This window comes from Onychostoma macrolepis, chromosome 23 (genome assembly GCF_012432095.1).
Source record: "Onychostoma macrolepis isolate SWU-2019 chromosome 23, ASM1243209v1, whole genome shotgun sequence".
Classification (NCBI taxonomy): domain Eukaryota; kingdom Metazoa; phylum Chordata; class Actinopteri; order Cypriniformes; family Cyprinidae; genus Onychostoma; species Onychostoma macrolepis.
The window spans coordinates 9,033,891-9,178,069 of record NC_081177.1 but is presented as its reverse complement, the minus strand read 5'-3'; the positions used below and the strand labels follow the sequence as shown (position 1 = coordinate 9,178,069).

At 36.8% G+C, this 144,179-nt stretch overlaps 3 protein-coding genes and 2 long non-coding RNA genes across 10 annotated transcripts; 3 read left to right on the top strand and 2 right to left on the bottom strand.

Annotated features, from left to right (window-relative positions):
- The first annotated feature begins 47,446 nt into the window (after positions 1 to 47,446).
- Positions 47,447 to 50,593, top strand: LOC131532545 (uncharacterized). The gene is made up of 3 exons (XR_009268919.1): positions 47,447 to 47,590; positions 49,699 to 49,872; positions 50,209 to 50,593. It is a non-coding gene; the product is annotated as an uncharacterized LOC131532545 (long non-coding RNA).
- Positions 50,594 to 54,758: 4,165 nt separating this feature from the next.
- si:ch211-236h17.3 (carbohydrate sulfotransferase 11) lies at positions 54,759 to 70,707 on the top strand. Its single transcript, XM_058762434.1, has 3 exons — positions 54,759 to 55,342; positions 66,461 to 66,543; positions 67,489 to 70,707. Exons 1-3 carry the CDS (start codon positions 55,249 to 55,251, stop codon positions 68,332 to 68,334), a joined length of 1,023 nt encoding a protein of 340 aa, XP_058618417.1. The 5' UTR covers positions 54,759 to 55,248; the 3' UTR covers positions 68,335 to 70,707.
- Positions 70,094 to 128,642, bottom strand: LOC131531582 (solute carrier family 41 member 1). 5 transcript variants are annotated; one of them, XM_058762428.1, is made up of 13 exons: positions 128,513 to 128,642; positions 122,116 to 122,325; positions 87,072 to 87,158; positions 81,961 to 82,278; positions 76,945 to 77,052; positions 76,685 to 76,756; positions 76,213 to 76,357; positions 75,189 to 75,335; positions 74,373 to 74,517; positions 73,916 to 73,995; positions 72,757 to 72,891; positions 72,239 to 72,387; positions 70,094 to 71,282 (listed from the first exon to the last, which is right to left on the bottom strand). In XM_058762428.1, the coding sequence occupies exons 4-13, from the start codon at positions 82,252 to 82,254 to the stop codon at positions 71,109 to 71,111; spliced, it is 1,449 nt and encodes a 482-aa protein (XP_058618411.1). In that variant the 5' UTR covers positions 82,255 to 82,278; positions 87,072 to 87,158; positions 122,116 to 122,325; positions 128,513 to 128,642; the 3' UTR covers positions 70,094 to 71,108. The 5 variants fall into 5 exon arrangements, with proteins under 5 accessions (XP_058618411.1, XP_058618410.1, XP_058618409.1 ...); XM_058762427.1 differs by lacking the exons at positions 87,072 to 87,158; positions 122,116 to 122,325; positions 128,513 to 128,642 and adding an exon at positions 85,455 to 85,609; XM_058762426.1 differs by lacking the exons at positions 87,072 to 87,158; positions 122,116 to 122,325; positions 128,513 to 128,642 and adding an exon at positions 83,863 to 84,021.
- Positions 84,900 to 103,018, top strand: LOC131531585 (uncharacterized). The gene is made up of 4 exons (XR_009268726.1): positions 84,900 to 85,069; positions 85,270 to 85,403; positions 86,028 to 86,140; positions 101,963 to 103,018. It is a non-coding gene; the product is annotated as an uncharacterized LOC131531585 (long non-coding RNA).
- Positions 128,643 to 134,037: 5,395 nt separating the features above from the next.
- klf15 (Kruppel like factor 15) lies at positions 134,038 to 144,010 on the bottom strand. 2 transcript variants are annotated; one of them, XM_058762431.1, is made up of 3 exons: positions 143,717 to 144,010; positions 140,166 to 141,417; positions 134,038 to 136,388 (listed from the first exon to the last, which is right to left on the bottom strand). In XM_058762431.1, exons 2-3 carry the CDS (start codon positions 141,341 to 141,343, stop codon positions 136,220 to 136,222), a joined length of 1,347 nt encoding a protein of 448 aa, XP_058618414.1. In that variant the 5' UTR covers positions 141,344 to 141,417; positions 143,717 to 144,010; the 3' UTR covers positions 134,038 to 136,219. The 2 variants fall into 2 exon arrangements, with proteins under 2 accessions (XP_058618414.1, XP_058618415.1); XM_058762432.1 differs by lacking the exon at positions 143,717 to 144,010 and adding an exon at positions 142,334 to 142,605.
- Between the last annotated feature and the right edge of the window lie 169 nt (positions 144,011 to 144,179).

Below are 144,179 nucleotides of genomic sequence, written 5' to 3'. Positions count from 1 at the left end.
TATATGTGACCCTGGACCACAAAACCAGTCTTAAGTGTCAATTTTTCAAAATTGAGATTTATACATCATCTGAAAGCTGAATAAATAAGCTTTCCATTGATGTAATGTTTGTTAGGATAGGACAATATTTGTCTGAGATACAGCTATTTGAATATCTGGAATCTGAGGGTGCAAAAAAATCAAAATATTGAGAAAATCGCCTTTAAAGTTGTCCAAATGAATTCTTAGCAATGCATATTACTAATCAAAAATTAAGTTTTGATACATTTACAGTAAGAAATTTACAAAATATCTTCATGGAACATGATCTTTACTTAATATCCTAATGATTTTTGGCATAAAAGAAAAATCGATAATTTTGAGACATACAATATATTTTTGGCTATTGCTTCAAATATACCCCAGCGACTTAAGACTGGTTTTGTGGTCCAGGGTCACACATATATATATATATATATATATATATATATATGTATATGTATATGTGTATGTGTGTGTGTGTGTATATATATATGAAGAGTCTATTTGCAAAAACGGATAACTCATGTTTTTATTGTGTTTGTTAGCTGGGTTTTTTTGTTATTTTTTAACCTAGTCAAAATAACCTAACTGCAGTTTGATTGAGATTAATTAGAATGCACAATTAAAAAACATGATTTCTGAGAATTGTTAGAAACGGAGTTATCTGTTTTTGCAAATAAACTCTTCATATATATATATATATGGTATAACCATGGTCTAACATAGCAACACTCTGGCAACCATTCACAACACCTTCACATCATGGTGGCAAGTTTTAAATGGTCAAGAATACATTTTTCTTCAGAAAATGTAACATCTAATTATAGTATATATATGCTATGGCCATGAAAAACAAACTATGACCTGCCTTTTTTTTTTCCTTCACATTTTTAAACTGTTTATCATTTTTTGGAATAGGAACTGACAAAATTGAATAAATCGAGTTTATTTATCTCTGAGAAAAGCAACATCAATTTTCTAGCTCAGAGAAGCAGGGCTCTTGTCATGCACACACACATAATCAAAGTAAAGAAACGAAGCAGCCGCAGTGAAAGAAAGATAATTACTTAAAACAAAGAGCGATCACGCAGCGTGTGTGGAGGCATGGCATCCTGCGTGCGTTCTGCCGGCGTGGGCGTTGACAAAAGACACATCATGCATGTGAGTACCTCTGCCTGTATGTTGGGCTGAACGAGGGACCGCAAACATAGACGAATGCACGTATCACCATAGCAGTCTGTGTATGTGTATGTGTGTGTGTGTGTGTGTGTGTATATGAAGAGTCTATTTGCAAAACGGATAACTCATGTTTTTATTGTGTTTGTTAGCTGGGTTTTTGTTATTTTTAACCTAGTCAAAATAACCTAACTGCAGTTTGATTGAGATTAATTAGAATGCACAATTAAAAAACATGATTTCTGAGAATTGTTAGAAACGGAGTTATCTGTTTTGCAAATAAACTCTTCATATATATATATATGGTATAACCATGGTCTAACATAGCAACACTCTGGCAACCATTCACAACACCTTCACATCATGGTGGCAAGTTTTAAATGGTCAAGAATACATTTTTCTTCAGAAAATGTAACATCTAATTATAGTATATATATGCTATGGCCATGAAAAACAAACTATGACCTGCCTTTTTTTCCTTCACATTTTTAAACTGTTTATCATTTTTGGAATAGGAACTGACAAAATTGAATAAATCGAGTTTATTTATCTCTGAGAAAAGCAACATCAATTTTCTAGCTCAGAGAAGCAGGGCTCTTGTCATGCACACACACATAATCAAAGTAAAGAAACGAAGCAGCCGCAGTGAAAGAAAGATAATTACTTAAAACAAAGAGCGATCACGCAGCGTGTGTGGAGGCATGGCATCCTGCGTGCGTTCTGCCGGCGTGGGCGTTGACAAAAGACACATCATGCATGTGAGTACCTCTGCCTGTATGTTGGGCTGAACGAGGGACCGCAAACATAGACGAATGCACGTATCACCATAGCAGTCTGTGTATGTGTATGTGTGCGTGTGCGTGTGTGTGTGTGTGTGCATTCATCATCCATGCCTTTCTTGCCATCTGTAACTCCTTCTTGCCGTGCCAAATCCACTCAAAGGGACCAGGAGATGACAAGAAAGACAAGCCCACACACATTGCACTTGCACATGGTCACTGCGGCGGCCATCTTGAGTCTTTGTGGGCTCCAGGCGCTCTATCAGAGACGTGCTATTTTCAGGGTTTTATCTGCCCGTTTGGCATTTAGGTCGCTTCTGTTCCTCCAATATTGAAGTCTGTCTCGGCATAGACGTAACCTTGGAAAACTACCCTGGACGAGTCACGGCAGAGTTTTGTAATGCTACTTATAATTCTGATCTGGTTTTGCGTGTGCTGTAGTCCCTCTCTTTCTCTCTCTATCAGGAGGAAGCTGGTCTTATTTGGGTGATGCTGCAGGGATGTCCAGAATATTAACACAAACCTTAGAAGCTGTCAGCCATTAATATGCCAAGCACAGACCTCCCAATTAGTGGAAAACATGGCTTTTTTGCGCTAAGGAGTAGACAGGTTGGCTCAACACCAATGCAGCTCTGAGTGGAGTTAGACAGGGGTGAGCTTCTCGTGTGGAAAAATGATGTTTAGGGAGCTTCAAAGCAGCAGCGTATGAAGCTATCAAACGCGCACAAAAAATACACCACAACTTTATTGGTGCGGCTGGTGTTGAAGATGAAAGGCAGGATAAATAGATTTCTTTATCATGGGAGATGAAGCGTCCAGGCAGATCTCTTCAGTGCTGAGATGCCCCGCTTGACTTAATGTGCAAAAATGACTTGATTAAAAGGCACAATTAATAGACGCATCCACCTTGAGGTCTGTATGTCGATTTTTACCCTCGGTCACAGCCATATAAAATGAATAATTCATCCAAATTGACAGAATTGTAAAATTTGTTTATCTGTCTGTCCACTGCTGTATCTATCCATATACACTATATTGCCAAAAGTATTGGGTCACCCCCTTCTAATGAACAGGTTTGACTACTTTAGTAATTTCCATGAGTACAAATCTTAATGTTTAAGCATATAATGATATTCAAGGGAATTGTGTGCTTCTAATTTTAAAGCAACAGTTTGGACAGGACCCTTTCTATTCTAACATGACAATGCCTCTGTGTATAAGGCAAGGTTCAAAAAGAAATGATTGATTTAGTCAGTGTGGAAGAACTTGACTGGTCTGCAGAAAGCCAAGTCCTAATCCAAGCTAAACACCTTTGGTGTGACTTTAAATGCAGATCTTGAGCCAAAAACTCTTTACCAAACGCCAATGACTTGTACATACACTATATGGACAAACGTATTGGGACACCCCCTTCTTTAGAACAGAAAAAGACACTTCCAAAACTGTGGCAACAAATATGGAAACATAATTTGTGTATTTAAAAATTTTACTTCTAACTCTGTTGCAACAGTTTTGGAAGTGTCTAAAATGACTGTACCCATATGTACAAGTCATTGGCGTTTGGTAAAGAGTTTTTGGCTCAAGATCTGCATTTAAAGTCTCACCAGAGGTTTTCAGCTTGGATTAGGACTTGGCTTTCTGCAGAAAAGTCAAGTTCTTCCACACTGACTAAATCAATCATTTCTTTTTGAATCTTGCCTTATACACAGAGGCATTGTCATGTTAGAATAGAAAAGGGTTCTGTCCAAACTGTTGCTTTAAAATTAGAAGCACACAATTCCCTTGAATATCATTATATGCTTAAACATTAAGATTTGTACTCATGGAAATTACTAAAGTAGTCAAACCTGTTCATTAGAATGGGGTGACCCAATACTTTTGGCAATATAGTGTATCTATCTATCATTCTGTCATTCTATTGTCTGTCTTTGTCTGTTATTCTATGTCTGTCTGTCTATCGTTCTATCCATCTGTCTAATTTATCTATCATTCTGTCAGTCATTCTGTACATCTGTCTGTTGCTCTATTCATACAGTATGTCGTTTTATCCGTCTTTCTATCATCTATCTCTCTGTCTGCCGTTATATCTATTTATCTGTCTGTCTGTCTATTCATCTGTCTTTATTGGTCTGTCCATCTATCATTCTGTCATTCTATCCATCTGTCTGTCAATTCTGTCTGTCTATTCATCTGTCTTTATTGTTCTATCGGTCTGTCATTCTACGTCTATCCATCCATCCATCCATCCGTCATTTCATCCATCCATCCATCCGTCTGTCTGTCAGTTGTTCTATCCATATATCCATTTCTGTCCGTCCTTCCATATGTCAGTCTCTCTTTTCAAAATTTCAAATGCTTTGTCAACATTCCATATTTGTCTTGACAAACTTTGCATTTCTAATTAAATGAATTTCAATTAATTTTAATGTGTCTTTCTTGCATTTTTCTGCTGCCTTGTTTCAAATTCAGGAATTAAATTGCAATTTAAACAGCATTCTCAGTGCAATTCTTTATGGCACACAAACCTGATAAAATGTTAAACCATTTGCGCACTGTTAAGTCTTTTAAAATCATACTCTAGATAATGTGAGGCAAAATGTAATTACAGTAAATTAAGTTCACATTAATTATTCACTGATAATCTCACTCAGAACTTGTTTATAATTGTATTAAGATTGCAAAAAAAAAAAAAAAAAGGGAAAAAAAGTGCCTCAATGCATCGCACCAGGTTTGACTGCACTGGTTCTCACACATGCACCTTTCAAATACTGTATAATTTGAGAGATGGAATGACATGAGGTTAGTTAATTACAAACAGTTTCTTTTTAGAAAAACTGTCCTTCAAGGTGCAAAAACAATGATTAAAAGGCACAATTATTAGATACATCCACCTCGAGGTCCGTGTGTCAAGTGAACCTTTCACCGCTGGTCAAGGCCGTTGTAAATTGAATCCAGAACTTGCAGAGAGCAAGGCAGAAAGGTTGTCTGGCAGTCAGTGCACCTCAGATCTAATGTTATTCAGCTGCTTCCCTTTTTATTTTGCCAACAGAGAGGATTTTAGAGCATTACTGCAGTGGCAACCACTCACAGTTTCTTAGAGAGAAGCAAAGAGTCTCCTGTGGAAATATTTTTCCTCACCTGCTTCCGAGAGTCATTATGTGCCCCCCACTGATGTACTGTAGACCGCGTCTCAGTCCTCGCAGAAACTCAAGTGCTTGTTTGAAATTGATCAATTTGGCTGAAGTGCTGCCTCAGATTAATTTCTGGCCTCTTTAGGTGCACAATATCACAGTGTTATGATACTCTGTGGTATATCGACTTAAAAAGAGAGGGGGTCATTATGTGGCTGGAAAGTTTGCGCCTTTGTCACTTTGATGATGCCTTTTTTTCAATGCACGCAAATACCTGCACAGGGAAAAGACCCATTTTTGTGAAAGAGTCATAGTGCTTAGCTTATATAATGCTTTATAATTATTAAAGGAATAGTTCACCCAACAATATTTTTTTATACCTACATGATTTTGTTTTCTGAGTGGAACAAAAAAATGGTACATTTTGAATATACTGGTTGTTTTCATGATGCAGTTTCTAAGAATGGAAACTTTAGTTTTTCTAAAGTCAAAATCACTCAAAAGCAGTTTGCATGGCTTGTGTACTATATTTCAAATCTTCTGAAGTAATACGATGAAATAATGAACTCATTATTTACTGCTAATGTTCGCTTCCATTGATCTGTTAACTGCTGTGACCGAATTTAACATTGAATCAGTTCAACAGTCAGTTAGTATAGAGTCAGTGAATCAACTAAGGAATCAGATCAGTGAGATGTGTGAACAAATCATTCAGATTGAGGTTTTGTGAATCAAAGCAACCTAATTTATTGAAAAGTTCTTATGAAACTTAGAACTTTTCAAAGATGTACATTTTGTCACACAAAGCTATTTTAAAGCTTCAAAAGACATATATAAAGTATGTCAAATGGACTGTGTTTATAATATTTTTATTTTATTATTTTTAAGCTTTGAAAGCTCCATTATGTGTAGTTGCAAAGAAAAATCCTTTTGTGTTCGACACAAGAAAGAGAATGGTATGGGTTTGGAACAACTTGACCTGATATTTTTGAGTGAAATATTCCTTTAAAGAATCAGTATAACAGCTGAGCTTAGGTGCTGACTAAATTGGTATTTGCAAAAAAAAAAAAAAAAAAACTATGTACTTGCCAATTTTTTGACATTAAAATGCTTGTTTTTAACACAGAAGGAAGGTGTATGGTGGCTCTTCACTTGGTGGCTAATGGCAACAGCAACATTTGTTTAATAGAGACACTTGATAAATCTGGACCTCAGGTCTTATTTTCATCATACCTCTGAAAACCTTACTTGCGTTTCTATGGTAACCAAGGCTAAACCACTCATTGTTGTCGCATTCTTGCATGTTGGTGTTGTTTCAAGTATGCAAGTTTTTGTTTTGTTTTTCATCAAAAGCTGTTCATAGTAGTAACCCACAAACTCTGGAATTCTGCAAGAAGTCAGTAAGATAGATTCAGAAAATAACATAATTCATGCAGACATTACTTTTGTTGTTGAAGAGTCTACCAAAATTAGACAGAGGTGTCTTACAAAAAATACTAACGCAGTATCGGTGTAAATGACAGCGTCAGGGGGTATAACTGTGTCTGAAAATATATGTAAAAGACATATTAGTCTCCTCTGGTCCTAATATGTGATTAAGCAAAATTACAGCCAGTGATGATCACAAATTTTTATATAGGCCTATATATATATATATATATATTAGGGGTGGCACGGTACATGTATTCGTACCGAACCGTCACGGTACGGACATCTTGGTTCGGTGCATGAGGCCTTGCGACGAATACAGGCAAATCACCCCCAATCCAGAAGGGGGCGCCCGCAGTATTGCAACGCTGTTTGATAACCACCAGCGCCAGCAGAAGAATAGCGAATGCCATAAGTTGCGCACTTGAAAACGAAGCCCACTAGACAGTGACCATTTGCTGATTCTGAACGCGTCTCTCACATAGACTGACAAGGGAGTATACTTTAAAGGCTTGCACACTCAACTGTTTGCGAAATGGAGCTTTGTGCTCCTGTATCCTATCTCTCCCATTCAGCACAAATCCAAATATTCCATAATATTTCCATATTTGCGATGTAACGTATCTGAATGCTAAACTATTATTTATTATGTAAATTATAGCCTTTGTACTTCAGTCGCGTTCCAACGGTGACACAGAGGCGCGCGCACTGGTGTTTGGCTCACTGTATTTTATTTTGATAAAGTACCAACTGCGCTGTCAAGTTAGCAGTGCTGGAACTGATGTGTTGTGTGTGTGTGTGTGTGTGTGTGTGTGTGCGCGCTCTCAGGCACGATCACTTCAACTGTTTCCTTATACCAGCAGAATCAACTTTAAACACTTATTGTCTTATTAATAATCACTGTATAAAGGTCTGCTTTGATTTGTGTACACTCACAATGAAAATAAAACAGATTTTATATAACATGTAATAATATTTAGTATTTTCACATCTAGATGGAATTTTTTAAAATTTGCACTACTGTCTGTTCAAAATAAATGAAAAGAAACGGAGCATAGTAATTTCATTTTTTCCCCTGTTGTACCGAAATCGTATCGAACCGTGACCCCCGAACCGAGGTATGTACCGAACCATGACATCTGTGTACCGTGCCATCCCTTATATATATATATATATATATATCTATATCCTCATCCATCACCAGTGTGCAGCATCCACCTGGATGATGCGACGGCAGCCATAGTGCGCCAGAACGCCCAGCACACACCAGTGTGGAGGACAAAAATGAAATACTTTTGTCCTCCAGGAATGAATGAATGGAAAAACAAACAGAAATGAGTTTAAATGATGTGTGAAAGATCACATTAAGTCAATTTAAATATTAAACTTTATTAATTATATATTTGAATATAAATTTATATTTAATTTAAATTATAAGGGGGGATAAATGCGTGATTTTATTTCAGAGTTAAATCATTTTTTTACCTACAATTATTATACAACTTAATTCATTTTTTTTTATTAAATTAATAATGTAATAACTCTAATATAATATATACAGGTGCTGGTCATATAATTAGAATATCATCAAAAAGTTGATTTATTTCACTAATTCCATTCAAAAAGTGAAACTTGTATATTATATTCATTCATTACACACAGACTGATATATTTCAAATGTTTATTTCTTTTAATTTTGATGATTAGAGCTTACAGCTCATGAAAGCCAAAAATCAGTATCTCAAAATATTAGAATATTACTTAAGACCAATACAAAGAAAGGATTTTTAGAAATCTTGGCCAACTGAAAAGTATGAAAATTAAAAGTATGAGCATGTACAGCACTCAATACTTAGTTGGGGCTCCTTTTTGCCTGAATTACTGCAGCAATGCGGCGTGGCATGGAGTCGATCAGTCTGTGGCACTGCTCAGGTGTTATGAGAGCCCAGGTTGCTCTGATAGTGGCCTTCAGCTCATCTGCATTGTTGGGTCTGGTGTCTCTTATCTTCCTCTTGACAATTCCCCATAGATTCTCTATGGGGTTCAGGTCAGGCGAGTTTGCTGGCCAATCAAGCACAGTAACACTATGGTCATTGAACCAGCTTTTGGTACCTTTGGCAGTGTGGGCAGGTGCCAAGTCCTACTGGAAAATGAAATCAGCATCTTCATAAAGCTTGTCAACAGAAGTAATTCTAATTATATGACCAGCACCTGTATACTGTATGTGTGTATATGTATGTATGTATGTATGTATGTATATATAGGGTTGCGCGATAATGCCCATTGTCATATCGTCCTATCGGCAGCCTGTAAGATCGCCGATACACGATAGTATCGGGGGGGAGGGGCAATTTTTTGCTTATTTATGTATTTGTTTGCTTATTTATAAGATCATTTATTTACTTATTAGTCTACATTTTTTTTTATTTTATTTACACTTTTATTTAAATATTAACGTAATTATTAATTATCACGCGGAATGACACATGGGAAATGAGGACCGTCTATCATTCTGACAAGGAGGATGGAGTTGGTGGGAAAGAAAAATGCCACATCGCCTATTTGGCAATATTTCGGGTTTACACCAGATGAAAAAGGTGACCCCACTGTGTGTTACCGCGACTAGCACCCCTTCAGAGCGTGTGTTTAGCGCAGCCGGCAACATAATTACTCCCCTTCGCAGCCTACTCAAACCAGAAAAAGTTAACCAGCTTGTTTTTTTGGCAAAAAATCTGTAGACAGAAGCATTACTCTTGCATCGTAAACAGTCATATTGTTTTAAATCTGTAAGCAATGTAACTAAGATTGCATTGTTTTAGTTATTTAATTTGTTTTTGTTTTTTTTGCTTTTTGTTTATTGAAACGTGTTTGGCTATTAGCGACAAGATAAACACTCTTTTATGTTAAATATGTTAAACAAGTTGGAGTTTGAAATAAACCTGCTTTTCATTTTCATAGCCGACTGATTATTGTGCATTTATTCTGAATACGCATCATACATTTGCGGCTTGCAAAGAATGCTTATGACGATTTTTAAAAGAGAATCACTCCTTTTTGAAAACGTATTACAAGCGACTTTAAAACTAAATTTCCTTCATTCACAAATTATGTCAAGCCTGCTTGTTATAAAGAGACATCATTTTTGTACAGCTGTTATTTTAGCCATGTTAAAAAAAACGGCAAAACCGCATGATTTTCGTTTTGTTTTAGTTGCATAAAGTGTAAACAACAACAAATAACATAACTACACAATAACAAAAATGTTATATTATTACATAATTTTGTATATTAACACTGATAAATTTATGTATGATTTTTTTTATATATTCCTCTGCACGTCGGTCTGGTGGGTGAAGGTTACGCGACGATGTCAGTGTGAAACTATGCAAGGGCCAATGAATTGTACTTTGATAATAATAATTGCCTAATAATAATAAAAAAACAAGAACTAGAAAATAAGCCGTATTATCGTCATTTTTATTAGCTATCGTCCATATGGCTGACTATCGTCTATAGACGATAGTATCGTCTATCGGCACAACCCTAATATATATATATATATATATATACATACACATACATACAGTGGGGCAAAAAAGTATTTAGTCAGCCACCAATTGTGCAAGTTCTCCCACTTAAAAAGATGAGAGAGGCCTGTAATTTTAATCATGGGTATACCTCAACTATGAGAGACAAAATGAGAAAAAAAATCCAGAAAATCACATTGTAGGATTTTTAAAGAATTTATTTGCAAATTATGGTGGAAAATGAGTATTTGATCAATAACAAAATTTCATCTCAATACTTTGTTATATACCCTTTGTTGGCAATGACAGAGGTCAAACGTTTTCTGTAAGTCTTCACAAGGTTTTCACACACTGTTGCTGGTATTTTGGCCCATTCCTCCATGCAGATCTCCTCTAGAGCAGTAATGTTTTGGGGCTGTCGCTGGGCAACATGGACTTTCAACTCCCTCCAAAGATTTTCGATGGGGTTGAGATCTGGAGACTGGCTAGGCCACTCCAGGACCTTGAAATGCTTCTTGCGAAGCCACTCTTTCGTTGCACGGGCGGTGTGTTTGGGATCATTGTCATGCTGAAAGACCCAGCCACGTTTCATCTTCAATGCCCTTGCTGATGGAAGGAGGTTTTCACTCAAAATCTCACGATACATGGCCCCATTCATTCTTTCGTTTACACGGATCAGGCGTCCTGGTCCCTTTGCAGAAAAACAGCCCCAAAGCATGATGTTTCCACCACCATGCTTCACAGTAGGTATGGTGTTCTTCGGATGCAACTCAGCATTCTTTCTCCTCCAAACACGACAAGTTGAGTTTTTACCAAAAAGTTATATTTTGGTTTCATCTGACCGTATGACATTCTCCCAATCCTCTTCTGGATCATCCAAATGCTCTCTAGCAAACTTCAGACAGGCCTGGACATGTACTGGCTTAAGCAGGGGGACACGTCTGGCACTGCAGGATTTGAGGCCTTTGTTACTTTGGTCCCAGCTCTCTGCAGGTCATTCACTAGGTCCCCCCGTGTGGTTCTGGGATTTTTGCTCACAGTGCTTGTGATCATTTTGACCCCACGGGGTGAGATCTTGCGTGGATCCCAGATCGAGGGAGATTATCAGTGGTCTTGTATGTCTTCCATTTTCTAATAATTGCTCCCACAGTTGATTTCTTCACACCAAGCTGCTTACCTATTGCAGATTCAGTCTTCCCAGCCTGATGGAGGTCTACAATTTTGTTTCTGGTGTCCTTTGACAGCTCTTTGGTCTTGGCCATGGTGGAGTTTGGAGTTGGACTGTTTGAGGTTGTGGACAGGTGTCTTTTATACTGATAACGAGTTCAAACAGATGCCATTAATACAGGTAACGAGTGGAGGACAGAGGAGCCTCTTAATGAAGTTACAGGTCTGTGAGAGCCAGAAATCTTGCTTGTTTGTAGGTGAACAAATACTTATTTTACCGAGGAATTTACCAATTAATTCTTTAAAAATCCTACAATGTGATTTTCTGGATTTTTTTTTTCTCATTTTGTCTCTCATAGTTGAGGTATACCTATGATGAAAATTACAGGCCTCTCTCATCTTTTTAAGTGGGAGAACTTGCACAATTGGTGGCTGACTAAATACTTTTTTGCTAATTAATTAATTTTTTAACTAATTAATCGCACATTTTTCTGAAATTAATCGAGATTAATTGAAAGACAGTATATTTTTTAATATTTGTTTAATGGCATAATTTTTTATGACTGAAGGCCAGTATCACTGATACCAATACTACTGATTTCTCTGTAAAACTCAACTATTCAACTATTGACTATAGCCATTCAACATTATAGTATAATGTTTCTAACATTTATTAGACTTTTAAAAAATAACTTCTAATTTAAGTGAACTTAAAACAATCTTCACATAAACCTATTATAATAAATGTCATATTTACCTGTGCCCTTCAGCAGAAATATACAGAAATTGAAACTGAAGTTATCAACCACTAAATTCTGAATTAAATATAGATGAAACCCTAAAGCTGTAAAAGCTCCTTTTTCCTTTTTCCTCCTTTTTTTTTTTTTTTTTTTCTTTGTCATTTGATTAATAGACATCGCAGCAGCTGGTTAATAGGTTATTTTGGATGTTATTTACTTAAGAGCTGCCGTTGCTGAACATGACGCGGATCTGACATGCATCATGTTTTCTCTCAACTTTTTACCTTTTTCTGACCCACTTCAGGTCTTAAAAGTCTCTATTAATGAGCTGGCGAGTTGAATCGAGTGTGTTAGATGAGGGAGACAAGCACTTGAGTGTTTGCTGCTAAAAAGCTCATTTTTTAGTTTCATCTATTTTAAACCGTTTTGTTTTTATGGATAATTTCATATATTTATTATAAAACATAACAAGGATACTGGATAATTTTTAGCAATAAAAATGTATGTGTAGACTATGGCCCAAATGGAATTACAGTCAGGATCTCATATTTCCTTAATGTCTTGTACCTTTGACGGTGTTAAACACGGTGTCACGTGGAATATGCATGGAAATTATATGCACATGAGGTTATGCATAGTAAAACTAGGTGTTGTAAGCTCCATATATGGTGATTTCTGGGAGGAGTCGGGGTATGTACGCACAATCTTCCCCTTACTGGGATTTATAAAGGGATTTTTGCGCAGGTTCTGGCATACACATGGTTTTATAAATCTGAAAAAATTCACGTGTATACAAAATCTAGCTTTTGTGCGTACGTACACTTTTAGGATGAAATCTATGGAGAGTTTTATAAATGAGAGCCCAGGTCTGGAGACATACTTGGCCACTCCATCACCTTCACCTTCAGCTTCATCAGCAAGGCAGTTGTCATCTTGGCAGTGTGTTTGGGGTCGTTATGTTGGAAAACTGCCGTTCAACCCAGTTTCTGAAGGGAGGGCATCATATTCTGCCTCAGAATGTCACAGTACATGTTGGAATCCATGTTTCCCTCAATGAACCTCAGCTCCCCAATACCAGCAGCACTCATGCAGCCCCAGACCATGAAGCAACACCACCATGCTTGACTGTAGGCAAGACACAATTTTTTTTGGTACTCCTCACCAGGGCATCGTCACACATGCTGGACACCATCTGAGCCTCATCAAATCTGCCTCATCTATCTTAGGCCCCGTTTACACTAATGCATTTTCGTTTTAAAACGGCGTTTTAGAATGAAAACGATCAACGTTTACACTGGCGTTTCCGCTGCGTTTCAGAAACGATCTCCGTTTACACTACACAACCTAAAACGCATGTCACATGACCATTCATGCAGGTACAATCATAGATATGTATAGGTAGATTCCCTATTATTTAGATGGCGGACGCGTCTGCTTGCTTGGAGCGGTCGAATGGGGAATCTACCCATACATATCTATGGGTACAATAACGAGCATGATGTTATTGTTCACACGGTCGTCAAGGATACGCAGAGCGAATGTGGGCAGCCACGCCATTGTTTTTCAAAAGTGTTAGTTTTGGTCCGTTTACACTGAAACACAACCCCGGAGTTTTCAAACTAAAACGGGGTCTGCAGCGTTTTTAAAAGTCTCTGTTTTCGATCTCGAAAATGCCAGAGTAGTGTAAATAATAGGCGTAACTGTAGCAAAAGTTATGCGTTTTAAAACGAAAATGCACTAGTGTAAACGGGGCCTTAGTCTCATCAGACCACAGGACATGGTTCCAGTAATTAATGCTCTTGGCCAGGTTGTCTTCAGCAAACTGTTTGCAGGTTTTTTGTAAGCCAGCTTCAGAAGAGGCTTCCTTCTGGCATGACGGCCATGCAAGTCGACTTGTTGCAGTGTGCGGCATATGGTCTGAGCACTGACAAGTTGACCTTCCGCTTCTGCAACCTCTAAAGCAATGCTGGCAGCACTCATACATCTGTTTTTTCGAAGCCAGCTTCTGCACCTGAAGCACAGCACAAGGATCTAACATCTTTGATCAACCCTTGCGAGGCCTGTTCCGAGTGGAGCCAGTCTTGGAAAACCTCTGTATGACCCTGGCCACTGTACTGTAACTCAGTTTTAGGTTGTTACTGATCTTCTTATAGCCTAGGCCATCTTTGTGGAGAGCAACAGTTCTAATTCTCAAATCCTCAGAGAGTTCTTTGTCATGAGGTGCCATGTTGAACATCCAGTGGTCATTATGAGAGAATTGTACCCAAATCACCAAATTTTAACTGCTGTAATATAAGATACACAAATTTGTATAGTCCTGTCAAGCAGACAAAAACATGAACATGATGAAAAAGACATGTGGCTTTTCATAGTTAAACGACGGATTGCTGTTATCACTTAGGGTGTACTCACTTTTATTGCTAGCTTTTTTGACAATAATGGCTGTATGTAGAGTTGTTTTCAGAGGACAGTAAATCTTTACTGCTATACAAGTTGCACATTGACTACTCTAAAATATATGTAAGTTTCATTTCTATAGAATCGTCCCTTGAGAAGATATACTAAAATGGTTGCCAAAATGTGAGGGGTGTACTCACTTTTGTGAGATACTGTGTGTGTGTGTGTGTGTAATATATATATATATATATAGATAGATAGATAGATAGATATAGATATATATTATAGATATATATTATAGATATATATTATAGATATATATTATAGATAGATTTTTTTAAGTTTAAAAAACCACCTGGCTGTAAAATCTGGGCATGCCGCCTCAAGGCATAAGACTTTACATATTTAGATAAAAGCAATCAAAAAGTATCTATGTTGTTTCTTGTATCCCAAGGAGAACGAGAGTGAACGAGTGTATTAACTATGAAGTATTTATTGCTGCTTGTGTAGATGCTGCTCCAGCCTTCATCAGCAGTGTAACTCTCAGTAAAGTTGACTTTTTGGGGTTAGTGCTGCAGGAATCCCTCTGTGACTCCCTGTAAAGGCAAGCCGATGAAGAGAAACATCACATAGCTCCACAGCAGATTAAAGATCCAGCCAGCTCTGTCTGCTCCAGTGCACAGTCCAGCACTCATGTTTTCAAGATGTTGTCTGGCTTGTGTTCTTATTTTCAAAGTCAAAACAAAATAAAAGGCAAAAGTTTCAGGCGCATTAACTGCGGTCTTGTATCAACTTAGTTTTAGGGAATTTAAAGTTCAATAAATTGACCTTGTTTGTAGGGATAATGCACAGTGTAGTTCAAGAAATATTGATTTTTTTTTTTTTTTTTTTTTTTTAAATCTGAATTGTATACATATTATCTAATATTTTTTTAAGTTGAAAAATTGTAAGTTATATTTTTATATATTATGCTTAATATATTATTTTTAAACTATAGCATTTATATAAAATGCAATTAATGCAAATTTTATTTGAACTATTTTTCTTTTTTCAATTACATATTTATACACTATGGGTCAAAAATTGGAACAAATAAGATTTTTTAAAATGTTTTTGAAAGAAGTCCCTTTATGCTCATCGGGATTAATTTATTTATTTAAAAATACAGTAAAAGAGTAATATTGTGAAATATAAATTAATATTATTTCTAATTATCAAAATATATATAAATGTATATTAAAATAGAATATTTAAATCTATAATCATATTTTAGAATATTACTATTTTTATTACTAAGAAAGTCATGGTGAGCATAAGAGAATTCTTTCAAAAACATTAACAAAAATCGTAATTATTCCAAACTTTTAAAATATAATATAATATCATTGCTCAAGAAACGTTTCTTATAAAGAATATAGCAAAATATATTCAAATAGAAAATTTTTAACTATAATCATATTTTATAATATTACTGTTTTGACTATATTTTCAGTCTGAGAAATTCAGTCTTGGTTAGCATAAGACTTCTTTCAAAACATATATATATATATATATATATAATATAATAGCCATTTTGCATTTTTAAAAAAAAATTTTTGCTAAATTTAATTAATTAGGCCAATCAACATGGTAACTGTAACATCTGTGAAATAACTGTAACATGCCGATTGGACTACGAGTTTAACTAGACGATGACAAAAAGAGATATTTTACAGTGGTGTACAGTTTTCCAGACCCCCTACAGTTCATCACTTTGACACAAGACGACAAGCGTGGCAGTCGCGTTGAAAAAAACGTGCCTCTCTCTGAATATGTCTAGAGGATGTATAAACACACTTTGCTGAAAATATATTAAGGAGACGCTCGCCCTATCTTCTCCCTACCCTCGAGGAGGGCTGTAGGTAACAAATCAAACAGGAATCCGAGCCCCAAAACATTCCCTCCTGGAAGCATCGTCTTTCCTCACAATGGTTCCTGCTTATCTCTGCCCAAACACCTGCCATGTTGGTTCCTACTTATCTAGTGATTACAGCTGTAGCCATTTTGCAATGATTCACCGCAAAATTATTTAGAAAATAAATAAACATCCCAAACGTTCAGAGACTAGAGCCCCGTTGACTGAACTGCTCTTTGAAGGTTTAGCGAGGGGTGCAGGGAGAACGTGCTTCATATTAATAGCTCTTTCTCCTTTACACGCATGTTCTCAAAGTAATTACCCTGGCATCGGTAAGAGCTCTTCAAGGTGACACAGGTCCTACAGAGGGATAGACACACATCTCTCAGATCTCTTTAATGGGGGTGCCTGGCTGATTTGGGGCAGAGATGCTTTTTTGCCCTGTGAAATTTTAACTATTGACGTTTCTTATATTCGTGAACTGCTGGAGTTATTGATCCGGTGGAAAGTTCTTCTCTAGAGGACTCGATGCAGAGCTGCTTTATTGAAACATACAGTAATTACAGCAACTATAGGAGCTCATTCAACATATCAAACGATAAAGAATTCAGACTTTGGCTCCCACTCGTTCGCATTCAGTTTCAAAACTCATCATATTTCTCTTTGAAATGCACCAGAGTGCATCTTAACAAAATAATAGTCTTAGTAATCAGTGCAGTACAAATACATTCAGAGATGTAATGTAACTGCGTTAAGCTACAATTTCACGAATCCAACTGTATTAAATAGCAAATTGAAACTGCACAATTAATATTGAATGTGCAGTCCAATTAATATTACTTCATGTTATATCATGTTACAAGTCGCTACACTGCTTGTATGCAATAGGTTAAGTAATTACTTGGCAAACAATATAATAATAATAATAATAATAATAAAAATAAAAATAATTATTATTATTATTGTAAATACATTATCATTAATGTTGTTGTTGTTGCTGTTGTACATAATATCATTGTTTTTATTATATTAAAGACAATCAGTCATTTTGTCAAACAATATAATAATAATAATAATAATAATTATTATTATTATTATTATTGCACACAAATATTAATAAAAACATTCAAATAAAATAATACTAAAATCATTATTATCAATGGTTTTATTGTTGTTGTTGTTGTTGTTGTTATTATTATTACTAATAATAATAATAACAATAATGTATTGTTGTTAATATAAGCCCCAAAAATCATTTTGTGTATATTATTATAATTATTATTATCATCATCTCTTTTGTACATAAATATTATTATTGTTGTTATTATTATTATATTAAAGACAACCAATCATTTATATTTTAATTACAATAATAATAATGTGTTGTTATTATTATTATTATTATTATTTAATAGTAGTAGTAGTAGTATACACATTATATTATTATATATTAAGCTCGGTCATTTATTTTTCTTATAATAATTCTTACTCGCATATATTCAAATACTTATTCAAATATATTAACACTATTTTATTACTGACAATAAATGTGTATGTATTACTTATTGAACTCTATTTTACTGTTGCTGCCTTAATGCAGTAAGCTGCTTGCCATGTGTTTCAGTGATTTATACACCCCTTACCAGAGGTAAAATCACTCTACATGTGACGTGAAATGAGAAACGTTAATATTTATAGGCTTTTAGGACCAATTATGGCAAGTTTTGACTTTATACAGGTGATATTATAAAACCATGAACATCCTGAATAAGGATATGTTTAGCTGAAGGACCAGAACAGAGACATCATTCAAGGATCTTGTCCATAATAAGTAACCTATTAAATTTCAATGGCTGTGTCAGCTATTACCGTTCCTCATGTAATATTTATCTAAGTGTCGACTGAGCTGACTGGAGAAGTACTGGTATTGTGCTGAATGAAAATATGAAGCGCTACCTCCGATTTAGTAAGAGAGACAGGTGAAACAGGAAGTAGTCGTGATTGCGTTCACATGGGATGACTCCAGGGCTGTTTTTATAACACATACACCGCAGTGCAATGAAGATCTCCGTGTTCTTGGCATATTTCCACATTGGTGGAGAAGATCCACCTCAGTTCTGTCCGTTTCCACTGGATTCCCAGCTCAGATTTTTCTGAAGTTAACACTGCCCCCTGGTGTTCATACAGCATTACACCTCTACCCCCTCTCCCTAATGAATGAAAACCTCTACAAAAAAATCTGATGCTCTGGAAAAGAAAAAAAAAAAACACCCAGAGAGCACAGACACATTTTAGCTGGAGATAAGATTGCATTTCGGTGTAGCATGCAATGAATCAGCGTTTCTGCTTAGGATTTCGCTGGATCAGCTGCGCTCAGATTTGTGCCGCGGGAGCCTTTGGTTATCAATTACTTAACAGTGGCGGGAAAGTTTTCCCAAAACATTCCCTCTTGATCGCCACATCATAATCAAACCTGCCGCTTTCACAAAGGGACCAATTAAAATCATCTTCCTTGGTGCATTAAACCGGCCAGCGATTAGCGAATCAACGTGTAATCTCGGAAATTTCCACTTGAGCGATTCGCATCGGTCAGCGAAGTGCCTTCGACTGAGGAAATCTTTTGAAACTCTAATCTTGTCAGGCCCGAGAGCGGGAAAGGTGTTTAGTGTTTACAGTTAGAGAGACCAATCCGTTTTTCTATGGAGCGAGATAAGCACGATGAGGAATGCAACATGTCGTTTAAAAGTACATAGAGGGCTTAAACCGACATATTGATGTATTACAGGAGGATAAGACAGCAGCTGCTAGCTCTTTGCAAGCTACCGCTACAATTCATTTAATGCTAAACACTTTAATTGATGAGTAGGAGTTTCTATTTCAAAGCCTGCCAGAAAATCTTCACTCGTTAGGAGAATTAAAACACATTCAGAGTTGGCTCAACAGGTGTCTGAGGGGAAATATTCAAGGTTTACTTCCACGTACGTTTGAAACGCTGCAGTAGTTTCGTGTTTTACCGCGGTGTTTTGCTTGAGTTTGTGCGGATGGCTCTAATGAGTGTAAAACCATAGCCGCCATCTGTTTCAAATGTGCAAGACTTCTCATCCGCTGGAAATCTCCATGGCTTCCTAGTTAAAACATCACAGGGTAACTGTTAAGGATGTCACATTTGTTCTGGAGAAATGTTTGTGATTTTCATCCACAGCCAAAGCTTTTAGAGACCACCACTGTGAGATGCTTCGCATATCTCTTCATTTGACACATCTAATTTGGGCTCAATTATCTCGCACAAGCAAATGAAACCTAGACCTCTCTTTTTTTACGTTCTTAGGCATCATGGGTAACGAGCGGGACCAAGGGTGCAGGCGAGGACCACATCCAAATATGAGACTCATAAACCAACAACAGCAATTACTGTTTGCATCTTTTATAATGGCCTCATCAGTTCGTATCTCTCCTGTGTGTGTGCGTAATTACTAATTCCTATATTTTTCTCATGCGTTTGTCATAGTTGATTGTGTGTCATTGCCAGAGCTCAAATTAGATTCGTACATCTGCCTTCAAAATCAATTAATGTTGTCCTGAAACTTTGGAAATTGAGGAAGAACAGACATCAAAGTCAACTGTCAGATGAATTTTCTCAAATAAAAGCAGAAGTTAAATTGATGCCCAGCGTGAAAGCTTGAACAATTAACACTTTGATTTAATTATATCTTCATCTTTTGTATTAATGTTTCATTTCAGAGAAGATTATTTCTCTAATGAATCCTTAGAGAAGGTTGCGAAACTTTGTATTAAACAAAGTATTAAACTTTGGTGTAATAACTTGTCTTGCATTGTTTGTGCTCTAGACATGAATGATTGTCAATCATAGAAGAACATTGAAAAAGAGACCAGAGTGTCATAGAGACTTGAGGGGGCTGTTTTGACTTGGACTAGTAGCCACACCCTAGCAACCTCCTAGAAAATGTCAGCAACCACCTAAGAATGCCCTAGCAATCACTCTAGACCTTGGCAAAGGCATGACCATGTCCCAGCAACTGCACACAAAACCTAATGCAGGGCTTAAAGTTCTCCCAGCGTGCAGCGTTTGGCTGTGGAAAAAAATAATCCTATATTTAAAAAAAATGTTTTGTTGATGTCACTTTCGAGTCCATGAGTTCACCTATGGTATGAGAAGGAGCACAGCTTTCACTCTCAACCAAATTAACATTACTAGCCAATCAGAATTTTTTTCTCTTATAAACACAAGACGAGCATATTATAATAATATCAAATTGCAGAGTTGCAGCCCTGATGAATGGAGAAGCGAGACAAAAAGCTGCGAGGCGCAATTGTCAAAGACGTCCATCTAGTGCATATTTACATAGAAAAACTAATTAAAAAGCAGCAGAGCCTTGTAAACAGTTCAGAGTAATCATGTCATCTCCATAAGAACGATATGATTGCCAGAACAAATTTACCGGGATTTTTGAAAAGGTCCTGTTCACACATGATCTCTTAATGATAATTTACCAGTAATTTACCAGTAAAGACTGTATGTGTGAAAGGGGCTAAACTCTTCCTCTGTATATGCTGTGAGAATTGCTTAATGTTCGTCTGGGAAAACAGTGTTCATTACCTAGATTTATAATGTACAAATCAACTAGATTTGTAATGTAAATCATTTATAAACATTTGCCAACACAGGAGAATACATCAACCTATTTCTAATGCTATTTATTGTGCATTGCGATTTCAAAATAAAAGTTTCTGAGTTTGCATGTGGCCAAATATAAAAATATAATGGATTTTAAAGTTGGTTATGTTCATATTACCTATAGGCATATTACAGTGTGTATTTTAACAGCACTGTTAGACATTTCTGTCATTTCTGCAGTTATTTACTGTATATAACCCAGTATAGTACTTCAAATTCCCTTTACAGTAAATAACTGTAATACCCTTTGCATCATGGGAATTTTCTGTGACGTCAGACCCGACATACAGAGACTTACTTTATTTTTTAAAATTGCTGTATGCTACTGTATTTGCTGTAACGGTCTCTTTGGTGCCATTATACTGAGGTCGTTTTATTTTCCTCATTTCTTACATTTGGATTGACACGATTTGCCCTGCACCGTGTCTATAACGCTGCAACAGCTTGGGACTGACTACAGTGGACGTATTACATCGCTTCTAATGATTGGAAAATCCGTTTGTACTTGTGTCAGAAACAGCGCGAGCGCTTGGAGTACATCTGTACATCAGAAATATACCGGGGCATCAGTTTACTGTCCACATCCACTGCAGATAATATATATAATGGGTTCTAAATTGTTTTTTATTCAATTCAATTCAAGTTTATTTGTATAGCGCTTTTTACGATACAATCGTTACAAAGCAGCTTTACAGGAAATTAAGTTTCTACTATATATATGCATACACATACGCACACATGCACATATATATATATATATATATATATATATATATATATATATATATATATATATATATATATATATATATATATATACATACATACATACATACATACATACATACATACATACATACATACACACACACACATGCATACATACACACAGAAGAAACCCAATATATTTAAGTTATGACAGACTTAACTTGGTAATTATGTGTTGTCTGAGGGTTGGCATCCTCCGTGGTCCTCTGAGGTGTTGCCATCATCTCTTCTCAGGTGTTTGGTCATCTCGGATCTTTTTAAGGGTTGGATCCAGACTGACGCTTCAGTAATTCCTAGTTACCACGGGATGTTAATCCCGTGGCAGAATCAGAGAAACAGATAGAGACATAATTAGCGTAGCTGCTGTTCTATTCAAGCAAAAATGATTTGTTCAACCCAATCTAAAGAATTATAATGTACATTTGATCAGATATAAATGCAGTACAAGATTATAAGATGCATTATGTGAATGCTTGGCTAAAGAGATACACATGTGTCTTTAATCTAGATTTAAACAGAGAGAGTGTGTCTGAACCCCAAACGTTATCAGGAAGGCTATTCCAGAGTTTGGGTGCCAAATGTGAAAAAGCTCTACCTCCTTTAGTGGACTTTGCTATCATAGGTACTACCAAAAGTACAGAATTTTGCGACCTTAGGGAGCGGGTTGGATTGTAGCGTGGTAGAAGACTAGTTAGGTACGCAGGAGATAAACCATTTAGTGCCTTATAGGCTAGTAATAATATTTTGTAATTGATCCGGAACTTAATAGGTAGCCAGTCCAGAGACTGTAAAATTGGGGTAATATGATCATATTTTCTTGACCTGGTAAGGACTCTAGCCGCTGCATTTTGGACTATCTGTAGCTTGTTTATTGAAGATGCAGGACAACCAGCTAGCAGTGCATTACAATAGTCCAGTCTAGAGGTCATGAATGCATGAACTAGCTTTTCTGCATCTGAAACAGGTAGCATGTTTCGAAGCTTGGCAATGTTTCTAAGATGGAAGAATGCTGTTTTTGTAACATGGGAAATATGATTTTCAAAGGACAAATTGCTGTCTAATATAACACCCAGATTTTTGACTTTAGAGGATGTAGACATCCGTCTAGTTGCAAATTGTAATCCAAGAGATTCTGAGTACTGTTTTTTGGACCAATAAGTAATATCTTGGTCTTATCCGAATTTAATAAGAGGAAATTATTGGTCATCCAATCTTTTACATTTTTAACACAATCTATTAGCTTAGATAGTTCAGAAGTTTCATCTGGTCTTGTTGAGATATATAGTTGAGTATCATCAGCATAACAATGATAACTAATCCCATATTTTCTAATATCACCAAGGGGCAACATGTATATTGAAAATAGCAGAGGACCTAGGACAGATCCTTGTGGTACTCCATATTTTACTGGTGATAGTTGAGATGACTCCCCGTTTAAAAAAACAAAGTGGTAGCGATCGGATAGGTAGGATCTAAACCATCTTAAAGCCTGCCCTTGAATACCCGTATAGTTTTGTAATCGATCTATGAGTATGTCATGGTCTATAGTGTCGAACGCAGCACTAAGATCAAGTAAAACTAGCAATGAGGTGCAGCCTTGGTCTGACGCAAGAAGCAAGTCATTTGTAATTTTAACAAGTGCAGTTTCTGTGCTATGGTGAGGCCTGAAACCTGACTGAAATTCTTCATAGAGATCTTTTTTTGCAAGAAGCAGCACAATTGAGCAGACACAACTTTTTCTAAAATTTTAGACACAAACGGCAGATTTGAAATGGGTCTGTAATTTGCCAGTTCACTAGAATCTAGTTGTGGTTTCTTAATAAGAGGCTTAATAACCGCCAGCTTGAATGGTTTTGGGACGTGACCTAAAGATAACGATGAGTTAATAATATTGAGAAGCGGTTCTTCTGCTACAGGTAACAACTCTTTCAGTAGTTTAGTGGGTACAGGATCTAATAAACATGTTGTTGGTTTAGATGCAGTGATAAGTTTATTTAGTTCTTCCTGTCCTATAGTTGTAAAGCACTGCAGTTTTTCTTTGAGAGCGGTGAATGAAACTGAAGTACTAGACGGTGTAGAACCTACATTTGTTATTGTATTTCTAATGTTATCTATTTTATCAGTGAAGAAATTCATAAAGTCATTACTATTAAACTGTGATGGCTGCGTTGACTGTGGACATCAGAAAACACAGTAGACCAACACCAGCAGATGACATGGCAGCCCAAATCATCACAGACTGTGGAAACTTCACACTGGACTTCAAGCAACATGGATTCTGTGCCTCTCCACTCTTCCTTCAGACTCTGGGACCTTGATTTCCAAATGAAATGTAAAATTTACTTTCATCTGAAAAGAGGACTTTGGACCACTGAGCAACAGTCCAGTTCTTTTTCTCCACAGCCCAGTTAAGATGCTTCTGACGTTGTCTCTGGTTTAGAAGTGGCTTGGTAGCCCTTTTCCTGAAGACGTCTGAGCGTGGTGACTCTTGATGCACTGACTTCAGCTTCAGTTCTCTCCTTGTGAAGCTCTCCCAAGTGTTTGAATCAGCTTTGCTTGACTGTATTCTCAAGCTTGCGGTCATCCCTGTTGCTTGTGCACCTTTTCCTACCCAAATTCTTCCTTCCAGTCAACTTTGCATTTAATATGCTTTGATACAGCATTCTGTAAACAGCCACACCTTTCAGTAATGACCTTCTGTGACTTACCCTCTTTGTGGAGGGTGTCAATGTTCGTCTTCTGGATCATTGCCAAGTCAGCAGTCTTCCCCATTATTGTGGTTTCAAATAACAAGAGATACCCAGAATTTATACTCTAGGGATGGTCATTTATTCAAACTCAAATGTAAATATTCTAATATTTTGAGATACTGATTTTTGACTTTCATGAGCTATAAGCTCTAATCATCAAAATTAAAAGAAATAAACATTTGAAATATATCAGTCTGTGTGTAATGAATGAATATAATATACAAGTTTCACTTTTTGAATGGAATTAGTGAAATAAATCAACTTTTTGATGATATTCTAATTATATGACCAGCACCTGTATTAGAGAAGATAGTGCCCATGTTGCTAGTCATTTAGTCTAGTTCATGTGTATTTATGGGTACACAGAGCAGTTGAGATAAATCAGGCAGGTTATTTGTGAATCTGTCTTTGGTGGCTGGAACAATAGTTCTGCCCAGACGATAACGCGGAGCCATATAGTTAATATCGGTAATATGCAGCATGCACGATACAAGGAAATGATCCGTAACATCATCACTTTGAGGTACGTTATCTATATCAGTAAGATCAATTCCATGCGATATAATTAAATCTAGCGTATGATTGAAACGATGAGTGGGTCTGGTGACGTTTTGCTTGACTCCAAAAGAGTTTATTAGGTCAGTAAACGCAAGTCCTAACGCATCATTTGTATTATCAACGTGAATGTTAAAATCTCCGACAATTAGCGCTTTATCAACATTAACCAATAGATCTGAGAGGAAATCTGCAAATTCTATTAGGAATTCTGTATATGGCCCTGGCGGTCTATACACAGTAGCCAGAGCAAGAGATAGGAGAGATTTCTTTTGCATATCTGACAGTGTAACATTAAGTAGAAGTATTTCGAATGAGTTAAACCTGTATCCTGTTTTCTGAGTAACATTGAGAAAATCACTATATATTGTAGCGACACCACCGCCACGACCAGTCTTACGGGGTTCATGTTTATAACAGTAGCTTGGTGGAGTAGACTCATTTAGACCAATATAATCATTTGGTTTAAGCCAGGTTTCAGTCAAACAAAGTACATCAAAACTATTATCTGTGATCATTTCATTTACAATAACTGCTTTGGGTGCGAGTGATCTAATGTTTAGAAGCCCAAGCTTTAGAAATTGTTTTTGTTCATTTATTTAGCATTTTTCAGGTTTAATCACGATCAGATTTTTTCTAGATCCTACATTAAATTTATATGTTGACCTCACTATTCGGGGAACAGATACGGTCTGTATAGATTGGACAACGCAAGTACTTCTGTCATTTAGGAGGGTAGAGCAAAAGCCATCATAGCAGTTATTTGAGAATTGGCTTACTAGTCATATGGAGTGTAGCGTCCTGGAGATGTTGTCCGACTGGAGTTCCGCTCCGACTCTGCTGGGGTGCAGGCCATCAGCACGGAAAAGCCTAGAACGCTCCCAGAAAAGATTCCAATTATTAACAAAGAGCAGTTTCTGTTCTTTACACCATGACAATAACCATTCGTTTAAAGCAAAAAGTCTACTGAACCTTTCGTGTCCTCGTCGATACGTGGGAAGCGGTCCTGACACGATGATTGTCGTCGCGGGCGATGTACTGCGTACCGTCTCGATCAGGCTCCTGAAGTCCCTCTTCAGTGTCTCCATCTGCCGCAGCTTGGTGTCGTTAACCCACGCGTGCAGCACGGACGTGCCGGACGATGGAGTCTCCGACGATCACAGCGTCGCGTTCCGTCTCGCGGAGGGGAGGGAAGCGGTTCCGGGTGGAGATCTCGGAAGACCGGAGGCGGCGGAGGGGGAGAGGTCATCACCCGGAGCCTGGCTCGCGTCTTCCGCTGCTGGTGCACCCAGGGTCCGTGGTGTCCCGGCGCCGGAGTGAAGGACACGTGGGAAGATCGCATCCTGGGTGCACAGGGCCTGTGCAGAGAAACACACGGATTAGAGGTGGTCGGAGTGTTAGCAGCGCGCTGTATACTTACCCCGGACTTGTGAGCGTCAGCCCAGGATGTTTCCAGCGCGGCTCTCCGCTCTCTCAGCTGGGCCTGCTTCTCCACCAGGTCGCGGATCTGCTTCTCCACAGCCTCCAGCTGCACCGAATGTAGCTCGAACGTGTCCTCACCTGCACTCAGAGGTAGACACAAATCCGCCATTTAAGCAAGTAACAGTGAAACAATGGTAATGTGTGCAATAGAGTATTAGCAATGTAAGCGAGATTAGCAGCAACCATGCTGGCGATGCTAACTGGCTATAAGCTAATAGCAGACTCGGGAAATCAAAATAAAACTAGTGATAACAAGGCGCTCTGATTGCTTTTGTTGTAGAATGCTATAGGGGATATAATCACACGTTATAGAAACGAAAATGATAGTGTATAAAACTGATCTTAAGATAGAAAATAGACTATAAGGAATTAACTTGACGGAGCTCAAGCTCAAAACACGCAGTAGCAACAGTGTGAATTGTAGTACGTTTTATGGAGTTGCGCCACGCCACGAGGAAGACACGGAAACAGTGGGGCAGCGCCGCGGTTTTGCCCAGGATGAACCCGCGAGAGTGGGAGAGCTCAGGAGAACATCTGCGCTGTGTCGATGCATCTTACAAGAGAATAAAACCAGAATATATGTACGTTTACCTGTGTGCTTGTCAGATTTTTGCACACCAGTTTAACCCATAGTAACATTTACCCGTCAACATGGCGGTAACAAACTTTACTATGGTCAACTGTACTGTCGTTTCGAACAACTTTTGTCAACTTATTGAATTAAGTTACCGAATTCCAATTATTTATAACGAGCAACGCTTATCTTATATTAACATTTGGTTAACTAATGTGAAATTTAGTTCAGGTGTTAGTAGTTAATGTTGGCCAGTAGCCTGAGAAAATAAAATCCTATGTTAGCTAAGTTAAACAAGTTTTATGGCTAGCTACCTTTTCTAGTTTTAGAATTAGTTTGTTATAGTTTTTAATGGAATTTAAGATTTACTGCATTTTTTTTGTATTTGTGTTTTAAAGGCAACTGAGCAGGCCAGCCACCCTGAGACTGATAATTCATGGTAAGAGAACAACTATGGTTTTGAGAGGTTTGAGTATTCTGTATGGGGTTTCTGTCACTAACAAAGTGGAGGGTGAGCAAAGGTGGTGGCCACGTTTTGGAGCAGCACCTGGGTTTTGCAGATGGCTGTGTATTCTTTGGCTACTTGTCTTTTTTCCCCATTACGTTTCTGTTGCCTAAAGATTCTTTGTGAGGATAAATCCAGAAGATACAACATAATGCACTGCAAAATGTCCTAAGACAGGAGAAATGGTGAATGGTTCCAGCATTGGAAGACTGTAGTTTTAAATGTTATACATGCAATGTTTTAAATAAAGCATTTTATATTTTGTAATTATTGTGTCTGTTTTAATTGAATGCCAGTAGTACCAATGTAGAGTAAAAAATAAAATGAATTCTATATAAAAATTTATCAAATCTAATGAAATCTATATTAAAATGAATGAATTACAGTAGTATACTGATGAATTTGATTTTTTTTCAGTCATTTACTGTAAAACAGTACAATTTGCAACTGTAAATCAAATACAGTTTGCTACTGTAAATCTTAATTACAATAACTGTTGCCAGTAAGTTACTGTAAAACCCTTTGAAATGTCTAACAGTGAGTGTTGTTCGATAAAACCATGTAATTACTTGGTTTTGATATTTTATTTGAGGCAATTATTATTGCCTCATCGTTAGTTTATATATACATAGTTCTACTAAAGCCTGGTTTTCACTTAGGTCTATTTGTGTTAATAAAAATATCAGATTACTCAATTGTCAAAATAATCAGTAGATTACTTGATTACCAAAATAATCATTAGTTAAAATATTTCAAAATGCAACTGTGTTGTTTTACTTTTTGTAATTAAAAGACAAATATTTTGTGATTGAATATTTCTTAAAAATAGTCTCATTCTAGAGAACCAAGTGTCCTGTATTTTGTCTCATCTTGTGAGCTAAGTGTATTGTCACACCCCTAGTGTCGATAAGCGGTGATATAGCTCATAATTTTCCAAGTGTATGATATAGCTTTCATTCTTCAGGTCAAAAAATCAGTTTGAAGAAGGAGAGCAATAGCTTTTCCGTAGCATCCTTTCAAATGTTAAAGTTGCCACAGTCATTGCATGCTTTGCATGTGCTAAAACAGCAGTTTTTCACAGCGTCCACAACACCCTAACATTGATTGATGATTTTATTTTATTTTATATTATTTTATTTAACACTGCAGAAAAATATTACTTATTCACAAGTGTAATAAATGGGGATAGGTCATTTCTGGATTTTCCACAGGTTTACTTGATAACTGCCCACAACATCCTACCATTGTGATGGTAGGTTTTGCACCAATAAAAATTTGATATTTTTATTTTATTTTATTTTATTAAAACACTTCAGAACAACATTACTTCTAACGTTACTTCTGAGACATCTAAGAAAGAAGGATAATTAATTTGATTTGATCTTGTCTTGGTGTTTTCCATGACTCTGCTTGATAACCCGGATGCCTGAACAGTAACCACAAACCAGCATAACGCATCCGCAGCGAATTCACGAGATGGAGGCAGCACTCTTCTGATTCATTTGTGAAATTATGTATTCATGGGTTTCTCTTCTAAAATGGCATTTTCCAAACAGAAAGCAGCACCCTGTCAGCCTTGAGTGCTTTGTGGAATTGTTTAATTGGTTTGCGCTTTCGTTCAATTGATTGCAGGATTTCAGGGAGTGTTGTGATGCAGGCTAAAAGCTCTAGGACAGTGTGGAGAGATGAATTGTGGGACATAAAAGAAAAGGTCAGCGGCTCTGGTGTAAAGGGCACCGCTCACAGTGTATTAGAATGGAATAATTGACAGATATGCTTGTTAACTTGTTTTATGAGAACACACCCTGATAATTGAAAACAGCATTGAAAAGCATGTGTTTAGTGTACTGCATTCTTTTTCTTCTTTTATTTAGTGTTCGGACCATTTAAATGTGAGAGTAAGCAACATAAACTAGACTTTCTCATGTTTTGAAAAAACTGAGAGTGGCGCCTGCATTTGTAAATCCCAAGTAGAAGTAGAATTCAAATTAATTGAAATCAAAAGAACTGCATTTAACTTTTTTAGAGCAAAGTTTATTGACACAAAACTTTAAATGATGGATGGACGGACGGACGGACGGATAGATAGATAGACAGATAGACGTACAGATGGCTGCTAAGTGGTTAAGGTTTTCTGAGTGTTTTGTTGTTGATATGCAGTTGCTAAAGTGTTCTCTCTCTCTCTCTCTCTCTCTCTGTGTGTGTGTGTGTGTGCACTTTTTTATGCTACATTGTGGGGACCAAATGTCCCCAACAAAGACAATAAAAACCTGACATTTTTTACATTGTGGGCCTGCGGTCCCTAGAGGGAAAAAAATTATTAACAATGCAAACAGGTTTTCTGTAAGGGGTAGGTTTAGGGTTAGGGGATAAAAAATATCGCTTGGTCAGTATAAGTAATAGAAGTCTATGGAAAGTCCACACAATTCACAGAAACAACCGTGTGTGTGTGTATGTGTGTACAGGTTTATATGTCCTGGTGGGGACCAAACCTGAATACACACAGACTCATGGGGGCTCGTGTCATGGTGGGGACCTAAATTGAGGTCCCCATGGGTATAAAAGCTTATAAATCATACAGAATGAGTTTTTTTTTTTTTTTTTTTTTTTGGAGAAAGTAAAAATGCACAAAGTTTCCTGTAAGGGGTAGGTGTAGGTGTAGGGTTGGTGTAGGGCAATAGCACATACAGTTTGTACAGTAGAAAAAGCATTACGCCTATGGAGAGTCCCTACAAGGATAGCTGACCAGATGTGTGTGTGTGTGTGTACTGGTATATCTGGTTTATGAGGACATAAATGTGTATAATAACATGGATACACACTTCCTGTGTCCCCATAAAACAAAGGGCTTAAAAAACATACAAACGGTGTTTTATGAAATTCAAAAATTGCCAGTAGTTTCCTGTAAGGGGTAGGGTTAGGTGTAGGGTTGGTGTAGGGCAATAGCACATACAGTTTGTACAGTATAAAATCCATTACGCCTATGGAGAGTCCCTGTAAACCACACATGCCAGACTGCGTGTGTGTGTGTGTGTGTGTGTGTGTGTGTAAGATAATTAGGGTGTTCTGGGTGGCTGCTAACTGGCCCAAGTTAACCCAAGTAAAAAGTCCCAAGGCTCTATAAAAAAAAAAGCAATAGTAAATTGAAAAAAGGCAAAAGTTTATTTGCCACGTGGAAGTACTTCAGCATTTCCTAGAAGAATCTCTTCTCATTAGTGTGGGTGATATGTGTGGAGAGGCTGCCATTATGAGCGAATGTCCAAACTCCAGCAAAAATCCATTAATTGTTTGCTCAAAGAAAACATGTTAGAATTTACATGAAAACACCAGCCGAATCCTTAAGAAAGAGCAGATAGTGAGCTTTCATCTCCGTCCTCTTGATTCTAATTTAGCACCTTGGCTGTGACTGGATCCTCGTAGATAATTTGCTTTTGGTTTTCTCTTTAACGGCTTCACGCAGGATGTTTGGATAGGTACAGAGAAACAGCACACAACTAAGAGCTACCAGCCGCGGCCTTCATCAAACTCTTTTGTATGCACAGGAAATTCAAATTTTAAAAAATGTTTCCTCATTATTTAAACATTCGCATCTGTTTTCACAATGGGTGGCACTTAAAGATAATGAAGTCTAATAAGCCTTTAATGCTGGTTTTAATGCATTCACAAAGAGTACACAAAAGAACAGATGGTGGGTTCTAAATCCACATCTCGCCCCAAAACCTTTGGTGTTGTGTATGTGGCTGTTCGCATGTGCGTGTGGGTAATATCTGTATTTAAAATACCCAGCATGCAGCTGCATCATCCTTTATCCCTGCTGATGGAATGTTCTGGCTTGCCATGAAACATGCCGTTGAAACATTCAAAAGGAGAAAATGTGTTTTACAACTCAAAATATGTCTCAGTTCAAAGAAAATGAGATGTGAGAGCAGCAACAGAAGGGAAGATTTTTATTGAGTATTGACTTGAATTTCGGGCTATTTTGGTATGGACCAGCATTTTCAAACTGGGCTCTAGGGCCACAAAAGGGGTTATAGGGGGCCCATGTAAACTTTAGAGGGGAACAAAAAAGAGAAAACAAGGATTTATAGTGAAAAGCATGATACAAATAAATTTGAATTATTGGAAATTATTTTTTTATATTTTTTATTTTAATTTTACATGAACAATAAATGTATTTATATTATTATGTATATTATTACATTATTATTATTATTGTATATTACATGATTACATTATTATTATATTACTATGTCTTGATATGATTAATACATAGATATGGAATATAAATAATACATAATGTACTGTAATTTTAAATCATATATACAATGTATTATTTTAAATTAAATTGTAAAGAATGCATGTAGATAGTTTCTTTTTATCACTTTTATTATTTAATTTTGTATAATGTGCAATATAAGTGGAAGTTATTTAATTATTAACCAATTATTGTTTTTATATCACATCATTTTTCTCTCATAATATAAATTAATCTTATATCTGCCTTTCCAAATCAAGAAGGGGTTCCAAGGGGATCATATCTGAGGGTCCTTGGGTAAAATTTGAAAACCTGTGATAAGAATTACTTTTATTGTGTTTTAGTCCTTTTGGAGCTTGACATGTGGTTATTGTGAACCATGAACTGGAAAATAAATGCATACACTTTCTTCTCCAGTAAATAAAAACCTCATGTGGGTTTGGACCAATACGAGGGTATATTTTAGTTCTACCATTTCTGTAAGAACTAGGCTTCTCAGATCCATCTATAGAGTCTAAATCAATATAGATGCAGAAAAATGAAGGCGCAGACAAGAGAGAGGCCGTATGGAAATGCATTCATTCGCTCCCAGAGACATGGTTTCCTATCTAGTGAGTGATTTTGGGGGTGTTTGGAGCGCCCACTGTCTGTTGATGGCTGTCTCAGTCCAGTGAGCTCTGCAAACACACAGCAGTCTCCTGCAGTCAGTAATATTTAAGAGCCGCAGCCCCGGTAAGATGTGGTTATTAAGCCGTTCTCCCTCTGCCTCATGAAACAATCCAGTTCCAGAACAGCAATAAGTGCCCTTATCAGGCAGTCTGTTTTTTTTCTTGAGTCTAGAATAGAGGTGTTTACATGTTATTCGCTGTGAATCTTAACAAGGACTCTTCATTAAAGTGCCCAATTCTACGTTTAGCCCATCTAGTAAAATAAAAGCTTTCATTTGAGAGAGATTGCCTTAGGCTTTAGGCTTTGTGCTGGCATTACGAACTTGAATTTATTTTCTTTACTTGGCCTCATGTATATAACTGCCAGATGGGTAAAAGCAACTTCTAAACCAGATAGTTCAGGTCTTGTATTGATCCACTGCATGTTGTGTCAAATTAAGCCTTCAAAACTTAAAGAAATTGTTCTTCTTTTCATTATCATTTTACCATGCTTTTGTTAAAATAATATATTTTCACCCTTATCCCAGAGACAGACTTTCAATCTTAAAATATGTAAATTCACTATATATCTATATAATTATAATGAGCTATAAAGTGAAATAATCATAGGCCATTTCAAAATTTATGTAAAAATAAAAAAAAATAAAAAAAAAATTTTCCCCCAATAAACATTTCTCCCTCCATTTATTAGTGTACTAAGGCGACAAGAACTTCAGATGAAATATAAATATATAGAGGTGCATCTTAAAAAATCACGAAAAAGTTCTTTTTTTAGTAACTTATTTCAAAAGGTTAAACTTTCATATATTATAGATTCATTACATGTAAATTAAAACATTTCAAAAGTTTTTTTGTTTTTGTTTTAATTTTGATGATTAGAACTTTTAGCTCATGAAAGTCAAAAATCCAGTATCTCAAAATATTATAATATTTACATTTGAGTTTCATTAAATGACCATCCCTACAGTTTAAATTCCTGGTATCTTTTGTTCTTTGAAACCACAATAATGGAGAAGACTGCTGACTTGGCAATCGTCCAGAAGACAATCATTGACACCCTCCACAAAGAGGTTAAGTCACAGAAGGTCATTACTGAAAGGTGTGGCTGTTTACAGAGTGCTGTATCAAAGCATATTAAATGCAAAGTTGACTGGAAGGAAGAATTTGGGTAGGAAAAAGTGCACAAGCAACAGGGATGACCGCAAGCTTGAGAATACTGTCAAGCAAAGCTGATTCAAACACTTGGGAGAGCTTCACAAGGAGAGAACTGAAGCTGGAGTCAGTGCATCAAGAGTCACCACGCTCAGACGTCTTCAGGAAAAGGGCTACCAAGCCACTTCTGAACCAGAGACAACGTCAGAAGCATCTTAACTGGGCTGTGGAGAAAAAGAACTGGACTGTTGCTCAGTGGTCCAAAGTCCTCTTTTCAGATGAAAGTAAATTTTGCATTTCATTTAGAAATCAAGGTCTGGAGTCTGGAGGAAGACTGGAGAGGCACAGAATCCAAGCTACTTGAAGTCCAGTGTGAAGTTTCCGAAGTCAGTGATGATTTGGGGTGTCATGACGTCTGCTGGTGTTGGTCCATTGTGTTTTATCAAGTCTAAAGTCAATGCAGCCGTCTACCAGGAGATTTTGTAGCACTTTATGCTTCCATCTGCTGACAAGCTTTACGGAGATGCTGATTTCCTTTTCCAGCAGGACTTTAGCACCTGCCCACAGTGCCAAAACCACTTCCAAGTGGTTTGCTGACCGTGATATTACTGTGCTTGATTGGCCAGCCAACTCGCCTGACCTGAACCCAATAGAGAATCTATGGGATATTTTCAAGAGGAAGATAAGTAACATCCGACCAAACAATACAGACAAGCTGAAGGCCGTTATCAAAGCAACCTGGGCTTCAATAACGCTTCAGCAGTGCCACAGGCTGATTGCCTCCATGCCATGCGGCATTGAAGCAGTCATTCGTGCAAAAGGAGCCCCAACCAAGGATTGAGTGCATAATTAAACCTACTTTGGAGATATTGAACATTTCTGTTTTGTAAATCTTTTTTTGATTGATCTTTGAGAAAATATTCAAATTTTTTGAGATACTGAATTTTTTATTTTCCTAAGCTGTAAGTCATAACCATCAGAATTAAAACTAAAAAAACTCTTGAAGTATTTCAGTTTGTGTGCAATGAATCTAGAATATCACACATATATATATATATATATATATATATATATATATATACACACAGTATATAGTATTGATATGGTGAAATAATCATAAACATTTCAAAATTTGTTTGAAAATAATTTTTAGCTATTTTTTCAACAAATACTATAGTCTCCCAATATTTCCAACACAAACTTTTTATAACATTTAAACTTTAGAATTTTGCCTCAGTAATAGTTTTTCTACCAAGTATTACTACCATCTTCTATATATATATATATATATATATATATATATATAAAATGTATGCATGTTTGTAACTTTTTATGTAATTTGCATGTCAAATTATGAAAAGGGTTTTTTAGTGTGTATTATAAGGTACATAAAATGCTATTAAATTAGCCTTAGCAAGACAAAGTACTCAGCTATTTTCAAATTATTTAAAAACTATTGAGAGTGTAAAAATGTTTTTAAGAGGATTTATTATTAAAAATCGAAGGGGCCAAAAGTTGAATAAGCACCTACTATATTTACAGTATTGCCCATCATATATTGTGTTGCTTAGATGTTGTCTGCTTCAACTGAAAGGTTTATTTCTCCAGCTTGTTAGAGGATCTTTTCAGAATATAATTTATTTTGCTTTAGAACATGTGGTTCAGTTTAATGGAAAGTATGTGTAATCTATGGTTACGATGAAAGCTTTGTGTGCACGTGGGTGTAAGATAAACCAGCGCTGAATGGAGTTTTGTTAGCATGTATGAAGATAAGTTTCATCAAGCCCAGCATCATCGGTCCTCTCAGATGTATCGCTTTGAGAAATAATAATGAATATTAGGGGCTTCTCACAAGGTTGTGTGGTAAACTGCTGTGTTGTAAAAGGCTGCTGTATCCTGGTGCGGGCCACTTGTCATTGAAAACGTCCTCTCGGCTGACAAGCTGTCATTTACAATGCTTCGGAGACGACAAAACACGATAGCAATTTCACTCGGCCCCCCTTCCCGTATCCGAACACGCACGCATATTCAAAGCGAAGGAAAAGACACATTCTAATTAACATTCCCACTGACCCGAGAATAAACATTTATTTTCCCATCTTCTGCACACTTCGAAGATTTTCTGACACTGTCCTTTGATAGCTTCCGTGACTAACATTTTCCTCTCCCAAATTGTACTTCCTGCCTGTAATTTATGCATCAGATTCATGCATAATTAATTTTATATTTACCACTGTCTGATTATGAAAGTAGCCAAACAAATTCCACCGTTATTGAGGTGTGTCGGCCGCCCTCATTAAAAATTTATAGGGTTTTTTTTTTTGTTGAACTATTAAAAAAAAAAAATGGAACAACATTTTTGGTCTATGCAACAATCACGATTGTTTTTGTATTTTCGGCTTCTGAATAAACTTTTTAGTCAGTGTGTTTCATCAAATACTCAGTTTTCACTTTTTGATCAATTCCTGATGGATAAAATCAGGTCTGAAATCCTGAATGAAAGGAGTTTCAATCTGAGAAGCATTGCATGGTTGGTTGTTCTAATTGCAACCTGATCAAAATGCTGAAAATGACTCCCCCTCAGGCCATCCAAGATGTAGATGAGTTTGTTTTCTTCATCACAACCGACTTGGAGAAATGTAGCATTGCCTCACTTGTTCCTCATCGGATCCTGTGCATTGAATGGGTGCCGTCAGAATGAGAGTCCAAACAGCTGATAAAACATCACACATGTAATCCACACCACTCCAGTCCATCAGTTAATATCTTGTGAAGTGAAAACCTGCACGCTTTGTAAGAACCAAATCCATCAATAAGGTGTTTTAACTCTAAATCATTGCTTCTGGTCAAAATGCCAGTCCATAAACTAAAATGAATAGTTTTTTGTTTAACAATACAAAATGTAACAACATATTGACCTATGCATAGGACCTAACCACATGATTTGTTTTCTATTTTGGACACCTGAATAACATCTTAGTTGGTGTGTTTTATCGATTGCTCAATTTTCATATTTTGATCGATTCCTGATGTGTAAAATCAGGCCTGATATCCTGTTTCACTCAGAAATGCATTATGAAAGTAAAATGAATATGAATGGGGATTCAATCTGAGAAGCATTGCATGGTCGGTTGTTCTAATTGCAACCTGATCAAGTATTCCTGTGTGTGTCTGCATACTCGTTAAAGAATAAAGTGATTAATCTGGGGAAAACGGGGGTCGGGATCCTTACATGACCATAAAACAATCATTCTGACTACTGAAGCTGGGATGAATGAATGCAAATCCATCATAGGCAGGCTGTTTGTGTATGGAAATCCAGGAGGAAGCGTAATTACAGGCTTTATAGCCAAGGAAAGCACTAAAGCATTAAGAGGTGGGATTACAGCCTGAAACGTTCCAACAGCGGCCAATGTGGGTGCCAGCAAGCTAAATAAGACTTTAAGGGTCAAGAAGAGAAAGCCTGTCAGGGAAATAATAGGTCATTCTCTTTTTGCTGACTGTTGCACTGTGAAATAAAAGTTTTAGAAACGAGAAGCACAATCAGGAGGATTTGCACTGAGCCACAACTTTGCGGTTTGGTGGAGCGTGTTCAAGACGAAAGCTAGTTTGTTTTGGTCATGAGTGAGGGGTAAATGTGAATATTGACTGTACAAATTAATCAAGTACTGACCACACATTTTTACACTGAGCCTAACCTTGAGTTATGGTCATTCTAAATCTGCTTTTAATCCTGGGTAGAGGTACTTTAGAAGCGGATTTAGCACAGCTTTTTCCCGGGGTTATGACACCCCAACAAACAAACAACAAACATCCAATCACGTGCTTCATATTTACATGCTTTGGGAAACACCGCGAGTTGTATAAGCAGTCTTTGCAGCGTTTGAGGCGAAATGTGTTAAATGTTGACGGAAAACACATCAATTGGAGCCAAGAAGAGACTGTTTTATTCACACCTTTTATAGTTCGAAAAGACCATTCAGGAAAAATCTGTATAGGCGGCAATAATACGAGGATGCGCGATGCTAAAGCTATTATGTAAACAGGTCGCCTGCTCCAATCAGTGACACTGACACCGCAAATATTCAAATAAGAAAGTTAACCCGGGGTTTAGGAAAGTACAGTGTGAAATTAATGCCCAGGGTTAATTTTTAACCCCAGGTAAGCTAGAAGCAGCGTGAAACGTGAATCAAGATCAGGATTCCATTTGCCCCTAGTTTAGAATGACCCAGGGTTAACTATTTCAAGTGTGAAAAGCCATTTAGTGTGCTATTGATGTAGAATAGCAATGAAGTTTACAGAAAATTCTCCTTATGTAGTTGTTGCATGAGCCTAGTGCTGCTTTGTGGCACCATGGGAATAAAATACTTTGACTACTAAACATCAACAACACACCTCTATTTTCAAGAGTGTAAATTAAGTATCCTTTTTTTCTCAGGAAGTGAAGCAACTATATGAGATCACATCCATTTAATTTTGCCTAAATTCAGTTGAATGCACATCATGTTATAATTATGATTTCCGAATTTATAAGTAGGAACCTCCCAGGAGGATTTTGAAGACCATCATTATCAAATGCAAAAGTCTTCCTGCTGTATAAGCAGTTTCTGAAACATCTGTTTTATCTCATCCTCTCACTCACAGGATTGGACTGTAGATGTTCAGCACCATGGAGAGCTCCTGCTCTATATCACCTGATCAGATGGCGTGGGTAAGATGGGGACAAAATCTACCAAAAAGTTTACTCACCTTTATGGAATTCAAACCTATCTTTCTTTTATCGGTGGAATAAAAAAGATTTTTCCCCCATACAATGTATGTCAGTAGGATCAAATGCTGCTTTAGATTGTATTGACTTTCATTGTATGGTCAAAACAGAACATTCTTCAGAATATTTCATTTTATGTTCTACAGAAGAAAGTAAGTTACACAGATTTGGAACAACATGAATGTTGAATGACAAACTATCCTTTATTTTATTGCATTACTTGTCAGCTCAAGTAAGTGTGAAGTGTCAAAATGAGCAGATACGTTTTATTTAACAGTATTTATCCTGATAATTAGCTTAGCTTTGGTTGCTATAAATAAATGTTTTCTCTGTGCTTTGCGCTTTTTGAACCATGAGAAACCAGCAGTGGCATGTAGTTTTCAGCTTTCTATTATTTTTTCTAAGAAAAAAAGTAAATGAAACAAATGCATACAGTAAGTGCTTCAAACTGAAGTATAGTTGTTGTTTTTTTTGTTTTTTTTTATATATAAAATACTGTTTTTTTTATTATTATTTTGTAATTTTACTTTAAAAATCACTTTTATTGAACATCTGACAGTTATATGAACTAATCTAACAGGTTATAAAACACTACTAACATTATAAAGAAAAATTAAGTGGATTTAAGCTGCATTTTGTCATGTTACAATTTTTGGTGACATGATTTTAAACCTCAGAGAAAATTGAAAAAAAAAATAAATAAAATAAAATGCACATATAATACTTCATTTGACCTCCAGAGGTTAACAATTTTCTTTCACAGACCATTTTCAGGCCCTGTTTTGTACCTTATTCATGAAAAGTCCCCAATACCTACAGTACCAGGCCTCTGACCTGTCCTGGCTTTTATCATGGTTGCCTGGTCACCCCAAATGAGGGTTAGCACACAATGCACAGATGAAAGGTGACGGATGAGGGCTTAAGTGTGTAGACGCGGTAGCATTATTCAAAAAACTGATCAAATTAAAGCAGTCATGTGTCATAACCTTGCAATTAATAAAACTATTCTAGGCATGTTTCTAATGGAGCATGCGATTTATTGGGCATTACAAACATAACTCTGACCCAACAGGCCACTGCAATTTGTCAATCACTAATTCCCTTTATTGTTAAAGCCGAAAAGCTGCAGTGTGTCCATATTTTTTAATATTCCTCAAAAATCCATTGTTTGATTTAATGCGTCATGGATCTTTGCCCAAATTAACATCACACAGCTGGTTGGTCTGCTTTGCTGCATAAGTACGAGTCTTGCATTCTTTCCTTTCAACTTCTGTTCTTTGGCTTTTTATTTAACTGCACTCTTGTATTTCTCTAGATAGTAAATAATGACTCCCATATGCTGTTCCTTTACAAAACAGGTTCTTTTAGCCACTGTAAGGTAAGAGAGCAATCATACTTCATCTAGGACTGTTTTCTAACTGACAGTGCTTAAAGTGATTTAAGCAATAAGGTACATAAGGCTGCGCTATACTGCAAATAGAGTCTGTTTTGTAATTGTTTTTGTTTTTTAAAATAGCCAGAATCACTCAGTTTCCCTTGACAATGTGATTCAAACTGTCATTTTTCCATATACCCAGGCAATTCCACCCTAAAGCATTAAAAAACAAGTCATTTTCACTCTTTAAATATATATCTATCGCCCCTCTTTGCTCTTCAGGTGCGAATGGCTTCTGTCTTCAAACTCACTGCGTTTTAAAATCGATTCAGATATTTCAACAGGCTCCAGACGCGCCCGTCCCATCTTCATTTCCGCATCTGCGTGATGCATTTAGTCTGAGAGCACGCAAATCATTTTCATTCCCCACAAAAAGCAGCGGGTGTCTTGCAGTTATTTAGCGAGATTACATGGTGTATGGATCTCGTTCAAAAACGTTTTATTTACTTGTTCGCTGTGGATGGATGAGCTCGACTGAAGGGAGATGAGCAAGAAAAATGGGGAGAATGTTACAACAGAACAAGCAAAGTTTTTTGAGATTTGCATATTTTGGGGGGCTGGAATCAAAAGTGTGAAGGCTCCAGTGCTTCCATCGCTTCCTTTTTCATGCTATGATATGCGGCATGAACTGATTTCAGGTGATTTCAAGCCTTAATAAATGGGGTGAATTGCTGTAATATTGCTGATATATATATATATATATATATATATATATATATATACACACACACACACACACACACATTTTAGGCTTAATATTAAGAACTATGCTTTGTGCACAGGTATTACTTATTCTTATACTTATACTATACTTGCAATAGTTCCACTTTTGCACAATCAAATGTACTTCAGTATATCTTTAGTTGGCCCTCAGCACTACTTCCTCACAATTAAAGTGCATTAAGCACAAAATTAGTTGTTCCAATTTAAGTATAACAGTTTAGTATACTAAAAGCACAATTGCTGGGAATTCTTAAGTGCATAAATATGTACATTTATTTGTAGTGTACTTAGCATGAAATAAATGAATTTCAAATACATTTTAGTATATTTATTTTTCACTAGGGATATTATCGTAGTCTAAGATGGCCTCATTATATTTAGTGACACATGGTCACACAGACATTAACAATAATCACACTGTATGCTGAATATTTGGAGGTTATCAGGCCAGTATCATGCCAGTCCATAGACTTATATCAGTATCACATGCTAAAGCATTCGCTCCCTATATGCATAGTAATCTGTAATGTTTAAAAGTGTGTTCAAGAGGCGAGGGAGGAACAGGGCTGGGATCATAATTGGTGAGAAACTGAAAATGTCAGTTCCGCTAGCTTAGAAATCTCAGTCTACCGTTTACAAGCTGAGCTTTTTAATTCCCTCTGGCCAGAATGCCAATTTTCTGCTATAGTAGTGCTATGTCCCAGGAATTGCTTATGTTAATAAAGCCGGTGAAATAACCGCACAATTAAGCAATTTTAGTGCTTAAATTTTAATTTGGAAATGCTGCCATTTCTCTGCTTAGTCATCCATGGCATGTACAAAAAATACAGGCATGCACATTTTTTTGTGTCTCATCTTTTTCCCTCATACATACAGGTGAAGGGTAGGTTTGTGTTTGATTGCCACAGATTACTACGATCAGGCTGCTCTTGCTTGATTTTAGTGTGAACGGTGGCCTTCAGTGCTAGAGAATTATTTGGGCAAAACAAATACTTTACATAATTTTAATAAGAAACATTCCAAAATCACTTCTTTCTATGCCTTAAAGGAACAGTTCCCACTAAAAAAAAAGACAATTCTGTCATTATTTATGTTGTTTCCAAACTCTCTTGATATTATTTTTCACAAAAGGAGAATTTTGGCATGAATCAGTTGTGATTTGATGTCAATGACAGCGTATGGACTATTTACATGGTGCTTTTTGGAGCTTCACAAGTAAAAGGAATTTTATTATTTCATCTAAGTGAATCTGTTGATTTGTTTACATCAGTAGGTGGTGAAACGGAGTGTCTTGTTGTGTGTTAACTTATGAGCAAGTCATTTGAATCATTCACTCAACTGATTTGTTCAAAATGACTCATTCTCTCTTTGTTGTGAACGAAATATAATGGCGATACACAAGATTTGTTCGCTTAATTGATTCATCCAAAAACAAAGATTCATCAACAAAACATCTATTTGTGTTCCAAGGGGAGAAAAGGTAGACCACAGGTTTGAACAAGAGTAAATAATGACAGATTAATGAGGACAAAATACTGTTGGTTGGGACACAATGAAATAAAGATATAAATAACAGATTCAACAGAAAATAAGTCTGTTTTATGTCCTCTCCAATAAAAGTACCAATCACAGGCCTGAATGAATGACACAAATAATCAAGGCTATCCATAGATGCACTCTGGTTATTTGGGTGGATTTTCAAGCTTCTTTAGCTTGTTAAAGTCGGTGCGTGCTCAGTGCGGGCGCAGCAACAAAACAGTAATTATCATTTGAAAAAGAGTCAGCCCAGAGCAAATCCCTGTCAAAAGCTTTGTGCAGTACCTGGGACTGGAGCCGCAGATCAAAGGCGTTTGATAGACTTCTGCTCTGTCATCATGGAACTTTCGTAATCTTCTTATGATAATTCACAGAAGGGGAAAAAAAGAGGAATTTCAAATGGCCTTAGCACATTCAGTCAGGGTTTGTTTTATTATAGAATAAGGATGTAAATAAATAATGTAATGCAACGTCGCTCAAACCGCAAAGCTCTGGAGAACTACACAAGGTCCCTTCACTTTCTGTATCAGCCGCTGACTGTAATCCTCCGTAACCACCTTGGCGTAGGAGCGATTTAGAAAATCTTTGACCTGCTCTGATGTGCCATGCATGTGTTCAATTATACACCGCCCTGCAATTTTTCATGTTGAAGTCCTCTTTTGGTTTTGACATCCACCATTTTGCAGTTCTCAGTATACGTCTGACCGATTCAGATACAGCTGCTAAAGAACCGTGTTTGACTGAAAAGTGTGGTAATTTGCCAATGAAAAGCCGGTAAGTAAGGGCACTCTGGGCATCTCTCCATAAAAGATGAGAGGTGATTTGGAAATTAAAAACCTCAATGATTTCCAAAGCCTACGAGTGTGTGTTTATCCTCCATCAAATGATGATCTGACAAACCAATCACGGTAAGAGGAGCGACGCTCAAGTTTGAATGACACGAAATACTCAACATTTTCGCTCAGCGTGGGGCAATTTGGTCCTTTCTGAGCTTCTCAGACTTGCTCACAACATCAGAATATTGATCAGCTCCTCCTGGTTACTATGCTGAATGCACAATTATTAGACTCTGGTATTTTTAAACTAACGTTTGAAGTTTTGTACTTTAGTCCTGTGTGCCTACATTTTAGGCCACTGCTGCAATGTCAAAATCAAGTGTTTGGTGTCACCATTAAATGTCATCTTTGCATCCATATGGTTATAATACGGTTTGAAGGAAATATTCAACGAGAAAGAAGCTCTGAGCGATGATAAGGCGCTTCAGTTTTGATGCATGAAGCACTACTGCCCTCTAATGGACCAATTAGGTACAACGTATGTGTATTGCACGTATTAGCTGAACGTCTTCAGAAATATGCGGTTGTTCACAGCACAAAATGCAATGTTTGTTACTAAAATTACAGCTGGACAGGTAAATGTGCCAGGGAACCTTTCTACATTCACCACAAACCATCTGTACAGTTGTAAAACGTTTTAGGCCTATGTACTCGATCTGTTCAGTGGGACCACGTGAATAGATGACGCAATCAAAGGGAAGCAATACAGTCAGAAAAGTTGCCTAAGTAAATATGTCACTCTCTAAATGCAATATTGTGATTAAACTCTAAACTTGGACTAGGCTGGAATTGAGTTTTGCTAAAGTGTGTTGGTATTAATTTGGAGCCGGTCTGTTTCATGACCTCAAATCTGTTTCATGATCCTGATTTCCAGATTAACTCCTCATGCCATGATTTTCCCTAATTGAATTCATACTACACCCTTAAAAATAAAGGTTTTCAAAAAAGAGAGTTTTCACAGCAATGCCATATAAGAATCATGAACTTTTAAGTGAACAGTTCTAAAAAGAACCATTTTTCTTAATGTGAAGAAGAACATAATCTGTTTAAGAACCTTTTGTGAAATGTAAAGATTCCATGGATGTTAACAGTTCTTCTTGAAACCGTTGATGCTGATGATGAATAAGCTTAAGCACTAAATCATGGCTAAAATATACATGGTCTTTTTGATGGACAGTTAAAGTTGTCAGTTTTACATCACAAACAGCCTGTCACCAACTTGATCCTTCACCTCTCTCAGTCTTTATCTCTGGCTCTCTGGGTGGAACTATCTGTGTCTGGAACCTGAATTCCCTCGCAAGGCTCTTCATGTGCGACTAGCGGCCACCAGCGTGTGACCGTCAGAAGAGCTGTGCTCTGCCCTGCTGATTAGTGTGACTACAGTAATCTCTCTGTGAAAACTCCCATAGACTTACATTGAAGAAGTTATGTCAACTGCATCTAGAGACTAGAATATCATAGAGACTTGGGGTTGGGCTCTTTTGACTTTTTTGGATCAGTAAGTAACCACATTGCAACATGCTAAAAAAATAAATAAAAAAAACATTCAGAAATTCTTTGCAATCACACGGCAACACCCTCAATATTATGGTGATGGGGAGTTTTGTATGGGCAAGCACCACTCACTTATATATTGTTACCAAATATCTTATAAACAAAACAGGACTAAAATGGCAGCATAAAACAGAATAATAAATATAGTCTATATGTTTCCACATTGCCATGTGAGAATGTAAAAATTTATATATAATATTCTTTCCATTTTTCAGAACATTTTAACTGCACATAAGAAAAAATCATATGGGTTTTGGATGAGAATGAGTAAATTATGACAGGATTTCTTTAATAAAATGTATAACTAAAGTTGACTTTGAGCTGTATTATTCCTTGGCAAAGTGCTTTTCTTTTTGTCTCATGGTCTAAATACTTTAACACTTCCACTGAATTGCAGAATTGATACAAAAATCTATGCAGGTTTTATTCTGTCGTGCTCAGAAGAGAAGCTGTGCTGTATGTGAGAGACGCCCAGCAGAGAACAGAAGAACAGCCGGAGCACCTCTTAAAAAGTCAGACTTTTATGTTCTATTTGAGAGACTTTAAAGGACATTCCTGACAAACATTTGCTATTTTAATGTTGCTGTAGGGTTAGGTGTTGTGGGCAAGTTTTCAGATAAGGGGGAAAAAAATGTATTACGTTACAAGTCTTAATCACATTTTACACTGTTATGAGTGTTTTTTTGTTTTGTTTTGTTTTTTTTTTAACTTGTGTCAGCATTATTTGATTGTTTTTTATTCCTATTTTTGCTTTACAGTTTAGAATATGTGAACTTCTTTGTAAGATGTTCTAGCTTCCACTGAAGCACAGTAAAAAGCATAAGACATTGCAAATACTAAATCACTTTTTACTGCTTTGTATGCTGATCATATCATTTGTATCACAAACTAATGTTTTAGTTAGAAAAATGCAAGTTTGAAGCATTCTCACTAGTAGTCTCGGATTTGACCCTAACTTATGTGACAGCTTTGACCTGGCTGTGTTAAAAAAGCTATTGGTGCATAACCTGGTTTGAGGATCTTTCATGCCTTGTGTCTTTCGGATGACCTGCTGTTTTTGGTCCTATCAGAGTTCTTACATCTCTTTGGCTTCTCTCTTGCAGCAGAGGACAGAGGAGAAGATCAAGACGCCTTTGATGTGTTGCCCACTGCAGGCGATACAGGGATATGGAATATGATTTCTGAAAAATGTAACATCTAGATTAAAAAGTAACATCTGGTTGAAATTCACAGCAGGGAGTGGTATGTTTTATGAGCTGAATTGTTTTGAAGTGAAGTAAATAAATTGTTCATGAAATTATTATTTTCTTAAAACTAAGCTTTCTTTGACACTTTGATACATCTGCGTGGTTGTGTGCAGGCCTATCAGGGAGGACAATCAAAAAGAATTTGACAGTTTAGGTTTCCATTCCTCTTAAAGGTTCCAATAATGATTCATTTTAGGGCTTTTAATAGTGATTTTTTTTTTTTTTAAAGTCGAACTTATTGCTGTATGTTTAGTCTGAGCATAAAGAACCAGCTCAAAAGTGTGATTTGTTTGAAAGTCGAATGTTTTTTTGATTCACTAAAAAAAACTGTTACAGAAGTAATTCGTTCGGGAGTCGAACTACTGATGCGTTGTTTGATCCGGAGTCAAGCTGCAATGTGTTTTTGGTCCACTAAAAAAAATGTCTCAAAATAGGGATTCGTTCAGGAGTCAAACTACTGGGTTGCGCCATGTGTTTTTGATTCACTAAAAATGAATGGTTCAAAAGAGTGATTTGTTTGAGTCACACTACACTGGTCGCGCTGTGTTTTGATAAACTAAAAAGAGCTGCCTCAAAAGAGGATCTGTTTGTGCTGTGTGTTTTTGATTCACTACAAAGAAAGCTCAAACCAGTGATTTGTTCAAAAATCAGGCTACACAAGGGCGTAGGTTTGCTTTTGACATTGGAGGGGACATAAACCCAACAACCCAATCATTTTTGCATTTTTGATAGACCTTTGTCAACAGTTTCATGTCACCTAAGGTCTTTATTTATATCTTATGGTAGCCAACATATTCATAATTCATACAGCTACAGAGTTCATTATTATTATTATTAATATGTGTAACAGACAATTACACGATTTTGATTTTGTGAACCAACAACATCAGCATCAGAGCGCTGGGTGTCTTTATAACGCATCACTTTATTTTAATATTAATGGAATTGGACCCAGGTTGATTCTGAAAGAAAACTCTGCTGTTGCTGTAGTAACGGAACTTTCATGCACATTTGATTGACAGATAATCCGCACGCTCTTTCAGTGTTGTTGTTTTTTATTATTATTATGTGGATATTTCAGCTACCAGTTTGATTTGTTCATTCAGTTGAACAACATTAATTTAACGCTTTCTCTTTCCATTTGCTCTGTTTTGTCAAAAACCGTACTTCAAACTCATCGATACACCTTTGTTAATTTCTGAAGTGAACTTTTATATTTACTGTTTTAGACTGCTGTCTTGAAATGGGTGCAATACCAGTGAGTTGTTCTAAATGCAGCGCTGCGCTTCTCGTCCGGTGTGCTGTTGGGTGTGCGACTATTCCGCCCATGTAGCCTATTAAATGTGCTTTCTTGAAAGCGCGCAGTTTTGTAACGTATTTACTTTAACTTATTATAATATCAATGGTATGACCTTTCAAATGCCTCTGAAATTACAAAAACATATACATATATTTAATTGTTTGATCAAAATTATTGCTAGGGACAGTTTGGTAGTCGCTGGATATTGGTAGGGACACGTACGTCCCTTGCTTTTCGATACCCAAAGCACCAGCTCCGAACCAGAAAAAGCGGTTTGTAAGAAGGAAGAACCGCTTGAGTCAGGGGCTGGGGGCGGGGTTACCGTGACCAACAAGACGACAGAAACTTTGGACCGCCATATTTGAAATAGCAGCTAAACGCGAACACGTTGGATTCGCCGTGTTTGTAGGTTCGCAAAGCCATGAACATCGACAGCAACGCAACGTCCGTCGTTGCTGATAGTTCGTTTAGGCTTGTTCGCGGTGCTGTAGTGTGTTGTGTGCCCATCGATCGATCTGTCTGCGTGGTACGTTACCGATGCACCAGTCTATTGTATGAATGAATGAATGAACAAACAATCTAAAAAAAAAAACCTCGACGGAGGAAATGTGGGAATTAGGTTAAACTGAAACAGGGAATGTGGTGTATAATAGGGTTGTGATGATACCATAAAAATGTCTTACGATACTATACCAGCTTAATTTATAATTCAGTTCTACAAAATGAATCAAAATTTAATAAATAAATAGATGTAAGTGAAAACAGACAATATTATTCTCTGAATACTTAATGTGAATGAATGACTAGCTATTGTTATCCATGAAATGATCTAAACCAAACTCATCTTAGCACTGCACAGAAGCTGCATGAAGTGACATTTAGATGTGGCATTTATTCATTTAGACTGTATTTATAATTGCATAAATAATGTTATGAGATTGATGTTTTAAATACTAAATTCTGAATATAGAAATATGTTGGAAAATAATGTAATATGCCTACTTTTAGACGGGAAACTTAAAAACGGCCAGCAGGTGGCAGAAGTTCGTGATTGAATCACTGAGTCATTCAAATGATTCTTTCAAAACGGCTGAATCCTTCAGGAGCGAATCAAATGACTGTTTTATGAATGGCTCAGTGAATCAGTGATTCGCCCAAATCAACACGGATTTGGATTCGAACACAGACACGAAACAAAAACAGCACTCTTGCTCGTGTCGTATTGCCAAAGTGTCAGGAGCATTTTAGCATGTATAAATGAATAAAAAAATATATATAATGATTGATAAGAACCAAGTACAAAGCCGCGATGGGACTGAGCTCCAATAGCTTCAGCGTCAGCTGATTTTGTGTTTTATAGTACAAAATCGCTGTCAATCAAAAGGAGATCAGACCCTCCAATCATCACGCAGAAGCCCGGAGTCCAGGCCAGCCCACTCCTCCATTCACCCCAGAGACGCTGAGCGTCCGGGGCGGGACATAATCGCAGCATTTATCCAATGACCGTCTAGTTTGGAAGCACTGAAAAAAAGCTGTTCAAAGCAGCGCCATTGAAGTCAATGGACGCTAGGCTTCAACAGAGAAATACACTGACGCTACGGGAATGTATGAGAAGGAAATCGAGTCAGCGACCTGCTATATGTAGCTGATTCTGAACGAACTCGTCTTCGAGATGAACGTATTCTAACGCATTTTTAGTCAATAAAATGTTAACACAATAGTACATATTTGACCATTAATTTTTTGACATTATAGGGGAAGCCGAGCTTCCCTTGCAGTCTTAAAGAAATCCCCACTGCTGCAAACGGATCCTCACTTAATTTTGTTAACTCTTTGCTGATATACTGCACTCAATTGCCAGACACTAGGCTATATAAAGATGTGAGAATCAGTGAAGACATCTGCGATTTCGGAGTCGACCCGACAAGCTATTCAGAGTCGAGGAATCGACTCTTTTGGAGTCGACTCCCCATCCCTACCGGCAATAGCACTGGCTCTGAGCTAGCACCTGGTTCCTGCTGGTGGAAAGGGGGTATGTGAGTTTCTGATCCACTGAAAAGACTCCAGAAAGTACGCTAATTTGTTCGGGAGTCAGTCTACACTGGTCGCTCTATATGATTCACTAGAAGTAAATGTCAGAAGAGTCGGGCTATGTTGTGCTGGGTCTTTTTGATTAAAAAAAATGGAAGAAATAAGATACATTCATTTTGTTATCGGACTACACTGATCGCGCGATGTTGCGGCACAATAAGCCAGTTCGGCTCACATCTACAGAAGAATGCACACATGCGAGAACCGTTAACAGAACCAAACTTCATTAATTTCCAACGTATTTCAATGCTTCCATTTATATTGCTGTGAATAAGAGCTTTTGCCAAAAACATAGGCTAAATGTAAATAAATGGCACGCATGCATTTGTTGAAGTGGTGTTTTACAGTTTGTTCACATTAATCTCAGAACTCAATGTTCCGGGGAAATGCACAACTGAGGAATACTGTAAATGGAATTTATATTTCTGAAGAACTTAATGAGGTGTGCTTAATTTGCACACTTCAGTTTTCCAATCTAAATATAACAATGATCTCAATGTAAAAATAAATAAATAAAAGTTTAACTTCTTTCCATATCCTCAGAATAATCTCATCCTCTCATACCCCTGGTTACACAGTAGCGCGTGTCTGTAGTGCCACCTGCTGGCTCAGCCTCAACTCTGGGCCTGTTTACCTGACAAATTTGGCCTGAACTTGCTACTTTTCCTTTTTCTCATCTTCTGGTCGAGCCTTCATAATCACTGCTCACTCTCACAGGTAAGACCTTATGAACTCAAAATGCTTATCTGTGCTTAACTGTAGAACTGCCAATCTGAAGAATGATCACACAAATGATTGATCCTATTGTGACATTTATTCTAGATTATAGATACTGTCATACCTTGCTTAGTTTAATTTACTGTAACATATGACCTTATAAAAGTTTCACTGTTCTGGACATTTCAGCCTGTGTGTACAAAACACAGGAAAAATCAAACACTAAGAGAATGTAATGCCTTTTGAAATCCTTATATCTTTATTGATTGCATTTAAGAACTGCAGTTAAGTTATGATGATCAAAAAATCTCTCATATACCATCTCTCACCTATCAGTCTCTGCTCAGCCCGCAGTCTTCGCTTCCTCTGAACCATCTGGCACCTCTCATTTCTTCACGCTTGACCAGTCTGTCACCTTCTCATAGGAAAAGAAGGTTTCCTAATGCATCTGAATAATGGGATGCATATATGAGGAATTTTAACATGTGGATGAAATGTTTAAGCTTCTGAATCAAGAGAAATGTTTAAAGCAAGACCAGGGGGAGGCTGAGAGGCAGAACGCCAACACTGAGGCATACCTTGAGTTTGTTTTCACAGTCCAGTGCCACTGTGATTAACAGAACTTAATTAAAGTTCACATCTGCGTTGGAATTGTGTCAGAGCTCTTGGGGTCCTCTCATTTACTTTTTTTTTTTTTTTTCTGAAGTGGACCAGGGCTTGAAAAAATGTGCATGTAAAATAATGTATTTATTATTTATTAAAATGTATTTATTATTTTTAATACTTAATAATTTATTTCACTGTTATTTATTTAATTATTATTAAATATTAAATTATTTTAATTATAGTTACTTGTAGTAATTAAGTTTTAATTTTTAAATGAAGACTTTTATTCCGCAAGGATGCATTAAATGAATAAAACTTTTATAATGTTACAAAATATTTATATTTTAAAAAATACATTTATTTTCATCAAAGAATTAAAGGAGTAATGGCTGCTGAAAAATTCAGCTTTTCCATTATAGGAATAAATTACATTTTTAAATATAATATAATAAAATATTTCATGTCTTTACTATATTTTTGGTCAAATAAATGAGCCATGGTAAGCATAAGAGACTTCTTTAAAAGCATTAAAAAATTGTACTAATGCCAAACGAGTAGTGGATTATTACTACAGAGTAGTGTATGGTTTCATCTATTTCCGCACAACCTTGCTTGCCTAATTTTAAATGTTACAAATTTAATAAACCCATGTTTACTTAATAGTTGGCATTTTCTTATGCACTTGAATCAGGCATTGTGTAGTTGGGCCTGAGGTAGTAATAGGACTCTTTATGCAGAAGAGATCAGTGCAAATGCTGGAATAAATGAATTTATCATTTTTAAATAAAACAAGTAAAATTGCAACTCTGTGAATCTATTAACAGGAATGAGGTCTCATTGGACTCTTTTTTATTTATTTAATTTTTTTACGTAGAGATTTCACTGACTAATTAAGTGATGAATTATGGATCAATGGTGTCAGTCCCTTTCTATAAATGCCTCACAAAGCAAATGTGCTTAAAATTTCAGATGGAAAATCACTAATGGAAAAGATGGATAAAGGGCAGAAAACTGAGTAATATTTTCACTTTGTAGTTCACGTTTATTTTTTATTTTACTTCATATGAACCAGTTAATTGTGTATTATTCCTTTTTTGTCCTTTACAAGAGGAGAAAATACTCAGCAGGTGGAGGAGCTGTTGTTTGCACCCATATTTTGTTAATTGCATTTCCATTTTTATTTAATTTGTTAAAAAATATATAGTATAGAAATGCATGATTTGTACCGTAACACCTCTCAGATCGTAATACATCCACAAAAAGCTCACCATCTGACCTGTCCATCTCCTTATCCAGCAATTCAGAGCAAATTTATATATTTTGTTACATTATTGACCTTGATTTTGGTTTGTAAGATAAATGACTTTATCATAAGAGAATATCATGTTAAAATTGCTCTGATATCTGTTGATCTGATCAGATAACAGTGAAGTCAGTGACCCATCCTGCTGCTTTTAATAGAGAGATTGAAAAGAGAGAGAGCTAAATGACGGACTTTCATAAGCCCCCGGGCAGAGGTCAGGTGGTCATGAAATGTGTCTTGTTTCAACAGCCTAGTGCGATGCACGTCCTGAATAAAAAGGGTTCAGATAAAGGTCTTTTTGAGAGCAGCTCTGGCTGATCTCAGTGGAAGCACGTTCATGCTGACTCACAGAGACAGTGAGCCGTCTGCCAAAACAAGTACGACAAATGCCAGAGAAAACATTACATTAAAGAGCTATAGTTCTAATGCAGAGGGAGGCTGGACTGCTTATTTGCTCAGTGATATCTTCAAAGATATGACTTTAACTTTTTTTTTAAAGTTTCATCTAAAATATGTAAACATGAATTAATTATTTTGGTTTATTGATGTTTTAAAGTTGCTTGAAGTCTTTTTATGTTGTGAGTAGTTTTTGATTAATTCAATTAATAATTCAAGCAAACGTGTCTAATAATTGAGGGTTGCAGAGATACGCTTGTAAAAAAGAAATTTATGTAATGTGTACTTCAAAAAGTAAATAAAAAAAACTGTATTTGCAGACAATATAATATCAATGAAATAAAAATGCACTTTCTGATAATGTCAAATCAAATGTTTTACAAGTACATTTTAAATCACTATGTTTTAATAATCTTTTGTTGTGCATTAAAAAAAATACATACTAAAGCATTAAATACAGTAAATACATTTTAAATGTACTACATTGCAACTTTTAATGTCAATAGAAAGTTTTACATTTCAATAGAAATTACATTAAAGCATATTTTAGTTTACCATGAATGCTTGTCGGTACATTTGGCAGTACTCTTTACTCATATTTCAAAGACAGCATAGATAACTATGAAATAAGCATATATAAAAATAAAGAATACTTAACTTTAACTAATTGCATTTACTATAAGTTTAAACTATAATACATTTTCATTTAACCACAAGTAACATGCAATTAAGTATTGTGTAAATGTGTCTATAGGCCTATCTACAAAGTATCATGAAAAACTCAGAGCAACAGATGCTACAGCAGTGGATCACTCAATCCCACAGCACTGACCATCCTGACAGGAAAGATACGGCCAGGCTACATATCAAACATATTTCACTTCAAACACCCCTATGAAGTGTCTTAATGTCACATAATAAAAGCAGTAACTGAATCCTGTGAACTTTAACACACACATACAAACACCTGGTTCTTTCTCGCTTTCAAACACTGATTGATCTCCAAGGATCTGCTCAGGGAGATAAAATGTGGAAAAAATATGATTTACCATACCGTTAAACCCATAAGAAGGAAGCACAACCTCTCTTATGAGTTCTGGTTCTTCTGCATCTAACCAGTACTAATGTAAATCAGCTTGACCTTGTGGATCTCAGGAAATGTTGCAAGTGTCTCGGTCTGAATCCGAATATCCGTAACGTGTTTCGGTGCACCTCTGTGGCCAAGCAAAAAACATTAGATGCAAATGTTCCATGTAGCATACTTATTGATGCATTAGTCGATGGCCATCTGTTCATATAGTAGCTGACCTGTTTAATTCCTACATCAATGTGACCTTTCAATACATATGTATGTCTGTAACTCTATCATTGAAATAATATGGCATCTCCATGTATCTCCATATCTAGAACTTCAGAATATAGGTAATTTTAGAGTTGTAAATCTGTTTTCACTATTCATTATTATATATTAGCTATTATATATTATTGTCCTTGAATTTGGCTTAATGTAAGTCTTTTGTAAATATATTATATTATGCATGTATATTAATAGTGAAACCGCATTTCCTCTGGGTCTGGGTCATTTTGACTCTGAATCAACATGAACCAGGCCAGTTGTTATTGGACTTTGACTCTGACCTGAATCAACATGACCTGTTCCTGTAGGGCAAATCACTATGACTTCCATTGTTTAAAACCTGCCTCCCATTTACATTGAAGTCTTGATCTAATACAAGAAACTTGTAGCAGTTCTGCATCCACTGTTTATTTACTTAACAGTAAATTATATTATATGCATGCATGCTTTTGTTTGTGAGCTGAACAGAAGGTGTGGCTGGATGACAGTGATAACTTATCATAGAAACAATTCTCTGCTGACTGTACAGTTTTCAGTATTGGGAGCTGTGCTTAGGCTGTGCAAGGCCAATTCACCACAACCGCAAGATAATTCAATCTCACCACTGTAGACCTCAGATGAACCTAAAAACATTATATCCTTCAGTTTAGAGCAAGCATGCACAAGTGTTAAAATACAATACTGCATTAGCTACATTTTTATTGTCTCTCCCAAAGTTATTAGTTAAAAATTAATCCACAACTTTGAATTAGCCTACCATACATTAATAATGTAAACAAAAATTATATTGTGTAAATGCATTAATAGGCTTAAAATGCAACACTCAAATGTATGCAGTATAGGCTACAGCATCTGTCTCTTTATTTATGAAAGAGTTCTTGAAGTTTGCAGATTCCTGGTTTAGAGAGGAGTCAAGCAGTCAGTCAAAATGTTCCTGTATTTTCCACCAGATGTCACTAAACATACGATATTTGTACAAAAATCAATTCTGACACTTATATAGTATAGGATTAGACACGTTTATAAAAGTGCTTATGGTTATCACACGGAAACGTTTGAAATTTTAAAAAGAATCAAAAAGAAAAAATAGCCCAGCTGAGATATTCCTTATTTAAAGACACGAAAGCGAATTATTAATGTAGCCTACTTTAAATCTGTTTAAGTCTCTTTACTTTTATTCAGAAAGCGCTCGAGTTTTACGCTCGCTCTCTAGGGGGGTTCCAGTTGTTGCGTCACATCCAGGGGCCCCTGGGCACTCAGCTAGATGCTGGTGGGCGTGACGTCATGCATGAAAGTTGGATACAATGCCCTCCATGTTTAGGGGAAGTTGAGTATTCAACTGACAACAGTAACATGTGACGTACCGAAGACATGTAGGTGATCAATGGAATTTTTGCGTAATTGACGCGACCGTTTGGAAAGCGAAGGCTCGCTGAAACAGAGTTGGACCTGTGAAGTTTTTTGGGTGAATGGTTCGTGTAACACCCAACTATAAAGCGGTCTGTTCTCGGGTGGACAAACGGGCTGCTTTGGATAAAGCGTGTATCGGAATTAGTTTACACCGAGTTGTTTTTTGGACTCTTTTTGTGCTTCATTGTAAAATGCGGAACCCGTTGGACAAACGTGTTTAGGATTGTTCTTCGGCGACAACAGCCCTTCTCGGACCTCCGTCGCCGGGCGAGAGCCAGGCATCGTCCGTTAGAGGAGTATCAGAATGATAAAGCCCAAAGTGGGTCGCATGTTTCTGGCGACATGCGTCGGGTCGTTTTTCATTCTTATATTATACTTCCAGAACATCTCAAGATCAGGTGAGTCTTACTAATAAAGTAGCGATGTCTGATTCGTGAAGGATTTGTTCGTTTGATTCGGATCTTTTAAATGAACTGGATCGTTTTCGCAAATTGGACCGAATCTGCGGTTCCCGAATAATGAAGCGCTCATTCAACCAACAACCCGTTCCATTCGATTCGTATGATCAATGTCTATTGTTTGACTCCATATTAGCTTGTATAACAGTTTTGTCAACACCCAAATAATAGTTTCGTTTTAAATATGTAGAAATGCTTCTACTGGAGACATAAATTTTAGTATTATTCACTGTAGGCTAAATGTTAAATGTATTTCAGCCGTTCAGCATTAAACATTGTTTCAATGTTGAAACAAGAACTGACCTTATTTCAACCACATTTCAACGTTGAAGGTCGCTCATATGCCGGCTGGGTATGTTTTTATTTTTGGGTCCAGTCAACGAATGAACTGGATACATTAATTACAATAAAAAATTAATAGAAAGCTTAGGTTAATAAAACAATCATATGTTGATGTTTATATGTAGCTTACATGTGTTTTTTTTTTTGGAGTATTGTACTATGCAACATCCAACCTGATAGAATGAGAAAACGTAACTATGAGACAAGTAGGTGATTATGTATGTGATTCCTGCAAAAACATACGAATTAGTCACTAATTTTCTAAAATGTAAGTTAAAAGTTAGGGCTGTGAGCTCAGAGCATATTCGGCTGTAAACTTATTGGTGTACAGCAAATTCTTTCAATTGGTGGAAAAAGGAAGTTAGATAACATGTTTCACCAGCCAAATGTAGGTTACAAATCAGACTTCAGGTAATGACCACATCCTAAATTCGTTCTTGGATTGATGACATTAACCTTTTTAAACGTTAACTTTGGGCAATGATGATGCAAATGCATTTTGACCCGTAGCTCCTCCCCGGTCTGGACATCCTAAATGTCTTGGGTCATTGCCATCAAGGAATGGTCGTGCTATTTTGCTTTTGTCTGTTAAAGTAACTGAATGTCACTGTACATTAAATGGTGTGATGGTTAAAAATGTAGGTTGATAGTCAAAAGGTTGTTGGTTTTAATCCCAAACAGGCCAATCCATTAACCATTCTAGAACCTTTTCCCATTTTTTACTGGTTAATAATTACTGTTCTAAGCTGTGTTGAAAGACTTAAAATGACTTCTTTCCCTGTGAGATTTTTGGCCTTGTTTGCACCTGGTTTTAAGAAGCGTTCTCAGTGGTCTGATCACATTATAAACTGAGATGCATTACCGATTATACCTGGTTTTAGCATGAATTTTAAATGCATTTCCTGTGACTGCTTGTGTTTCGATTTCCTCACATCTTATTTTGGCACACTTGCCAGTCCGGACCATGAATATGATTGAATGAGTGAAGCCATTACGTTGTTTATGAGCGAGCAGGAAATGGAAGCTAATGGGAAGGATATTAATGGTAACAGCAGTTTCAATCATAATCTGTGTGTGGCACAACATAGCTTAGTTGGAATCGATTGTTTTGTTGTGCTTACGCAAAGCATGTCCCATAATGCTCACATTGTAGGTCTACACTACAAAAGATCAAATGCCTTTTTGACTACCTCTGGAAGTGAAAATGGACAAGCTCAAAACATTTATGCCTGTATTTAACACTGTTCACTTGTGGTCGTCGAAAAGAATCTTGATACCAGGTGTAAATAAGACCTTAAGCAATGCCTGTCTGATTGAAATCCCTGAAAACCCAGCGGGCACCTTGACGTCAAATATTAGAAATGATCAAGATGCTGTAACATTATTTTAAATTCAGTTAGGACAGCAATTTCTTCCAGTGGTAATCGGGTGAAAATAGACAGTTAATCCCACACTGAGACTGTTTGATGTAATCTAACATCTAATCAATGTTGTGTATTTGATCTGTCAAACCAACGTCTTTTCTACGTCAGTTGCCACTGGGAATGATTTAGTGCATTGTCATCACTTCCAACTGACAAGCTTAGGTAGTTAAAGTTTAGATAACACAGACATGCATGCCACATTAAAGCAGTTCCTCTGACATACTAAAAAGGACATCAAACTGTCTTTAGAGTGCACACGTGTAGACTTCAGCCTGTTTAGAACAGCGAACAAAAAACGGCTGTTGAAACCCGCTGGAAACAAAGCAGACGGAGAGAAAAATTGCCCCTGGAATGTTTGGAAAGCCCCCACTGGGAGACTCTTGGGCATTCCAAAACCTTTTAAACCTTTCCCCTGATACCTCGGAGAGGAACGGATCACCTTGAAGAAGGATAGCGTGAGATTAGAGAAGAAGGGGGAATTAAAGGTCAGCGACTTTGAGTTTCCCCAGAGTTTTGGGAAAGGCTTCATGTGACCATGTCAGATTTTTCAACCAGAGATTACTTAATTCATGACTGTTTATGGCGGTAAACCTGTGCTCTGCTGTAGTTTATGAGTATGGACAAGATCCATACCACTTGGTCAAGATCAGAAGCAGCATGGGGTAGTGAAGTATGTAACCACAAAAGATATGTAGATTGTGTTTAGTTTCTTGTGAATTATAGATAAGAGACTTTGAACAAATAGAGATAACCTGGAAGTAATAGCTAGTGTTTATTCTTGTTTTTTCATGCTGTAAACAAAACCTCAGTTTTTCTCTTCGCCCAGGAGACCTCAACTAGAGCCAAGTTCAGAGTCTTTTGGTGAAAATTTATTTTACAGCCAAGATTGCAAAGCTGGCGTCAATGTAAGAACCCCCCACCACCACCCCCAATTAAATGAATAATCCACGTCCCCTGACTAGACTTGGCCCCGTTGAACTGTTCTTGCCTAGGCTTGTTAGTAAGGAGTTTAACAACTTTATGGTACATGCTGCTCAATAATAGTTCAGGATCTGACCCAAGAAAGTCCTCCTGCCAGAGGCAAATAGCTCATCTATGGTAAAAGAACATCATGTGATCCTTCATTTGTCTCTCCTTAACAGGTGTTTGTAGATCACACCTGCTTTTTTGAAGACGCTGCTCTCGGTGGGCCTCATTCACTAATAATTGCATAAAAATTAGGTACTCAAAGAAAATTTTCACTGGATTCACATGTTTATACACATACAATTGTTCTTAAGGGGAAAGTTCACACAAATTTTTGTCATCATTCACCCTTCACTTGTTCCAAACATTGTTCCAAAGTTTCTTTCTTCTTGAGATATTTTGAAGAATGTGGGTATCCAAACAGTTTACGGTAGCCATTGACCATAGTGGTTTTTTTTTTGTTTGTTTTGTTTGTTTGTTTTTTTCCAATACCGTCAGCTGTTTGGTTACCAACATAACTTATTTTGTGTTCAACAGAAGAAAGAAACTCATATAGGCTTAGAACAACTAGATTGAGTAAATGATGGCAAAATGTACATTTTCAGGTGAAATATTCCTTTAATCTCATTCTAATGTTGATGAATCAAGGCAAGTCATTCTAAACTGGGAAGCTTTTATATAGGCTTGAATGTGATTAAACTCATTTTAGGCTCACATTTTCATACTGTGCATTATTTGCTTAAAGCTTTTCTTTTTTGGCTCATGTAGTTATTTGCTGAGCCACACCTCTTCAATGGTCACACGGTCACACGCTCACACTTCACAGGAAGTTTGGCTCTGCTGTATACCACTGTGTCCTCTTTGCTTCTAAAAAGTGGTTCCAATAAAAAGAGCTGATACAAGTGATCTTAAAAGTAGTGCTCTCTAGGTGTCTTGGCCCAAGACTTGCAGCAGCTATCAGTAATTACCTTAAAATGGCTTTTGTGTTTATGTATGTTTCTTCACAAAACCACTTGATAACCGTCCTCATGTGTTGGCGCATTTATCCTGTGATCAAGTTTGTTTAATTATCAAATATTGAATTTGCCCTCATTCTTCTACTGATATGCTTCTTTTTACCTGAAGCCAACGTCAAGAAAACTTGTCTAGCCAAAAGGCAACTAGTGAGGTACAACTAATGAAAGTTTAGTGGTATGTCCATGAGAAACATATTGAGCTGCTTCCCTTTCTGTGCAGTGACTGAGTTAGAGCACAGATCGAATACTCAGCTGGACTGTGGGTGAGCTTTTGTTAAAAGACCTTTGAACATTTCCAGTAAATGAGGGTCATTTCTTTGACCTTGGCTCCATCACACCCACTGTGGGCAATTTGAAAGTAAGCCGATGTCTCCGTCCTTTTAAAGTCCCAGAGTGGACGTCTTGTTCTCCTTTGATAATACTAACACTGTGTCTGCTGAATGTGCAGCAGTTTCTTTGCTTATCTGACCACCATCAGTTTCTGCTGTTCGTGTTTACAGAGGCAAAGTTGCTGACTTCGTCACATGTCACACTTGTTTAGTTTGACATAGACGGTCTGATTAATCTCAGTCGAGCATTTTACTCCGCTCCCTCACAGTTCGTTCTGGTAAACTGCATATTTAAGGGTAATTTTAAAGTAGTTTTAGGTATTCTTGATGTTGATTTTCACAATTGCTTATAGAGGTCATATAATGCCCATTTTCCACAAGTTGATATTATTCTTTAGGGTCTAAATGAAAACTCTGTAACATAGTTTGGTTAAAATTTCTCATTGGTAGTGTAAAAAACACCTTTTTCACCCTGTCAAAAACAGCTCTTGTCAGAGCAAGCGGTATTGTGTCATTCTCCTTTAAATGTTAATGAGCTCTGCTGACTCCGCCCCTCTCTTCCAAGCTGCTGTCTGAGGGACTGTTTACTTTAGCACATTCATCTTGAAACTTGCTAATTAGCAAATTATTAGGAAAGGCCATTTGCAAAGATTCATTTAAAAAACCTTGTACTCACTTTTTCTGGAGGTGAAGCTGGATCACGAATGATTCGCGCGAAAGACGCATTTAGGTAAATGGAGGGCGCATTCCCTTCAGAACAAAACATAATCCTCTTCAGATGCCGGGAGTAAATGACTACTGCTATGTTCATTATTACATCCAACAACAAAACACCTCAATCGCTTAGGAGTCATTCTTGTCTACATCTGCTCCGGCGGTGAAACAACTGATGACAGCTCACTCAGGGTGGGTGTGAGGTAAGACACCAGTGCAGTCTGTGCTAAAACGCTGCTGTCAATCAACAATCGTGGGAGGGGCCTCCGATCTTGTGATGTCACAAGACGAACAGCTCGATTTGAGACCGGGGAAAACATATTAGGAGATTTAAAACAAAAAAAAAACACTGGATGGATTTTTATCATTATAGGATGGTTGTGTACAGGCACTGCCAACACACATTTCAGTACAATCAACTTGTAAAAGTGGATATAGCATTATATGACCCCTTTATAGCAGCAATGAGATGGGAAATAGTCAACTAGTTGTCCAACCAGTCAACTAATTATAGAGGGATACGGTGTTCATTTCTTCACGGATAATTTGTTCCGAAGCATTTACACCGCATGGCTGTAAAACATGAGCTCACTCTTTACCATCAAGCAAACTTACAATGCTCATATGTGAGCCTGTTGGAAAAGTTTATGAAGTTCATTACTCCAGAGGCCTAGAAGCAAAACTCTTTTATCCTTGAAAATTGAGACACATTATGAAGTGACTGAAGGTCAAATTGGATTTTGGATTTTTACTTTTTCCAGTAATGCAACCTAAATTGTTTATGTGCCTTTTACACATTTTACGCTCTAGTTGTAGTAAATTAAAGCGATTATGCTCACACAGGTTGGAGTCAGCCTTATCGATTTTGGGATAAACCACCTAGGACGCTACAATCTGAGAATTTAGACATAAAACCTGCATTTAACAACCAATTTGAATGAATAGTTCAGCCAAAACTGAAAATCTTTTACTCATCCTCACGTTGTTTCTAAACCTGTATGACTTTGTTTCTTCTGCAAGAATTGTTTTGGACTACGCTGACTATGAGTGAAAAGACATTTTTCAAAAATATCTTTTGTGTTCAGCAGAAGAAAGTAAGTCATACAGGTTTGGAATGACATAAGGGTGAGTAAATGATGACAGAAGTTTCATTTTTCATTGATCTGTCCCTTTAATGTTTGATTGGAAAAGCATGGTTTCGATGCTCTCTTGCACAGATAAATAAACTTACAACAGTTTAAAATCCACTTTCTGACAGGATGATTCAGGCACATGTGTTTGGTATAGCATCATCAGCCATCGCTGGTTTGTCTAAGCATTACATTACCCATAAAATGACATAACTCTGGGAGTCGTTCTGCTCTACGAGGCCAAGTTTCCCAATAGACCTGTTTTATATTTTATGAGGAGCTGCACACAAGATGCTTTTAATTTAACATGCTGCCGGGGCATTGGTCAGCGTCCCGCCAGCCCTCCTGATCCTTCGCTTTTCCTTTCAGACGGCTGAGACTGGAGATGGATTTTAAGCTGTCAGAGATTTGGATAGAATAAACAAATCACGCAAAGGACATGGACAGATTGTTTGATTGCCAAACACTGGCACTCATTTGGATAGAAGGCAGTTTCTTGATGTAAAACAGCTTGAGGGACGCAAGTTTGTTGTATATTCTCTTTTGTTTTCTTAATTTGTTCACGCTTCGGGACTGGGAAAGAGAAAATGGCAGTGTCCTTTTAATAAATAAGGGGAAATTTCCAGCCTAAAATGGAATTTTGGGATTTGGGATGAACAATCACGGCTCTTTGTTAGTCAGGGATAGAGCGACACCCTCACATTGAGGCTCTGAGAGAGACAAAGAGAAGCATAGTCTTTCTTCACCTTTTCATATCATATGCACCTCTTTCCCTCTTCTCAATTTCATCTATAGTTATGAGAGTAAAGCTCATGCTATCAATGGAATACTGTACAGCAGGATGTGATGGGTCACTATGAGTGGACGTAACTTTATCCAAATCTCTGATTAAGCACATTCCTCACTTGGTAATGGATTTTGCTTTATGGCATATTCAGGTATCCATTGGAGTTCTACTTCCTAGCGTGCTTGAGGCAGAAAGGAAAATGATTGCTTTAGTTAGAAAACTATTCCCCTCTGCCCTAAGAACCCTTAATGGCAAGTAAAACTCCTTTTTACAGAAACAGGTCTCAGTAGGTATTCATTAGAATTTCAGCCTAAGCATTTTAATAATTTTGCACTGTAATTTAATCAAATTCTCATTCCTGTTCGTTCTTGTTTCATAGCTTAATATTTCATTAGTGCCTCAATTTTGCAGCTCCTAGAATTATGGGGTGCTTATGTATAGAGCATCCATCATAATTTAACATTCAAGGTTTGACAGAAATTAAAAGAAATGTTATGGTCTACATTTATATATAAATCCTCATATTTTAACAGTTTAGGGTCTGTATGAATTTTTTTTTTTTTTTATGAAACTTTGCATTAAATTGATCTAGTGACCATAAAAACGTTTACATCGTTGCAAAAAATTTAATTTCAAATAAATGCTTTTGTTTTTAACTTTCTATTCATCAAAGATCCTGAAAAAAATATATAACAAAACTTTTAAGCAGCACAAATGTTTTCAATAATTTTAATAAGAAGAAATGTTTCTTGAGCAGCAAATCAGAAAAACAGAATGATTTCTGAAGAATCATGTGACACTGAAGACTGGAGTAATGGCTGCTGAAAATTAAATTTTGTCATTACAGAAATAAATTAAAATATATAAAAAAAAATATATATAAACATTTTTTACTTTAAGTTGTAAAAAATAAAAATACAATATTACTGTTATTACTGTCTTTTTGATCAGACAACTTCAGCCTTGATGAGCATAAGAGATTTCAAAAAAAATGTCCCAAAAAATTTTGAATGGTCATGTAAAAATTGTCAATGTTAAGCTACAATATTATACAAAAAACTCTTGTTGTTGAGCCCTACAAGGTACAAAAGAGGATGCTGACAAACTGTTACAGTAAGTCAGTTTCATACTTTTGTGGTATCTTGCATCTTAATGTACTACTGGAAATTGTGTTTTCGAAGCAATTTCTAGGAAAACATGCATGAGTCAAGACTTGTGGCAAATGGTTTTAATGCACATTTTGCATGAATAAGAACAACTTGTGAAACGTTCTAGTTTCATCATCAGACTAGTTTCACTTCTAATTCTGATGGGTTTCATGACACATATATGATGCTTCCTGACATCACAGTGTCCAGGAAGCACAAGCGCTTATGTTTCCACTGTTGTTTCAACCAGAGTAAAATGATCCTCAAAGTCATTTGAATGAGTTTCCATGTACCGCAGTCTAATTATATTTAGACTATAGGAGCGAGAGCACCAGCTGTGAAGACAATTGAGAAGATAAATCATTTGATTTCGGGAGTAAAACAAAAACTCAAAAGTCACCGCACAGAACAAAAAAACTCTCTCCACACGAGGCCGAGCAGAATTCGATTAGTAAGGGAGCAGTTGCAGCACCGCAGGAGGGCTTCCTGCCCATTACCTTGCGAACTTTTGATAAAAGCCTGCTGATTTGTGCTGTCCTCTATAAACCCCCACAGGCCAACATAAATGGCCACAAGCCTGTGTAGCATTCCAGCAAACAACCTTTGTTGTCGCCGCCTGGCCTCGGTTGACTTGTGGAACCTCACTCATAGTGCATACTAACAAGGTTAAAAAGAGACCTCATTGTTGCCCACCTTTGGAAGCCGTTTAGTGCTTTTTTTTCTAGCAAGTAGCTAAGGATTGTTTTGAGGGACTCATTTAGTCATCATTTTAACTTCAATTTGTCTTTTTCTTCTAGCTATTCTCTATAAATTACTATGTTCCTGTTAAAAAAAAAAAAAAAAAGTCACAAGAGGAAGTTAGCTTGCACATCATTCTGTGGTTGTGAATCAGACAGCTCCTAACGGCCTCTTGCACACACTTTAAGACTTCCTTTTAAAGAAAAAAAAGATTCTCATCTGTTGATTATGATTAGGAGTATATTGTGAAAAGACATAATTTTGCGATGGCAGCTCTGATATGTTTGTACTTGGCACATACATTAGATTTATGGTGTTTGGTAACACTAAATACTTCATTTGTTTATGACTTTATACACTAACATTTAGCAACTGAATTATATGTTGTGAGGAAACTGACTTAACTGGGTCATAAATATGAGTTTTTGCAACAAATAGGAGCATATTTTACCTCAAATATTTCACATTGAAACGTATGTGGGCAGCACAGTTCAAGACTTTATGCTAACTTTTTTTTTCATTCACTGAGCAGGTCTAATGTATTGGCTGAAAGGCAGACGTTGTTGAGTGGGTGATAATCATCTGGCGAATTAAGCAATCATGAATATTAATTAGGTTTTATGACTAGATGCTTCCGGAAGGTTACCAAGCAACATCTTCATGACTGAATTAATTAATATTCACATGCCTTAATTTTGCATCTTAATTATTATACAGGGCTGATAAGTGAACTAGCCGTTCATATTCTACTAGTTGTTTAGAGTACTTGTTATCATGATTTCACTTGCAAATGTTGCACTGTCACTCTTTACTGTAACTGCAATACAGAAATAAGCCCAAATAATAAGCACATTTAGACTTAATTTTCACTGTAGAAGTTATTTAATGACATGATGTGTTGGCTTATTTATAGTTTTATATTCATTTAATTTATCCATCCTGTCCAGTTGAATAATGAGTGTATGTAAAGGCTGGGAAAGCCATCAGCGCCTGCTTTCATAGCACAAATTTTGGTCTGTATATGTACTCAACCCCCTCCCCATTTCCTTCTTTCTGCCCTTTCCATGTTATTTCATGTTCTTCTTTCCTTCCATTTTCCATTTGATCCTTATATAATCCATATTTTTCACTTTTTTCATCCATTCTTTTGACACTTTACACAGATATGGTACAAATTGGTGTACCACTAATTCTTTTTAAGCGTTTTTTTTTTTAATTTATTTTTTTACATTAGATATTTTTTATAAATTATTTGATTTTAGCATCATTTTCAATTTAATTATGATGTTTTTTGTGTTTATTGATATAAAAAGACAAAAAAGTTCCCCCAAATCTTAAATGCTTTTAGTCTGTCCTTCTGATACTGATGATCAGCATTTTTGAGGGTTAAGCACCTCCTTTCACTGACCATTTACTGAAAAAGAACTTTTATATATATTTATATATATATTAGAAGAAAGTGCCTTTTCTGTTTTTGCCATGATTGCTTACTCCTCCACTCTCTCAGTGTCCACACTTGCTAGCTTGCGCTCCCTTTCTGAGCATTTAAAGTATCCCTTTGACTTAGCTGGCACATGTGCAAAACCAATCACTTACGTTAGCAGCAAGGGCCCCAACACAGACTGAAGGAGTGTGTGTGTGTGAGTGGGTGAGAAGGGGAGTAATGGGGGAAGTGGCTTGGACTGAAGAGAACAGACTGTTCCTATAGAGAATGCAAATGTGAAGGAGGATTTTTATGGCCGATCGGCTAGGTGCAGGAGTCAGAGAAGGCATTAATTGTGGACCAGCTTGAATCCCGCTGGTCCCCATATGCTGAGAATTAACAGCTCTAATCTTTTATAGCTCAATAACGTGATCATTCAGACAAAGCGCTTTGATCTCTGCTCTCTCCACACAAGGTCACAAGTCTCTTAACCCCAAAGAAGCTCTTTCTGAGGAAAATTTGAGTGGTGTTTGAACATGCAGTACTCGCTGTCACAATGCTGGGATGTTGTGAGTAGTTGCCAAGGTAGTGCTATGTGGTCGCTAGGGCGTTTAGAGTGGTTTTTAGCATGTTGCTATGTGGTTTCTAGGGTGTTCTGGGTGGTTTCTTTAGCCCACATCAAAAGACCCCTCCTTTGAGTCTCTATGATATTCTGGTCAATTTAAGTTCCTTTATTATAAGCTAATGCACTCAATGTTTTGTTAAAAAGATATTTAGCATAAATTACTAGTACAGCTCTCATCACCAATTTGATGTATCATTCATTTTCAATGGCAATGTGAGATGCACACCGAAGTTTAAAGCTTAGGGGTTAGAGGCTTGTTCTAACCTGCAATTACCATATGTAATAGCAATAAAATTAACCAATGTTTACTGATGTTTATGTAACAAATGTTTAATGGATATCTAAATGTTTCGCTTTTGGAGTCATTATCTTTCTGTTGCCATTTCTCATCTTTTGCATTTGTTTTGTGCTTGTAGCTTCTGAACAGATTTCGGGCCGGAACAGTTTCTCAGTTAAATCGGGAAGAAGTCCTTTGCAAACACTACAAGAAAATGACCAGGTATGTATTTCAGCAATAAAATCATTGAAATGCTTTTAACAGCTTTTAACTGCAGTGGAAGTTGAATTACTAAAATAACAACCTCACATTCCTGGAGTGGCTCAATTAATTCACCCCCAACACCTTATTTTTACACAATCATCATCTCATAAAGACACATGCAAACCATCTGACAAAACGAAACATAACTCAACATAATTCAAAATAAAATGTTTTAGTCTGCTCATGTTTTTCCAAATTTGTATGACTGACTTTCTTCTGTTGAAAAGAGGAAAATCCTGGCTGCTCTTTTCATATAATAAAAGTAAAAGATAACGGGCTCTGTCAAAATTGGCAAACATAGTATATTAAGAGTAATCCGCATAACTTGTGCATCATATTCATTTTTTTTTTAAAGCTATACATTAGTCTTGTAGATTTACAGACATTGTTCACCGTGTAATGGAAGCAAACAGCCAGGGTGAGCTTGTGTTTTACGGACAAAAGTAAGATGTATGGGTTTAGAATGGCATTACGTGAATGACGGCAGACTTTTCATTTTTGGGTAAACTATCCGTTTAAAGGTCTGAGTGAAACTTCTAGATAAACTCCTTCCAGTTGAAACACTACCAGCTCATCAAATCCTATTATATTCTTGCCGTTATCAAACCCATCTGTGGCTCATCCCCCAGGCAAAACCGTTACCCTCCCATAACAGCTATGTGCCTCATGGTTTCACAAGAACTTCCCTCAAACAGCAACTGTCGTATCACATAAAGTCACGCAAATACGTGTGTTTGCATGTAGTGCAATCTGTGGTTCCCATAAGTGCACTGTTAAGAAATCCTACATTCACAGTTTTACAGTTTTAAAGCAATAGTTCACCCAAAAATGAAATTCTGTTCTGAACCCATGTGACTTTTTTTAATTCCATTTCCTCTTATACCATTCCTTCCTGTCCTCCAGCTGGAGCAGTCTGCAGTGCAGGCCACTCTGCAGGGTCGAAGGGAACTCCTGGAGGAAACCTGTCGCACCCACACCCGCAAAAGACGCGTACTCGGCCCGGAGGACCTCCGCCACCTTATAGTGGACGATAAACACAAGTTATTGTATTGCTATGTCCCCAAAGTGGCATGTACAAACTGGAAACGTGTGTTGATGGTGCTAACAGGAGATGGGCGCTATCGCGAACCACTGGCTATTCCAGCCAACGAGGCTCACGTAGTGGGAAACCTGCGTTCGCTCTCAGAGTACTCCACGGCTGAGATCAACAAGCGCCTACGCACATACCTGAAGTTTGTCTTTGTGCGCGAACCCTTCGAGAGACTTGTCTCCGCATATCGCAACAAATTTACCCGTAGCTACAACACGGCCTTCCATAAACGCTACGGGACCAAAATCATCCGGAGGCATCGTGTAGACCCCCAAGCTGATGCACTGGAAAAAGGCAATGACGTCTCCTTTGAGGAATTTGTGTATTATTTAGTAGACCCCCAGACTCAGAGAGAGGAACCGTTCAATGAGCACTGGGAAAGGGTTCACTCGCTTTGCCACCCTTGCTTGATCCATTACGACGTGGTGGGCAAGTACGAAACTCTTGCACAAGATTCGCGCTACATCCTGAAGTTAGCAGGTGCTGAAGGAGAGGTCAAATTCCCGGCCACGTCCAAAAGCACCAGGACCACAGGTGACATGGCCGCCAAGTTCTTCGACAACATCAGTCCGTTTTACCAGAAGAAACTCTTCAACCTTTACCGAATGGACTTCTTGCTTTTTAACTACTCTGTGCCGGCATACTTGAAGTTGAGATGAGGGCTTCAGCGAGTTTCAACTGATACATTACTTGCACAAACGGATGTGAGTCTTGCGGGCACTGATGCTTAAACTTTCGCTCTTGTGTCTGGATTCGAGTGAATTACCTGAGGGAACCTGTAGAGGATGCGCCTTGGATATGGCGTCACCCTCGCTCCCTTGGGGCGAATTTCAGCATTGTGAACGGATTAGTGCTGGCTGGGGTGTTGCATCCCATCCCGAAAGTTCACAAAATACTGTCTGTAATTCCTTTGGCTTTGGTAACTTGCGACCAAGCTCCAAGTATGTGCCTTTGTCCTTCTGAATGTTGATAAGTGAAGCAGGATTCTTCATCAACAGACAAATGCTATGAATGTTTCATCTCCTTTAATCTTCACCACCCAAAAGGATATTTATGGTATTGTTTACGTAGCATATTTATTGTGGATTTTGCTCTTGAACTGGAACCAGCAAAGCCTTGACGTTAATCTCGAAGAGATTCCTTGAAGCTGATCTCAAAGACTCCTTTTTAACATTCCCTGGATATGATTTCAGACCTTAACCCTACGCCCAATCACAAAGGTAGTTTCCAAGTCACAAACCGTCAACTGTTTTAAGCAGATAGCTGGTAACATGTTGGAAGGATTCAAGGGTAAGGGATGAATTTAGACTTCTCCTGCATTCGCAAACTGGACAAGGCTGTCTACTTTGGCCGGTTTAGCTACTCTGGAAAGAAATGGTGTTCTCACAGAGTCACCGCTTTATTTAGCATGCAACGGGCTGGGTAAACAGTGCATAGCTGTGGTTGGGGAAAGGTAGACCCTCATCAGTGCGGCTCTTGTTAAGCTATGGATGCAGGGTGAGGTGCAAACTACTCACTGGGCATTGCAGGTCAAACATCAGCATGATCCTGGGATGAAACACTCGTCTTATGAATTTATAATAAGGGTTGAAGTGCAATAAAGGTTTTTGGAGAGGTACCAGTATGTGTTTAGAGGATTAGCTATCCCTTAGAACTCTTAAAGTGAGAGAAAATCAATCCCTGACAGTACAGTTTAACGTCTTATTAGTTTTCACGACTGTTCTTTTGGGTCATTAGCACTTGGTTGAAATGACCCTGAATAATTTAGGTATTTCTTCTTGTCTGCGAAAAAGCCTAATGACTCGTTTTTATGGTTGAAATGATGATGAACTCTTTAGAGAAACGGTGAGAAGAAGGAGTCTGACTAATATCTGGCTGACAGGCAGACATGTCCTGGTGCACAGTGGGTACCTTGTGTGCCACATTGCATAACGAACCTTCCCAAATTGCTCTTGGAAATGTTTTGTTGGAAAATATTTTCTATCTAGCTAGTTAGGCTCTATTTCAATGTTGAGCTGGAATCTTACAGCCTTTTGTAAGGACAAAGGGAGTCATCTATAAGTCTAGGTTTGTAATACTCTTCAATGGGCAATTATATTTAATTATTTGAAGAGGAACATCATGTCTTGATTTGAAAGTTACAGGAGTCCCAGTGCTTTTGTCCTGTCATAATGTCATTATTCTGATGTCAAATTATGAATGTGCTGTTAAGAGGATTCATATGAGAAATGTGAGTGGGGGAAAGCCTTTCACTGTATGAGCTGAGCTGTTGAGAGTGTGGCAACAGTATGTGCCATTTGTGATGTAACTAACAGTTTGCACCTGTTTTGAAAGCTTGTGGACATACATGTGCTGCAAAACTGTGAATGCCAATGTGCACTAGACAGTATGGAATCCTGCTTTGAAGGGTAAATAAACTTTTCGATTTTTTTTTTTTTTTTTTTTTTCAGTGGACAACAGGGAATACATCAACCAACAGTGATTATTTCATGTGCTTTCATTTTTTTTACATTTAATTATAAAGTTAAACTGCCTCTGGTACGACAGTGAAACTTGGACAAATGTTTTTTGTTTGTTTGTTTGTTTGTTTGTTTTTTACTGTTTTAGGGACCACAACACTCAACTGTAGAAAAATCATGTGATTAAGGTTAATTATAATTCAGAGTGAAGATATTACAAATGTGTTGAATAAAACTGCCACATGAACAATATAATTGTCATCAATTCATTCAAGTGAACAAACAGTTACATTCATTATAAGATTTTGCCTTTTTCCAAAGTGTGGTATTTTGAGAGAGAAAAAAAAAATTCAGGTGCAAATAAATTACAAACTGAGAGGTACGTTAGACCCTCTGTATATGAGATATAGTATCCAGTAAAAATATCTAGCAGCAATTATGACCTTGTATGTAGTTACTAAAACAGCAAAGGAATGACCGTCAAAGTTTTGAGACTTACCCATTTTCTTTCAAATCAATCCTAAATCATATATTCAAAAACAATATTTGACAAAAAAAAAAAAATCAAACAAACATCCCAGAATCCTTCAAGGTCTTAAATCTTGTAAACTTCAAATTCAATTTATACATGGCACATAAAAATTTGTAACACCTGCACCTAAAGTTATACCTTAATATACAGTAATCAGGTGACTAGTGTGTATGAAAGCAGCATCACTGAGGCAACAGGACAACACACCAAGAGTATAATCATATAACAGACTGTCAGGTAATAAGTCCATACCTGCCGATGGTTTTCATATTTCTAGTCAACCTATCCTGTAAGCACAAAAACAATGTGGCTGATACTCTGTCTTTAGCTTCCTACAGACAAGTTCACATCTCCAAAGCCACTGTAGCCAACCTGGGCAGCGAAGGTCCCGTGAACCGGGAGCTGGAGGTGGGAGTGGGTAAAGGAGGAGGCATCTAGCATTTTACAAGCCGAGCCCCTCCACTAACATGACGAAACGGAAACACAGGGCCAGGAAACCTGTGCCCAACAGGTCTCCCAGCGCAGTCAGGTATGGGATGGAGAAGTTATCCGGGTCCAGACCTTTCCTCCACATCAAACGCACAATCAGGTCTGCTGTATAAATTAGGATCCCAACCTGTGAGGAAAAACAAGAATAAACATTCAATTTCCCATATTACGACAACAGACTGATTTTTCTTTTTAAATAAAATTAATATTAATCTTTTATTAATACTTTTAATAATACTTTTGGTCAGCAAAGAGGCACAAAATTCATCAAAAGGGACAGTATAAGGACACACACACATATATATATATATATATATACACGTGTATGCTGTTATTTTGAACTTTATATTTATCAAAAAAACAGATAAACACTTATATTCATAAAACAGCAAATCAGCATATAAAATTGATTTCTGAAGAATCATGTGACTGAAGACTGGAGTAATGACGCTGAAAATTCAGCTTTGCATCACAGGAATAAATTACATTTTGCAATATATTAAAATAGAAAACCATTAAAAACTGAATAATATTTCACACTATTACTGTACATATTGTATACTCTACACATAATAGTAAAACTGACCAATGTCTTTACTTCCTTTTAGGGTCCTTTATTAGAATTTTACTTCCAAGAGATTTCTTTAAGACTTTAATTAAAATTCAGGATTAGTCACATTTAAAAACACACCCTATTTTATAATGCTAATAAATTGTATTTTTAGCCACATCATTCAATTAGGAATTTGGGAGGAGGATGAATAGTCACGCCAATTTCCACATTTGACCTGAAACAATAAAAGCACTATTTTCATGCTTTTTAGCCAGATGATGAAAATCTAAGAGAGAAAATATTAATATACTAAACATTCTAATGATCTCATGATTTATTTCATTGCTTATTTCATATCACTGTAAAAAAAAAAAAAAAAAAACTAATAAAGATTCAGTGTTCATCTAAACTTTTAACTGGCCAAAAAGTAATTTATGCAATTTTTTGTGGTCAATTAGTAATTATTTTTGCAATTCTGTTAGTCAGTGGTGCAGAATTTAAACACTTGAGGTTTTAGCACTAAGGCTCACCTGAAGCAGAGCAGCACCCAGGTAGCAGCAGATAAATGCTGGTGTGATGGCAGTGTGGCCTCCTTGGAGCATATTAATGGCAAAAAGAAACAACAGATGACCTGGAACCACCAAGAGGAACAGCACCCGCGCTGACTTAGAGTTCACACCTGAGGAGAAAAATGTGCTTCTTTACTAGTGTACTTCAAAAGCCCATCTCCAAGTGGTCTCTAAATAAGGTTCAAGCCTCTCCTTCAATGTAAATCTACAGTATTGTTGTGGTGAAATCACAGTCTAACACTTAAGAAAATGAATAGCACACCCCTCCTCAAAAAACAGCACAGTTTGAGATATCATTCATGTGTGTAGCACAAATGGTGCAGATGATTAATGTGCTGAAGTGCAAATATCAGGGTTCATGCTTTGTTCAGCAATAGCAAAGCTCGACTTATCAAACACGACTAATTACCCACTTTATCTCAAGGATCTGAAGGAGTGAATTCATCTGAAGTGCACAAATAGTTTGAAAGTGACCTCACCTGAGGAGAAGAACGTGGCACAGGGGTTGGGCCAGTGCTGTCTCATCTTATAGGGCAGGACTCCAGGTACACTCCAGAAATGAAGGTAGGTGGAGATCCGACTGGCCTGGATGGCCACCAGATTCCCCCCCACACCTGAAAAGTTCAAAAAGGAAAGAATGCAAGAGCTTTCCAATCATTACACCATTCTCATATTCTCCTCATTTCAGTTGCAAATGAAACGTGTTTTGGAACGCAGCATGCGGCTAGGGGAGTATGTACACTGACGTTCGTCAAATATACATTGTAAGCATATTTTCAGAGTATTTTGTTCACAATTAATAGCTTTTCCATGATTTCGCTTGATGTAAAACTGGCAAACGATGCTCTATGGGGAATATTACAGCAGGAGGGCATATCAAACTAGGTAATTAAGTATCAAATTAGTCTTCCTGAATCATAGCCGTCTTGTGTTCCTCATTAAGGGCAGTTTGTCTCAGGATTGAGCTGGAAAAAGGTGCCAGATCCAGATAAACAACTAGAGAAGACGTCAGAGAAGTCTTTGGCTGAGAAATCACAGCTACTACTGGATTAGGCCACTTTTACTACTCCGACATGCTCTATTCCCATCGGGAAGCGTGTAGTTTCCGCCAATATAGTGTTGAGTCATTGTTCGAGAGGGACGGGATGGGTAGAGCACATGTGCAGCTGGGTAGGAACGGAACCAGCAAGGGGAAATCTAAACCAGATTGCTACAGTTGACAAACCACCACAAGTGATATTTTACGTAAAACCAAACAAACCCTGCCTCAGTTGGGGTTTTTAAGTCTATTAGTAACTCCCATCAAAATACTTGACTTCTTTCATGTACTATAAAATGTCACGAGTGAAGAGCCAGTGCTCTGATTTATTGTGACGATTTTGGAATGAGACTGTTTTACTTTGGCAGCGCTGTCCGATCACCTCCCTGAATCCACAAATCGAGTTCCAAACGCAGAAAGAGATGTGATCAATTTTATTGTAATGAGAAGTTGAAGAGAGATAGGGGCCTTAGATGACGTTTACGAACTTGTTTTTCAGGTTTGATGTTACGTTGTACTGCATACTGTGCCTTCGGTGTGGTTCTGAGTATGTGAAAGGTGTCTTTGCTCAAAGTGTGATTTGTCATTGACATACTCACCGTTTATGACTGGTGTGAAGACCGCCATGCCCTCAAAGTTCGGGTCGCTCACAGTCTTGTCAAGAATAAGGCCTCCGAAACTTAAATTGAAAAGACTTTCATGAATTTTAAATGTTTGGATTAGTTAACCCACAAATGATATTTCTGTCATGTCATAATGCCATTGTAAACATTAAAAAAATAAAATAAAGTGTTTTGAATTTACATCATTTAATCATGCACATCTTTTTTTGTTTTGTTTTGTTTTGTTTTTATCATTATTTCTTTTCTTTTTTTATACAATTCTTAATCAGGAAACAAATTGATAATTGCTAACAAGGAAATGCTAATGCAACTTAATTGGAATTGGAACCCTGCGTCCTCTATTACAGGCACAATTAATTTGTTATTAATGAATATATGACCATTTTAATGTATTTTAACTCATAGAAGACTGTCTCTGTATGCACGTCTGTACCTGCTGATGGACATGGCCACTATAACAGGCTGCCAGCCGGACTTCAGAATCTCTTTAATCTGTGGACTCCGTCTAGCGATGAGCACCCAGACAGGAATGAGCAGCAGGAAGAAGACACACACCAACGGGGACAAGTACCACACATCTGGACACACACAAACATTGTAGATTACCCTGATTACACATGCTAAACATAGTAAATAGTTACATATTTCAGATAATGTGCTATGATTTGTGCAAATCCAGATTTTAAGGACTAAAGAGAATAAAGCAACATAGTACATACATGTGTGATGTTTCTAAACAGAAAGATGATTCCCACACTTTAACATCAACTTTAACCATGGAAACCATGTCACCTTAAAATGCACATCTTTGTAATAAAGTAATATTTTAGTGAATTTCTACTGCCCTCTTCTGGTACATTTTAAACAGTTCATGCTCATTAAGTTCTGAATATTTAGATTATCTAAAAGAAAGAAGTTATTTATTTTTAATTTATTTAATTGTAATTTACTTATTTTTTATAGTTAATATTTTAATATAAATTTAATTAATACAAATGTCATTTAATATAAATAAAAATAATACTTTATTATATATAATAACTTAATTATTTCATAATCACTTAATATATATAAAAGCAAGTGAATAAGTTATGAAAATTTTAATTTCTAAAAGTAAAAAAAAACACTGCTTTAATCTAATGATTGTCAATAATTATCAATATCAGCCTTTTTTAACAACATGTAATGTACAGGTTTTAGGTTTTAAACTAGCAGTTACTAATATATGAACAACTAAAAGGCCCCACACCTCTGTACTGGAACAGTGTGCTGCTGACTCCAGCCAACAGAGAAAGAGTGATGAGATCTCCCAGACTAGCTGCTATCGGTGTGGCCACATTATCAGGGTTGATGCCCACTTTCCTGGAGCCAATGATCACACCAATCATCACCAGACCTGGACGCAGATGAAAGCAGCAGAGTCAGTAACTGATAATGTTAGATTGTAATATTCAAACAAATGTAAGATTCAAAGAAAAAGACTAAAAGATTGTGTTGCATTATCCAGAAAGGTCCTGCTTTTGGGAATACAAATGCTTTTATTAAGCAGCATGAATCAGCCTATTAGAATGATTTCTAAAGGATCATGTGACACAGAAGACTGGAGTAATGACTGCTATTCTTTTGGCTGTTTTTTTTTTTTTTGGACAGTTTTAATTGAAATGTGATGGCAATTCATGTTGTTGTTCATGATGTGCAAAGCAACATTGTGTATAATAAATTTCTGAATATTTTAAAATAACAAACAACACCCAGACTATGATTGCAGTGTTCCTATTTCTTAATATGTGCAAACTGTGATGCATTATTTATTTTTATTATTTGTTGAATAGAAAGAAGAACACAAATTTTCGTATTAATGTCTTTACAGTCACTTTTGATCAATTTAATAAATTTTTGCTGAATAAAGTTTTTTTTTATTATTTATTTCAAAAACATTTTTGACTGACCCCAAACTTTTAAACTTATTTTTTTATATATTGAGCACAAAGTAATATTGGAACTTGATTTTATCTGCACTGCAGATTGTGAAAAGTGAACTAAGAAATTTTATTTTATGATATGCCATTTTTTCCTACCTATGCAATCTTGGTTGCTTGTTACTAAAATCATTTTAGAAGCATATAAATATCTATAAATGTCTAGCTAATGAGAAAATTATATTTATTTAACATAACATAAACTAATGAATCATAAACAATAAGAGCAGTGATATTTATTAAGAAAGTACATTTTGATTTCATGTTATCTTGAAGTAATAAGGATTGGTGTACCTAAGGACAGAGCAGCCACAAATGCGGTTGTAACGCTGCTAGCACACAGGACAGCCGCCTGGTCCAGCTCTACACCCCCTCTGGACAGAGCACCAAGACCTACGGCCGCAAGAGCTGCCAGGAAGCCCACCACAGTGGCCTGAACCTGAGAAAGACAGCAGAGCAGCTCCACAATCACAGCTGCTCATCAGAAACTAAGATCATATGCCTTCATTCATAATTAAACTGATTAAAAATGTATTTTCATAATGAGTACTCATTGGTATTCAAGACCGAGGACTCCTGCAGAATGAAGTCTCATAGAGTAATTGTTCATATTCTTTTATATTTATTTAACATTTAATGAATGTTTGTTCGGTTAATTCATGTTTGTATTGTCTAATTTATCTCTGACGGGAACTAAAGCCGGTTTCCAGTGGATTAGGTAAAATATCAATAATATAAAACATCTGTGTGTTTCTGATTCAGCCACCTGAATGAGAGCAAGATTACAGGTCAGCATCAGCCACTGCTGTTTGGGATCATCCATCTGTCCGGTGTTAGCCTGAGGAAGATGGGGAAAAAACCCGCAGTGAAGCAGATAACCGCTTGAAGCATTTTAATTTAATCACGAGACACACTTGATCATCCCAAGGCCATTAAACACTAAGGTTACAGCTTGAGATAGATTATAAGTAATATATGCATAGAGTGATGAATATATTATCCAAATGGATAAGAATTTTTACATACAGCAGTAGAGAGACGAGATGCTAGAGTCATCTCCAAGTTTCCTTTGAGCCCGACCAGAGCAGGTACCAGGATGAACACCTCTGTGATCACTTTAAACACATCCCAATGCTGAAACACACATACAGATGATATTTAGAAAAACAGTCTGAAACAGTTAACAGCAGGTCTCCATGAAACTGAGGTTGACCTGGAACTGTTAAATCACTATCTAGGAGATGAAAAGAGAAATGTGTATTTAAGCAATTTAAAACAACAAAAACAGATTTTCATGGCATTTTAAAACCACAGTATATGGCACAAACACACTCAGGTTTCAAAATCTTCTTAAAAACCAATTTGGAATTTTAATTGTTGTCAAATATTTCATTATTACATGATAATATTGTCAATATATTATATGAAATTCAAGGTAGTATTTACTAAAATTAATGTAATTTATGCAGATTTAAAATACATTTTAAAAACATTAAATAAAAAATCATTCAGCATTGTTTTCTTACAGTAGTACAATAGATTTAATTAGATAAATGACACACTGGGAAAAGGAATATGCTTAATAATAATAATAATAATAATAATAATATAATTATTTATAATATCACCATGCAAAATTAAAAAAAAAAATCTTCATATTTTCTATATACGTATAAAATACATTTAAATGCATTTTCCCCTTTTTATTGGGAGCCATTTAGTATATACTGTGGAGTATGCTAGTATTTTGTTATGAATATAGCAAAAGAATTTCAAACTAAATTCAACTGACAAGCTATTTTTTGAATGCATTCACTGAAGCAATCCATCCAAAAGAACCCTCTCAATGAAATGAATTAGAATAACCATCACTATTCATTTGGAGTGCAAACAATGATTTCCATGTGAAATTGCACTCAAAACTGACACTGCATAACTCAAAGGGGCAACAAACATAATAACACTGGTGCAATAATGCAACAGTAAACACCAAAACATTAATTCTCATTACCGATTATTTGAGCTGTGTTGCTTGCTGGGAACTGAAGCCCCATACCTACAGTAGGTCCATAATTACAAGCTGAACTTTTCAAGAATTTGAAGCTAAACAGGTACTTTACACAGAACAGCGCATTGGCTTTCACATCTATCACTGCTAATGTGGCCATCATGGTCAACATTTTAAAACTGAGTGACATCTTAATGTACAGGCCATAAACTTAGATGCTCTCAGTCGAATGAATGAGTACAGATAAATTCAAACTAGGTGTCAGTTTCAGCTTTTTTTCTGATACTTCCAGTCAAAACATAGACTAGTCATCAGCAAAGTCATAAATATCTTCTCATAACAGGCAAACTGACAAAAGTGTCAGTGACTCACTGAATATGAATGGCTTCTTGCTGTGCAAGTGTGTATTTATATTTAGTACGTGTCAGTATACGAGTTGAGAGCTCCTCTCTTCGCAAACCCACTCATGAAGTTAAAAATAGCCATAATGTTTAAATGAACAGATAAGAGACCGGTGCCAGCCAGCCAGGGGCTGGTATTTTTATCACAGGCACAATCCAGGCTGTTTTGAGGGGTGTCACGTCACAGGCCCGTCCTGGGATCTAGCCCACTTCTGCTCTAGAAACAAGCTTTCATTCTCTCGCTCGGTCTATCTCACCCACCCCCAAGAGAATTCAATTAATAGACACAAACAGTCCATGCCAACCACGTCTATCTAGAGGACAGGAACACAAGGAACTAGAAGCTAGCATGTGATTGTGAAGCGTGCTGATATCATGAGACAACTGTATAGTGTACAAAAAAATGAGTATGCTAATTGCTAACTGAAATATCCAAATATTTTGTGCTAGAATGCAATAGCTTTAGATCTATGTTATTCTAGAGTTTAGATTAAGGTGTAATAATGGCACATACAGTATAAGCACAGTTTCAGTAATTCTGTAATGGTTTTTGCCATTTTATATGTATGTATGTGTGTGTGTGTGTTTATTTCTATTCATATTTATTTTATTATTTTCATTTATTTTATTATTTTGTTATTTTTTATGTATTTATTTTTAATGTCTAATTTCTTTTAAGTTTTTTTTTTCATTTAATACTTAATTTATTTTAAAATGTATTTTTTCAATTAACAAAAAATATTTCTGAGTGTTAGTTAAAAATAACAACAATGCCTTGCAAGTGGTTAAAAATTTCACATTTGAACCTTTTATATAAAAGTAATTAAAATTCTATTATAATTTTATTAAACAAATGAATTGATCAATTAATTTTATGATTTTTTTTTTCCGTTATCAAGCTGTTGTTGATGTCATGTTATTAAAGCATTAAGCCAATCAAAGCCATGCATCGCAGTGATTTTACCTAGAATAAGTTAGTTTTAGTCTTATTCTATTATTCTTTCTCTTATTAACCTGGCTTATGTCTTTAACATTCAGTACTGAAATACTTCAACATTTACCCACTAACAAAAACTTAAAAACATAAAAAACTAAACTATACAACATTTCTGAAGTAACGTGAGCATACCATGGTATATGAATATAATATCATGCCCTTACTAAAATACTGCAGTTACACATACTCCAAGGTACTTCAATGAAAATCATGGCACTACCATGGCACATGTCCAAAAAACTACAACTTTTTTGTATATCAAAATACCATGCTATCCCATCACTAAACCATGGTACCGCCAATGGTTATCAATACTGATTGTAAAACAGCATTATTTACAGTTTCAATAACAGATACAACCAAGAAATACACCAAATCTAGATTAAATCGCTCATACTTGGACAATGTCCATAACGATACCGGCCGCCACCATCCCCAGTCCGCCCAGCAGATAAGGCAGTAGGATCTGCGCAGCGATGATATATGAGCTCTCCGGCAAGAACCCATGAGCCGAACGAGTGAGCTTGCAGGTGAAACCTCTGAGCTTCTTCCCCTGATAACAGAGCTCCAGCTCTAACTGAGTGACCACCATCTCTGTTACCCCATTCCCCAATGGTGAGGGCCACAGCTGAGAACGACAAGGGTTCCTGGAAGCCTTTAACACCCTCCTAGATGGCTGAATGTTCCTTTCATAATGTCTCGAAACTAAATAAGAAGCTCAAGACAAACAGGTTGGGAAGAACAATAATAATATGCTGACTCAGAAAACAGGATGTTCTTAAGATTAAACGATGAGGTTATTTAGTATCTTCAGATTGTCCCACGATAGCAAAGGCCCAAAAAGTTGGCTGAAGCACGCAGTATATATTTCAGTTCTTCTTGAAGATGTCATTCATTCATCTATCAATGCCACGTGGGTTTTCGAGCAAAATCCAACAAGAACCTTCACATTCATAAAAGTCTCAGCTGAGTTGGTTCTCTGAACGCCAAAATCCACTTCTTGAAAAACTTCGAGACTTGCCTTATGCCTGATGAAATGAAGTATCTAGTTGTTCTCTACGGCTGTCGCTTGAAGACTGCTACAATAATTCCCAAGCTGCCTCTTTTTTCACTGGTAGGTCGCTGGAACGTCCATGTACGCGAACACTACGTTCTCCAGAGCGCGGCTTCTCTGTGAGTCGTGACTCACATGACAAACGGTCCTGTCCGTATCAGCGTCGATTTAAACTCCTCTCCGTCATCAGGCCTGGTCTAACGGGTCCAGAACGTGACAGAAACACATGTTGAGGCTTTATTTCCACTCGTTCCAGTGGGCAGTCCTTTAGACCCCCTCCTCACCGGTGCATCAGGCCCTCGAACAGTCACTCGTCTAACCCTTATTACTTCCCATCAACCGTTTCATCTGCTCAGAGTCTTGCGTATGTCCCCCTGTCCTGCTCTCTGCTAATGTTTCCTCTGACTGAACCTGTCTTATCAGCTGTGAATGGGCTGAGTGCTTGGCACACGGACGAGAGGGGGGAAAGGAAAAGAGGAGAGGAAAAGATAGATCGAGATTGAACAAGAGTGTGTACGAGAGACAAAGAGACAGATTGAGAACCCATGGGGTTGTAAAAGCAGCGTTGTTCGATTACTCACCACTCTACCGCTTGCCAGTACGTAGAGGACACGTTGGAAAGAGGGGCATGATTCAGCACTCGGTCGTGAACACGGCACCGTGACACAGCAAATCCAGACGCACATCAACAACACACATCTTTGATCTCATTCATTAAACACCGTCAGGACACAGCATCTCTTAAGGCTATTATGACAACTGGTTCTATAACAACAAATTTTAGGTACAGGATATAATATTCAATATTTACTTTCATATGGAAGCCTGTTTCCACCACGGAATAAAACAATTAAAAAGGTAATAGTGACTTTTTATCTCACAACTCTGAATTTATATCTCGCTATTTTAAGTTAACATCTCACAATTCTGAGTTCATAACACACAATTTGGACTTTATTTATCACAACTGAGTGAGACATAATTGTAAGACATAACATCTCACATTTTTTTCTAGCAATTCCAAGTTTACATCTCGCAATTCTGACTGTATTTCTCCCAATTTTGAGTTTATATCTTGCAATTATGAATTAACATCTCTCAATTCTGACTAATTTTGAGTTTACAACCCACAATTCTGATTTTATTTCTCTATTCTGAGTTTATATCTATATAGTCAACATCTCGCAATTCCGACTTTTTTCTCAAAATTTCAGGTTTATATCTTGCAATTCTGACTCATTTCTTGGAATCCTGGGTTTACATCTCAATTTGTGTTCCACAAAACATACAGGTTTGTAATGACTTCAAAGTGATATAATTTTTGGGTGAACACCTGCATTAATGCTTAATGATTGGAGTGTTTTTCCAGTCCCTCGCTTACCGAGTGAATTTTAATCATCACATTAATTTCCCTCACACTCTGCTTCCTGTAAGTGAGGACCATAAATATCAGCACTTGACATGCTGGATAATTAAAGTGGGCACATTAGCTGCTATAGCATCAACCTCAAACAGTTGGAAAGTCATGTCAGGCTATAAAGTGTTACATAAAGTTGCAGAAAGTTCTTCAAAAGTCTCTTACCTGCACACTGTCCAGCACCATGCCTGCCATCACCATCCCCATCCCAGCCAGCAGGTAGGGGAACAGCACCTGCAGGCAGATAGAAATGGCCGACTCATCCTCTATCTTAGCCTGGGCTGTTTTGGTCCTGTCCTCCACAGGCTTTTTGGGTGGTATGGTGGGAGGGGGTAACAGCAGGTCATTCTGCCCATCTAGACTGCCAGTCCGATCCAAACCACCCTGCCCTTTCCCTTTCCCCTTTTTGGGCTTCTTGCGGCCACCTCCTTTCCTCTGCCGAACTTCGTCTCCTGCCATGGTGGAGTCTCAGGTCCGCTCCCTCTGAGCAACAGAAAATCAATTAAAGACAGCTCTTCAACATCGATGCAGGTACATCCAAAAAAAAAAGGGGGTTAATTTATGCCAAAACATATGGCTGGGGTTCATAAGTCTGAGACCAGATGCTTCTTTTTTTTCTTTTCTTTTTGCATTTTTCGAATGAAAATAATTTGAGTTACAAGCTGCACAACAAACATAAATATTTGGTGATGTAATAAACATTCAAGCGAATTCTGATTCTAGGTTTTTCTTTTTTTTTTTTTTGCATTATTTTTGTTCAGAAAAACACTGAATAAAATTATGAAATATATGGATACAATAAGATTTTACATAATATATAAATATATAATAGTAAAAACAAATGTTTATATCTTAAATGTTAAAAATCAACTCTTATACTACCAGGTTTGCTTTTTCTAAATCCTACAATTTACGGTGGCCAAGAGAGCTCAACGCACTGCAACTTCAGAAAACACATGCAAATAGAAAAAGCACCAGGAAATCAAGAAAACATATCCATCAGTTTGACAGCAGGTGCTGCAAATTCTCACAACGCAAACAAATAAAGAATTTTATTTGCTGCATGTTTTTTTGTTTGGTTGTGTTGTGAGCATTTGCACCGCATGTGTTGTCAAATTGATGAAGTTGTTTGCTTAATTTGCAGGTGTTTTCTTCTATTTGCAGCACGTTGAGCTCTCTCGGCCACCGTAACAATTTCCTGTTTATTTTCCAAGATTAGTATAGCTCACTAAAACTTAAAATAAAGGCCATTAAAAAAATAAAACAATAAATGACACATTTGCGTTACTTTAAGTAAACATGAACTCAAATAAAATAAAATATTAAAAAAAAAAAAAATCTAATTTCTAATTTTCATTTCTCATTTGATTTTAAAATGAAAATTAAAAAAAAAGAAAATTAAAAACTGATTCAAACCATCAATGATACTAAAATGACATTGTTTATTGGATAATTAATTTACATTCCCAATTCCAGTCTTTTATTAGTGAGGTAGCAGTCTTTTGAACCCCAATCTACAAATAAATAAACATATTTTTCCTCGCAACATTCATTGTAAGTGATTTATCAATCAGTTATTTATTTTTAACATAAAGCATGAGTAAACAGTTAAGCTGCACTAGCATTACCGCATCCCTGTTAATGTATTCATGTATGATAATCAGTTTACAGATATTTGCATTAGTACTTTGTAAATCAGCTCTTTCAATCTACTTTTAAATATAAATACAATGATACAAATATAATGATCTAAAATGTATCAACAATCTGATCTAAAAGGTTTCACTTTGATCTCTCATCACACCGATGATATTGATGTTTTGGTCCATAAGCACTGATGACACGTTGCCATAGCAATATCAAATCGCACATTCTCACAGATATCACTGACAAATCTCACAACAAAGCGTTTCTCTAGCAAATAAATGTATGTCCACACGTTTGTGCATCGAAACGGAATGTTATTGATGAGAAGGACAGATGCGGAAAACAATGATGGGTTACACACGGATCATGATGGTTTGTGCTCCACATCAGCAATAGAAAGTCACGTAAAGAACAGCCTACCGTCTCAAATTAGCCCTTCTTTTGTGTTTATATTCATCACATTATATGAAACTTCGCTATCGATAACGATATTAATCACTGTAAATGCTTAAGAGCGTTGAATCACTACTCGAAATGTTTAACTTCCTAGATAGGAAACGCATTCACCAATAGTACTACGGAGAAAGCTTAGCTCATTAATATGTATTAGTCACGTGAGGGGACGCGCCTGCTAGCTTACTAAGCAACGTCTGCATGCTTAAATTAATATTCATGAGCAGATTCGTGAGTTTGTGCAGTAATTCGACAGAAGACGAGCTATGATGTATTCCATCAGTGTATGTACACCAGAATATAATACTTTTGAAAATAATAAACTAACACAGTCTGTTGTTTAAAACTTTAGCATACAATCGACTTAAGTTAAGGTTTTAATTTTTACAAATTAGTTTGAGGTGCTTTTTTTTTTCAGAGATGTTTTCTGTGAAACGTCTACTATTTTAAAGCGGCTTTAATCTACGCACATGTGCTTCTGTCGTCAGTAAATAGCAAATATTTTTATTCAGTGCGTAGAATCTTTAACTCCGTTCACTACAATGATTTATTTACATTTTATTCAATAATTCATTTGGTGATATTTTCTGTCGATTACATAATTAAGCCAGTAGGTGGCGACAAGCGAGTGTTTTCTTTTGTATTGGTGAGTCATTCGAATCATTTAACGGATTCGTTCAACACTGAAAGACACCTGTCATAATAATATAGGGATAATAAGCGTCTTCCCAAATTAAATACGGCAATAAATATTTTTTCATGTTTCAATATTGTTCTTAAAACTATTAATTATGTATGAATCAGCATCAGTCATGTTTATATATAATTCATCCGCACCCTTTCCTTGTGAGTCTGACTTGCAACGAAGAGAACGAATCGTTCAGAAGGTCAGAAGATCATTCAGTTCGGCTGAATTGAGAATACAGCTATGCTTATTATTTACAAATAATACATATATTTAAATATTACGAGTATAATGATATTCCTAATCCAGCCATTATCAAATCACTGGGTAGGAAGGAGGTCACGCGCTTCAAAAGGAGGCGACTTTTGAACAAGAAATACTAATGATTCATTCGAACCAGAATGATTCATTCACTTAAATGATTCGAACAAAAACGAAACTCCACTGCTTGCCAGCAGTCGATTCAAACCCAAATCTACTTTAAATTAGGTGGTGTTTAAAGTTATACATTTTGTTTATTCTTTTTATACATACAGTTGTTTTATTTAGTGCATAATGCAACCTTGTAGCGACAATTACGTAATTTGTAATGAAACCCGATTTTAAGGGATGAGAGAATAAACATGCTGTCTACTTTTAAAGCTAAGTAATAACGTTACTGCTCTACCTCCCATTTGTCCACATTGCAGGTGTCCACGCATGCATCTAACTTCCAAAGGTCATGAAAAGTTGCATAACAGGCAGAGAACTTATAATTGAATGTATGAATGGTCCATTTTATGGGAAGCTGATAACACAAATCAATCTCAAATCCAGCTATGGTGTAAGTACAGCAGAGATTTGTCCATGCAAATCTAACACGTAAACGTCTTACCTATCACAATGTCGCAAAGCGAAGGAAAGTCGTAAGTGACCAGCATAAATCTTAGAGGGCACCGAGAATAACAACGTGAAGCAGGATTGGAGGAGTCACAGATAGGGGGGCCTTGGAGAGTGTCTTAAATTTCATCCTGTTGGCAGTTTAGAACAACCCCCTCCTGTCTGACCTCATCTGCCACTGAGAAGATGGTGTTGACAGGGAAACCCACCGCTCCTCTCCCTTCAAAGAGCCAGTTAACTGCTTTCCATACACGTATCACAGTCACTTCACTGCCACCAAATTTTAAATGACAGTGTTTGCATTCACAGGTTTTGAAAAAGCTCTTAGACCGCATTTGGTGACGTAATTATGCAAACAACTTTAAAGCACAGCATATGACATTCAGTAAGTCAATTTACACTAAATTTACACTGCGGTACTTCTGTTGCTTTCGAACATTGTCTCAAAGGGCTATTACATAACCACATTTTCAAATTTCGGGTTTTTTGTTTATATATTTCATAACAGTATTATGTAATGTCATTCTCATTTGAATTGCCACCAAATTTTGTTATTTATTTTTTGCAGGAACAAGAGAAAGAAGCCAGACTGTAACAGAATCAAAATCGACATAGATCAAAGATAGATCTAGGAGGATGTCGATACTAGCTCACTGAATACCGCACAGTCCTTCAAAAACAGTAAGTAAAACAGTATTGTAAACGTTTCAAAACATAGTATGCTACATAATTGTCACATGATTTACATTATGTGTGTGTAATGCTATCATCTGGGATGTATGGGTATTTTGCCTTTCCAGTTATGTTTTATATAAAATATATATTCTTTATATTTTATTTGTATACTTATGAATAATTATGAAATAATTTAACATTTTTAACATCTCTTTTTGACCCAATGGGTCAAAAAGAGATGTTAAATATGTTAAATTATTTAATCACACAGTAAATGAAATGGCAAGTCAAACGCATTGTAGTATATACTATACACTACAGTATAGAGCCAGTGCACATTAACATAAGTACTGCTCAGTATTGTGTGCATATTGAAAATGGGCATTCTGTGCACAGTATATATTGTAGGAATAGTAAGTGTATGCATTACTATTACAAATTTTTGAAAATGGCCAAAATATGCTTCTGCTTCCTGTGTGATGTTGAAGTCATCCACTAGGTGGAAGTAAAGTACAGCAGAACATGTCTCTCTGTTGCTGAATGGAAATAAGCCAGATGAAGGTTATTGAGGAGAAACTGTATTTTAGTAATAAATGTACAAACAGTATGTTGGAATTAAAATGAATCAGATCAGAACTGTTGAATTGCAGGGTTTGCATGTTAATCAAGAAACAGAGCAAAATAACATGTCGGTGGATGAATTACAAATAACAAGAACTCCCACAAAGCCTAGTACGGACCTCTGACGTTAAATACCAGACTAAAATGCAGGAAAACTGAAACACACATACACATATACGCTGTAATTATGGGTATGTTGTTGCCTGACAGGAGTGGTGGAAACTTGTCAGAGGTGCTAAATATAGCTGCTGTCCCTTTCCAACGAGACACAGTGGACACCTGTCACACACACACACACACACACACAAACACTTACCCACAATGCTTAACTTTCACTTTACACCACCTCCCACACTCTTCCTTTGGCTTCAGACGTCCCAGCTGTTCTCCCCTTCATCTCAAACTTCAAAGCAAAAGAGATGGAGCAAAAATGAAAGAATGTCATGCCGGGGAAAATGCACCGATCCTGTATCTATCAGTCTGTTTGACAACCAGCGAAGGGAAAAGCGCATTCTGTAGGTATATAATGCAACATTGCTTAGCGACAAAAGGGAGCATATTGCAGACATGATGTACATGCTATACCATTTCAAACCCGTAAGTGCCCATCAAAGTCATTCATTAAAAAGTTGACAAGTGGCGTCTTCCCACTTCTAAAGCAGGAAAAGATGGCTAATTGCTTCCTCACAGCAGATCACCTCAAACATACCCCATAAAACTGTCACATCAAAAGAAATCACAGTAACAAGTAAACAGGCCCGGTTTCCACAAAAATTGCAAGGCAGTGAAGCTTTTAGTAAACCCATAACTACATATTTTTAATCTATGGCGTAATTACTAACATGAAGAGACTCCAACAGAGGGAATCGACAAGAGTTCCAAGAAACACATAACCCCTAACCTTTCCTGAAACGCAGTAGCTTTTCACATGTTAACAAGGTCTTAGCGGGGAACAGATAAATCAAAACTTATTAGATGGTTTAATAGCTTAAACTGAAATGGGATTAGTATCAACACATTCCGAGGAGCTTAGTAGCACCTGCGCGGGGCTCGTGTAAAAACCTTTAAACTTTTCTCGCAGTCTTGATGCACATTCTATAAGAACAATCTAAAGCAAATTGGATCATATACTGAAGCAGAGGCCACACCGTGATTGTGAACACTACATGTTTCCTTCACCCTGAGCTCAGGGCTAATAACAGCTTCTCAAATGACCTCTCGGGTCTGCGTTCATAGCGTGGTGATCATATGGCTCTGATTCCAGGCCTCTGAGGTCATGTTCTTGATGTGAAGGTCAGGAGCGTGACTGACAGCTTTCTACTTTGAGCTGTTGAAGATGAAACTTTCAACACACACTTGCTTGTAACTCCATTAATTTATTTTGAGTGCTGCATCAGCATTGGTTCCTCATCGAGCAATGGCACCGTTGTACCAAACGTGATGTCTCATGTTTCTGAGCCCTAACGTGCATGAAAACGTGGTTTGATCCAAGTGAGAAGATGCCTGCCATGGCACATGCTGAATGAAGGATAAGTCTGGCACACAAGTCTTACTGTAGTAGCTGTCAAACAGCCTGCCAAGTAGAAATCAGTGCATTTGTTATTAGCAGATTTTGTCTCAGGATAGAATATGATCTTTGGTTATTACCAAATAAACAGCCTGTGAGATGTTCCAACAGAATGATGGCATGATTTTATTATAGGGACAATTCCCATGGAGAAACCTGAGGTTAAGTGCCTCCTCAAGGGCACAGTGGTAATGCCTTTTGGCTCGCTCCTTGCAGCGAATGAACCACAGAGGTCTGTAATACACAGAGAAAGTTATCCGATAGCATTCACATTCATCTCAATTGCAGACGCTCGGCTTCTGTAGCACATAACCCCCTTGAAGTACGCGACCTAGAGGATGCCATCTTTGCTTGATGGGCACTCGGTTTCAGAAACATGTGACTGATCACTTGTCAAAAGCAAAAAAGTTCATTTCATGCTTTTAAGAGCCCTGCAAATATAACTGCTCCCTTGGAGAACATTTTCTATAATATAATGAAATAATTGTGTTGGGAAAAAGCAGACAGTCACTTTAAAAGGCCATCAATAGAGAAACATGCTTTTTGACAACATAATAATGTAGTTATGACACCCACCAGCAGGAATAAACAGAGCCCAACAGTGACTAGACACTTTTTTTAGAGGCCTTGGTTCCAGAAGTATTTTTCCCATTCATTTTCTCATTTAAACATTTCTTTGTTATAGTTCTTAGCTAAAAAAAACTAACAAAAACAAAAAAACTCTGAAATCAATCACAACATGTTTTGACTTTTATTAGTGAAAGAACTACAATCCCATGAAACACTGCAAATGATGTACGAACTTTATGGTAGGCTATGTATAATATAATATAATATAATATAATATAATATAATATAATATAATATAATATAATATAATATAATATAATATAATATAATATAATATAATATAATATAATATAATATAATATAATACACAAAAATATTATTTAGCGCAACTGTTTTCAACAGTAATAATAAAAAGGAAAGTTTCTTGAACACTAATACAACATTAATGATTTCTTAACGATCAGTAATGATGCTAAAAATTCAGCTTTGCCATCACAGGAATAAACTAGATTTAAAAAAAAGTTTATCATGGCAAACTTTAGGTTGGCTTGAGAAAGCCTAACCTGAAAGTATGAGGCAGTTGTAAAAGCTTTATAATTTAGATAGATATATTAGATAGGCCTAGTTGTTGATAGCATGCTGCTATGTAGCACATTGACAACGTGATTTAACAAGCTGTTAGCATGTTTCTAGCATGATTAACATGTTGCTAGCATGTTTTAGCTTGATTAACATGATACTAGCCTGTTGCTAGCATGTTTCTAGTATGATTAGCATATTGATAGCAAGATAAACATGTTGCTAACATGTTTCTAATGTGATTAGCATTTAGTTAACATGTTGCTTTTATGTTTTTAGCATGATTAGCATGTTGTTAACATGTCGCTAGAAAATTGCTATTTTTGAAAAGATCTTACCGGCCCCATACTTTTGAACAGTGTATATAGAAGAGAGTTGAGAATGTATAGAAACTGACATGATTATATCATATGCTTCATAGGAGTTTGATGTTAGATTTTTCTCTTAATATTTATGGGTTGTGTTATTCGCCTAAGTTTGGCTATTAAATATAATTTTTTTGAGTGATGTTAAAATTGCACTGGCTGATTGCTTCAACAGAAGCATATAACATTGATTAATAACCTCCAAGCTCATGGTTCATCTGTCTGTCAAGGTTTATACATAATCTTTAAAAATCGATTTCTCTATGAAGAAAATGAATGGGATTTTTATTTCCAGAACCCAACCCTGGAATGTTCCCGTTACAGGCCCTGCATTGTAACTGCTACAACAAAACACCACCACATTACTGGCTATCTGTTAAACTGTGTGTCTGGAGTGCATACATTATGCATGGATTCACAGTTTCCAGGATAAGCGTGCATGCCGAAGAATTGTCGTCTTTGTGCACTCCAGCTCTTTGCAGACAGTGTACAGAGTTCATTATAATATCAAAATCATCCTGACTATGCCGATCGTGATGTTAGCCGCAGGATAAATGCGGTGTAGCTGCTTTCCACCCCTACTCCCACATTTCTTCGCTTTCCCACAGCGCCGCTTACTCTTGCTTAGCGTGCTCAGATCGGCCGCAGCTGTTCGTGTGGGTCTCCACCCTCTCCAGCAGAGCTCCATTACATAACGTTACAGAGTGATTGATGAGCTCTCAGATTTCAGCACACTGCCAAGTGTCCATTCTCTCTCTCGCGCGCTCTCTGTCCTCAGTCCAGTCTTCTGCGTAAACTTTCCCATCTCCCGTCGCTTTCTTACCTCAATCTATTCTTCCTTAGAATAGGACAATGAGGAGGCAAAGCAAATCCTGCAGAAATAGAAATGATAAGACAGTCTGCTGGAAGGGCACAAGTGCAAATCTGAGTCATCCAGTTTTATGAGCTTAATCTCATTCATGTCACAACACGCACCAAGTTGATGAAATGACATGTATTGCACTTGCAGCACTCTTAGCAAACAGAATATCTCCTGAGTAGAACTTTTTTCTAGCAATGTTACATTTCTTGCATTGCTGCTCACTCACTACTGGGTTTTCTGCAATGGCCCGGAGTGTTACTCAATTGTGATATGTGGCCAGACCATTAAACATCTGTTATCAGCTTTTTTCCACTCTTATCAGATCAAATGTTTGAACATTACTGTGCAGCAGAAGAAGAAAAACGAACAGACTTTGCAAGAGAAGAGAAGGAAAACTTCTGTAATAGGTTTCAGGGGGATAGCGAGCCGTTCTTTCTTTGACGTCACATCATTGAACAGGAGACTCACAGAACAAGCTTTAGTGCTTTTTAGGGACTGTTACGGCACTCAAAGGTGTAGAGAGACATGCTCACTCTTAATCAAACTTTCAGAAGATTGTCATAATTTACCCTGAGAGGTGACAGCTACTAATTATATTCAGTAGTGTGTGCGAAGGCAGCAATGCTATTGCTTTAGCTCATAATTTGCGGTACGGATTTGAATCTTAAATCAAAGTACATTACATACAAAGTACATTGAGCACATAACTCATCCTGCACTGTTTGTATTATATGCACATGAGCAAAAGTTCAAATACCCGGATAGTTGTGTAGTATTATATACATATTCAGGACATCAGACAACTTTCACCCAGCAGATCATAAAATGGCCAAAATAAATCTCATTATTTCAGCCATCAAGGGACCAGAATATCCTATTATATATAAGTTTTCTCATACTGCCTTAGAGTAAAAAAAAAAAAAGAAAGTAGTTGTGACATAAAGTGAAAAATAATAAACAGTATACTTGGTAGTAACTGATTAAATCAGATTACCAAAACAAAGTACTTAAAATTATATTACATTTTAAAATAGTTAAACTAAAGTTACTATTTATTAACTAAATGACTACATATTAAACATTGGCAGTAAAATATTCAGAATTTATTGATTTTCTGATGTCAACTAATGGTCACATGCAGGTAAGCAACTTTTTTTTGCGGTTTAAGTGATGTAAATGGACTTTTTTATTATACAATTATTTCTTTATTTTACATTTTTATTATATATTAAATATTAGATTTTCATCAGTACACAAACAGTTACTTCTTGAACCCAAGTTTAGGGTCCTTATTGTTGTTGAGATAGATGTTGGGAGTATTGGGTAGTATCTTTATGGTTTTAAAATTAAATTCTGTTACACTAGATGATCTCCACAATTATTTTCAGATATAGTGATGATGACACACAAGGAAAAGCTTACTCCGAGCCTCACTCTGTAAAACTTCCTGCTTGAGGTTATAGAACAACACCGCAAAACCTGGGGAAAAAAGGGGAAACTCATCTGGAACATCTTTGAGTTGCAAAACAACTCTGAGGACTCTGGATGTGAGACTCATCCTGCACTTCATTTATAGCTGAATCTTTGAAGTCACTTTGTTTTAAATATCTAAAAATGCCCGGCTGTTCAATATTTAGTTTCTGCTGATTTGTCAAAAACAATCATCACACTATCATCTGTATGTCTGTTGAGCCAAAGCAGATAAAATCATAAGAACCTCTGCAAATGGTTCTTAAAGTGAGTAATTTTTTCTCCATCAGCAGCAGTAAACAGAATTGGAAAAAAAAAAAGGTTTCCAAACACTCCCTCATCTTTCATTGTTGATAAACAGGTCACGCCATTTTGTCCATCCCAATTGGGCCACACAAATAAACACATTTTAATTAGTGCTGCTCATTTGGTGCAGAAATGACACACTCCACATACAAACTTGACATTTTTCATAATTTGCCAAAAATGTCATGTAATGTTAATGAGGTTCACTGGAGAAAGATGTGCAGATTCCAGTTCACTAGAAATGCATTTTCATTATTTTAATGTTGGCATCAGCACAACTTTTAACAGCTCAGACCAGCTTTGTCATCTATTCAAAGAATCTACCTGTTTCTATATTAGTACAGTATTGATTTAATCTAATTCATTCATTAATTCATTGCTGGCAGTTGTAACAGTTACAGTCCCCTTTGAATGTCTTCAAAGTCACCATGGTACCAGAAAAACCTGTTCTTCATTTGATAAACAAACAGGCCCAGACTAGCCAAAAGCATCCGACCATATCATCCAATCAATGGTGAAAAATCAAAGATTACACAGAGAGATTTGAGGGCTAGATTAAAAGCAAACAATGTACATAACACAACAGAAAATGTGTTGTTTACTTTTTCAACATATCTCTGCTAACAGCTAATGCTAGTCAAAAATCATGACAATATCTTGAATTCAACTTAATCTGCACAACAAGCTTGCATTTCTGTGCACGTACACAATTGTAATAAATCAATTTTAATTTTATTTTAAAATAAAATTAACAATAAAAAATGATTTTATGTATTATATATTTTGTTTAAAGTTCATATGCACAAAATGCAAAAACAATAGCTTTAAAGAGACAATTAGCTGTAAGCATTATGTTGAAATCATAGTTATATATTTTAATAAATAAAATAAAGATAATATAAAATGTGTCTTTTTAATATTCAAGAAAAATATTCTATACAATTTGTATACAAAAAAATAAAACGTGATATTAATATATACATATAATGCAACATAAATAATACTTTTTATTCTCCAAAAAAAGACCTCAATAATCATTCTTGATAGAAAAAGGTTATTTGCTAAACTCGATAACCTGCAAAAAAGCCATTTATGAAGCTTTATTTTTAAGAATGTACAGCCAACTGCGTGCACAATCATTCATAGAAGAAGCAGGCAAATGGCTGAGCGCCTCTATCTTCTGGTTGTGATTTGCTACAGTCATTATAACATTAAAGCAGGCTGGAGGGTTGGCCACAGCCTTTCTTGGAACAGGAACATCAGCGTCCTCACACTCTTAAAATGGAGGGGAAACACAGAGAGGGATATTCGGCACACGGAAGGGTAACATTAACCATGATATGCAAGATGATGTTGGCCTCTAGAACAGTATTTCTGTCTCCATCCAACAGCTATTACATAAGTTACTCTGAGTGCTGCTGTACCTTCTTGCTAGCGCTGTTCGTATGAACATTACTGTACTGTTCTACAAATGCTCTTGGGATCAAATCAATTGACTCTTAGTCCTTGACCTTCATCCATTATGGCTGTATTTGTTCAGAATCCATAGGATCAACGGCCAGCAATCAGACTCATTTGAATCAGCCCCACTATCGCTCCAAACCATCAGTGTTGGACAACAAAATTACATACAATCTGGGTGTAGTTTCAGTCCAAAAGCAGCTAATGCTGGCTCTCCTCATACATACACATCTGGGCTCCATCACGCTTCTCTTCTAGCCATGTGGGAGTGTTTAATTTCTCTCTCTTTCTCTGAAAGAAAAAGTAGTAAGAAGGTCTCACTAGATCAACTGGTTCCAACCATACAGTAAGATGATCTCGCTGTGATCGATGCAGACACAGACTATAGACAATGCGGCTAATTTGCATGAATCTTCCATGTAACTAAGTACTTGAATGTACTTACCATGTAACTAAGGTATGGAACAGCCTGTACTTACAGTTTGTAATTATGTAGATGTAATAGGTAGCTACTGTTACACATATGTAACAGACCTTATGTTACGGGGCTGACGAGACGTGAGACATGCGGATCCATCTGCAGACTTTTGAGCGTGTGATTGGTGAGATGGCTGATGGGAAACGCAGTCCATTGTGATGTGTGGTGTGAAAGTCAATGTGGTGAGCGAGTGACCTCTGGTGGTGAATGAATGGAAGTGCAGACAAGATTCGTGACAGAGCCCCCCCCCCCCCAAAGAGCGGCTTCCAGACGCTCCACACAGTCTATAATCCAGGAGGGAGGTGGAGCGGAGGCGAAACAGATGGGACTTGAGCCCACAGGGCGGAGAAGGCGGGACTGGAGCCCACCAGGGCGGAGCCAACGGAACACGAGCCCACCAGGGCGGAGCAGGCGGGACTGGAGCCCACCAGGGTGGGGCAGACCGAGCAGGAGCCCACCAGGGCGGAGCAGACGGATCAGGAGCCCACCAGGGTGGAGCAGACGGAGCAGACGGGACTGGAGCCCACCAGGGCAGAGCCGAAGACCACCAGAGCCAGACAGCAGACCACCACGGCGGCACAGATAGAGCAGGAGCCCACCAGGGCAGAGCAGAAGACCACCAGAGCCAGATAGTGGACCACCACAGCGGAGCAGACGGAACAGGTGGAGACCACTAGAGCAGAGCAGACAGACCCGAAGACCACCACGGTGGAGCAGATAGAGCAGGAGCCCACCACGACGAATCAGGAACCCACAGCAGAGCCTGGGACCTAGGGAGAACGGAGACATAGAAAGGAGAGAGAACATGCACGGACCCAAGGACCGAGGCAAGGAACACAGAAAGTTCATAGACGGCCTCTATAGCCGTGACAGGACAGAACGAGAGTTCATTGACGGCCTCCATAGCCGTGACAGGACAGAACGAGAGTTCATTGACGGCCTCCATAGCCGTGACAGGACAGAGCGAGAGTTCACCGACGGATACCGCTGACACCTCTGGAGGTTCTGCAGCAGCTGCCGCCACCTCTGGAGGTTCTACAGCAGTAAACTCAGGACACAGGGAGAGTTTAGTAACGGTCTCTTCGACCGCAACACAACAGGTTGAGAGTACATTACTGGGCACCACCACCATACAAGGGGCCGACGCGAGCCCTGCCGCTTCTGGAGGTTCTGCAGCGTGGACCGCCACCTCTGAAGAAGCTACAGCGGGCGCCACCACCTCGGGCAGTTCTGCGGTGGTGTAGGCAGCCCAAACGCAACACAAAGCGATTCCCATCAGGGGAAGTGCCTCAGACAGAGGAATATGCATAAAAACAGGAGGGTTAGAGTGAGTTGGTTTGGGGATACCAGCCGTGCGTGCAGACACCAGCGGTACATCCCTCAAACTAGACATCAAACTGGGATAGTAGAAGACTGAGCTTGATGATCTGGGTGTGTCAGCCTGGACGTGACGTGACTCTGGAAGGTCAGCGGTGATGTGACGTGACTCTGGACGGTCAGCGGAGACGTGCTGTGACTCTGGACGGGCAGCTGTGACGTGCTGTGACTCTGGGCGGGCAGCTGTGACGTGCTGTGACTCTGGACGGGCAGCTGTGACGTGCTGTGACTCTGGGAGATCAGCGTAGACGTGAAGTGACTCTGGATGATCAGCTGAGACGGGGCAAGATTCTGGGAGATCAGTTGAGACATGACTCGGTTGATGACGACCAATTGTGACTTGACTGAGTTCTTTAACAGCAACTGTGACTTGATTTGACTCTTTGACATTAACCATGACTTGACTTAGCTCATGAAGATCAGCTTTGATTTGTCTTGACTCATGAAAATCAGCTTTGACTTGACTTAATTCGTGACGATCAACGGTGACTTGACTTAGCTTGTGAAGATCAGCTTTGACTTGTCTTGACTCGTGAAGATCAGCTTTGACTTGGCTTGTTTCGTGACGATCAATGGTGACTTGACTTAGCTTGTGAAGATCAGCTTTGACTTGTCTTGACTCATGAAAATCAGCTTTGACTTGGCTTGATTCGTGACGATCAACGGTGACTTGACTTAGCTTGTGAAGATCAGCTTTGACTTGTCTTGACTCATGAAAATCAGCTTTGACTTGGTTTGACTCATGAAGATCAACTGTGACTTGACTGGGCTCTTTAACATCCACTGTGACTTGACTGGGCTCTTTAACATCAACTGTGACTTGACTGGGCTCTTTAACATTAACTGTGACTTGATTTGGCTCTTTGACATTAACTGTGACTTGACTTGGCTCTTGAATGGCAGCAATGACATGAAGGGGTGAATTTGTGGCCGACATTTTGTGAGCGTGCTCTAGTGTAGCTGCCATTACATGAGTGAGTGCAGTGTCGCATTCCTCCGCGACACCCACTGTGAACACTGAACCAACAGTCAATAAGGCATAGTCCATAAAATCACTCAGAGACGAATGGGGACCTTCAAGGGTTAATCGTGATTTGAGCGGCTGGTTAATGCCCTCACAAAAAAGTCTATGAGTAAACAGTCAGGTAAATCAGAATCATTAGCGATCTCCAAGTATTCTAGAATGTAGCTCTCGAGGAATCGAGTGTCCTGCTTGAGAGCTAATAGCAGTTTTGCTGCGTCCATACCTGGCCAGTGTCCATCTGAAAAACTGCTGGATCCTTTTGTGGCCTAGTATTCTGTTACGGGGCTGACGAGACGTGAGACATGCGGATCCATCTGCAGACTTTTATTGACAAGAGACGTGGTCATAACAGGCAGGGTCAAACAGTGGCAAACAGGTATAACATGGGCGAGACAAAGAGTAAACAGAGACAAGCGTGGGTCGACGATCGGTTAACAGTATCCAAAGGGGCGAGACAGGAGAGGTAATCCAAAAACGTGAGCGATAGTCCAGGCAGGGGAAAACACAATCCGACAAAGGCAAGGCTAGGCAAGACAAGGCAAGACTAGGAAAACTAACAGGGCTCTGTAGGGCAGCGATAATGCATACAATACTCGGCCACGAGGGAGAGAAAGTCCATGGCTTAAATAGAGAGTGTGATTGGTTACAGCTGTGTGTGTGTGATCAGGTGAGCGTGTGATTGGTGAGATGGCTGATGGGAAACGCAGTCCATTGTGATGTGTGGTGTGAAAGTCAATGTGGTGAGCGAGTGACCTCTGGTGGTGAATGAATGGAAGTGCAGACCAGATTCGTGACACCTTAAGTGTACTTCATTAGGTAATCACTCTGTATTATGACACCTTAAAATAGTAGGTTATGTCTCTGTACTTACATTTATAATTGCATTGTATAAAGTCTGCAACACATATGTAACAATCTTTTGGTTACATAAGTAGCTGTGTAACAGACTCGGCAGTAGCTGCCTATTACATCTACATAATTACAAACTGTAAATCCAGGCTGTTCCATAACTTAAGTACATTTTGTTTCATGTAAGTACAACGGTTACTACTAAGTACTTAACTAGGTAATTACTCTGTATTATGGACACCTGAAAATAAAGTGTTACCCCAAGTCCCATTGTGATATATAAAGTTAGATTGTAAGATATAAATTCACATTGCGAGATGTAACATCCCATTATAAGAAATATAGTTACGTTTTGACTCACAGTGTAACAATGTGAATTTATATCCAAGTTATAAAGTCACATTATGAGATATAAAGTCTCAACTATGATTGTTGCAACCGCAAGTTATATTATGAGAAATATATTCATATAAATAAAAAGTCCCAGTATGAGATATAAAGTTAGACTGCAAAATATGAAGTGCCATTATGAGATATAAAGTTACATTGGAAGGTATAAAGTCACATTATGAGACAGTTACATTGCAAAATACAGTATATAGTTACATTGCGAGATAAAAAGTACCATTGTGAGTTACAAAGTTAGTTAGATAAAAAGTTACAACTGCTGTATGAGAAACAAAGTTGTAATTGCACATTGTGTTACAGAATTATATTGTGAGATATAAAGTTACATTGTAAGATACAGTATAGTCACATTATGAGATAGAGTTACATTTTGAGATATAAAGTCACAACTATGAAAAACAATTGCAAGCTAAAGTCATATCGCGAGATATAAAGTTCCATTGTAAGATACAAAGTCACATTATGGGATATAGAGTTACTTTGTAAGATATGAAGTTACATTATTAGATATAAAGTCACATTGGGAGATGTAATATCCCGTTATAAGATATGAAGTTACATTTTGACTCACAATGTAACTTTAGAACTCAACTTTATATCAATGGTTAGTGCATAAGATTGTGCTGATACCACATGCAAAAGTGGTGGTAGTATAGTGAATTCTCTGAAATATCTGGCCTAAATAAGCCAAAGCTGTCAAATATGGTATCTATAATAAATTTACAAAGCATCAATTTAAAGACATCCAGTAAAAGTTCACACACCTTTTTGAAGTAATTTCTCAAAACCATGTTGCTCAGTTGAAGTTCAAAGGTCATATACGCAATCACTGATACTTTGTTTTGCCTCGTCATCTGACGGTTGTCTCAGTGGGTGCTGGGAACGGCGTGGCCCTCCATTAGCTGAATGTGATCGCTGTGCTTGAAAATGAAACATCACTGTGAGGTTTCGCATGAATCAGGCTACACAGTTGGCGCTTTGGGTTCTGTGACTTGAGTCTCTGATAGCATTTCCCAAGAGCCAAACCTGCAGAGTGAGCAGGAAAAAAGAGCCTTTAACCGGAGGACTATTCTCTTCTGTGAAAAAGTCAAGCTCACTGGAGTGATATCAGAGTAGAAAGTACACCCACGTCCCACTCCAACCTAAACAAACCTATGAAATAATGAGGTACACAAGCCAAAAAACCGCTGACTCTCAATGAAAAGGGAAGAGAGAAAAGATGCAGGAGACAGATAAAAAGCAAAACTCAGGAGGGCGAGTTGCCAGACCTCCTGAAGCCAAAAGTTTAACGCTTCTGGAAGCTTAATAATGTCACCTTTCAGAAAACTGTGAACAACAACTGTTCTCAATCAGCGGGGCGGTGAGGCAGAATTTGAATTAACTTTAATTGAAATAGCGCTCGCATTTGGGTTGACCCGCAAAAGACTAGTAAATAGTGTGGCAGAGGAGTTAGAGGAAAAAACTGTACTTTACAACGGTTCAAAAACAAGATGATCTGATGCCAAGAGTAATGAAGTGAAAGTGTTAAGAGTCCAGAGTACTTCTGAGCTTTAAGCAGCAAAGGTGTGTTTGAAGAGGTGCTTCAGAAACAATGTTTAGAATAGAAATGCATTCAACGAATGACCATTACAGAAACACTGCATGAGGAAAAAAAGAAAAGAAAAGTTAAACAAGAAATAGTCTAAAATTTTGTCTTTAAAAAAGTATTTTAAAAAGATACTATGATATTATGACTTTTTATAGATTACATCTATAATAAACTAATCTATAATAAACAAAGGTCAGTAGGTTTTTTTTTCTTTCTTTTTTTTAATACTTTTATTCAGCAGGAAAACATTAAAAGTGACACCGAAGAGATTGTTACTAAAAATCTGTTGATGAACTTTACATTCATCAGAGAATCCTAAAAAATTAATTAATCAGTGATAATCGCCTTCAGTCATAAAAAAGATACTATTAAACAAATATATTGTCTTTATGTTTTTTCTACAGTAGTTTCTAGATTGTATGTGAAATTATTTCAATATAAAAGTATATTTAAAAACTTTAATGTTAGGTGAGATTAATCGTGATTAATTTCAGAAAAAAAGTGTGATTAATTAGTTGTTGTTTTTTTAATCAATTGACAGCACTAATTTTAACACACTTTAAAACAGAAAATAGTTCTTTCAAATTGTTATTATTACAGGATATTATTACATTTTTGATCAAATAATTGCTGGCTTGGTGAACATGAAAAAAATCTTACTTTTGAACAGTAGTGTAAGTGTTGGATAGTTTTATTGCAATGGCAGTTTTTTCTTTGTTATTCACCTGTTTGTACAACAAAAAAAAAAAAAAAAAACAAAAAGAAAGAAAGAAATCTGCTAGTGTAGTAAGACAATACACTAATATTTAATATAGAATCTATAAAAAAAACACGACTTAATATCTTAATGCTCAATATATTTTATTTCAAAAGTGTTTTATAACTGGTCAAATAGACTAAAATACTCATTAAAATTACTATTTTTGCATTGCACACCAAAATAAATTTTCATTTAAAAAAAAGAAAGAGAGAGAGATGAGCTTTTGAAGGTGTTTGTTCTTCTTCACTGAGCTCAAATGCTACTTAATGAGCTTTTGTAAAGTTTCATGTGACAATATTGCTTGTGCTTGATTGAACAGGCCCGCATTCCATGCGATTGTCTTATTGCCGTTCTTAGAAAAACACTTACCAGGAAGTGCTTACTAGTATTTGACTTACTGCCAGAGTGTGGCTTCAGTCTTGAGGGTTTAATGGGGAAATGAACTTTAGTTTTTACTATGTGATTCAGGTTTAGTAGTAATATTATGTAATGATATAACACTATATCATAGCAGCTTGATAAAAGATAGAATCATCTGAGAAGTACATCCATTAAAAAGCTGGAAACCACGTGATGTGAGTCTTTGGGACCAGGCATCAATCATGTATTCGTTTACCATCTCTGAGATATGGATACTTGCTAAGATGAAAAAGGTCTTAAAAAGAAAGTGTTTTTAAAAAAAATAAAAATTTTCATGTTTTTTATGTTTCTACCATGGTTTGTTGGACATGGGGGGGGGGGGTCATGGTACCAACTTTTTTTTTTCTTTTGGACATAGTACCACAATGTTTTTTTTGAACATACACTACGGTAATACCCTGTTTTCAGACATGTACTACAGTTATACCATGTTGTGCAGATAATACCATGTTTTCAATATGTACTATAGTAATACCAAGTTTTTTGGTCTTAGTACCACCATATCTTGAAGATTTAATATGGTAACATCATGCTGTGCAGAACACTGTATAACCATGTTTGTTCACACTACATGCATAGCATGTTTTCAAATTGTATTATGGTAATATCAAGTTACTTAGGTCAGTTGAATGAATTTCAGCATCATGGTTTATTACAAAGTACCATAATATTACTTTCTGATACCATCATTGGACCACCCTAGTACTTGTTTTGGAAGTCTTTGGACATGCTAAAACTACGGTATTCCTGAAGCACTTTAGAGCTTGTGTAAATACAATGACATGTGAATATAAGTAAAAGACTTTCACTTAAGAATAAACCTCTGAACCCACACCAGCTAAAATTATTCTTTCCCCACACCACAAAGTTTCTCCAGCCGCTTCTGTTGTTCTCCTCGGTCAGTCTCTCGCCATCTCAGGTGTCATTAACTGCTCGCTCTATTGTACTTTTCTTTTTATTTTCACTGTAAGTCTGTTTACAAAACTGCCAAAGCCACAATTGCTAGGAGACCCATTGTCAAGATTCCATCGTAAATGATATGTTGCGGTACAAAAAAGCTTCTCCTGAAACCCAAATGTGTGTGTGTGTGTGTGTGTGTGTGTGTGTTTTGTTTCACCCTCAGACATTCTTATGGAAGTCTCTGGCAGAATATCAGCCCTGCTCTGCCAGCTCTTGTTCTTTTAGCTTTTTTTCACAGCAGACGATTTTCTCTGTTCACAATCTGTCTCTCCATCCCTGCAATGGCCATTAGGATCAGTATTACCAAATACAGTTTGAGGATTCAAAAGCGATGGATGGAAATCAGTTTAAGCGCACTGTTGCGTGACTGCAGAGAAAAGCAAACACATGCTTATATGGACCGATAGAGACACATGGTGGGTATCTGGCTTGGATCGCTCTTTGTTGACTAGCCTGATATATGATGTTCAGTATTAATGTTTTTTGATCAATTAATTGTAAACAGCTCGACTAAATTTGTGGAATATTTTGCAACAACGAACAGCAGCGCATTTGTGCAGTAATAAAACACATCTCTCAGAAGTGAAATCATGTGCATGTGTGTGTGTCTGCTGGTTGATCAAAGATGACTGGACACCATCTTATTCAGCTTTACCGAAAAGAAAAAAAACACTTTATAAATGATGTTGTGGCATTGATGCAGACAGAATAATGTGTCCTTTGTCTTAATGACACATGAAAATATACGTTCATCTCTCATTTGCAGGATGATGAATGGAGTGTGTCCCGTTAAATTCTGTCATTCAGCCCAGCACACACTACAGAGGTTAAAACTATTCCCAATTACAAGCACGAACACAATAGAGGCTAAAATGTATGGTCTAACAAAAACCACAAAAGCTTCAGCTGCTGGAATTAATCTTTCATGACCAGATTTCATTTGGAACCGTGGAATATAATCATGGCATACGTTCAGATTTCTCTCCTTATATAATGAATACACGCAGAATAATAATGACAAACCACTGGTGCATTACAAACGCTAATGAAACAGGATTGTTTTCGTGCTCCTTTGCTGTATGTTAAGTGTCATCCACAACGATTTGTACAATATAGACATACTGTATGACACATAATCTATTGAGAGCCCTGATATATTAGTAGACATAGAACATTTATGAAAACTAGGATGCAAAACGTTATTAAAAGCCAACATGATGTCACCTTGAACCTTTATTTATTAGAAATATAGATAATTGTATTTAAAGTGTGGTTCTTTCAAAAGTGCATTTTTGTGTGCTTAGACACTGAACTGTCCAATATTTACAGCATGTGAAACGTTTACGAATTAACAGCTTTTTAAGACGTACAAATGTTTATGTATCATTTGAGCTTCACACAGTGTTGAAATCATGGTATTGGTAGATTGTCAGTGACAGCACACACATAAGTAAAAATATGAAACCTGAATGTTACACCATACGTTGATGTTGTTTTATTTATATTTCATAATTCTTGAGGTTTGATGATAATTACGTTAAACATTTTCCATTTAAAAGGTCTTGAGCTCATTCACCTGCAGAAGGCCCTTGCAAATTATTTTCTGACAGACATTAGATGGTCTTTTAATATTTGTAAGTTGTTGTATGTATGTGAAAGGGTTTACATGATGCTGTCAGTATGTTGATATTGCATGATTCAGTGTTTATACATACAAAAATGTACACTAAATGTTTGGAGTAATAAATTGATACTTCGATTCAGCAAGGACACATCAAGTTGATCAAATGTGACAGTAAAGACATTTATTAAGTTATAGAAGACACTGTAAAAAATGACCGTGATTTTAACGGTAAAAAACTGTGAAAAAGCTACGGTAAAAACCTGTAAGATGGTAAACGGTAAATTCCCCTAATATATACGGTGAAAAACTGTAATAGACATTTCAGACAATTTTATGGTGAAATACTGCTTTTGGAAGTGAAAAAGAATGTAAAATTTACAGGGAAAAAACGTAAATTGACATTCCCAGAATTCCCTGCGTTGCATTTCAAATTTTGTTTGAATTTGATGTTTTTTCTTTGAAATAACTAGGTTTCTTCGTAGTTTTTTCTTATCAGTTATGTTTATTAGGGTTGTATGTTACATCTAATGTTGTTAAATTAATGTTTATTGCATATTTCAGTTTAATGACCATGATGGTATTTAATGTTTGTGTGAATGACATTGTGCACCTTCTATATATGTTATTATTTAAAAGCTGCTTGTGATGGGCTTTCGTTCATCATGTGACTTTTTCATTACCACCTGCATTTGGTGGTTATCAGTGTATTTCAAAAGGTACAAAACAGATTTCAGTACTTCAATAGGTTGGTATATTAACATTAAATCAGTTAATGAAATTACGGTATTTAACTGTAAATTTAAGTTAAAACCGTAAAACCTAAAATGTTGCTACCGTATATTTTACGGTAGAATTCCGGCAACCACAGCTGCCGGTTTTTTACCGTAAATGTTTTTACAGTGATTTATTTTAGATGAATGCTGTCCTTTTGAAGTTTCTATTAAAAGAATCCTGAAAAAAATGTATCACAGTTTCCCATGAAAATACTAAGCAGCACAAATTGAAAAATAAGAAGAAATGTTACTTGAGTAACAAATCAGCATATTAGAATGATTTCTAGAGTAACGGCTGCTCCTCATAAGAATAACTTGCATTTTAAAATATATTACAAATTATTTCTAATATATTAAAAATTCTTCTTTTTTATTCTTTCTTATATATTAAAAATTACTGTACATTAAAAATTATTTCTTTACATTTTTTATTTATTTTGCTGTATTTTTAATCAAAGAAATGCAGAGAGAACAAGAGCCTTTTTCAAAATAATATATTTCAAAAACCTTTGAACCTTTGTATGTGAAAACGTTATGTAAGAATACTAATAGAAAAAAACATGATTACATTAACATATGACCACCTAACCACCCGGCCACCTACAAATCAACGCTGTTCAGTAACTTGATTTTCCCCAAGAAGGTCTGTAATACCTATAGAAAGCTATCCATTAGATTTCCATTCCATTCATTATCTGGCTACTGCATGATTCCTCTGCAAATATGGGACCTAAATACTGCCGTCTTTGCTCACAGGCACAGATGCAGGTCTGTTTTTGCCAACGGCACCACAAGAATGTGTGTTTGTGTGGCTCATTTTGATCCCTACTTCAATCTTGGAAGAGCACGTATCAGATCCATGCTGAGAGCTTATAATGGTGTGTGGTAGGAGTTCAATTTAGTTTCATTTACACCAACTCCAATAAGTCAGATTGAAACGCTCGCCTGCATTTTCCCCGTGCTGTATATTCAACCACATACAGCGAATATAAGTGGGCAGGGGGTCTCGCATGATTGTGGGGGCTCAGGAAACAGCACCTCTGCCCTGGGCCATGCTGTGCTAAGCAAACACGTAATGAAGTTATGCAGTCTTAATGTTTTTTAGGACTGCAAGCTTTCAAATCACAGCTCCGTTACTGCGCCTGGCGGCTCCAATCCAGATGGATACAGTAAAACAGAGAACTCATGCACCGCAAATCAGAATTTAAAACCCTATCAAGATAAATGACCATGTTTACAAGGTAAGATAATCCCGGTGTACAGAAAGAGTCCTCTTTTTCTTTTTATTAACGATATGCAGGCCAGATATGTTTCATTTAGCTCTATGGACAAAACAAAGTCATCCACCGTTTACACAACAATGTTGTAAGATTGGATTATTGTATTCTAATACTTTCATTGAGAACTTCGACAAAAACTGTGCAACTTATCAAGAGCACTTCACCAAAGTTAGGGAATAACAAATTCAAATGAGTTGCTTTTCATGCAAGTTACAGTGTTGGTTGACAAAACATATGAAGGCATTGGAAAGCTTGGTTCATTCTAGCAAATCGGTTAAATAAACCAAACAAGAAAAACAAGTCACAAATTTGAGTCCCTGGATTTAAATGCAGCTGTTCATTAATTTGTTGTTGATGCAGTTCCATGAATTAGGATGTATTCCTTTCATTTACTTCCTATAATTTTTTCTCCCAAAATTAGATCATTCAGATCACAGTTTAGTTCATTCATTCAAAAACCCTTATTGCTTTGGTGCTACAGAAATGCGTCTCTAATTTAAAGCAAAGAAATAGCTGGATAAAAATTTATATAAAGATATTTAAATATCTTAAGTATCTTCAATGTAATTAGTACATTTTTGTTAGTGGCATGAATGATGTTTCACTAACAGTTCACCCAAAAATGGAAGTTCATATTTTGAAACCTTTAATCTAAATATATATGTGACCTTGGACCACAAAACCAGTCTTAAGTCACTGGGGTATATTTGTAGCATTAGCCAACAATACATTGTATGGGTAAAAATTATCGATTTTTATTTTATGCCAAAAATCATTATTAAGTAAAGATCATGTTCCATGAAGATATTTTGTAAATTTTCTATCTTAAATATATACAAACTTAATTTTTTATTAGTAATATGCAATGCAAAGGACTTCATTTGGACAGCTTTAAAGATGATTTTCTCAATATTTAGATTTTTCTGCACCCTCAGATTCCAGATCTTCAAATAGTTGTATCTCGACCAAATATTGTCCTATCCTAACAAACCATGCATCAATGGATTTGTGAACCAGTTCAGCTGATTCACTGAAAAGATTTGACTCAAATGAGCATTTTGTTCATTTATTAGGCATTGTCACTTCTCTTAGGTTTGGAGTGTGAATAAATGATGACAGAATTTCATTTCTGAATGAACTGCTTTAATGTAAACTGATTGGAAATGCAGGGAACTATTGAAATTCAGAGCAGTGACATGCAATATTGTGGTACTTTGATCTATTGCAAAAATGCATGAGGGACTACGACTAAGTGCCTCCCGACTTTGAATGTCTAATGTAAACTGTGGAGTATCATCTTTATACCATAATCACATGCTTTTTATATTAAACACACTCTCCTTCCGTTTTTCAACATGGGACACCAGCCGCACTCTCTCGTATTAAAAGCCTTATAAATATAGAAAGGCTCTGCATGTGACAGCAACACTGCAAAATCAGCAGAATTAGCTGTGTCTCAATTGTAGAAATGACGCCAACTCTGTCAGTCAGGTTTCAAAGCACCAGCCCGAGGCTTGCCAGTTCGGATTGAGTCCCTGTGATCCTGGCATAGGGTCAGAAAGCTTGTGGAAACAGAGGAGGGGGGGGGGGGGGAGCCAAAAGAATGCCCGCTGCCCAGAATGGCATTCTGGTATCCAGCCACTCTTATCAGCTGACTGTCACACCACTGTGACTCAGCTGTGTGTGTCCTTACATACTGTACATTGGTCAGGTACTAGACACATGTGACTGTGCTCTGTCACGTTCACAGGTATCATCACTCTTACATGGAAAAACAAAAACTCTGGTTTCCCACTTCGATTGCTTGGTCTAAACCCAAGTTCGATTACACTACTCGCTCTGTCCCTGCAGGTCTCTTTTGTCATTGTATTTTTAACATGAGATAGGCGGCAAAAATAGAAAGTGCTATTTGTTTGAGTTTTTCTCATGTTTCTGGCTCTTAGATTTTACTAGCAAAAGTGCAAAGCAGAAATGAATTCATTCACCTGATAGTTCACCTTCACAAATTGGATGGGCTGATTTTATACCAATTGCAAACCGCTTTAGTAATTTTTCGATTCCTACAGAAACAAAAATTTGCAAAAAAAAAATATATATATATATATATATATATATATATATATATATATATATATATATATATATATTATTTTTATATTTTTGAAAGAGGTTTTTTATGCTCACCAAGGCTACATTTATTTAATTAAAAATGCAGTAAAAACAGTAATATCATGAAATATTATTATAATTTAAAATAACTGCTTTCTATTTTAATATATTTTAAAATGTAATTTATTCCTGTGATACAAAGCTGAATTTTCAGCAGCCATTACTTACAGTCTTCAGTGTCACATGATCCTTTAGAAATAATTTACATTCGATTTAACTTTCACAAGACATATGTATTTTTATAAATAAACTATGCTCATGATTTTTAGACTGATTGATGAGTCTTTTTGTCCAATTTACTGAGTCATCTGTGAATCAAACTTTACTGATTGCACCATACATTTACTGTTTGTTAAGACTGTCTGTTGGCGAAATAGTCCAGACTTCATCATAAGGCAGATTAACAAACTTCAAAATCACTTGGTTACAGTGTTGTTGTTGTTTTAAATGGAGCCGGTTCAGAATGAGAACAGGTTCTTGATTTCCTAACTCCACCCCAGACCCCTATTTTCAAGTAGGCTCGGGTGTAATTCCTGGGTGCACACCTAATTTTGAAAAGCAACTTTTAAACCAATCAAGCAAACTAAACTCTCACATCAATGGACTGTGAGGATGTTAAAACACTCTCAAATGTACACACGCACTTTCGCAGAAACACACATGATCATTTTCTAGTTAGTCTTTATCCAGTAGAATAGTAATGATGATTACTATGACCCATACAGTAAGCCTCATTCCTGCTTAATTGGCCCATACTCACCGGTGGGGCTTACGAGCTGTTTTACCTAAACACACTGCTGTCAGCCAAGAGCAATTACTGCTGGGACAGTTTAGGCCGCAGGGACTCAGTGGGGAATGGTGCGGCACTAAAAAATCCCTCAGCTTCAATTTAAGTTACACAAATGTTCAGAGAAACTGAGATGCTGTGCACTGTAGGAAGTTGAGGCTTAGTTTCAGAGTGATTATTTGAACCACACTGAGTTGCTATAAATCAAGTGTTTTCAAACAGATTTAAATTTGCAGCTTTTCAATTCCTGTAGTAATCATCCACAGTGTTAACTTAACATGAAATAAAATATCTAGAATTTGAATGTGAAAGTAAGCATCTAAAAATTTACTACATAATTGGATGTTTCCAGCAAATATTGAGGAAGAGTAAATCGCAATCCTAAAGATACGACACACTGAGATTCTTACACACTTTAGTATTCTGAAATATTCCAATGGGATTCTGGGCGAAACTATCAGTTTTGACTGACCAATGGCAGATGGCAGGAGTGATTGGGAAACCTGTTTGAAAATGATCATCGTTTTGCAATTACACTAGATTTTGGTGGCACAAACTTAACTTTTAAATTGGATATAGAGTACTGAAAGGATGACATATTTTTTTGTAGGCCAAAACCCAGAAACATTTTAGCAGTTCTGGTTCCATCGTCCTGAAATCAATGTTTGTTGTTGTTGTTTTTTTATTAGATTTTTGGTTAAATTCCTAAAATCTTTAAGGAACTTTTTTTTTAATGAAGACTAAAAGAGTTGTCAGAAGAAGCTTAATGATGGTGACTTTGAAGTCCATAGTGTGACCATAGTGTAGTTTGTTTGTAGTCTGTGTTTACAATGTAACAGTAGTGGGACAAACTACTACTGGTACAGGATGTCACAAAAAGTGACTCCTCCTTACTCTACATCTGCTTTGTACAATAACTAAGGCATCAGATCAGATTAGTTCTGCTATCTTCAAGACCAAAGAACTGCTGTGGTATCTTTAGATGAAGTTGTTTGGAGTAAAAAAAATAAATAAATCTTGAAAAGGTTATAAAATGATTGGTGAAACCTGACGTCTTCCTAGGGGCCATGGATTGTTCCATTATAACAAAATGGAAAAAACATGCCACAATCCATACTGAAACTGCACAACTGAACAAGAAGGGCAATTGTCAGAGAAGTGACCAAGCAGCCAGAACTCTTTGGATGAAATGGAAGAAACTGCGGATGTCTGGACAATCTCTGTAGCGTGTCACAGATTTGGCCTTTATGTGTGAGTGGCTATAAGGAAGCCACTATTGAGGAAGGCCAACATGAAGTCACTCAGTTTACCAGAAGACATATGACTCTACATTTCAACTCCTTGTCTCGAGAGAAAAGCTCAATGTTTGGTGCAATCGAAATAAAACTCAAATCTTTTCAAACAAAATGTCCAATAATTCTTAGTATTCTGGAATTGCCCGAACATTTAACTGAATCCAATTAAAATATGTGGTTGTCCTGAAATTTGGATGCTACCAATGAGCTTACTCAAGTAAATTCGGATTGGGAAGAATTGGTAAAAATTCTAAACATTCATGTTAGTGAACCACATTCAAAGTAATGGAGAGTAAATAATTCTGGAAATGAGAAAAGTATTATTTTTTTTCTTTCCGAAACAATATTTAAAATAATCGAAATAATTTATAAATTAAGACAAAAGTAAATGTGCTAAAAATATAGTTAACAATTTTCAACAAAGTATGTAAATTAAAAATAAATACAATAATAAAAACAAAGGCACTATAAATGATTTGCAGTAACATTTATATGCAGTGTAACATGTCTGGTAGTTATTTTATGTAATATTACAGGTTCCAGTTTTAATATTGTGTACCAACAGGCAACATTTTCACTAAAATTCAAATAAACATTGGGCATCAGAGGTTAATAAGCCTGAAGTTTCAATCATTTTAAATGACTCAAAGGGACCGGCCTTGTTCTGTGATTCATACACCCAAACATTTACAACAACTTAAAGTATTTTTGAAATGAGGTATAATGTAATGTACGTGGTGTTGACGTCAAGCCAGAAGTCCCTGATGGAAATTTCGCACTGTCTGCCCTGTCCCAGACCTCCAGACCTGCATTTCCTCTATAAGCTGCTGATGATGGGTGCGGCTGGCGCTTTACAGAGACCTGCCTGAGGTGTTAAAGAGCTGCACTCGCACACCGCACACACCGGCCTGTAGCATTAACACTCCAGTAATGTGTCACCCTCAATCTTAAAAAACTCTTTCATGATTCAATGCTCTTTCTATTAAGCGTGTGTAAAATTAAACTCCATCATCCCTGAGATACAAACGGCCGAGTCACAGAAGTACCTCGGATATTTCCAGTCCCTCTGACCCTCTCGTGCTTGTGCGTAAACAACCCAGAGCAGCGTGTAAGTATGCCACATACCTCTGCTATAAGCAGTAAGCACACCTGTGTACCCCTGAGCACATTGCGTCCCACAGTGAGGAAGTGCATGTAAACTCTTATGGTTGGTTTATGAACGTTTGCCATATCTAAGTTAGTATAAAACTTGCCTAAAGTTACATAAACTCTTGTGGCTGTTTTTTGGCCTTTTTTGTGTTTACCTAATTTCAGATAACCTCAAGGTCTGTTCCAAATGAAAACGCTGAGCAAGCACCTTTAAATCAAAGTCAAAATCAACACAATACTGGCAATATTGTGAGGAAAGACCACACTGTTTAACCACATCGATAGCTATGAATTCAAACAGCAAATCCTAGAGATTAAACTGATTTTTATTTATTTCTGTTAAAATACTATTGCAGTGTCATTTCTGCAGACAATGTAAAATACTTTGGAAACATTTTTGCGTAACTTGCAGCATCCTGACTAGGCTGACACATCAACAACAGCCAACCAATGTCATATGGGAAACCTGTTTGAATACAATCAAATTACACTCTTCAGATGTATCTTTAGACTAATCTATGTAAATTTGCTAGGGTAATAAATTCAACATTCACATAATTGTGAATGCTTGTAAAAATGATCCACATCTTTGTCAAACTCAATTAGTAAACTCAAAAGAAAACTAAAACTTCAAACTCAAACCTAAACGTCATGCAAAATTAGCCAAAATGACCAAAGGTAATTTGGTAGAAACCTCTGTGCCTTTTTAATGTTATTTTTATTTTGAATGTTACCCGTTGCTTCATTTTTTATATTTTTGAAAAAGGATATATACTTTATACTGGGGGTGTAGCGGTACACAAACATGATGGTTCGGTACGTACCTTGGTTTTGATGTCACAGTTTGCTATGGTTCCGGTACAGCGGGGGGGACTAAACATAAAATTGCTTTATTTATTAAACAGTGGTTTACTGAACAAATTGTTCTTTCTTTAAATAAATTCAATTATAATTAAAATTTCCTCCGCTTACCTCAGCTTATGCTCTAATCTATAGGAAGCCATTTTACGTACATTAATATAAGGTTACAATTTACAACAGAGCCTAAACTTAAATTTAATTACTATTTATTTTTAAATATAATAATCAACACTTAACTTAAAAAAAAAATTGTATGAAAAAGGTAAATTGCACATAATGCAGTTTTTAAATTATAAAATTTATATTTGTTGTTGAAATATAGTAATTTACAGTGGCTGTCATAACGTGTTTCATAACAGATTTATTTAAACATACATTAAATAATTAAGACATTACTGACAGGTAGCCTAAAGTAAAATATAATGAGTAGATAGTCTAATATTTCACGAAATGCTCTTCTCTAGACTTCATTTCTCTAGCGAGCTAGTGAGCTGCGGACACTGATGACTTGCCTGAGGTAAATGAAATGCTACATATCAATTTGTTTATAAGCTGTTGAAACACTGATTGAGCAATTATGAGATGTTCATTCACGTTTATTTCACATTACAACTAGTAGTAAAGAGGAAGGAATGATCACGCTCACTCGCGCTCTGCGCTGCCATTTGAACTTAAGTGTTTATACAGCAATCTGTCACGCCACATCAAAGAGCATCAAGAGGGCATTTATTGTTTGAATTTCCTGGAAAAAAGGACATAATTTGAAAGATGAGACTTTGCTTCTTATGAAAAGTGACAATATATAAAACTGGACGTTTCCAATGAAGTTTCACTTGTGCAGTGGTTAAAACAATGCTGTATTTGTTTGGTAAACATGCATACCGAACCGAAAGACCCGTAGCGAAAATTTTTGATATGAATATTACACCTCTACTTTATACATTTATTTAAGTATTTTTGTAATGATCAACAAAGCAGGAAATAAATCAATTGTGTCATTATGAGTGTTGGCAGAAACATCTTATAAACCTTCATAGTTTTTATTCGTTTAGCGCTTTTCACACTCTGTTATGTTTTAGAGCAGTTTTACAGAAAATTGTACCACAAATTTCAAGGATCCTAGAAAAGGCTTTGACCCAGCTAATAAATATTGTTATAAAAAATAAAAAAAATGTTAAAGATGTATAAGATGTTCTAAGATCTTTTCGGTAATGTTAAAAATATTATTTCTGAATGCTCGAAATGTTTAAAACATTTTAAGCCTGAGACACACTGCATGATTTTCGGCTGTCCCAGACGAAAGACTGGCACCATGAAACAATTGTGGCGAGTCAGAAATCGCTACGATTGTTTCACGATGCCAGTCTTTCTTCTGGGACAGCCAAAAATCGTGCAGTGTGTCTCAGGCTTTAGAAATGTTCGTAACACTTTAGAATAATGGGTCATTTGTTAACATTAGTTAATGTATTAACTAACATGAACAAACAATGAACAATGCATTAATTACAGTATTTATTCCTCTTTGTTAACGTTAGTTAATAAAAATACAATCATTCATTGTTAGTTCATGTTAGTTCACAGTGCATTAACTAATGTTAACAAACACAACTTGTGATTTTAATAATGCATTAGTAAATGCTGAAAATAGCATTAACTAAGATTAATAAATGCTGTAGTAGTATTGTTCACTCTTAGTTCATGTTAGTTAATACATTAACTAATGTTAACAAATGACCCATTATTCTAAAGTGTTACCGAAATGTTTTTTCTTGGTTATGCGATCGTTAAGGGAATATTCCAGGAATGTTACTTTTAAATGTTTTTTGAACATTTCGAAACAATTATCAACATTTAAAAAGCTTTCAATTAAAACATTTCAGAAAAAGGATCCATAAACGATGTATAAATAACATTTTTGTGCCAGTGTTTTGAGAACATCGTTAAAAACTAGAGAACTTTGAACAAACGTTCCATCAACATTACTACAAGAACATTTATTCATAACTTACCAGAATCTTGACACTCCCCTGTTAGCTGGGGAGTTGTATGACAATCATTTAAAAATGGCATGAATGCAGCATGAGGCGAGCTAATCAAAGTATTCTGGCTCATACAACAGATAATAAAAATAAATTCAAAAATGTGTACTGTACTGTTTATTAGAACTCAGGGGGTGTTTGGAACCAGATGGGTCTCTCTCTGTCCGACCTCTCAAACACACACGTACACAGATGCACATAAACACACATGCACACAGAAGACGCGGTGAAAGAGCTCACTGTTTCCACTTTTATTTTCCACTGAATAAACAAACCTGTTAAGGGCAAACATGAGCCTCACCTTCAGAAAAGCGCAGCATGAGGCTCTTGCATTCATGAGGTGAAAACAAGTTAAAAAAAAACTCATTTCATACTAATTCCAGCCAAGAGTATTGAATTTTAGCTAGATATGCATTAATAAATTGATAATTAATGAAAAAATGCATGCTTTATTTCTTTGGCAATACATTACAATATACAAACATCCACAATCTGCTTTACATTTGCAACAAATATGCCTCGAAAAGCCATGCAGCTATAAAGCTGGCTTTGCATTCATTTAAGCACTCCCCGTTGAGCATATGTGCGTGTGTGTGTGATCGAAAAGCAGCCATCATGCAAAATGTTCCTCTGTACAAACTGCACACAGTGGGGTCCATACATTCATAAAAGTTCTCTGAGAGGGCAGAGAGCACAACTTTACCGGCCCAACATACAGCGTGCGTTATTATATACAGCTTCACCTTTGGCTCATGATGTGAGCTGTTTTGCAAAAATAAATGAAAAGTGAATGTAAATAACATAATACAGGCCTCATGTCCCCGAGCTCATAAATTACTGTGAAAAGCAGCACTTTATGGGCATTCTTTTGACCTATACAAAACAGGCCCCCATCCACCCTCACTCACACAGAACGGGCCTCTCTCTCTCTCTCTCTCTCTCTCTCTCTCATTCTCCTTCCAACTGTTATGTAAGCAGGATCATTATCACCTATCTTTGAAGTGAAGTGAGGGAGGGGCGGAGCTTCTCCGGCCCCTTGGTTTCGTTCTTGTTTATAGTTACTGTTGTCACAGTGTTAATAGAATCCCTCTATCTGGGTCTTTAGTGCTTTTATTCTCTTGCACTGTTTTTTCGGACTAGTTCTCTAGGGATATTGGGTTTCTGCGTTGTTTTTCTCTCTCTGTTCACCACTGTAGCAGACAAACTTTCTCTCTTCCCCCACACTCTTTTTCCTGTTTCTTGCACTTCATATTTCCATTTCACACTTCACAGTCTTTTTCCTAATCAAAATTTAATGAGTTACTGAAAGAAATGAAAAACAGTTTGGAAACACATTCTACAGCATTGACAAAAATTAGAGATTAAATTCAAATAGATATTTAAATACGTAGAAATTTACATTGATAATTATTTATTTATTGTGTCTAATTATGTTTTTGTGTATTTATTTGTTTGTTTTTACAATTTATGCTGTATCCTGCCTAAAACTACCACAATTCTAAAGTTTTACAGATGGTTGCCAGGGTGTTGCTATGGCGCTACCCCGGCGTTCTGAAAGGTTTTTAATGTGTTGCTATATGGTTACTATGTGTTCTGGGTGTTCTATGTTGCTGTAGTGTTGCTAGTGTTTTGAAAAGTTGCTGTGCAGTTGCTAGGGTGTTCTGAAAAGTTTTCAGTGTGTTGCTATGTAGTTTCTATGGTGTTCTGAAAGATTTTTTTGTGTGTTGCTATATGGTTAATAGGTCTTCTGGGTGTTCTATGTTACTATAGTGTTGCTAGGGTGTTTAGAAAGGTTGCTATGCAGTTGCTAGGGTGTTCTGAAAAGTTTTCAGTGTGTTGCTATGTAGTTTCTATGGTGTTCTGAAAGATTTTTTTTGTGTGTTGCTATATGGTTAATAGGTCTTCTGGTTGTTCTATGTTACTATAGTGTTGCTAGGGTGTTTTGAAAGGTTGCTATGTAGTTTCTAGGGTGTTCTGAAAGGTTTTTTGTGTGTTGCTACTGTATATGGTTAATAGGTCTTCTGGCTGTTCTATGTTACTATAGTCTAGGGCATTTTATGGTAGGGTGTTGATGTGTGGTTGCTAGGGTGTTTTGAAAGGTTACTATGCAGTTGCTAGGGTGTTCTCAAAGGTTTCTAGTGTGGTGCTATGCAGTTGCTAGGGTGTTCTGAGATATTTTTCGGTGTGTTTTCCAGGGCATTTCTATGCCATTGATAGGGTGTTCTGGATGGTTGTGATTAAAAGGTTGCTACTGTATTTGGTTGCTAGGATTTTCTGAATGGTTGCTAGGGTGTTATAAAAGGGTTTTAGTGTGTTGCTATGGAGTTGCTAGGGTGTTCCTAAAGGTTTTTCTGGGTGTTTTTCAGAATCACGTTTCGGGGGTAGGAAATGTTGCCACAATAACAGTGTAAAACTCTCCGACGTATTTTAAGGATTCTATGCCGCAAACTTTTTTGAAAATCCAGCGTTTAGTTGATCCTGATAAACGCTCGTCATCACAGTTGTAAACACAACAGCTTTCTTCTTTCGTGAGGGGTTTTGGTGTCACGACATCTTTGTTTACAGGCGGAACGTTAAAGAACACATGTCTCCAGGAAATCCTGTATAGCCCGATACACACCAAGCCGACGCCGACGAACTAGTGGGGACAGAAGCAGACTGTGGGGTCGGCTCATGTCAGCTGCGTCTGGGTCCAAAGTTGCTCTGACACACCAAGTCGATGCTCGACACCCTCGACGGCCAAGTAGCACGTCCGTTCTGCGCCTTTCTTGTGCACTGGTTCGCCAGCTGAACAGCCAATCAGAATGATCAGATGGCCCGACTGACCGACGAGCTCCGTCGCCGATTCAACATGTCGAATCGGCTGAAAAAAAGCTGATGAGGACCAACTTCAGCCGATGGCGTGGAACACATTGAGAAAACTTTGCCGGCCGACGAACAAAAACTTGGTGTGTACTGGGCTTATAATTAAACCAGTCCAATGACAACTTCGAAACTACTGAAGTGTTTCCATTTTTGTGTGCCATATGCATCAGACGTTCAGCCAACAGTCCTTGGGCATGATGTTTGAGGCTGAGACTAGTCATCTCTATGTCAATACTATGGTGTTCTGGGATGTTGCTATGTTGTTCTGAAAGGTTGCAATGTTGTTGCTAGGGTGTTCTGACAGTTTTTTCTGGGTGTTTTCCAGAGCATTTCTATGCCATTGATGGGGTGTTCTGAATGGTTGCAATGTGGTTGCTAGGGTCTTAAGGCTAAAATGCTTTTAGCATGTTGTTATGCAGTTGCTATGGTGTTCTGAGATGTTTTAGCATGTTCTGGGTGTTTTTATGATTGTAGGGCATCTTAGCCTGTCGAAGGTGTTCTGGATTGTTGCTATGTTGTTGCTATGCTGATCTGAGTGGTTGCTATGCAGTTGATTCAGAGTGTTCTGAGAGGTTTTTCTGGGTGTTTTCCAGGGCATTTCTATGCCTTTGCTAGGGTGTTCTGGGTGATTGCTAGGTTCTGAATATATATATAGGTTGCTATATAGTTGCTGGGGTGTTCTGAGTGGTTTCTGAGTGGTCCAAATCTGATCGCTTACTACTTACTACTAGCACACATCTTCTCTAAAAGCCATACACTGTAAGTTTTGAGGTATCATTCGTGTATATTGCACAAACACTGTGGGTGCAAGAACTAAATTTATTACTTATGGTTAGGAGTTAGTTCAGATCAGTAAACCACAGCATAAGGAACTGTCATGCAACAGTCATAGTATCGCTTGCCTCAGCAAACACCTCTAAAAATGTAGGTCATCCATAACAGAGATCATTCATGAAGATAGAAATACACTGTTTACTCTACAGGCGAGCAGATCTTTTTTGAGAGAGCGACTTTTTTCGGGGTTTGTGGTGACACAAGTGAGTTTATTTACGAAGCAAGCCTGAATTTGATTTGAATCCTTGCGGTGCCTCTTGTGTGATTTTCACCACACCTGAACAACTTCTAGGTTATGCTTCGCCGAGCTGCTGCTATCAGATGTAGCAGGCAAGTCTACGAGGATCCCATGATAATAATGTAATTAGGGAAAATTCAAACACTTAACAGTGCTTCTGTTAATTTATGCAAGACGCCTTGCCCTCAAAGTCTTCTGAGGACATGATGAGGCCAGACCATGCAGCATGTTTACAGATACTAGCACAGCTTTTAGTCAGACAACGGGCCTCACAGTACAAGTACTGTGTCTATTGAGAGAGAGAAAGAGAGAGAGAGATACAGACAGGGAAAAATTAAAGAGACACAGAGAGAAAGAATCAAGGACATACAGAAAAAACTGCATGCGGGTATCAGTGAAATGGCAGAACAGGTTCCTGTTGTCAGGTTTGGCAAAGTGCCGAAAGCCCCAGTGGCCTCAGATTGAGGCATACTGAAGTGACGAATCGACACTGGGGATTTATAGAATCCTTCATAGTGTGTTAGATTCCCGCATTAAATTTATTGACTTTACTGACTTTATTATTAGGAAGCTGGGGCAGGACATATCAAAGGGCTTTTAGTTATGTGACTTTATATTGTATATATATATATATAAAGGTATAAAGAGGAGGGACATTCTCATTCTAGAAAGAATTTTATTGGACAAAGCTGTGTAGTGCATGATGAGTTAGCAAAATTTTTAAATTTATTTTAATTTAATCAATAAGGAGAAAAGAAAAAGTAGACATTTAGACATGGTATTCATTCTATTAAAGACATTCTCACTGTAGAAAAAAATATCAGACAAAAACATGTGTAGTGCAGGATGAGTCAGCAAAATTTTTAGAGTGACTTTCCAAAAGACAAAATTTTAAATGTGTATATCTGCTGAAGGTAAATTTTAGCAGATTTTTTGTAAGCCTCAAAGTTGACACAAAACATGTGTTTCCAAATTTGACTGTATAAATGTACAAACAGTTCAAATCACTCTAAAGATGATAACTAATAAATTAAATTAAATTAAATTCATTTAAAAAATCAAAAAGGAGAAAAGGTGGCATTTAGACATGGTATTTATTGTTTCAAGGACTTTCTCATTCTAGAAAGAATTTTATTGGACATAAAGCTATGTAGTGCAGGATGATTTAGCAAAATTTTTATTGTGATTTTCCAAAAGACAAAACTTTAAAATGTTTATGTCTGCTGAAGGTGAATTTTAGCAGATTTATTGTAAACCTCAAAGCTCAATATATATACACAAAATATGTTACCACATATACATAGACTGAATAAATGTACAAATTGTTCAAATAACTCTAAATATGAGAACTGATAAATAGAAATAAAATAAATAGAAAACACAAAAGTTGACAATTAGTCATCATGGCATTCATTGTTTCAAAGACCAAACAGCAAGGAAAGAAAGAAAGAGAGAAATACTTTGTATATTTGTCATGTTTTCCATTTAAAAAAATCCAGAAAATATCCTTGAGAAGCACAAATGCATTTGATATTAAGACTTGTTTTCATCCTTTCATGCAAGACTCCATGTGCTTTTTTTTCTTTCTTTTCCGCATAGCAATTTGAAAGAAAAAAGGCTGTAATCGTCTTCCTTTCATTTCATTCTTCTCACTGGGGCCAGTCTGAGGCTCAGGGTAGTTTTCAAGGCACAGTTTTTCAGAGCGTGCTTTGCCAGTCCTGTGTTTGAGAGCGAGCTTTTGCACGGTCCCTAACTGAGCCAGAACGTGCTTGTTTTGAAATGTGCCGAGTGAAAGACTTGTGGAGCGTGTTTGGGCATGGGGATACAGGGGCCCCACAACACCCCTCCAAGCGATGAAGGGCCCCAGCAACACCCCCCTCCCATTCCTGAGGAGAGACAATCTTTCGATGTGAGCCGTGCTGTATTGTGCTAAGGAAATGTGACTAACCCCCCGTGTTTACGCTCTCTCTACGACCCCCTCTGAGATAAGAATAATATAATTTGATCATGACAGACGGCTCCTTGGCTCTCGATTGGTCCAGTGCGATGACATCACGTTCATAACAGCATGTTAAAGGGGGCTAAAATATATTGAGAAGAGACAGAAGCAGCCTTGCTTTGTACCTTTCTGTCCCCAAGAAGTGCACAAAATGTCCCGTACAGCATACACTTTGTATTTACTATGCAGACACTGTGCCACATTCAAAATGGAAAATTTAGATACATCTCAAAGGCCACTAATTCCTATATTTGAACTGTATAATGGCTTGTTTTATTTTTAAAAGCAATGGAGCGGACAAATGCGAAAAATGGGAGTAGGAAGGAACCACAAAGGGCCTTCTGGTGCCCGTTTGTAGCCAAAGACACAACAACACCGTTCTAATTTGATGTGTTTGGCAGTGACAGGGCTGTGGAGGGCACAAAATGTACCAGTGTTCTCTCTCACTCTCAAAAACACACGAAGACAGACACACATACGTATACTGCAATTTTAATCATTAACTTGTCCAAGAAATATTTTTAGGACTGCATTCACATCAACATCAATCAAACTCCATAAGTATGATTATAAAGATTATGATCATTAGCAAAACTGTACACAAACACACAAGTGTTATGAGCCATATGTGCTTATATATATATATATATATATATATATATATATATATATATACATTTATATATGTTTAAAATTTTGGAATACTTTATTATTTGTTCTCTTAAGCTCAACAAGGCTGGATTTGGTGGGAAATATTATTAGAGTCTAAAATAACTGTTTTAAACTGTTTTAATTTTAAAATGAAATGTATTCCTGTGATGCAAAACAGAATTCTAGAATTAATTAAAATTCATTCTAATGCATTTGATGCTCATTTATTATCAGTTATTATTGGTTCTCAATTATTAATATTGTTTTTTTATTATTATTATTATCAGTGTTTCTGGTAATTTAATAAATATTTTTGTGCAAACCGTGATACTTTTTTCAGGATTCTTTGATGAATAATAGTTTATTTGCAAAATTTTGCTATATATTACTATTTGCAGTATTACTGTTTTTAATGTATTTTTGATCAAATAAATGCAGCCTTGGTGAGCATAAGCAACTTTTTCATTATAAAAAAACCAAAAAAAAAACCTTAATTATTCCAAATTTCCAGTAATGTAGCCAATAGCAGACACTCTTTTTTTTTTTAATCAAATATTTATCATATGATAACATATTAGACTGATGGACCTCAGATGCCCCTAACAAGAGAAAAACACTCATTGTTCCAGTTCTGACCCAGTGTGCCAGCAAGACAAACACACACACAAACAGAAGTCTGTGGCCTACTTCATCATTCTTTGAAATCAGCTTGTTAGAAGCTGATGAGGTCGTGTATTTCTGATGAGTTCTGACAGAGTGAATTAAACAGGATGCAATCAAAGTCTACCATTATCTATTCAGTGTTTTCTCTGGCTCATATTCTATTTGGGGCACAAAGACTTATATCCAGAATTCATTCCTTTTGAAGCAGCACAAAAGCATGTTATGTCAGCAATGCTTCAGGATAAGACAGATAGTTCAAACAGGGACTCATTAACAAAATGCAGTAACAAGCATAAAATAGTAATTTACTAAATTGTATTAGAGACATGAAGTGTGCCCCCAGATATAAAGTGTACCAGGAGTCTAATCTTCCTTGCAAATTGTACAATGAAAATGTAATATAACACAATATGAGAAGTTATTATAAAAAAAAAAAAAAATTATAAAAATAAAGGAAAAATGCATAATATAACAGACTAATGGCATTCATTGTTAAGACGTGGGTTGCCTTTATTCTTATTATCCCTTAAAAACGCTAATTTAAAAAAAAACATTATGCAAAGAACTGAACTGTACTTCTGAGAAATATGATTGGAATTATTTCACTTGAGATGAAGAATTAGTCCTATTAAGTTTTAAATTTTAACCTTTTTATTAACTTTTTTTTAACCTTAGCCCTTTAACAGACAATGCCATGTTGAGGTCAGATCATAACCTGCCAGGTCATGCAGATGACCAGTGAAAATTACTAATATAAAGAGCAACAATATAGGACTTTCAGCCAATGAACAAGCCACATTACAAAGCATAAACATGAAAATTGTTGGGTTGAATCCAAATAAAATACTTGCATTAATGTGTGTGTATGAGACAACAGCAAATCAAAAGATATTGACCTACAGCTTCAGTCTGAACTGGTACAGTTAGTAAATCAATTTCATGCATCCACAGGCGTCAGTATAAAGTTTAAAACAACTGGCACATTAAAAAAAGAACCAGAAAAATGTAAACAAACATATTGAGTAAATCTTTAAAGTTGAATAAAGTAAAATGAGGGTAGACATTTTGCAGTAATTCAAGCCAACTTACTTTAAACTCCAGTATATTCCAGAGACTGGTGGTGCACAAGCCAAAGCCTGCTGTAAAATCACATAATGTGTGGATTCTCCAGACCTGATGGGGGCAGCAGAGAGGCTAACGCTGCTTCAGACAACAATGAACTCCTGTTGGAACTGACTTTGCAGCTAAAGCTTCCCTCCATCCTCATCCAATAAGCACCGGGTTTCCACAGACCCAACTCTGAAAATAAAGCAGATATACAGTGGTGTTCAATAAACTTAAAAGCACAAGCCAAGACATTTGCATTTTTTTGCAAAACCCATTTATGAAGGAATGATGGCATGAACTTTGCAAATTGAATCCAGCAAATATATTTTCCTTGAAAGCTCTCATTAAAAGCCTGCTAACCTCTAAATAAAACTTCACTCTGGAATGAAACCGGCATCAGTATCCATTTTGCAACATGGAAATAGTCTAAGCTATTTTCTGTGAACGTGCATGACTTTCAATTCATTAACCGTCATAGGTAAATAAGTGGAAGAATAACAAAGTGCAGAAAGCACTAAAACTACTTCTTTTTTTTTTTAAGTGTTTTAAAAAACAAATAAGAATACAAACAAGACTTCTGATTTTTGAAAATGCATGAGGTTGTAACTCATTTGGTAGATACTTTTCATTATTCAAAAATGAGTTTGTACTGATTTTTCTTTTCAACAAAGTCTAATTTCATAACATCATATTGCAATATTTAATCAAAAGATGGGCCCATGTGCATCCACAGAGGTCTGGCTAAACTCCGAATATCCACTGACCCTAGAGCCATCTGTGCTCTGTTCAATGGGCCTGTAAAACTGTTCAAGATGTTGCCCATCTGTTCTTTGGACCATTGATCACAGATCACTAGCTCACAGCGTGGAATAAATTCAGCAATCACCTCGATTAGGCCTGCAGATATGACTCAGCATTCATGCTATTCAAGGAGTATGAATGCGTCACACACGGCTTCAGCAGAGAGATCCGTGATTGTGACATACAGCTGTGGCTTTTATGAGATCAGCAAAAAAAAATTGGCAACTACAAACTCTGAAGTGAAGCAAACGAAAAAAGCTCTTATTGGACGTAAGAGCGTTGTTCCACTGCACTTAAGAAGAGCTTTATTTAAAGTTTGTACAGTTGAAGAGAGCCCATTGTATAATGTTACACAACACTGAGTAATTCTCCGCAGGCTCGTTGGCAAAATTGCACCGTTTCTTTCTAAATTGTGTCTCTGTGTTGGTGGTTCAAGACCTGATTATACGATCAGTAGTTTGTCTTAAGGGAATACGCTTTACTACTAAGTGCTGTGTTGATTTTGGCTTGTTTCTACCCATGGGCATGCAGAGCTATTGTATAGATGCTTAGATTAGAGTATTCCATCTTTGAGTGAAGATTAATGAGATAGATTTATGCTTTTTTGCCAAGTGAGTGTTGGCAGATCATAAGCTTGGTGAAAACAACTTTTCATTACCGTAGTGTTTGAGGTACATGTGCACATACAGATTTCTATCTAGTTTAGATCTAGATTTTTGTAAGAAAACATTACAGAAATGTTTTAAGCTATAGTGGATCTGTTTTCCCGGCTATCAAAAATAAGTTTTGCTAACATTCCTATTAAGTTATAAAACATCATTTCTGGATGTTTTCTGAAGCATTTAAAATGTCCAGTTTGTTAATGTTTTAAAAACGTATTTTTTTCTTTTTTATGCAAATGTTATGTGAATGTTCCATTTGATCATTTTGCAAACATTGTGGGAATGTTCCTTTTGATTTTGAAGCAAGTATTAACATTTATAAAATGTTTCAAGAAAAAAGTTCCATGAAAAGTTCAATGTATAAATGTGACCCCAGACCACAAAACCAGTCATAAGGGTCAATTTTTCAAAATTGAGGTTTATACATTCCATTGATGTATGGTTTATTAGAATATGACAATATTTAGTCGAGATATGACTGGAATAAAATCTGGAATAAAAAAATCTAAATATTGAGAAAATCGTCTTTAAATTTGTCCAAATGAAGCTCTCAGCAATGCATATTACTAATCACATATATTTACAGTAGGAAATTTACAAAATATCTTCATGGAACATGATCTTTACTTAATGTCCTAATGATTTGGCATAAAAGAAAAATCAATAATTTTGACCCATACAATGTATTTTTGGCTATTGCTACAAATATACCCAAGTGACATAAGATTGGTTTTGTGGTCCAGGGTCACATATAATGTTTTGTGCTAATGATTTGAGAACATTCTTGAAAACCAGATAACTTTGAATAAACATTCTATTTAAGGAAATATTTGTTCATAACTTTGAGAGAACTTTGCATGAACATTAGCCGACATTCTGAGAACATTCCCACTTATCCGGTTCCATGCATTTTATCATTCACTAAGTGAAAATTGCAATTCTAATAATCAGTTATAAAAGTAAAAGCTCACCTTTCTTCATAAGTGTGTAGTTTGCTGTATCATTTAGGTCTTTCTCACTCTTAAAAAAACAAAGGTTCAAAAAAGCAATGTCATAAAGAAACATTTTGCATTCTTCGAAGAACGTTTCAGTGATCAGTTCTTACAAGAACCATTTTTTTTATTAGTGTGAAGAACAATTGAATAATTTGAATAACCTTTTTTCTTTTTTAAAGGTTGTTTGCGGAACCATCGATGCCAATTAAAGAACCTTTATTTTTAGGAGGATAGCGCAAGCAGTCTTGAATGTGTTACGCACTGAAGTTTAATACCTTCAACTTTACCTTGCCTTAGCACTAAAATGCTTTTGTAAAAACGTTTTTGAAGTCTCGGGGTATAGTATTGTATCGATGCTGATAAATACAGAGCTTTAAAATCTTCAATAGAAACAGATAAACTTTCAAAAGGCAGTGTCCTATTTATCCTGCAAGTTCTCCGTCCATTTCTGAGCTGAGATGGATTGTCGTTCCACCTCAATGCAATCCACATGGCTTTTCTCGACAGGCCACGGTCACCTTACATCAGTTAGAGATGCATTTAATGACCCAAAAATACTGACGTCATAAATAACAGCAGCAGTGAAGTGGGGTCAAGAAACATAGACATGTTCATGGAGCACTATACACTGCCATATAGTATGGCCATTTTACTGAGACAAAAAAAAAACCTGTTGCGGAGGAGAAAAATAACACCAGTTTGTATTTTTTCCTGAATAGTTCACCCAAAAATGAAAATTCTGTCATTGTTTGCTCACCCTCCACATGTATGATTTTCTTTCTTCTGTTGAGCACAAAAGATGATATTTTGAAGAATGTTGGTAACCAAACAGTTGATGGTAGCCATTGACTTCCATAGTATGGAAGAAAATAGGGTAACACTTTACAATAAGGTGTCATTTGTTAACATTAGTTAATGTATTAACTAACATGAACAAACAATGAACAATGCATTTATTACACTATTTATTAATCTTTGTTAATGTTAGTTAATGAAAATACAGTTGTTCATTGTTTATTCATGTTAGTTCACAGTGCATTAACTAATGTTAACAAACACAACTTGTGATTTTAATAATGCATTAGTAAATGCTGAAATTAACATTAATTAAGATTAATAAATGCTGTAGAAGTATTGTTCGTTCTTAGTTCATATTAACTAATGTTAACTAATGAACCTTATTGTAAAGTGTTACAGAAAATAGTATGGAAGTCAATGGCTACCATCAACTTTTTTCTTTATCCCTTTAAAATAATTTAATGCAATATATGCTTTAAATATTGTAAAATATTGTTTATTATAAAACAAAATATATAATAGTTATAAAATATTTTAAATGTTGTTTATGGGAGGAAAAGCCAGTAGGGTTAGTGTTTAGGAAACCTGCTTGAAAACAGTCATTGTTCAGCGTTAGCAATTTTTCAAACAACAAATTTAAAAAAAATCAGCAGCTTCTAATCAAAGAGCAAATAACACACCGTACAGAACTTGTCCTCATGTAGCACTTTGTGACAAATATCTTTATCAAACTGAATTGTGTCATCAGCATCCAGCGAGGTGAAAACGTCCCTATGAACCATTTATCTGCCAGAGAGCGGACTGTTTGGAAATCATTTACGTCACCACTACCTGAACACCAAAAGTTCACGGAGACAAATATTGATTGAATCTGAGCTCTTAACGTCACTGTAAACACATGATCGATAACGCAGAGAACTGAGAGAAAGTTGTGTCTGGTCAAGCCGAACGAAGCTGCATCAGAAAGCGTCAGAGGTTGCCGTTTGTTTAAACTACATATTTGAACACATTTCTTTATTATCATAAAGCATATGCCTCGCCAACCAGTATCAATGCATACATTCAGTGCATATACATGTTTTTCCCTATTAAAAAAGTTTACTTTACTGTACTTTCAGGGAAAAAAAGTAGGTTTACTCTTTATATCTGAATACATTCATCATAGCTGATTAATATTATATGATTATAATTTTCTTAAAAAAAATAAATAATAATTTTAGGTTACCTGACTTTTTCATCTATTTTATTCAAATGGTTTCTTTTATGCAAGAAAATATTCCAATAATATTAGTAAATAAAGTTGCATATACTATACAAAATATGGTTTATTAGTTTTGGATAAAGTTTCTCTGTACTGGATCAAAGTCTTTTTATGTGTACAAACTGTAGCTGACTAAATCTATATGAAGTTATTTAGGTCTCCTGTGTGTAAACCGAACCACAGATAATAGTGTTTTCTAGAGCTGTGGGTTTGTTATTCTAGTATAGACTTTGATTCCTCAACCATCAAATTATGGCCACCATGTAAATTGCTAGAACTCTATATGGGGAAATGCTCACAGAGACTCGTCTGTCTGAAACACAGCGTTTTAATATGTAAGAAAGATCACAGCCACAATTTCAGAGTTTCATCGAGCAGGTCCATAAAAGTTCAGGAGAACATTCTGTGATGAGATTCATTTGCATTTCTTCCACATAAACTTGAGGATGAGGATACTTGGCATGCATCAGAGTGCTGAGAATATAATAAAAGACAAATCGCAACTGTTTCAAGACATCCGGATATGAATACTTGAAGACAAAATGTGGTCAAATAGAGCATCTGGAGTTATTGCTTTATTTGATATTGATTACTCAGTTCGAGTGTTGAAACCGCACTGTTCCCAAGGGCAGACCAAATATACTTTCATACACGCAACAGTCTCATATGCATGTGATGAGCAAACATTTTTCATCAGAATTTTTCCAAAGTTCCAGAAGAGGTCAGCGGGTTTGGAAATCTTCTTTTCTGGTGACACATGAAAAACGGCTTTCTGAGATGAAAAATCTTAAAGGGATAGTTCACCCAAAAATGAAAATTCTGTCATCATTTACTCACCCTCATGTCATTCCAAACCTGTATGACTAGCTTTCTTCTGTGAAACACAAAAGATATCGATATGTATTGAAAGCCAATCTTGTTTGGGAAACCTTTTCGAAAACAGTCGTTACTCTTGCAGTTCTGTTAATTTTTTGCCTCATTTATGTATTTCGTATTATGTATATCACCCTCACCCATCTGTATCAATCAAAAAAACACTTTCGAAGCACAACATACATCCATGGATCAGCCGAGACAGACTAAAGTGCATGTCTCAGCGATTCAAACGTTGCACAGCTGTGTGAAATAAGGCCATCACGTTATGCAATATTAAACAATCTTCAGAATCCCTCCAATTTCTCTCTCTCTCACACACACACACGCACACACTGGGGCTGTGAGCCAATAACCTTCAGCAGAGTGAAATATGTGTGTGTGCCTTTTCTCTCTGTTCTTGAAACACCATATTGTCTAATGATAACCCCTGTCCATGCCAGCCTCAGTCAGCTGGTAATATATTTCTCAATCTGTATCGGAGTGGAACAGAGGTGCCCTGAGGTTTATGAGTTAGTTATTCATTCTCAGTGTGAAAAATAAATATTTATTCTGTGCAGTAAATATATCACAGCATTATATGCAGTTTGTCCAAATAGTTTTATTTTTTATTTTTTATTTTTTTTAATTAGTCTCTTATGCTCACCAAAGCTGCATTTATTTGATTTCTATATAAATTATTTCTGTGATGGCAAAGGGAATTTTCAGCATTATTACTCTTTAGTGTCACATGATCCTTCAGAAATCATTCAAATGTGCTATTGCTCTGCTTAAGAAACATTTCTTATTATTATCAATGTTGAAAACAGTTGTGATGCTTAATATTTTTCTGGCAAAACGTGATACTTTTTTCAGGATATTTTGATAAATAGAAAGTTCAAGAGAACAGTGTTTACTTAAATTAGAAATCTTTTGTGCATGTAAAGTCTTTACACCGATACTGTCACATTTAATGCACCATTGTTGACTAAAAAAAAACTCATACTGACCTCAGACTTCTGAAGAGTAGTGTATATAGCACTGATGTAAGACATTAGACAGGGTTTCCCATGCTGTTTGACATCTTCTATTGTGTTGCTGTCCTTTCCCTTCAGCAATCAATTGCCTTTCCTTTGAACTGTGAAGAAAAAAGGCTTCAGAGTTAACAAATGCACTTTTGTTATCAGACTTGTACTCGCCAGGGAAAGGAATGGCTGCCAAGGATTGAGGCCTGACTAAATTTTTGAAGCTCAACGGTTTTGTTCCTTAAACTTAGTGTGTTTATAAGAAATCCGTGGGTGTTAAACTGCCAGTGTGTGTGTGTGTGTGTGTGTTTCTGATCATGTTATACTTTATGGCTGGAAAAAATGACCGGGAAATGTCCCAAGTTATAAAATGACATACATTTGGATGCTGGTTGTTTTTATACTTTGTTTTGTTTTATGTGCACCAATGTATTCAAGTTCACTTCTGCAAAATCGGGCCTGTATGGTATGTGAACACACAAAACACAAGAAAATATGAGAGCAACCACCAAACTGGGCTTTACCAGTAAATTAGAGGCATGGACAGTTTTATTTCCGGTAGAAAAGAATGTGTCTCAGTTGGAAATGGAGGCGAGACGAGCTGCCAATATCTCCTCCATTCCTTCAAGATGTTTCTAGACTGAGACCTTGATGAAGAGATCAAGTTTGAACACATTTATATCCTTTGGACTAGGATCTAAACTCCTGAGTCCCCCTGCAAGACAAAATGAATCCCGCTCACATGAAGTTTGGATATGACAGCATGAAAGCGGAATAACTGAGAGCCTTCAGAAAACTGACCGCAGCAACAATGTTCAAATCTGGGTTTTATTATCTGAGATGAATCCGATGGTAATGCTGCGGTCAGAGGTTCGATTGAGAATCCTACAAATGTTCACCGCAAAGCTGTGAGCTATAATGAAATCCTGTGCAGAGGGAACAAAAGCAAGGCAATATGTGCAGGAATATTCATAAATCATCTCACACATGTATGCCAGTAGTTATTTTTCAAACTAAAGCTGTCAGCTTCTAATGAGAATAAAACATGCACTGCTTTCTCATTGTCAATGGAGTCATTCCTTTCAAAGGGAACGGTAAAAAAAAAAAAAAAAAGTTTAATAAAAATTTTAAAAATAAAATATTAAAAATGTTACTTTAAATAATTAATTAATTAGTTCTAATAATTTACAACTTCTATTTAGAAACAAGTTCATACGATGGAGTACTTTTTAATAAATATTTAAAAGAGTATTTACAAAAATATATTTTAGAAATTGAATTACAGATTTGTTTATAACATAGAATATTATTATTATTATTATTATATAAATATTATTATTTGATATATACTATATTTAAACATTATTATAAACCTCTGTTAAAAAAAACAATTTAAAATTGTATTATAGACTTATTTAGACTTATATTTAAAAATATTAGTTATAATATTAGTGTGATGGAGTACTTTTTAATAAATATTTAAAAGAGTGTTTACAATTTAATATCTATAGACACTCATAGAAATATATTATAGACTTTTTCATATTATAGAAATGAATTATTATTATTATATAAATATTACTATTTGATATACTAATTTACAAATTATCAGAAATTTAAGTTTAAAAACTAGTTAATATTGATCATTAATAAATAATAAATAATTTATTTTAAAACAGCCAGTCAGTTAAATGTTGTTGCTGAATATTATATTATATAAATTATGTTATAGAAATATTATATTACAGATTTGTATATATTTTAGATATCATAATATTTAATTATTAATTAACTTTTATTCAAAAATAGTATTTATTATATTATTGTGATGGAGTAATTTTTTAATAAATATTTTAAAGGAGTATATATATTTTTACATTAAATTAAAATAATTTAAAAAAGGTCAAAAATTGATCTTTGTTCATGAATTTCGGTATACCCATTTTTTACCTTGAAAAATGGCAATAAAAAGGAAGTGACAACATTTGAGTTGATGGTTCAGTATTTAAAAATTCATCTAATGACAGTGACTGGATGCCATAACCTTGATAACACGAAGAACAGGCGATTTGATTTGAAATGCTCCAACTTGTCCCAACATATTAATTTTGCACAATGCAATTCATTAACACTTAAAAGACATTTACTATTGAACAGAACATTTCAATTCTTACAGAAATTGACCAAATGGAAACTGCAGCCTTATCCAGGTTTCACTGAATGCCTCATTTGTAAACAGCTGCATTTAATCGTTAATAGAATAAGTCACTGCATCATTTCCTGTGACCTGTCATTCGCTTGACCTAAAGTTACCTTGGTGTCATGACAGATGGATCTACTCTTTCCAACAACGGCAAATGCTCCAAAAATAAATCTGTCAAATGGCTGGAAGACCATTGCTTTTCCCCGAGCACAGCAAGAGCCGGAGAGCCGAGGAAATATAGTTCCCTAAACAACAGCGAGTGTCGAAGCCACACGGGAAGACTGATTGATAGCTTTAAACTGAAATGAAATCATAAAACACGTTCATTTAATAAGTTGCCAGGATAGTACAATAAATGAGGCTGCCTAAAGAACCCGCTGACATTAAAAATAGGCTTACATGAATGAAACACAACTGTGTTATTCATTACCGCAAATGATACACTGAAAGTCAATCCCTTACTATGACTCTGAATATGGCAGTAAACAACCGACCCTCCTCAAAGACCCCAAATGTTTCCTCATAGCCCATCTGAGCTGTATGATATGCAGTGAGTAGAAAACAAAGATAAAATGTTGAGTTTTCAAGAAGCAAATCTGGAATCGTCCAGACAGGACTGCCGTTTATGGTCAAGCAGGTCCAAGATCATGTTAGCTAACGTCTGGAGATCTTGGCAGTAGTCTGAGGATCTCCTTCACATCAGTGAGCCTGTCTAACAGATGGCCATAAAAAGAACATCACTTCACTGCATTCTTCTCTTCCTGACTCCCGCCTCTCATCTTTAGGAGTGCCACATGTGCTCGGGGGCTTGTGAAGGGAGCAACATAAATCGGAGTTGTCAGCCATAAACATCGGGGCCCTTCACAAGCATCATGCTCAATATGTCCTTATCCAGGGTGACTCAGCATAAACAACATGCGCAAATGTTTTGAGCTGGACTCCTCTACTATTGGTTGTTGTTCCTGTTAGAGCTGCCGTTTAGAGGTTAGCACATGTACTGATCTGATCAAGTCAATAAATTCACAAAAATCTAACCTTTCATTGGATAATAAGAATTTAAAATGGGAGTAAATATCATTATGAAATAAATATTTTTCACAGATACACGTTGGACACAATTATTGGCACCCCTAGAAATTCTTACAAGTAAAATATCTCTTAAGTATATTCCCATTCATATTCACAATTTTGATTATGAACATGAAATTATCCAGCCATGGCTTCCTGTTTCACAGAAATATAAATAGGAGGGAAAACAAAGCCCAAATTCCCCTAATCATCCATTACAATGAGAAAAACCAAAGAATATATTTCTGATGTGCAGCAAAAGATAACTGAGCTTCACAAATTAGTGAAGTGGCTTTAAGAAAAGAGCTAGAGCAGTGAAAACTCCCATTTCCACCATCAGGGCAATAATTAAGAATTTCCAATCAACATTAAATGTTATGAAACTGCCTGGAAGAGGACGTGTGTCTATATCGTCCTAATGCACGGTGAGAAGGAGAGTTTGAGTGGCTAAAGACTCTCCGAGGACCACAGCTGGAGAATTGCAGAAAACAGTTGAGTCTCGGGGTCAGAAAACCTTTAAAAAAATTGTCAAACAGCACCTACATCACCACATGTTGTTTGGGAGGTTTTCAAGAAAAATTCTCCTAGCTCATCCAAAAACAAACTCCAGCATATTCAGTTATCAGACACGACTGGAACTTCAAATGGGACTGGCTTCTATGGTCAGATGAAACTAAAAAATGAGCTTTTTAGCAGCAAACACTCAAGATGGGTTTGGTGAACACAGGGATAAAAAGTACCCCATGTGTACAATTAAATATACTGCTGTATTTTTGATGTTGTGGGCCTATATTTCTGCTGGAGGTCCTGGACATCTTGTTTAGACACATGGCATCATGGATTCTATCAAATACCAACAGATAAAAAATCAATAAGTGACTGATTCTGTTAGAAATATTATAATGGCCATGTTTGGATCTTCCAACCGTGCAATAATCCAAACACAAACCTCAAAAACAACACAAGAATGGGTCACTGAGTACAAAACCAAGCTTCTGCTATGGCCATTCCAGTCCTCTGACCTGAAAATGATCTAGAAAATGAGTGGTGAACTGAAGAGAAGAAGCACCAACATGGAGCTGGGAATCTGAAGGGTCTGGAGTGATTCTGGATGAAGGAATGGTCTCTGATCTCCTGTCAGGTGATCTCTAACCTCATCAGGCATTATAGGAGAACATTTAGAGCTGTTAAACTGGCAAATGGAGGTTTCAAAAAGTATTGAATAAAAGGTTGCTGTTAATTGTGGCCAATGTGTATTAGAGAAAAACATTTATTTCATAATGATATTTCCAATGTTATTATCCAACTAAAGGGTAGATTTTTTTGTGATTTTTAAAAATAAAAGATCAAAAGGATTAACAATGCAGATTAATTTTCACAGCTTTCTTTGATCATATTTACTAAGGGTGCCGATATTTTTGGCCATGACTATATATATATATATATATATATATATATATGTATATATATATATGTATATGTATGTATATGTATATATACATATATGGATATGTGGGGGGGTTATGTTGTTGTTGTTGTAAACATATCCAAAATTATATATCTGCTATATAATGTTCTATGTATGTACTACTAATAAAATTTACATCCAAAATATATAATATAGATCCCAAATTATTTTCAATAAATGTAAGGTATATATAATACATTAATAATGAATTAAACAAGGTTCTTTTATCAGTATCACTATATGCAAGGTTTATCTTTAAAAGATTTAAAAGATATACTAAAGCTCTTTTATGACATCTTAACCTTCACTGTTTGGCACACTTATACTCTGTTAAAGAGAGGCACATGTGTGCTTCATTGCATTCTTTCTTTAGGAAGTGAGTGGTTTTAATGTAGGATTTGGAATTATAAGGCACAACTTCTCTCTCAACCCCTTGCATTGTATTTTAAATTGGTACGACTGTAATTAGACATCACTGGTATGAGACCATCAATCATTCTAAGATAACGGTGTATAAACCGAATTGCAAGCACAGCTATTGAATTAAATTATTCTGCTAAGATGCACTTGTGTGGTTCAAACTAGAAATAAAAAACTGCGCTAATGCAGTGCATAACTACGTTTTTGCATTCACATGAAATCAGTGTAGCTAGAAGCATCTGCATTCACATCCTACTATCGCATAAACATAAATACATGCGTGTGAATTTGCTTTGCCTCATTTGCTCTATTAAGGATAAACATAAATACAAACAACACAAAACAAAAAAGTTCTTATTTTCAATTTATTTGTAAATGCATCTGATGTATATCAAGAAAAATATATAATATTTATATATATATTTATATATTGAATTGTTATTATGTACATTGGTTTACATTTTACAGGGGACATTTATACAATCAAAGACGTGAGATACGTCAGTAGAAGAATATCCGGTACTCTCTGATCCAACAACATTTTGTACAAAGTCTGTACATACAGTATACATACATTCAATGTTGGCCATAAGCACCAATTTCACCAAAAATTTCATGTATAGACGGCAAGGAATGCAATGCTAACAGTACGCAACCTCCGCCTGGGTGTCTGTATTACTCGTGACATACTTTTACTAAGTTTTAGATGAGTGGGGCTTTAAAACAACCAATTGTGCATGGTTACCTCTTTCAGAGAGCAACAATAACGTAATTGGAGAGATATAGATCCTCCATGGCACTGGTTTTTATGTTAAACAGGCACAAACAGCAGCAAAACATCCCTATACTATATGCAGACAAACGTTCCTTCATTCCAACAGGACTCTTCTGGTCTGCGAGAGGTCTGAGTGGTTCTGGTTTCTTCCCGCTCTACAATATCTGATCTGAGATTGGATTTCCTGACCACAACAGTTGCTAAATATTATAAGCAGAGCAGCAAAACAATACCATAATCATTTTTATGCGTTCCTCTGAAGCACATGTCAACTCGTAGAGCAAGTAAGAGAACCAGAAGAGATAAGTTCCTGTCATCACACAATACGTGTGTATACATGTGGACGCATCTATAGGTGCCTGTTGTGCCTGTTGGCGCAGTACAAAGAGCAATGAGTTGACTCATCACCTGAGGCACTCTGGGTAACTTTGTAGTTGTTTCCATTTGGGCTTTTGTTTTGGCAAATACAGACTGCATAGAAGAGATTGCATTGTCAAGGTTGTTACGAAGCTTTCATCAAAATCCAATCCAATTGTATAATTTCGTTAAATATTAGCATTAACCATCAGCACCCCACTGGATATTACACGCATTCTTTAGCAAACACATGGTCAGCGTGCCATATCAGTAGTCAAGCTGTGTCCATGACTACAGTTCCCATAAAGAATGTCCTCTTTGAACTCCAGATGCGTCCCAGACTACATTTCCCAAGCAGGAGGATTTGACCTGCAAGCGTCCCCTGTGCGGGAGCTCGCGGTTGAGACCGGTTAGCACCTTGCAATTCCAGTTTCTGTCATTCAAGCTCGTCTCGCAGAGACATTTTGGCAGATAGTCCCAGGTCAAAAGGACTGTTTGAGGCAGGTTAGAAAGGTTTGATCGTCTGTATTGACCTAGCTTAGCTATCAACTTACTGACTCGGATCATCGGATTTCTCAGATATGAAATGTGTTGCATTGCTGTCGAAAATAACTTCTAACCGCAAACACTTAACCACGAATGCCTTGGCCCCAGCTGCAAACATTTAGATTAGAGAAAGGCCCAGAAGGTATCTTGTTTTAATTCTTTTCAGATGAAAGCAACCAATGACAAAAATGAAGAATATAATGAAAAAGTTTAGAATTATCAACTAAAACGTCAGGAAAAAATTCAATACTGATCAGAAGGCCCATTCACATACGTCAAATGTGCGTGTTTTGACTTCTGTCAATTCGCTCTATGGTCTGTCCGGAGGCGTTTCACAGTTTGCTACCATACAACTGAAAGTCAAGAGGAAAAGCCTCTGTGTTTGCCAATAGCTTATAATGGCACAGTCCTACCAATGATCAGTAGTTCAAATGAACCCGAGTTTTTTTGGTTTAGAGGAGCTAAACACATTACACGTTGGCAAAAAGAAGTGACTTTATCGTGATTTTAAACAAGGAATGTTGATGACTGGCAGATACATCAACAATTCATACCTCAAAAGTACAACAAAAATGCTTTGAACGTTACATTTTGCAAACAAATTTGTTCTCGAAACATAGAAAACAATCATGAACACTACAAAAATACAATCTACGAAGCTTACGACATCTGTGAGGCCGACGAGTCAAGTAACAGTTTCAGAACAAACTCTTCTTCAGTTCATCCGAGCCTCACGTAATAAATTATCACAGTACCACAAATGAATCTGTCTTTCTCTCTTTCTTTCTTTCTTTCATTCGTTCGTTCGTTCGGTCTTTCTATATCTCTCTCTTCATGGCGGGGGGTTGTGTGGGGTCAGTGTGCAGTGCGCGCTGTCCTGCTGCTTCGTGGAAAGCGATGGACTTTGATGTGTTTGGACAGGTGATCGCTGCGGGCAAATTTCTTCTCGCAGACGGGGCACTGGTAGGGCTTAACTCCAGAGTGAGACCGGCGATGCCGTGACAGCTCGTCTGACCGGGAGAATCTGCAAGAAGAATCCAGAGATAAAGCCAAATATCAATGGTTGTGCACTGATCCAGTTTATATTTTACTGTAAAGCTGCTTTGGAACAATACGCATTGTAGAAAATGCACTACTTGGCTTTTTGCTTTCATTGGTATTTTGTTTTATGACCATGTCTAAAAAAGGCAGAGGGCCTAAATGCTTCAGTTACAGTTGTTCTGAAGTCAACATGGTCCTTATTTACTCTGTAAGTATGGTCCTTGTGTTGCTCTTTGTAATCATTCATCTAAGTATACCAACTTGAGCCGCCTTTGAAACAACTATCCTTTACTATTCAACACTGCTCTGCTATCTTAGCCCAGCGTTTCTTGACCCTACGAATATCGCTTTACGTTTTCTCTAGTCGAATATCTTATTTCATGAAGTAATGCATCAGATTATAAAAGAAAAAGGCCAAAAACAACATTTATCAATGACTTAAACAATACACGCAGTGCCTAAATTAGTCAATCACTGGATAAAGATAATGAGAATATATAATAATAAATCAAAACCTATTTGGACAAGACAGCTCATTACTCACATTAATAAACCCTACTGCACGTCTTTTTGTTTCCTTATATTTGTGATTTGGTAAGAGCAACCGTCACAGTGAAATCAGAGAAAAGGTGAAAACAGTACTGGAGTTACTGAGAAACAAAATGAAAAGCACTGAATCAGAGACAGTGAAATCTCTTTCACAGGCTTTGAGGCGAACACTCTGACACAGAGCACATGCAATGTCAAATAAAACTGTCAAACAATTGTTCAGCGTCTTCACTACTGAGCAGCAAATGGTTTGAGCTTGGAGCAGATCTAATGAGCAACTATATTTAACCCAGCGCTTAACCCAGTGCTCAAGTTCCAAAAGAAGATTTGCACCACATTCATGACTGCTAATGTTTTCTGAAAGCAAGACCCAGAAGAGGGAAAACTCACAGCTTCTTTTTAGAAAATATGGAAGCATTTTCCTTAACTCAATCTGCAGTTCTCTCTTACTCAAGCCATACACCCTGCACAAAAAGTAATAGAGACTCCTGGGAAATCAGTTGTATTACATCTCTGGTGTACAAATAACTGTCAACTTTACACCTTTATACTACTAATAGACATCCTACTAGATAATAAGTACCTGAAGATAGTGTTCACTTCAGTTTGAAATGAGAAAACCAGGAGAACAAACTCTTGCTCAACCCCATGCCATGGTTTCATATGAAGCCATAGGCGAGGTAGTATCTGTTTCTAATGTCCTGGGAACATGTGTAGAGTATTTGCAAGGCTATAAAAAACAGTCTCTCTCTCCTGCTTGGCTTTTCTTCCACTTTTACAACAAGCTTAGACAGGAATGGTAAAGTTGTAACTATGCTAACAGTAATGCGCTAACTTTGTGCTGAATCCAAAAATAAACCCCCTGCAGCGACAGCATGACTAACAAAACTAACAAGAAGATTCTCATTTCATAATCAAAAGAGAACACATCAGAATCTTAAGTCACGTAGCATATGCTAACTGTAATGCCAATTAAACCATCATGCTTTTTTGACTGACAAAGTATCTCATTCTGAAATATACGCTATGCAAGCAAGTCTTTGAAGTATGTTGGGATGGGATGGTGGTGGACTAATTGTTGCCCTGTGGGATAGGATGGGATGGGGTGCCCCTCCTTGTTCGACGTCAGAGCTCACAAACAGAGCTGTTCCAGCACGCTCTACTGCACATGCTATTAACTTCTATTCAAATGCCCACATTTTTGCATTGTTGTCGAAGAGCTATTCCTTTGTAGCCAACTATAAGTACGCTTTCAACTTGATTCCACCTTGCAAATCTGTATTTTCCATTTCAAAACAAAAGGAGTTACGCTAAAGGTTCGCTCTACCACACTCACATGTTGAAACTGCAAACTGTATTAGTTAAAAAAAAAAGCTTTTCATGCAGGTTTTGTCCTCTATTAACCTTTGTGTGCAAACTGCATAAAACAAAGTATGTACTTCCTGGTTTGTTTCCAGCTGCATGGGGAAACAACAAAGCACAGGACGTGTGTGCAAAGACGTTATCATCTAGCCACCAAGCCAACTGGTGTGTTTTCCAGTGAAGTAGCATGTTTAAAGCTATTGTGTGTGCTTTTAGGTCTAAGAAATTTTCAGTCTAAGTGTGAGTATGGTTTTGTGTGTTTGTGTCACTAGGACAATTTTATTTGCGGAGTACCATAGGAATGCTAAAAATGCTGGCAAAGCATTGCCGCAGCCAGGCTTGAGGCAGCCAATGGGGCATTCTTCTGTTGCTTTCTTCCCTACATCCATTTCCTGACAGTGTACTGGAGAGCTCAGTCAGACACACAGACTGCTGAAGGCCAGTCACTGCCAACTGCTATCCAGAAGCAAGGCTAACCAAGGTCACTGATAACAACAGACCTCTCGAAACAGTAAGTCTGGTCATACTTGACTAGAAGCTCTCTCTTGACGGCTCTAACTTGCCAATCCAATTTTTAATTTTTTTACAATAATTAGGTAATCTTGGAGGGTCATACATGCAACTAGACAAACCAGTGGATCATTGACAGAAAAGAGAGCGGGTCTGAGAGATGAACCTGGGAGTCAGGGATACTACTGCGACCAAGTGCTTGAAGAATATATTTACTCAAACTTGGTAACTCATGCAATCAATTCAATATTGCACTTTAAGTGTAAACACCCCCAAGCATGCAAAAATACAAGAACCAAACTCTTCACCTGAAGCTTTATCTATACTGTCAAGCCTGACCTCGCTACAACTGCTGGTGCACTTTAAACAGTATCCAGGCCTTGTTCAGAGAGATTGAAGCTGGACATAGACTAAGAGTAAACAAATGAAGCAGTGAATAGGGCAAAGTCTGCCTCTTCAAAGACTTTATCTAATCTCCAAACAGCAGAGATAACACAAAACAAGACCCAAAATCTAAGGACAAATTGTGAATGAAATTTTACAGCTGCAATACAAAGTCATTATCAAGCTGTGTTGAGGAGTAACTACCTAAAAGTAGCAAGACTACTAACTAGACTACATTTATCAATAATGTGACCAGCTTTTCAAAATAGTATAGTTTTTTACAGTAACAGGCTAAAGTTTCCAATGAGTAGTGGTACAGAATGACCACTTGCATGCTAAATTGCATTGTATTTCGCCTTTTGCAACCTTACGGCATAAGCAAGTTGAGGTAATAATCAAACGTGTTCTACTTAACTTCTCTACTAAAATGTTAGATATCTTTTTTTTTTTGTAACATTGGAAAGTCTGATTAGTTCTTGTGAATCGGTTCATGTAATTCAGAGGTGTCCAATCCTGCTCCAGGAAGGCCATTATCATGTAGAGTTTACCTCAAATCCTAATTAAACACACCTGAACCAGCTAATTAAGGCCTTCGGGATTACTAGAAACTTCTAAACTAAACTCTGCAGGGCACTGGCCATCTAGGAAAAGGCTTAGAAACCTTTAAGGTAATTGGTTCTTGGCAACTTACATAATACGAAATGCCTCAAAAACAAGGAAAATTGGTGACAAGCTAACAGATCTTTAGATTTGGATAGTCCACATACTAGACCTCTACCTTTTCTCTGTTTGAAGTCCATTCATGGATGGTCAACAAAGATAATGATGTACCACACTGCTTTCGCAATAACTACAACTTACTGGATTGAAAGCCCTTCGTACATACGCAGACCTTGACATCTAACCTCTGCTTGAGTGGAAAAAAACCACAACTGTACAGAACAAAAACACTCACCTCCAGCCACAGCCAGGCCAAGTGCAGGCAAATGGTTTCTCGCCTGTGTGTCTCCTCAGGTGCGCCTTTAGGTGGCTGCTCTTGGTGTACATCTTGGCACAGCCAGGGAAAGTACACTTGTGCATTTTAATAAGATCAGCTACCGAGCTCTTCTGGAATTTGTGACCCCCAACTACAAGCCCTGTTCCCTGGCCATCAACTGTTCCGTTCTCCCCTAGACCTAAGGGCTTAGCGGCAATGGGAACTGGGGCAATACGGACAAACTTGGAGGAAGAGCTGTTAAGGCTTGCCGGTGGGATCACCTGAGGAACCAGGGCGAAGGTTTGACCCTGGATGTTGACGAGGAGCTGGGTTATTTTAATGTCTGAGGCAGGTTGTGGTGTTGGTGTTGAGGGGGTAGTTTTAGGGCTCAATTCTTGTTTCACTTGAATGGGCTGGAGCTGTAAGATCACAGGCATGCTAGGACTCTCCACCATCACTACCTTCCCAGAAGAGTCCTCCTTTTTCAACATGTTCTGAGGATTTGTGGAGGCCCCTCCTGTGGATTGTACACTTTTGGGATCAGAGTTGGCATCAACTATGTCACTTGAGACAGGCACTGTTTGGTCTAAGCTTTGAGCCCAAGGTTCTGATGTAGGTCCTTGGATGCTCTCACAGGTCACTAGACCCTCTCCAGCTTCCTCTTTCAAGGCTACCACTTCCATGTTCTCCTCCAGGAACTCCTCGATCTCCTCCAGAGTGGGCTGAAACAGTAGCCCTGCATGGTCCTCCAAATCTCCAGGGAAAACAGGGAACTCAAAGCACTCCTCTTTGGTGGTGCGGTCCCGTCGTGACTCCCAAGCCAGACCCATGGGAAGAACTGGAGGCACCATGGGAGACACAGTATTGGAGGATGGTGAGTTTTGGCTCAAAGTTAGGGACTGAGAGTGAAGGAAGTCAAGGAGGCCATCTTGACTCTCTCCACTTGAGTTACTCCCACAACTAGAGCCCAAAACCTGAGACTCAGGGCTGGAACAGGAACGTGGGCTAGATGAGTCACTCAGGTTATCCTCTGAGAATGGTGATGGAAGCATATGGTACACCCCCTCGTCTGTCACCATATCCGATGGGATGTGGGCTGGCAGCAAACAAGTGTAAGGAAAGAAAGTCTCTTCATCAAGCAGCAAGTGATCCACCATTCCTGGCTACTGCCTGTCCAAAGTGCGGTGACCACTTGTACAGTTCCCTGCTGTGAATGATTCAGGTTTTCAGTCTATAAAAAAAAAAAAAAAACATATTCAGGATTAGCAAAAATGTGACATTTCATAGATGCATAACATTCAAAGTAATTTACAGTACAACAGTTTTAATGGCAATCTTGAGAACAGATTTTGTTGAAGATCTCAGTCAGTACAATAATTTGTAAAAGGTTTTGGTCCTACTGAATTCATAGCAGTCCAACTTTTGGGACTAACAGACCTACAGTAGATAGCTTGAATTCATTCAGCATGTCCTGTATACATGGTAATCAGACTACAATTAGCCTTGGCAGTTTATACACATACACACACACACACACACACACACACACACACACACACACCAAAAGACAGAGGCGATGTGCAATGTGCATTTAATCCTTTAAATATTCAATGACGGTGCAAAAACCAGCTGTAGTCAGAGTATTACTATGCATGTAAACAAACTTAATGCTAGGCCGAATTATGATTCAGTGACTCTTTTCCATTCCTCAAGAACATTTAAAACCCAAGAAGCAGCTAAAGGCTAAACTATCATCAACTCCTGCCTTGTGGATGTCTGAGACACTGGAAACAATTTACTGTAATAGCTGTATACGTCAACTCTAAAATAAGGATGTGAACATGTTACTCCCTCACTACAAGTCTTGCTATAAGCTAAACCGTTTAGACAAGATAGCACTGTCTGCACACAACGAGTCTCAGATTATTGTGTTCGATTGGAAACAGATGATAATTGGAAACCAAGACTCTTGCCAAAGGAGCACATAAAATTGCGTTGTTATGTGTGAGACAACTCACTATTTAATCAATAAACTATGTTCAGTAACTTAGCGTTTTCTCCTTTTTGGTATGTGTTGTACTTGATACATAAAAAATATATTTGGTTTTCTCTCTGAGGTGTTTTTCTTGTTAGCATGAAAGACTTACTGTAGTGCTGCTGCTATCTGCATATCAACTGTAAGACATTCAAGAAGGCAACATTGTTCATTTCTGGGAATTTGACCACCAAAGCCTAACTTCAATACTGCAGCTAGTAATTTCATTATAGCATTCCTTGGCCCATGCACTGAAAAGAAAAAAAAAAAAAAAGAATCTGCAGCTACAGCAATGTAATAACCACTCCAAGAGAGACTTTACACATATTATCATATAAGAAGTAGAATAAGTATATAGGGGGGACTGGGAGTTAGTTGTCACATTTTTGACTCCAGTGAATACTTTTGTACAGACACAAACCTTAGTATTGGCTACAAAAAAAAAAAAAAAAAAAAAAAAATATATATATATGTATATATATATATATACAGCATACACACTATATGGAGTAGACAAATGCAAATGGTAGTGTACAAAAATATAAAATCACTATTATTGAGTGACAACTAGACCCAATCTTTCTCTTAGCAAAAAATAAATAAAAGCTTATACTACCTTATAACCTACACTAATTTAGTTAGTTCTAAGTCTATATAACCGTCATTAGGCTTCCTCGCGGTTGGCTTAAGTAGTTCATTAATCAATACTTGGAAACTTTGATTGGAGTTTAATCGCGACGGTGATTCTAGCGCCCCCTGTCTGTTGCAGAATGACCGAGAATAACCCTGACATCTACAGGCAGTGTCAACACCCACATGTGTTCACTGCAAACTCAGGAGACATTGTTTTTTTCAAATGCCCTTAGAAACCTTAAAATCACTTTAAATCTCCCTTTAATTACTTAGCATTACACTTAATCTCTGTGGTCCCATCTAACTTGTCCTAATCACGTTCTGCCATTTGTAATAAAGTAAAAAATAAATAAAATACATTTTCTTCATCAGTTTTTAAAAGTGGTCGAAATATGCAATGAAGGCAGTTTTTACCTACAAATTTAAGTTTTTACTTTTTTCAAGTGTAGATTGTTACAAAAGTAAGATTACATTTCTGAAATTTTGTTCTATTATCATCATTGTAATAAATTATAACTAAAACATGTTTAATTAAAATAAAGTTTAAAATATGCAAAACTGAACTATGACAAAAATGGATGTGCATGCTTTATGCAATAAACTATTATTGCATAAAGCTTTAATACTATATTTAGATTACCCAGCCCGTTTACCCACTAAAGTTGTTGATCTCCCTGTCTTGGTATATAGTTGAACTGTATAAATGCACTGTTAATCCAGGCTATTCTGCATTTTATTATTATTATTGTTATTCTGCATTACGCGCCTCACGTTTCGACTCAGCACAGAGTTGCACGCAGTTTCCGCGCATGCCACGCGACTACTCGACGCGCAAATGAACATTAAAAACAAGCAAATTTACCTTGCTAGATCACGCGCATTAATCCTTGGTGTTTAAAGTTGTAGTACGATCCGTTTTTCTTTGCTGAAGAATGCTTCATTAGCCGTTAAATGTGCCCTTGAGACATGAAGCGTCTCACGGCAGATCATGCTCTCGTCTCTGTAGTATTACGCTGCTGTCACACGATCTTGTCTTGTGGGCTTTAAGAGTAGATTTGGGGAAGGCTGCTGAAGGCTCGTCTGCTCCACACGCTGGGATTGGTGGAGCCGTCGATGGAGGCAGGACTTTTGCCTTTTGTAGTCAATGAACAGCTTTTACAGAAGTACACAGTTGCTTCTGTCAACTGAGGGAACTTTTAACTCTTGCAGCTATGCTGTAATAGCAGCGCATCTGGCAAAAGAAAGTTGATTAACTACAGAAAATGAGCTCAAAGTGCAAAAGCTGTCATTAACGGGAAGATCATTAATGAAGTGGGTATTTTATT

What these genes read in the sequence shown, in the direction of transcription:
- si:ch211-236h17.3 (XM_058762434.1), top strand. Translation starts at nt 55,249, where the DNA reads ATGATAAAGCCCAAAGTGGGTCGCATGTTTCTGGCGACATGCGTCGGG. An exon ending in CCAGAACATCTCAAGATCAG is followed by an intron (nt 55,343 to 66,460) that starts GTGAGTCTTACT and finishes TTGTGCTTGTAG; the next exon opens with CTTCTGAACAGATTTCGGGC. An exon ending in CACTACAAGAAAATGACCAG is followed by an intron (nt 66,544 to 67,488) that starts GTATGTATTTCA and finishes CCTGTCCTCCAG; the next exon opens with CTGGAGCAGTCTGCAGTGCA.
- LOC131531582 (XM_058762428.1), bottom strand. Translation starts at nt 82,254, where the DNA reads ATGGCAGGAGACGAAGTTCGGCAGAGGAAAGGAGGTGGCCGCAAGAAG. An exon ending in CATCTCGTCTCTCTACTGCT is followed by an intron (nt 76,757 to 76,944) that starts GTATGTAAAAAT and finishes CATCTTCCTCAG; the next exon opens with GCTAACACCGGACAGATGGA. An exon ending in TGTGGCTGCTCTGTCCTTAG is followed by an intron (nt 75,336 to 76,212) that starts GTACACCAATCC and finishes ATCTGCGTCCAG; the next exon opens with GTCTGGTGATGATTGGTGTG.
- klf15 (XM_058762431.1), bottom strand. Translation starts at nt 141,343, where the DNA reads ATGGTGGATCACTTGCTGCTTGATGAAGAGACTTTCTTTCCTTACACT. An exon ending in TGGCCTGGCTGTGGCTGGAG is followed by an intron (nt 136,389 to 140,165) that starts GTGAGTGTTTTT and finishes TTCTTCTTGCAG; the next exon opens with ATTCTCCCGGTCAGACGAGC.